The sequence below is a fragment of the Eretmochelys imbricata genome, chromosome 4 (assembly GCF_965152235.1).
Source record: "Eretmochelys imbricata isolate rEreImb1 chromosome 4, rEreImb1.hap1, whole genome shotgun sequence".
NCBI classification, from domain to species: domain Eukaryota; kingdom Metazoa; phylum Chordata; order Testudines; family Cheloniidae; genus Eretmochelys; species Eretmochelys imbricata.
In genome coordinates this window covers 115,307,884-115,452,062 of record NC_135575.1, presented here as the reverse complement: position 1 = coordinate 115,452,062, position 144,179 = coordinate 115,307,884, and the positions used below count along the sequence as shown (strand labels likewise).

Below are 144,179 nucleotides of genomic sequence, written 5' to 3'. Positions count from 1 at the left end.
GTATCATGACTGCACAGTGATAGATATGATCAAAGTCTGACCCAGTTAAAAATCAGCCACGTGGCAACAATTCTATGGACTGTCTTCGCATGTAAGCTACTCCATTTCTTCCCCACCTCCTTATCACTGCTCTATCTTGAGAACTAGCTGTTTCAATGGCAATAAGTAAGTAAGCTTGGAAGAAAGCCAGAGAAAACTGTGCCATTAGCTAAAGGAGCCTAATAAATCCCTCACCTGGGACAGGAGCAGCCTTCCAAAGAAACCAGTGACAAATGCAGCCTTGTTAATTAAATAAATTGAGCCCCAATTCTCCTGCCCTTTTCCACCTGTAGTGGCTTTCTAACCAGGACAGAGCTGGGATGGGGCTGAGTGGAAGGGAGCTTTGTGCTATGGCCTCCTGTTGCTTCTTAATACAGAAGTCTCTAGTCTGCAGAGTCATGGCATTGGAGGGAGCAAGCTGGGGGCCTTGGCCATTCTCAGCACCATGCCCATTCAAACCCATAAGGATTTGTCAGCATACGTAGCACTGACCTCAGAATTCTGTTATTCTACTTTCCCCTCAGGGGCTTTAGGGTAGCAGATAGGATTAAGGTATCCCCTGGCTCCTAAGGAATCTGTGCTGACATAGCATAGGGGAGCCATGCAGGTACACTAGACCTTCGCACAGACCCCCTGGCTCCCTGCCGTGGTCTTGTGATCAATAGGATTCCCTGGTCCATTCATGGAGGTGAAGGACAAAGGCCCACCTATGCTCCACAGGGGGAATAAAACTGACTGCACCACCCTGATGCTATGATTGCAAGGAGAATCTGTGAGCTGAAGCTTGTGACATTTCCTCTCCTTTTTAAGTAGGATTTTTTTCACGTAGCGTTTGAACTAAGCCTCATTTGCTAACCAAATTAACACCACCCTTGGAGATAGCCTGGAGGAAACAAACAAAACAGTGTATGGAAACGGATTGGAAAGTGTGCCAAGAACAGGAGAGGTGCAGCAACCACTAACAAGTAAGAAGCTGCTCTGCCTAGGGCATCAGCAGCAGAAGGTAGAGGCGGAAAAGGGAGGAGAGTTCGTTATCTGAGCTCAGTCATGTCCACATGGACTGAGAGCAATGGTGTAAAATGTGTAGTGCCTGAAGATTGATCCTCTGCACTGATTGGCCGGGTACAGGTGAGGTGATATCAGGTGGTACGTACTCGTTGGCTCCCTCAGGGAAAAGGGAAGGTTGGGTTGTGTTGGAAGCAGGAAGGGTGAGTCACTCACATTCTATTCTCTTGAGGGCCATTAAGCAACATGTTGTGAGATTAGATGTGTAACCAGTACTGCTGCCAAATAGAGGAATGAGTAAAGCTGGGCATGAAAGGAATGGAAATTTATTAAAGAAAATGTGTCCTGTGGTGAAAGTGAGTGAAAAACACCTTGAAACAAGTAAACTAGAAAGGAACTAAGGCTAAAAGGGCCTGACATTGCAACGAGCCTTAGCTCGGGCCTCCCATGCTGCACCACAGTAAATGCAGGCACCAATAACAACACTGAGGCGGCCCATGCCTGGTGTACAGGGTACACTGACAGATGTATATGAGGTAGCATCTGAGCCCACAAAATTAAGTGCAGGTGGAAAATTGTGCAGAAAGTTTTTTCATACAGTTGGAGGCTGTTTTTGAAAATCAGTCCCAAAATTTCGCTTAAAATAAGGATAACTTGGTATGTGTCAAGATGATTGGAAATTATTTTAAACAATGTAACACTATTGGATAGGATGCAGCACTGATTCCATTTTATATTTCACTATAAAGCTTTGAGGGTTCTTGGTTCTGGTTGTTTGTTTATTTTTTCATCTAATACACAATGGGTATAGTCAAGAAGTTCATTGATGTTCACAGGTTGCAGACTAACAGTGCTGGGACTATTCCCCACTTTAAGGGAATCCCTCTGAAACCTATACTGCCTCTGAAACTAGAATGAATTTTCCAAGTCTGCCAACTCTACACCTCTTTCTCATCAAGAGATGCAAGTTATAAATCATGAGATAAATAAATAAAAACACAGTAAACTATGTTTCATTGAAAAGGAAACCACAGTTCTTAAAGAGATATTGCTCATCAATATATTCTTTTTTTTACAATAGTCCCTGCCCCAAAGAGTAATAACCAATGATTACCCAGCTCTTGATCTGGGACTCAAGAGACCTGTGTTTAATTCCTAGTTCAGCCACAGACTTCCTGTGTGACCTTGGCCAAGCCATTTAATCTATCCTGTGTCTCATTTCCCCATTGTAAGTGGGGGTAATACTTCTCTTCTTCACAGGGGTGTTGTGAGGACAAAATCCATAAGTGCTTTCTGAGGGGCTCAGTTACAGAGAGAAGAACCGTATTAATACTTACTAACTCGACGATGCAACAAGTCAGTGAAGAGAGATTATCTAACAGTAGGGAAAAAATGGATAGAGGGAGCAAAAGCATTGTGCAGATAGTCACTGTAGACATGTGCACAGCTTGGTGGGTCAATAAATCCTGGGCTAATACCTATGTAAGTGGGTCCATTGCATTTAGTTATGTAAGTAAATACTTCTCAGTATGAGTTGCAGAAGTGGGCCCTTAATAACTGCCTGAAAATAAATGAGGACTAAGAACCTAATCCTGCAAATCATTACTCATGCAAATAGCCACATGGAACTCAGTGGGATTAACCTCTCCCTTTACATGGTAAACTTTTTAGGGCACACCTCATCTCATTTATTTTAGAGTGCCAAATTATGGGTGGTGTGTCAGACAATTATTTACTGCAGTACACATTGAGATTCAAAAAAACAAAAAAAAGCTTTATAAACTGTTAAAACCCAAATTGTCAATATCACATGCTAAAATATACAAAGTATATGACCTTAAATCAAATTCTAATTAGTTTTCAAGCAGTATTTTTCTTACTTTGTTGATCTGTAAATTTTGATTAGTATCAATGGAATGTGTTTTCATCCTTGTGTGTGTGTACACAGTGAAATCGACGTTTACTGATAAAAATGGAATCCTTCCAAGATTAGCTACATGGAGGGGTCTCAGGCTAGAGCATGCACTGGGCTGTGCCACTCTGGCTTAGTCCAGTATTCACTTGGCAAGCAGCCATTAAAGGAGCAATACTGTGCACAGATAGGCAGAGACAGAATAGGCTTAAGGTAACAAAACAATCAATGAATGGTTGTGTAACTGTAGCTAGTTAAGGATGGATGTTTACCAGCATGCCTGGAAGAGTGGAACCCTTAGAGACGGCCCTGCCCATAGCTCAAAATGTTCATCTATGACTTGGCATGACTTGAAACTCTCATAAAGGTTGCCGGCTACATCTGGTACATCTTTTTATTGTACAGCATTTCCCAGACCTGAAGAAGAGCTCTGGGTGAGCTTGACAGCTCATCTCTCCCAGTAACAGAATTTGATCTAGTACAAGATATTCTCTCACCCACCTTGAGTCTACTGTATAGTTACTCATACAAGCTTGCCTCAGTATATGATTGCCTGAGCCAAAGGCTGCTGCTAATGCTTTCTTTGCTTCTGATTTTGTTTCTTGTCAAAACATTCTCCTAATATCAGGCAGTCTTTGTCAAAAAAAAAAAAAGATGATTAGCAGCTAGAATTCAAATCCAGGAGTGAGGGTACAGCATGCACCTTAGATCCCTACACATAAAATTGGGATAATTGGTAACTGATTATTAGTTTTTCACCCCTTTCTAAAGAGCCTGAAGTACTGTCTCCCCAGCCTCCTCAACAATTGGCAGCAATTCCTCTATCGTGATGCTTTGCAGTGGGCATTAGGGTCAAATGCAAATGTAATATACCCATGGTTAAGCCTTCTCTTGTCAGATGGACTTTGTAAATAAAATTGCGTCCATTAAGTAAAATAGTAGTAAGAAAGCGTGTATGTGCACACGTGCTACCACATCAGCAGCATCATGCCTTTGCCAATCTGTTATATAAAAGATTTGTTTGCCTGTAGCGATATAAGAAGTGGCATAAAATATAATCAGGTACAAAACCATGTACGCGTGTGAGCTTTCAGAGTAAAGCCAACAAAAACCTGTGACTACTGAAGCAAATTCCTTTTCTGTTCTGCTCTGCCAAAAGCAACTCAATCCCGCATGATATGGTGGATTCAAGTCTCAACCAGTGTAGTTGACTTTGAAGAGCAAACTTTTGGAAACATCCTGCTCAGAAACAATTCAGCCTATAGCACCAATGTCTTCTTACTGAGGATATTTGTATGAAAGACTGTGTTGTTTTTTATTCCAGTACATATGTAATCTTTTTCAATGTAAATGGAAAATGATATTAATTGATTGCTGAGACTGAAAGGTACATGCAACTGGGCTCTATTGTTGCAGAAACTGAATGGGGGAATATTAAGATCTCCACACACCCCAGGGGAGTACATAAGAATGGCCATACTGGGTCTAATCATTCACCAAGGGCAAGTCATGCCTGACTAATCTAATTGCCTTCTATGATGAGATAACTGGCTCTGTGGATGAGGGGAAAGAGGTGGACAAGTTTCTTGACTTTAGCAAAGCTTTTGACACGGTCTCCCATAGCATTCCTGCCAGCAAGTTAAAGAAGTATGGGCTGGATGAATGTACTATACGGTGGATAGAAAGATGGCTAGATTGTCGGGCTCAACGGGTAGTGATCAATGGCTCCATGTCTAGTTGGCAGCCGGTATCAAGTGGAGTGCTCCAAGGGTTGGTCTTGGGGCTGGTTTTGTTCAATATCTTCATAAATGATCTGGAAGATGGTGTGGATTGCACTCTCAGCAAGTTTGCAGATGGCACTAAACTGGGAGGAGAGGTAGATACACTGGAGGGTAGGGATAGGATAAAGAGGGCCCTAGACAAATTAGAGGATTGGGCCAAAAGACATCTGATGAGGTTCAACAAGGACAAGTGCAGAGTCCTGCACTTAGGACGGAAGAACCCCATGCACCGCTACAGACTAGGGACCGAATGGCTAGGCAGCAGTTCTGCAGAAAAGGACCTAGGGGTTACAGTGGACGAGAAACTGGATATGAGTCAACAGTGTGCCCTTGTTGCCAAGAAGGCCAATGGCCTTTTGGGATGTATAAGTAGGGGCATTGCCAGCAGATCGAGGGACGTGATCATTCCCCTCTATTCAACATTGGTGAGGCCTCATCTGGAGTACTCTGTCTAGTTTTGGGCCCCACACTACAAGAAGGATGTGGAAAAATTGGAAAACGTCCAGCGGAGGGCAACAAAAATAATTAGGAGACTGGAACACATGACTTATGAGGAGAGGTTGAGGGAACTGGGATTGTTTAGTCTGCGGAAGAGAAGAATGAGGGGGGATTTGATAGCTGCTTTCAACTACCTGAAAGGGGGTTCCAAAGAGGATGGATCTAGACTGTTCTCAGTGGTAGCTGATGACAGAACAAGGAGTAATGGTCTCAAGTTGCAATGGGGGAGGTTTAGGTTGGATATTAGGAAAAATATCACTAAATATCACTTTTTCACTAAGAGGGTGGTGAAACACTGGAATGCGTTACCTAGGGAGGTGGTGGAATCTCCTTCCTTAGATATTTTTAAGGTCAGGCTTGACAAAGCCCTGGCTGGGATGATTTAGTTGGGGATTGGTCCTGCTTTAAGCAGGGGGTTAGACTAGATGACCTCCTGAGGTCCCTTCAAACCGTGATATTCTATGATTCTATGATTAATCCAGTATCCTGTCTTCCGACCATGGCCAATGCCAGGTGCCCCAGAGGGAATGAACAGTAATCATGAAGTGATCCATTCCTTGTCACCCATTCCCAGCTTCTGGCAAACAGAGGCTAGAGACACCATCCCAGCCCATCCTAGCTAATAGCTATTGATGGACCTATCCTCCATGAATTTATCTAGTTCTTTTTTGAACCCTGTTCTAGTATTGGCCTTCACAACATCCTCTGGCAAGGAGTTCCACAGGTTGATTGTGTGTTGTGTGAAAAAATACTTCCTTTTGTTTGTTTTAAACCTGCTGCCTACTAATTTAATTTAGTGACCCCTAGTTCTTCTGTTATGAGAAGGAGTAAGTAACACTTCCTTATTTACTTTTCTCCCCACCAGTCATGATTTTATAGACCTCTATCATATCCCCCCTTAGTCGTCTTTTTTCCAAGCTGAAAAGTCCCAGTTTTATTAATCTCTCCTTATATGGCAGCCATTCCCTACCCCTAATCATTTTGTTGCCCTTTTCTGAACCTTTTCCAATATATCTTTTTTGAGATTGGTCGACCACATCTGCATTCAGTATTCAAGATGTGGGTGTATGATGGATTTAATACCGTGGTAGTTAAATAATGCTTTCCCCAGGGCTGACCTAAAGATTTTTGGGGAGGATCAGTTAGGTGATTGTGATCATTATGGAGGGGAACTGTTATGTTTTGGAAAAAGGCAGAAATAAATGGTTTGCAACCCACCAAAAAATGCTCAGGGCAACTCTGCTTGTTAAAACGTTTACCTCTCTCCAAATATACCCATATTGCAGAGCTGAAATCAGCCACAAGACCGTTCTTCCCACCCCAAACCCACAGGAAATGTGTGATTTATACATTTAATTGCTTCCAATTTATTTTTCAACGGTTACCAATAATCACTTGTCATGATTTAACATTAATTTCTAAAAGTTCTATTCTCTCACAATTTCACTACATTGTCACAAAGTATAGATAAAATCTGTAAGATCCAGCTGAAGATGAAGTTAAGCAATTTTTAATGTACTTAATTTAGATTTTTGTCAAAATATAATAGTTATAAGTGAGGCATTTAATCTTCATTAAAGTTTGGACAGAAGGTATAATCAATGTGCTGTACAAGTGGTCTAGTTCTTAGAGACAGAGACTGGGAGTCAACTCCTGGGGTCTATTTTTTGCTCCACAATTAACTTACTGCGTGATCTTGGACAAGTCACTTAATCTCTGTGCCTCAGTTTACCCATCAAAAATGCATATAATATTTACTTTTGCTCTATCTCTATGATTCTTGGATGAAAGTACAATGCAAAGCTTTGCACAATTGTCCTGAAAATGTATCAGCCCAGACACAAAATCTTGTTGCCCTTTACTTTGAGGGATAATGAACAAACAATAACTTACCCATTAAAACAAACAAACAAACAAACAAAAAAACTTACCCTCATTGTGAGCAGAAGTACAATTTTGTAAAGCTGCAAAAGTATTATTATTAAAACTGCTATCTAGGCACCTCAGTGAATTATATGTCCTCCACAAATATCTAAACTGCAAGAGAAATCTGTTTTAACATACACAGAAAAACAAAACAAAAAACAATCATTTTTAGTCTGTTTTGAAGTTTATTATCCTCAGCAATTTTGAAGTCAAAAGTACTGTACACTATGAAAAAGTGCATAGCACTGAAATCATCACTTTGGCTAACACAGCTCAAAGAGAAAAATGAGAAGACTTTGCTTTATACACATCTTTACAGAGTTTGTAACGTCCATTGGTAACATTTGTATAGCAATCTATATACAAAAAAGGTCTACAGCATCTTCAGCTACACCAAGTACAGAGCATTGCATGAAATACAAGTCAGAAATTGCAGAGTTGTTCTCTTTTCCTCGTATATACACTATATAAAATCAGAAGCAAATCTAGAAAGGTATGCAAGAAATAGATAGGACCAAACTTTCAGTAACTAAGAATTTTACCAATACTCTAGAATTCTATTATCTTATCAGCATTTTTTATCCTGTATCATTGTGATAAAGAAGTTGCACCAAGATCTCCATGTTTCTGAACAGTACTCTTCAGCCACCTTTTGCTGATCAATGTAATCTATATCTTCAACGCAGTCATTGGAACTTTTCTCTGGCTGATTTTCAGGTGCAATGGCAGGTGCTGAAGTTTGTGTGATCTCTTTTCTATGGTGATCAGTCTTGTCTTTTATGGAGTTTTGTAGCGTTATCAGGCTTGAGCCGGTCAAAGTGAGATGGGCACTTTGTGGTCCCTTCTTACATACTTTAGATTTTAGGATACCTTTTGGGTCTTGACAGATATTCTTCTGTTTCTTTAGGGATCGGGAGATTTGTTTCCAATATTGTTTTTGGTTTGCTGCAAATTGAGGACAGGTGGAAGGACTTCCTGAAAAATCACACCGGAAGCTGCTTTCACCTTTCTTGCATTCTACTTTTAGGGTAACAGTGTCTACTTCAGTCACTGCCCAGGTGCATGCCGAATTATCTTTGGTTGTAAACTTGCCTTTAAATGAAGATTTACCTCCTTTGGATTTCTGTCTCTTCTCATTCTCTTGATTATTTCCAGTTTGTTTTTTTCTACCTTTTCCACCGTTTTGTCTTTCTTTTCTTCTTTCCTTCTGTGTTTCACCGTCAACTACTAGTGTCAGAGAGACCAGAATCAACACACAAAGAAGTGCAAAATTTCTGATTTTCATGATCTCAGCTTTTCTTGTAACCTGTTTTGAAAATAACAATTAATAAAAAAATCCACATACAATGTTGGAGTTCATCCAGTTGCTGCATTTTTAAAGTTTTTAGGAATGACAGTATATTGCTCACTGACAATGGTATTAAAATGACACATTACTAGTAAAATCTACAAAATTGTATGGAAATAATCTCAAAGTTATTTCATATTGTATTTGAGAAATAAAGCTATTTATGGGATGTACCCATTCACACCATTTACTTAATTTTTTCCTAACGGGCTGCACATAAATAGCCTTAAACTCTTTCTTGGGAAATTAGAGTCTGATCCTGCAACTCTTACTCAAAAGAGTAGTCCCATTTACTTTAATGTGACTACTAGAGTAAGGGCAAGTCACATGAGTCAGGGTGGCAGGATTGGGTTACTAGATAGTGGCTGTACCTTGAATCATTGGATCTTCACTGTGGAATAAGAAATAGATCTCGTTTCACCTTTGAAGATGTTTGCAATATATTGAGTCAATCTAAAACTACCCAAATCTAGAAAATATAAATTAATTTATTATGCATAACTTCAATTTTATTATGTAGATGTCCAGCAAATTCAAGGGGGGCCAAACACAAATTTTAAAATTAAAGTCTATATCCTGCAAGCTGCTTTGTATAGCTGGATTCTGGCATCTGCACAGGGTCCCATTCATTTCAGTGAGGTCCAGCTATATTAAGCAGCTTGCAGGGACATCATAATGATATGATGGAATTTACAGTACATGTAGGTAATTTATAATCTGGTCTTCAATGGATGCGATTCCTGGATGCACAGTTCATATACTTGCACCAGACCCCCGACCAATAGTTAAGTTTCCATGTGAGCAAGCTAGGTATTCTTGGGAGGGCATTCCATCAAGGAAGGTATTTCAGCATTTACTTATATGTAAATATTTAAATTTAATCCTGCAGATTTACACATCTGAATGTGAAGACCCCAGAATATGAGAGAAGAGACCACTTTTGTACATCTCCTTCTCCTTGTCCCATGCTTCGATACTAGTGATTGGCACTGTATGAAAACCTATGATAGCTAGATCTCCATAGCAAACATTGCACATTATTTATAGCTCTAATACTTCTTAACAGCCAAATCAAATGATTAAACCCCCAAAACCTTGTCTATAAATTATGTGACATTAATATTCTACTGCAAATTTAACACTGAAAATGTAAGATAAGTAGAACACATACCTTGCACAGTGCTTGGATTTACGCAATTGCAATTCAAGTGAAATACTGGATCTTTCAAAAGTTTCATGCTTAGTTGTAAAGCACTGTGCTATTTATAAAGCCAGAGACACTCCTTCATCCCTCCAACAAGGTTATTACAACATAATTGAATGCTTCAGTGACTTATTCATTTACTCTTGACACACCTTCTTGAAAAGATTCCAGTGATTGCTTATAGCAGTAAAAACGAAATCAGCTACAGTGGGGTGACAGAGGTGTGGCTGAGTAAATTAGATGTTACATCAGCCAAGTCCTTCCCTTTTCTCATATGGTAACAAAAGTTTTTTTAAGTCATGGATTCTTAAATAAGATTTCCCTATTCACTAAGGGCTGGATATTGCAAGGGGCTGAGCACCCTTCACTCTCACTGAGTTCAATGGGAGTTGAGTGCTCAGCACCTTATAGGATCAAACCCATCATGGGCAGTTTGCTACACTGTTTGTAGTAGCTTTTATAATCTATCAACCAAAGGCTTAAAATATACATTTAATAAAATAAAATGTTTCAATGTAATGGGTAGATATTATCCTTTATATCTGGCCATTAAGTTCAGAACCAGATCCAAGCTGCCCTAAAATTCAAGGGAATATGAATCTGGTAATTTAGATCAGCCCATTAGAGAGACAGCAAGGAGTCACAAAGTCCAAATCTAAACTTTCCCCTAAACCTTGGGTAGTTTGGTTATGGAGTTTCAGTATGGGCCACATCTCTAATTTATATTAATCTGCAAAAGAATATGAAAATAAAGTTGTGAGCATCTGACAAATGCACAAGAGCAAATAAATTCAGAGCTATGAATGGGACTCCATCAACTGTATAATAAAGAACAGACAAAGTGGATAGTGGTCACTATAGCTGGAATGCTTCATGGAAGCTTTTTTTGAATGGGCAGAAGAAGAGCATTTGACGTATAGTGATAGGCAGGTATTTACAAGAGTAAAAAGTAGCATGGATGAAGGGATGAACTGGGAATTGGTGTAAGAGACAGGAGGCATGTCTTCTGCTTTCCCTCCTCAGCTTCAGGTGCAGATGGAATGGGAGAATAGGAGGAGATAAAGATTGAGATATAGGTGGGGCCAGTGTCTGAACTGGTTTGAAGATAAGGAGACGTTTGAACTTTGTGTGAAAAAGCAAGGAAGCCAAGGCAGAGATACAGAAAAGGGAGAGACATAGGATTTCAATTTGCTTAATTTTTTGCAGCACGTCAAAAAGAAACTGCGGGAGGGGACATGTTACAGCATCCCAGCTGTTAGCCCGCAACTGCCTGCCAATACACCCACTGATGTTCAGTTACCTTTGGTAATCCTTCTGGCTCCATTCAGCCTTCAGAGCTGCAAAGTGCACCTCTGAGTTTGATGAAGCAATTGGGAAGCTAACCACACCACTTAACTGAAAATGAAGTAATCAGAAAGGTTTGTGGTTAATGCTGAATTCCCACCAAGAGCAGATGAAATGAGGTGAAGTTAGGCAGTGCAGTGACCACAGAACCAGTTGAGATTGTGAAAGTGACACAGGCTAGGAATCAGAAAAACATAGGAAATGACAGATTAGAAGCAAGGAAAAGGCTTGATTTAGGAATCTCACTTGACCTAGTTCTTACTAAAATAAATTATATACTGGAACTAAATAAAAACATGGCATACCTAGCACCTGTAAAATCAGTCATTCTCCATAGTCCTTACACAAAGTCCATTGCTAGAGTTGAACTTTGGGGCCTGTAACTCCCATGGCCACTTCCACACCTACCCTTAATTCAATGATATACACATATCATCATGGTCTAGTCTAGTGGACTAAGCACAGGACTAAGAACAAGGCTATTCTGCATTCTAATCCTGGCTCTTACACTAATTTCCTCGGTGGCCTTCATCAAGTAACTTAACCCCTCTGCCATACTTCCTTCATCCATAAAATGAAGATAACACCACTTACCTCACAGAGGTGCTGTGATGATTAGTTAGTGGCTGTTTGTAAAGAGAGATTTAAATGCTAAAATTCAACACTTTGTACACAAAGCCCCCAAACCGTTTGCTGATTTTGACAATTTTCCCTTGCAAAATCATTGGTCACCGTGCATGGACCAGAGCACAAGTAGCTGGTCTGCCGCAGGAAAGTCATTAAAGTTAGGAGCTTCTTGGAGCAGGGATTGTACCATCTTCTTATGTGTGGACACAGAGCCGACCACAACAGCTACCTGATCCTGAGTGAGGCCCCTGGACACAACTGTAATATAAGTAACAATAATAACTATCGTTTAAGTGAACCCTAAAGAATCATCTCACGAACCCTCTTTGAGATCCTCAATCTGCACTGGTATATAGAGGGGTGTCATAAAAATAAAGGGAAGGGTAAACCCCTTTGAAATCCCTCCTGGCCAGGGGAAAGCTCCTCTCACCTGTAAAGGGTTAAGAAGCTAAAGGTAACCTCGCTGGCACCTGACCAAAATGACCAATGAGGAGACAAGATACTTTCAAAACCTGGGAGGAGGGAGAGAAACAAAGGGTCTGTGTGTCTGTCTATAGTCTGTCTTTGTCGGGGATAGACCAGGAATGGAGTCTTAGAACTTTTAGTAAGTAATCTAGCTAGGTACGTGTTAGATTATGATTTCTTTAAATGGCTGAGAAAAGAACTGTGCTGAATAGAATAACTATTTCTGTCTGTGTATCTTTTTTGTAACTTAAGGTTTTGCCTAGAGGGGTTCTCTATGTTTTTGAATCTAATTACCCTGTAAGGTATCTACCATCCTGATTTTACAGGGGGGATTTCTTTATTTCTATTTACTTCTATTTTTATTAAAAGTCTTCTTGTAAGAAAACGGAATGCTTTTTCATTGTTCTCAGATCCAAGAATTTGGGTCTGTGGTCACCTATGCAAATTGGTGAGGCTTTTTATCCAACATTTCCCAGGAAAGGGGGGGTGCAAGTGTTGGGAGGATTGTTCATTGTTCTTAAGATCCAAGGGTCTGGGTCTATAGTCACCTAGGCAAATTGGTGAGGCTTTTTACCAAACCTTGTCCAGGAAGTGGGGTGCAAGGTTTTGGGAAGTATTTTGGGGGGAAAGACGTGTCCAAACAGCTCTTCCCCAGTAACCAGTATTAGTTTGGTGGTGGTAGCGGCCAATCCAAGGACAACGGGTGGAATATTTTGTACCTTGGGGAAGTTTTGACCTAAGCTGGTAAAGATAAGCTTAGGAGGTTTTTCATGCAGGTCCCCACATCTGTACCCTAGAGTTTAGAGTGGGGGAGGAACCTTGACAAGGGGTGTGGTCACAGTGGGCAGGAGTCCATTTATTCAAAATGGTCTCAGAGGTTTCCTCAGAAATGCTCAGGCAAGCCCTGTTCCTGCTACACACTGTGCCATTTGTGGGTTCTCCCACTTGTTTCTAATTCTTGACTCTACCTGGTGACTACTAAGCTGGTGCTTCTACTCCAGGTAAATTACTGCTTCCTGGAACCCAAAAGAGGAGAGGCAAGAAGCACAGGATCTAGTCCAAAAGGTGAATATACCAAAAGGTAAAAGTAGCCATGACATAATTAAATTTAACATTGCTGTGCATGGGGGAGGGGGAACACCAAAGGAGCCCACTACAGTAGCATTTAACTTCAGAAGCGGAACTACACAACAATGAGGAAGTTAGTTAAACAGAAATTAAAAGGTACAGCCACAAAAGTGAAATGCCTGCTAGCTGCATGGAAACTTTTTAAAAACACCACAATACAGGCTCAAATTAAATGTATATCCCAATTTAAAAAAACATAGTAAGAGGACCAAAAATGTGCCACGACAGCTAAACAACAAAGTAAAAGAAGTGGTTAGAGGCAAAAGGCATCCTTTAAAAAGTGAAAGTTAAACCCTACTGAGGAAAATAGAAAGGAGCATAAACTCTGGTAAGTCAAGTGTAAAGTGTAATTAGGTCAAAAAAGAATTTGAAGAGCAACTAGCCAAAGACTCAGAAACTAACAGCAATTTTTTTTAAGTAGATCAGAAGCAGGAAGCCTGCCAATGCACCAGTGGCACCACTGGATGACCAAGGTGCTAAGGGAGCACTCAAGGAAGATAAGGCCATTGAGGAGAAGATAAATGAATTCTTGGCATCAGTCTTCACTACAGAGGATGTGAGGGAGAGTCTGACAGCAAAACCATTCTTTTTAGGTGACAAATCTGAGGAAAAGTTCCAGACTGAGGTGTCAGTAGAAGTGGTCTTGAAACAAATTGAGAAATTAAACATCAATTAGTCCCCAGGCACAGTTCTGAAGGAACTCACATACAGAATTGCAGAACTACTCATTGTAACCTATCACTTCCATACCAGATGACTGGAGGATAGCTAATATGACACCAATTTTTTTAAAAAGGCTCCAGAGGCGATCCTAGCAATTACAGGCCAGTAAGCCTAACTTCAATACCAGGCCAATTGGTTAAAACTATAGTAAAGAACAGAATTATCAGATACATGGTTTGTTGGGGAAGAGTCATCATGGCTTTTGTAAAGAGACAGCGTGCCCCACCAATCTATTAACATTTTTTGAGGGGGTCAACAAGCATCTGTACAAGGGGGATCCAGTGGATACAGGGTACTTAGATTTTCAGAAAGCCTTTGACAAGGACCCTCACCAAAAGCTTTTAAGCAAATTAAGTTGTCGCTTCATGGGATAAGAGGGAAGGTCCTGTCATGGATCAGTTAATGGTTAAAAGATAGAAAACTAAGTCTAGGAATAAATGGTCAGTTTTCAGCATGGAGAGAGGTAAATAGTGGTGTCCCCCAGGGGTCTGTACTGGGACCAGTACTGTTGAACATATTCATAAAGGATCTGAAAAAAGAGGTAAACAGTGAGGTGGCAAAATTTGCAGATTATACTAAATTACTCAAGATAGTTAAGTCCAAAGCAGACTGCGAAGAGCTACAAAAGGATCTCTCAAAACTGGGAGACTGGGAACAAAATGGCAGATGAAATTCAATGCTGATAAATGCAAAGCAATGCACATTGGAAAACACACAATCCCAGCTATACATACAAAATGACGGGATATAAAGTGAATGTTACCATTCAAGAAAGAGATATTGGCGTCATTGTGGATAGTTCTCTGAGAACATCTGCTCAATGTGCAGCAGAAGTCAAAAAAGCCAACAGAACGTTAACTATCAGGAAAGGGATATATAATAAGGCAGAAAATATCATAATGCCACTATATAAATACATGGTACGCCCACACCATGAATGCTGTGCATACTTCTGGTTGCCCCATCTCAAAAAAGATATATTGGAATTGGAAAAGGTACAGATAAGGTCAACAAAAATGATTAGGGGTACGGAACAGCTTCCATATGAGGAGAGATTAAAAGGATTGGTACTTGTCATCCTGGAAAAGAGACGACTAAGGGGCAATATGATAGAGATCTATAAAATCATGAATGGTGTGGAGAAAGTGAATAAGGAAGTGTTATTTTTTCTTCACATAACGAGTACCAAGTGTCACCCAATGAAATTAATAGGTAGCAGGTTTAAAACAAACAAAAGGAAGTACTTCCTCACATAACACACAGTCAACCTGTGTAACTATATGGTTAAAAGATAGAAAACTATAGCAGGGCTCAAAAAAGAATTAGATAAGTTCATGGACAATTGGTCCATCAGTGGCTATTAATAATCTGTCATGGAGGTCACGGATTCCGTGACTTTCCAGGACCTCCATGACTTCTTCCACAGGGTTGGAGCAGCTGTCAGCCACAGTGCTACCAGAGCAGTGGCGAGTGGATCGGCACCGGAGCAAGGTTGACCACCCATTCCTTATTTAAAATGTACTGAAACGTACCACTGTAAACACTAAATTGAAGCTGATGATAATTGCATTGTATACGTGAGGGCTGCAGAAATGTACACTTGAGAGAAAAATGCATGATATGCTAAGGGAAATGGTGTTTCCCTGAAATGTCCCATAAAATAAAGCATTGTCCCTTATTTTTCATGTGATTTTTCCATTATTTCCATCCAACAAAAGTTATTACCCTAGTGGCTCCTCCCTTTACCCTTGTTCACCTGTTGTGGCCATGGCAGGGTGCAACCATGTAAGGACTACTTCAGTCATTAGGCTGAAGATGCAGAGCACTCTGCACTTCACCACTTGTCTACACACAAAAGTTGTACTGCTTTAACTATACTGGTAAAGTTATACCTGCACCACCTCATTAGTGGGTTCAGGATAAAGGTGCTTAGACTAGTATAGCTTATTCCCCTTTCAGTATTTCCACACCCTACCCAAAATAGTTATACCGTACAAAATCTGGGATAGACCAGGCTTTATGAGATGAAGGGATTCATTGCCCCAGCATCACCACCTGGAGATAGTCAAGGCACAGCCAATTACCCTAGTTAGTTACTCAGGGCTAGATTTTCAAAGGTATAGATACAGATAGGTGCCAAATGGGATCTGCTTGAAGTCAGTGGGACTTAGGTGCCTGACCTGCTTCGGTGCTTTTGACAACCCCACTAGGTAACTATTGGCATTTTTAGGTGCCTAGATACCTTTGGCAATCTGGGCTTGAGTCCTTGGATTGTCCTCAGGTCTCTGGTTTCATTGTCCTCATAATATTTTGGCCCAAATTGTGTTTTTGTTTAAGATGAATAGAGCCCGTTCTTTATTATTTGTTTTTTATCCTAGAGCACAGAGCCTGTTCTTGTTGTGTACTGCAACTCCCTTTTTGCTGGGACTAGCCTGAGCATCTGATCAGTCAGTCAGCTGTATTGCTCCAGTTTTCATTATGGCAGAATTATATTAAAGTAAAAACTCGTGGCTAAATTTCCATGCTGATCGTGGTTTGATAATCTAGTCCCAAGCAGTCTTCCTATTGCCTTTTTTGACTGAAACTTGTGACAGTCAAAGAAATGTTTTCATTAGAACTGAAATAATTTAGTGGGTAATTTTCTGTTTTTATTTATAAATAATTACATGCAGAGAGAGAATTTTTAATTTCGGATTTTACTCATCTATGATGAACTATGATAATGTAGATGATTAATCTAGTCCTTTTCATTGCTCACATACTATCTTCAAATACACTTGTTTTTACTAAAGTATTCATTATTATTTGAACAGTTTGTTAATTGCAACCTAGGGTTGTCAGTAAACTATAGACTTTGACTATTTCCTGATTACTTGTGGTGTCACCTACCTGACATGCCATTGTTCCTGCTCACAAGTGGATAAGTTTTTAAAAAGGAGAATAGAAAATAAGGAATAGCAAATAGTGAATAATGGATGTTTTTGTTTGAGAATGCATGAATTCCTTAACCACATACCAATATTAATATTTATATGAAGAGCAGCTATTCTCCAATCATTTATGTTGAACCTGCCCTCCCTGCCATTCATGCAAATATTCACAAATAGCAAATTCAAAAGGGACACAAATGTGAGTGAAGTGACCAGCCATTTGGAATTTAAATGAATGTCTGCGAATACTGTTTTGCAGCATTTGAGCGGCTCTAACGATGGCACAATATGGTCTGTGTGAGAGTTAGTTACCACATAAGGTATCTGTTCCAAGGATGTTTTTGGAAGCTTTTACTCTAACAGGACCCAAGGGGCAGCTTCAGGAATAGTCTCTCTACCACAAAGCTTTCCTTTTAGTTTAACAGTTTGCATTAGGTTTACTTGAAGGCATGGGCACCTGGGGCAATATATTTTACAGAAATGTACAAGAGTTATGCACCCAAATCTTGTTAAAAGAGAACAGAAATGCACATATACAGGTATCTCCTACACATCACTTTAAAATATACAATAAATCCTAGTTTGTTTTTAAAATTTGTTGAGTGACCAGACGAAGGAATGACATTCAGAACTGTACAATGCATCCAAGTGTGCCTTTAAAATTTATTGGACTGCCTGAAGGAATGACATTAAGCAGCCGTCTAATGTTAATGTCAAGATTTTTTCCAAAGTAAATAGATCTAATTTATATTTGAGGTACACCGAAAACTGTCCTTAGAATACGGGCACTGTTATACTATGGGGAGGCACTATTAATGTCACAATTAAAACAGGCTAATCTGTTCATGTACTAGTAATTAAAGGAATGTAATTACTTAGTCAAGAAGGGTACTATACTCCACACCTATCTGCTGAAGACATTTACAGAAAGACTAAGGATGTTCATACTTTACTAATGCCGTTGGTATGTTTAAATCCAAGAGCAATATCCTTTCTATTATGGAACTGTATGGATGTCTGGCATATCTGCCACCCTGCTCGGTAAACAAGTTTAAAACAAAGAACTCTTTTTTTCTTTTTATTAATTCAAAGAATTTAGTAACTGTGACAGACGCTGGCTTGACAACCCTAAAGACTGAAACCCTCTTAGCTGGCATAAGAACATAGTAAGGCTGCTAGCCTCTCCCCCTGAGTCCAGGTCTCTTTCAGGCCCTTTCCTCAGGGCACAGTTTTATTCTTTAAACGTAACACTTAGACAAAACACCAAATCAAAGCAGTTCCTTGAGCACCGTGAGCTATAGGTCCCTGAGGTGTTTCCCAGTGCTGAAAGGACATACCCTTTCCTTCAATCTCCCTGCTTCAGGGCCTACTACAGGAACCCATCTCCCTTTTGCAGCTCTCGCAGAAGTTAACTTTATAGGGATCGTCTGACCCCTTCACATCTGGATCTGAATTGAACAAGCTTGGTTGGCCCCAGACCTTTAAAGGGGCAGACCACCCGGTTACACATGGAGGCAGCAGCAGCACATCCTTCTCTACATTTCCATGTTGCTAAGGAACACCGCCAAGACCGTTCAGAGTCCACGGCTGATTCTGCTGACTGCCCTATCTGCTGAAGCTGCTAACGCAGGAGTCAACTGTGGTGACGACTCTGTACAAGACAAGTGTCCATTAATAACTGCACTTAGGTCAAGGATACATTTCGCAGGGAGACCACAGAAAAATCTTCAGATAGCAATCATTTGCAGTCACTTTTGACCTGGGACTGGATTCATATTGGTAACATAAGTCTCAAAAGACTCTATATCCCATTGCCAATTCCCTGAGCCACCAGTTCCCCTTAATTTCTCTCTAGTCACATCCACACCTTTCACTAAATGACCATAAACTAACCAACCGCCTCATATATTCCAGCAAAATGTCATACAACTGGAGAGGAAATAAAAAGCAGAAAATAAAACAAAGACTTAGGCTATGTCTACTCTAGAGAGCTTACCGCAGCACTACTGACTCAAAGAAAAATCAAGCCCGCAGAACTGCATTAGTAACGAAAGAGCTACAGAGGTATCAAATAGATATTGCTCCCTTATCCAAGACTAGGCTACATGATGGTGGCACACTACAGAAAAAGAATACATTTTCTACTGGTCAGGTTATAAGGCAGATCAAAACACCAGCCTACACGGGATAGGTCTCGCAATAGCGAACTCCATCACTCATAAAATTCTGCAGCAACCTGTGTTAATATCTTAGCACCTAATGACATTGCAGATACTACTGTCCCACAACAACTGACAATAATAAGTGCCTATGCCCCAAGGCAACTTGCTCCCAAAGAAACATACCCAGCAATGACAAAATCTTATTACTGCGTGACTTCAATGCTCGCACTGGAGAGGATTATACCACGTGGAACAGAGTCATGGGGAAATTCGGCCATGGGTCTTTAAATACAAATTGAGAACTACTCTTAACACTCTGCACAGAGTTTGCTCTTGGTGTTACAAACCTCAGTCAAAATGATGGCACCTTCTACACTATGTCATCACTCATTGTAAAGACATGAGGGATGTTTACATTACCAGAACTATCATAGAATCATAGGACTGGAGGGACCTTGAGAGATCATCTAGTCCAGTACCCTGCACTCATGGCAGGACTAAGTATTCTCTAGACTATGCAAGGTGCAGAATGCTTTACAGATCACCAGCTTATTCATACTAAACGGAATATCAGGATTCACAGTTCTAGATTGAAAATTGTCTGAAAACTGAACTGACATGTTGATGTTTTGAAACTTTGCATGGAAGAGGGGAGACAGTAGTAGGGAATGTAGACACCAACTTTCCCTGTCACAGCTCCTGAATGTTACATGTGGAAACTGATTTCCAGTTGTGGTTTTCCTCGAATATGAGTGACAGGCATTATTATTTATTATTATAATAAAGGACTTGTGCTGAATTCTGTCCTCAGATTGGTATGTGCAACCACTATTGACTGCAAGAACAGTTGTGCATATGTGTGAGAAGGCTGAATTTGACACATGAACACATTACACCTATCACTGGAGAGTTAACACAAGAGCCTAATTCTGTCTTGTATGCCACTCTATTTGAGATTGAAGGAAAAAAACAGGTTCAACACCTAAGTAACTCCTTAAACATTCATAAATGTGTGCTTTCCATTTAAAGAGCAGCAGTCAAGAACACTCTACATGTTTATCCAGATTATTTTTATTTATATTACTGTAGTGCCTAGAAGCTCTAGTCATGGAACAGGGCCCAATTGTGCTAGATGCTGCACAAACAGATAAAAAAATATGGCCCTTCCCCCAAAGAGCACACAATCTAAGAGAAACAGGCATCTACACCAAAACTACTTAGACTGATATTATCTATGAATCATTTGGCTCAGAGATATGGTAGAGGGGACACCAGGAAGTTTGTAGCAGCCCTGCTTAAAATTCTTCCACCAAACTCCATGGAGAGTTGGGCTGATTATCCTGCTTCTGAAGATGGGCCATCTGTCTGAACAGTCAAACACATGTCCCTCTCCAGAGCAATCTAATATGTCTGCTAGTTTCTCAAATTGAGCCTATCATGGTGGTAGGAACACCCCACAAATGTATCAGAGTGAATGTTAGAAGATCTCTGCTGCCCAATCCAGTGAGGTTTTATTATTTAATTAGTTTTTTTAATGAATCTGCAACTCTGGTGGGTTACTGAGGGAAGGCAAAGGTTAAGAAGTAGGTTGGGGAGGAGGCAATTGGCTATTGTCGCCCTCGTGCTAGTCCTCCAGCTCACAAAGGGAAGAAGTTTTGGTTGATGTTAATTTTAAATAACTGAGGCACTTGCCCTGGTCCTCTTCTCTCCTCACACAATAGTTCCTGTTGAGTTACTTCACTCTCAGGCTGCAACCACGAGAGGGGGCCAGCATTCAAAAAATGTTATTGAGGAGGTTTGGGGGGGCTCATTTCCAACATTCCCCACCACCACCGAGAGCAACTCTCCATGAAAAACCCTTCCACATCCCCTTTCATGCCAGCTTGACCATCCTAAGGCTTCTAGACTGCTGCAGAGCCAGCCTATGTGGGAGTGAACGTAGAGCCCTGCAAATCTGCGGATATCCACTTCATATCCGTGGATGCTGATGCGGATGTCCACCAATGTTCCCTCTAATTTTTGACAGGCCGTGTGTGCAAAAAATTTCTTCTGGGCAAATTTTTGAAGCAGAGTTCAAATTTGTGCGCCATGAGGCAAATGCGCCCAAGCGAGTAAAATGCTTATACATTTAAAAAGTTTTAATTTGCAGTTTGTGATAATAATAGTTTTACACCATGTTATTTTATAAATGTCATTTTTAAATACTTAGAAAAAGGAAATTTAACAATTCTTCATGAGGCAGAAGTTAGTTTTAAGCATTACGCTTTATGATCTTTTTTATAGACAATCACGAGCATATATCAAGCACATATTAATCATGATCGTTATCAGCCCATAGGCTTCTGCCCGTTGGTGTCCACTTTCAGCTTTCATTCTATACACATATCCGAAAAGATTTTGATAAATGTATAATAAAGACAATTTAATAAGTAAGCCATTATGTCAATTTATATGGGTTTTTAGATAGAGACATCATAAGTAAAAACAAACAAACAAGAGTTTGTGTTTTAAATTTAAAATTTTCCTAAAAGATATCAATAATGATTATCAGCCAAGAATAAGATATGTAATTACAAATGCATTTTAATTTCCTTATTTGTCGAAATGTCAGAGACTGCTGAACTAACCTTACTGTTTTTCCCTGCAATCTTTTTCATTTGCCCATTCAATACAAACTCTGTCCAGATCTATCAGTCCTCCATCCAGCTGGTATCTCTTAATACATATCATCATGTTCAAATGATCTACTTGTAAACGATTCCGTAGTTTGTTTTTTAGAGTGTTCATTAAGCTAAACCCACGCTCACAGTCTACACTTGATGCTAGGAATGTTCCTCCAATATCCATCAATTTTGCAAGATCCTGAAACTGTTCGTTCTGATGAGCAAATGTCACCATATCCGGGAAACTTAAAACCAATTGGCTTTTGATTCTTTCAGCTACTGCAAACTTGAAGTCATTGTACTTACTGACCATAACAATCTCTTCAGCAAGAGAGTCTTTGTATTTTGAACATAGGGATTTGATAGATGACACTTTAAGAAATCCAACTTCCATATATCATTCCACATTCGTCCTGTTGAAAATTCTGCCGAAGCTCTGGCATCTCGACAATATACACAAACCACTCCGTTGTCCTCATCGTATGTGAATTTTTCACAAAGTTGAACAAGCATTACCCTATGTGACTTTGGTGTAATTGTCTCTCTAGTCTCATCCAGCCATCCAGATTTAAATGAAGTCGCTGTTCTTTTACGCTTTAGACCTCTAGACAGTGACATTTTGGGATTGATTTTTTTACCAGATTGGTTTATTTAAAATTAATACTTTTATTATATGGCTACTGTTTCAATGCACTTAACAGCGTGGCTCGACAAAACGGCAAACGGGAGATCATTCAGATCAGGATAGCAGAGGTTTGTGTATAGCTCCGATCACGTCCATGCATCTGCGGCAAAAAACGCGGGAAAATGGAGATGTGTGGGTCCCGACCGTCCTGACGTGATCAACATTACACGTTCGAAATACTGGCGGGGAGGGGTACAATTCAATACAATACAATGCCCTCTTTTCCCTTTCCCCCCTGGCCAGCTGGTAGAATCTGTCTGTGTTGATAGATGGTGGGCGAACAATGTCAAAAGTCGCCCGTAAATGATATTTCGGCCTGGCTCCGATGTAGTATTTCATTTTTTGTGCGCGCGGTGTTTTGCCATGTGCGCAGGATTTAGCATCTGTGCACACGCGCACAGCTTAGAGGGAACTGATGGACAGGATCACTTGGGAGAATAACATGAGGGGGAAAGGAGTCCAGGAGAGCTGGCTGTATTTTAAAGAATCTTTGTTGAGGTTACAGGGACAAACCATCCCGATGTGTAGAAAGAATAGTAAATATGGCAGGTGACCAGCTTGGCTTAACTGTGAAATCTTTGCTGATCTTAAACACGAAAAAGAAGCTTACAAGAAGTGGAAGATTGGACAAATGACCAGGGAAGAGGATAAAAATATTGCTCGGGCATGGAGGAGTGAAATCAGGAAGGCCAAATCACACCTGGAGTTGCAGCTAGCAAGAGATGTTAAGAGTAACAAGAAGGGTTTCTTCAGGTATGTTAGCAAGAAGTCAAGGAAAGCGTGGGCCCCTTACTGAATGAGGGAGGCAACCTAGTGACAGAGGATGTGGAAAAAGCTAATGTACTCAATGCTTTTTTTGCCTCTGTCTTCACGAACAAGGTCAGCTCCCAGACTGCTGCACTGGGCAGCACAGCATGGGGAGGAGGTGACCAACCCTCTGTGGAGAAAGAAGTGGTTCGGGACTATTTAGAAAAGCTGGACGAGCACAGTCCATGGGGCCGGATGCATTGCATCCAAGAGTGCTAAAGGAGTTGGCGGCTGTGATTGCAGAGCCATTGGCCATTATCTTTGAAAACTCATGGTGATCGGAGGAGGTCCCAGACGACTTGAAAAAGGCTAATGTAGTGCCCATCTTTAGAAAAGGGAAGGAGGATGATCCTGGGAACTACAGGCCAGTCAGCCTCACCTCAGTCCCTGGAAAAATCATGGAGCAGGTCCTCAAGGAATCAATTATGAAGCACTTAGAAGAGAGGAAAGTGATCAGGAACAGTCAGCATGGATTCAGCAAGGGTAAGTCATGCCTGACTAATCTAATTGCCTTCTATGACAAGATAACTGGCTCTGTGGATGAGGGGAAAGCAGTGGACGTGTTGTTCCTTAGCAAAGCTTTTGACACTGTCTCCCACAGTATTCTTGCCAGCAAGTTAAAGTAGTATGGGCTGGATGAATGGACTATAAGGTGGATGGAAAGCTGGCTAGATTGTTGGGCTCAACGGGTAGTGATCAATGGCTCCATGTCTAGTTGGCAGCCGGTATCAAGTGGAGTGCCCCAAGGGTTGGTCCTCGGTTTTGTTCAATATCTTCATTAATGATCTGGAGGATGGTGTGGATTGCACCCTCAGCAAGTTTTCAGATGACACTAAACTAGGAGGAGAGGTAGATACGCTGGAGGGTAGGGATAGGATACAGAGGGCCCTAGACAAATTAGAGGACTGGGCCAAAAGAAATCTGATGAGGTTCAACAAGGACAAGTGCAGAGTTCTGCACTTAAGACGGAAGAATCCCATGCACTGCTACAGAATAGGGACTGAAGGGCTAGGCAGCAGCTCTGCAGAAAAGGACCTAGAGGTTACAGTGGACGAGAAGCTGGATATGAGTCAACAGTGTGCCCTTGTTGCTAAGAAGGCCAATGGCCTTTTGGGATGTATAAGTAGGGGCATTGCCAGCAGATCGAGGGACGTGATCATTCCCTTCTATTCAACATTGGTGAGGCCTCATCTGGAGTACTCTGTCTAGTTTTGGGCCCCACACTAGAAGAAGGATGTGGAAAAATTGGAAAGAGTCCAGCGGAGGGCAACAAAAATGATTAAGGGACTGGAACACATGACTTAGATTCATAGATTCATAGATATTTAGGTCAGAAGGGACCATTATGATCATCTAGTCTGACCTCCTGCACAACGCAGGCCACAGAATTTCACCCACCACTCTTACAAAAAAAAACCTCACACCTATATCTGTGCTATTGAAGTCCTCAAATTGTAGTTTAAAGACCTCAAGGAGCAGAGAATCCTCCAGCAAGTGACCCGTGCCCCATGCTACAGAGGAAGGCGAAAAACCTCCAGGGCCTCTTCCAATCTGCCCTGGAGGAAAATTCCTTCCCGACCCCAAATATGGCGATCAGCTAAACCCTGAGCATATGGGCAAGATTCATCAGCCAGATACTACAGAAAATTCTTTCCCAGGTAACTTGGATCTTACCCCATCTAAAACCCATCACAGGCCATTGGGCCTATTTACCATGAATATTTAATTACCAAAACCATGTTATCCCATCATACCATCTCCTCCATAAACTTATCGAGTTTAATCTTAAAGCAAGATAGATCTTTTGCCCCCACTACTTCCCTCGGAAGGCTATTCCAAAACTTCACTCCTCTGATGGTTAGAAACCTTCGTCTAATTTCTAATCTAAATTTCCTAGTGGCCAGTTTATATCCATTTGTTCTTGTGTCCACATTGGTACTGAGTTTAAATAATTCCTCTCCCTCTCTGGTATTTATCCCTCTGATAATATTTATAGAGAGCAATCATATCTCCCCTCAGCCTTCTTTTAGTTAGGCTAAACAAGCCAAGCTCCCTGAGTCTCCTTTCATAAGACAAGTTTTCCATTCCTCGGATCATCCTAGTAGCCCTTCTCTGTACCTGTTCCAGTTTGAATTCATCCTTCTTAAACATGGGAGACCAGAACTGCACACAGTACTCCAGGTGAGGTCTCACCAGTGCCTTATATAACGGTACTAAAACCTCCTTATCCCTACTGGAAATACCTCTCCTGATGCATCCCAAGACGACATTAGCTTTTTTCACAGCCATATCACATTGGCAGCTCATAGTCATCCTATGATCAACCAATACTCCAAGGTCCTTTTCCTCCTCCGTTACTTCTAGTTGATGCGTCCCTAGCTTATAACTAAAATTCTTGTTATTAATCCCTAAATGCATGACCTTACACTTCTCACTATTAAATTTCATCCTATTCCTATTACTCCAGTTTACAAGGTCATCCAGATCCTCCTGTAGGGTATCCCTGTCCTTCTCTAAATTAGCAATACCTCCCAGCTTTGTATCATCTGCAAACTTTATTAGCACACTCCCACTTTTTGTGCCCAGGTCAGTAATAAAAAGATTAAATAAGATTGGTCCCAAAACCGATCCCTGAGGAACTCCACTGGTAACCTCCCTCCAACTTGACAGTTCACCTTTCAGTAGGACCCGTTGTAGTCTCCCCTTTAACCAATTCCCTATCCACCTTTCAATATTCCTATTGATGCCCATCTTATCCAATTTAACTAATAATTCCCCATGTGGCACCGTATCAAACGCCTTACTAAAATCTAAGTAAATTAGATCCACTGCGTTTCCTTTATCTAAAAAATCTGTTACTTTCTCAAAGAAGGAGATCAGGTTGGTTTGGCACGATCTACCTTTTGTAAAACCATGTTGTATTTTGTCCCAATTACCATTGACTTCAATGTCCTTAACTACCTTCTCCTTCAAAATTTTTTCCAAGACCTTGCATACTACAGATGTCAAACTAACAGGCCTATAATTACTTGGATCACTTTTTTTCCCTTTCTTAAAAATAGGAACTATGTTAGCAATCCTCCAATCATACGGTACAACCCCTGAGTTTACAGATTCATTAAAAATTCTTGCTAATGGGCTTGCAATTTCTTGTGCCAATTCTTTTAATATTCTTGGATGAAGATTATCTGGGCCCCCCGATTTAGTCCCATTAAGCTGTTTGAGTTTCGCTTCTACCTCAGATATGGTGATGTCTACCTCCATATCCTCATTCCCGTTTATCATGCTACCATTATCCCTAAGATCCTCTTTAGTCTTATTAAAGACTGAGGCAAAGTATTTGTTTAGATATTGGGCCATGCCTAGATTATCCTTGACCTCCACTCCATCCTCAGTTTTTAGCGGTCCCACTTCTTCTTTCTTTGTTTTCTTCCTATTTATATGACTATAGAACCTTTTACTATTGGTTTTAATTCCCTTTGCAAGGTCCAACTCTACTTGACTTTTAGCCTGTCTCACTTTATCCCTACATATTCTGACCTCAATAAGGTAGTTTGCCTTACTGATCCCTCCCTTCTTCCACTCCCTATATGCTTTCTGCTTTTTCTTAATTACCTCTCTAAGATGCTTGCTCATCCAGCTTGGTCTACAACTCCTGCCTATGAATTTTTTCCCCTTTCTTGGGATGCAGGCTTCCGATAGCTTCTGCAGCTTTAATTTAAAATAATCCCAGGCCTCCTCTACCTTTAAACCCATAAATTCTTCAGTCCAATCCACTTCCCTAACTAATTTCCTTAATTTTTGAAAGTCAGCCCTTTTGAAATCAAAAACCTTAGTTGCAGATTTATTTTTGTTAATCCTTCCATTCAGTTTGAACTGAATTAGCTCATGATCACTTGAGCCAAGATTATCCCCTACAACCATTTCCTCTATGAGGTCCTCATTACTCACCAAGACCAAATCTAAAATAGCATCCCCTCTAGTCGGTTCAGCAACTACTTGCTGAAGGAATCCATCAGCTATGAGGAGAGGCTGAGGGAACTGGGATTGTTTAGTCTGCAGAAGAGAAGAATGAGGGTGGATTTGATAGCTGCTTTCAACTACCTGAAAGGGGGTTCCAAAGAGAATGGATTTAGACTGTTCTCAGTGGTAGCAGATGACAGAACGAGAAGTAATGGTCTCAAGTTGTAGTGGGAGGTTTAGGTTGGATATTAGGAAAAACTTTTTCACTAGGAGGGTGGTGAAACACTGGAATGTGCTACCTAGGGAGGTGGTGGAATCTCCTTCCTTCGACGTTTTTAAGGTCAGGCTTGATAAAGCCCTGGCTGGGATAATTTAGTTGGGGATTGGTCCTGCTTTAAGCAGGGGGTTGGACTAGATGACCTCCTGAGGTCCCTTCCAACCCTGATATTCTATGATTCTATGAACAGTGATGTCCACGGATCATTTTTGTGGATAGTGGATTGGATGTGGATACAACCATGCAGAGCTCTACTCACTGGCAGTGCCTGGCCCATGGCATCTGGCTTGGGCAGCCCAGGGGGCGCAGTGCACTTGGGGCTGGTGGCCAGCAGCCAGTGGCTGGGGCTGGGTGGCAGGCTGGAGTCAGGGCTGTCCAGAACCTGCTCACTGCGCTGCTTCCTGTCCAGCAGCTCGGGCCCCTCGGGCAGCGCCAGCATCCCCACCATGGCCCAGACCTGCAGCACTGGCTGCATTCCCAGTCTGCTGACTCCTGGGCAAAGGGCCCTCCCCCAGGCACGGGGATTGGAGTGCATGGGGCCCCGGTTCCTCACCCTTCTGCCTAGCTGCGATGCAACATGCACTGCTGCTGCCATGTGCCGTCTCTCACGAGCCCCTGGGAGCAGCATGCTATCCGCCTCTCTGTCCTTTCAGACCCCATCAAGCCCCTTTTCCTTGAGACCCCACACCCACGCCACCTCTTCCCTGCAAGACCCTGCCCTCTTGCTCGCTCATCTCCCTCTCCCCCTTGTGACATGGCTTGCTGATGCGGGTGCGGACACACATAAAAGATGGCGAGCGGATCATGGGTCGGATCGCGGGTTGATTTTGGCGGATGTGGATTGGATGCGGATTCACATTTTTGTATCTGCGCAGGGCTCTAATTAAAGGACATAACGTGTCTTATTTCCAATAGAATCTGGCCCATTGATATCAACGAGTTGTGGATCCCTAGTACCTCTCAAGGCCAGGTCCCAAGTGCAGTAGCAACTTCATAGAACTTACTGTGGAAACAGCATTAATTTTAACTGTGCTTTTTTATAATTAGAGCAGGGGAATGGGAGCCCATGGGCTGTGTTGCTACCTAAGACCCCAATCCTGCAAACACTTGTGCAAATACTTAATTTAAACATTGATTTCATTGGGACCACCCCTGTGAGGAAAGTTAAGCACACATGTAAGTGTTTGCAAGATTGGAACCTACGGCAGCTCACCCTCCTTGTACCTCAGGTTCCCCTCCATAATTAGTACAGATAACATTTCCTCACCTTTGCATTGTGAGGCTCAAGCTGATGTTTGGAAAGTAATTTGGGATGCTCTGTTGAAAGCACTATAAGTTCAAAGTATTATAAATATCAAAGTTTTTAGGTATATTATGGGCCGATGGCTTGCACTATTTTAAATTATGAAAAATAGGTTTTTGAAAGACCTGCAGTGAATAAATGAAAGGGAAATTAGAACATTTTTCTTTTAACTTTTCAAAAATGTCCATAGTGAGATATCCCAGAATAAAATAAAGAAAAAAGAAAAATTACAAAAAATATTGCTCAGTAAAGTTCATGTTTTCCTTGTTTTAAAGCAACTTGTTCTGACCCATTAATAAAACTTAAACAACTCTCCCCTTCTAGAGTTTATAACACAGATGCTTTGGGTTTTCAGTTTCAGCTGACTAGAATTATGGAAGTCAAAGCTGCTATTTTGTTATAATGTTTCTTTCAAATTGATTAACATTTTTTTTCCAGAATCATTTTTAACTCTACAGCTCCTTCATGTGGAGACCATTAACAGTCAAGAAATGAACAGTCACTCACATAGTCCTAAATGTTAACTTTCCCTATTATTATTATTTAAGAATATAAGAACAGCCATACTGGGTCAGACCAATGGTCCATCTAGCTTGGTATCCTGTCTTCTGACAGTGGCCAATGCCAGGTACTTCAGAGGGAATGAACAGAACACGTAATCATCAAGTGATCCATTCCCTGTCACCCATTCCCAGCTTCTGCCCATCCTGTCTAATAGCCATTGATGGACCTATCCTCCATGAACGTATCTAGCTCTTTTTTGAACCCTGTTATAGTCTTAGCCATCACAAAATCCTCTGGCAAAGAGTTTCATAGGTTGACTGTGTGATGTGCGAAGAAATACTTCCTTTTATTTGTTTTAAACCTGTTGCCTATTAATTTCATTTAGTGACTCCTAGTTCTTGTGTTATGAGGAATAAATAACACTTCCTTCTTTACTTTCTCCACACCAGTCATGATTTTATAGAGCTCTATCATATCCCCTCTTAGTCTTCTCTTTTCCAAGCTGAAAAGTCCCAATCTTATTAATCTCTCCTCATATGGAAGCTGTTCCATACCCCTGATCATTTTTGTTTCCCTTTTCCGTACCTTTTCCAATTCCAATATATCTTGTTTGAGAACTGTGACATTGATATGAGGTCAGTGGGACTGTTTCATTTTGCTACAGGTGTAATATTTTTAATTTGCAAGCCCTTTTCCAACATGCACTACTCTGCATTTGTCAACATTGAATGTTCATGTTCTTCACGCTGCCCCACCGCCTAGAAGGGTTAGGTCCTCCCAGGCTTCTCCTGTCTTGAATTATCTAAATAATTTTGTGTCATCTGAAAACTTTGCCATCTCACTGGCTCACTCACTTTTGCTGTTTGTTAATACATTTACTAAACAAAACCGCTTCTAGTGAAGAAATTTGCCCAAGCTGTCCATCACTGCAGTATCTGGGTGTGCAATACATGAGCTAGTGATCCAAGGAGTTCCTATAAAGGGAATGAATGATACTTTCCTTCCCTCCCTCATTCAGAAACATACATAACAGAAACAGCCATTTAGGAAGAGGGTACAAGGCTCCCACCTCCATGCAGAAAGTATCTGCATGGCTCCATAGGATCCTAGACCTGGGTGTGGGCTGGGGAGAGCAGGGGTTGCATGCCCAGTATCTTCCACAACAAACAAGAGATCATGGGGTGGGAGGTGGGAGAGGGCTAGTTGGAACCCTTCTCCTACATAGTTGTGCAGAGAGTATGAGGGGGATTGTATGCTTCATCTGGTAAAGGGATGACTCAGCATATCCCCTCTACACACTGCCCCCTCCCCACCCCAGAGAAAAGAGAGCTCCAGAGGAACTGTGCCTCAGAGGCAATTCCTTCCCAGTGCTCTTCCTGAGGCAGCAGGACTACACACCATCTCCTCGTCAGCGGTAAGCCTAAAGGTACGATCCCCTTTAAGAGAGAATAGATCCATGTTCTGGATTTACATTGCTCAAATGATTCAACAACAACTCCATTAGGGGAACCAGAGTCATCAAAGGTGTCCTGAATGTGGTAGGCCTCCAGCTCAGCTGGGTGTCTGGGGGGAGCGACTTCCAGCCACAAGCCATCCTCAGAGAAACCCTTAGCCTAGTCCCCTCACATACCATCCTGCGAACCAAGAGCCAAACCGTCCCTAGTGCCTTAGCTGTCAAGATGGGAGTGGAGAGAGAGTTGATGTCTGGGATAACTGAGTGCTAGAACATTAGGGCTACAAATACGTTGAATTTGATCTGCATGTTGATGGTGGCTAATGGGCATGCAGCGCATATCAGAGGAACTGGAGAGACAACTAAACTGAACCCTCTCTGACTCCCCAGGTGGAGATTTCTGGAGACTAGCAACTACCAATCACAAGCCTCTGGGATCCCTCCAAAAGGAAGAGAATTGGTTTAAAGAGACACAGTCCAGCCCTACCAATTCCTGCAGATGAGTTAGAAATGCTCCGTGGTCAGCATTCTAAATGATTGCCCAAATATCTAATGATATTAGCATGAATATCTGACCTCTCTCTATAGCCGTGAGCACAACCAATTCCAAGTCATTGGTCTGAAGCTAGATAGGAAAGGATACAGATGAAGATCAGTGCTGCTGGGTTTGTTGGCCTGCCAATAACGCCTCAAGAAATTTACAAATATTATATTAAGGATACGCAAGACTGTGGAAGAAGTTATGGTTTCTTGAGCCTGGGCTGGGCCAGCCCATGTTCAAATGGTAAACTTGTCCTCCCTTAGCAAGGCATTAATGATCTTCAGATGCAATTGTCCCAGGCACTCCCCACTGGTTTTTGACCAACCAGTAGAGCAAGAATGCATTTCATATGCAGTGGAAATGACTTTTCCCTATCACTTCCACAGTGTCTACCTGTGTGCTAGACCTCAGCACAGCCAGGGACAGTGATGAAATTAACTCTTCCTACTCTGATCCTACTTCCATTTGTCCTTAAGTTTTTCAGACATATTTATCCAAGTATGGTTTTTCTAAAGATAGTATTTTGCAACATAAAGGAGAGATGAGTTCCCAATTCTTGGCTGTTCTGGTGCTTTTTCATTTTGCTAAGAGCCTAGAGTTGGAGGAGCTGGCCTCTGGAGGACTCCCAACTGGAAGAGTGCAGCGCTTACTGGCTCTACACCTCCCCTGCTGCTGTGGCCAGAACATCTTGCAGTCTAGCAATACCCTGATGATTGCTGTAATTTAGTCCAGGGACCAGACTAATGCCCAGACAGTCCCAGGATTGGAGTAGTAAAAAGGGTTCTAAAGATGAGCAAAATTACACAGTGGCCTCTCAAAATATTTTTTAAACACTCATTTATTATAAACTTGCTAGATACAGACAAGAATTACTGTGAAAGGCAAGAGCGATTTAATCCTTTGATCCCTGCTCCTGGCTTCACATGTACATTTTAGATATAGGTGCACACTGTACAGTCACAGACAGTATTGTTTCTTGGCTTTTCCTATGACTCTTCTGTCAGCCCATCAGTACTTACTCTGTTTCTCTAACCATCCCAGAAATACTAACTCCTCAATGTTTGTACAACTGTTTGAAAATGTAAAACACAAAGTAGGTCTTAAGTTTTATTATTACTTATATCCAGTCCTTATCAGCTAGTTTTGATACTTCAACATATCTAAAGTAATGAAGGAGACTACAGGAAAAGGATCAAAGGGTAAACGGTTTAATTAAATATAAACACCACTAACCCGAGAAAACACTGTTACATTCAGATACATGAATTACGGTAATCTATATTCTAGCACACAGAAGAGTTTGTATTCATTGGGCATACTGTATATATCCAGCTCTGCTTTGCACCATGACAGATTTACTGTAGGAAGAAAGCATTAATGAGATGGAGAGAGAGAGAGAGAGAACTGCACACAGATGAACACATCCTTATACTTAAAAAAATAAAATTATAGGCAGCAGGACCTGGGGAAAAAAGCGGTGCTTGCAGTGCAGAATTCCTCTCTCATTTCTAATGTGCACAATCTGTTGATTATACTATTGGCAGGGTTCTGAATTCATTTTATTTTTTAAGATTTCCCCACTATGGAAGAACAGCACAGGCACAATCAGAAGTTAAGTATTGTAGCCCTTCATCTATTCATCCTAAAACAGAAATGGAAGGAGGTTTTGTGGCTAAGGACTAAGAGTGAGGAGACAGGAATTGTCAGACTGGATCAGACTAAGTTCCACGTAGTCCAGGACAAGGGGGATCCAGTGGACATAGTGTACTTAGATTTCCAGAAAGCCTTTGACAAGGTCTCTCACCAAAGGCTCTTATGTAAATTAAGTTGCCATGGGATAAGAGGGAAGATCCTTTCATGGATTGAGAACTGGTTAAAACACAGGGAGCAAAGGGTAGGAATAAATTGTAAATTTTCAGAATGGAGAGGGGTAAATAGTGGTGTTCCCCAAGGGTCAGTCCTAGGACCAATCCTATTCAACTTATTCATAAATGATCTGGAGAAAGGGGTAAACAGTGAGGTGGCAAAGTTTGCAGATGATACTAAATTGCTCAAGATACTTAAGACCAAAGCAGACTGTGAAGAACTTCAAAAAGATCTCACAAAACTAAGTGATTGGGCAACAAAATGGCAAATGAAATTTAATGTGGATAAATGTAAAGTAATGCACATTGGAAAAAATAATCCCAACTATACATACAATATGATGGGGGCTAATTTACCTATGACTAATCAGGAAAGAGATCTTGGAGTCATCGTGGACAGTTCTCTGAAGACATCCACGCAGTGTGCAGCAGCAGTCAAAAAAGCAAACATGATGCTAGGAATCATTAAAAAAGTGATAGAGAATAAAATGGAGAATATTTTATTGCCCTTATATAAATCCATGGTACGCCCACATCCTGAATACTGCATACAGATGTGGTCTCATCTCAAAAAAGATATATTGGCATTAGAAAAGGTTCAGAGAAGGGCAACTAAAATGATTAGGGGTTTGGAATGGGTCCCATATGAGGAGAGATTAAAGAGGCTAGGACTTTTCAGCTTGGAAAAGAGGAGACTAATGGGGGATATGATAGAGGTCTATAAAATCATGAGTGGTGTAGAGAAAGTGAATAAGGAAAAGTTATTTACTTGTTCCCATAATATAAGAACTAGGGGCCACCAAATGAAATGAATGGGCAGCAGGTTTAAAACAAATAAAAGGAAGTTCTTCTTCACACAGAGCACAGCCAACCTGTGGAACTCCTTGCCCGAGGAGGTTGTGAAGGCTAGGACTATAACAGGGTTTAAGAGAGAACTGGATAAATTCATGGAGAGTAAAGTCCATTAATGGCTATTAGCCAGATGGGTAAGGAATGGTGTCCCTAGCCTCTGTTTGTCAGAGGGTGGAGATGGATGACAGGAGAGAGATCACTTGATCATTACCTGTTAGGTTCACTCCCTCTGGGGCACCTAGCATTGGCCACTGTTGGTAGACAGGATACTGGTCTGGATAGACCTTTGGTCTGACCCAGTATGGACGTTCTTATGTTCTTATTTCTTCCCCATAACATTTACTATCCTGTCCCTGATGGTAGCCAGTACCAGATGGCTCAGAAGAAGATGCAAGAACCCCACAGTATGCAGATGTGAGATAATCTGCCCCTCACATAGGTCTAATACTGGTCTCCATATCAGATCCTATTCCTAGCTCTGCCAGAGAGACCATGGGTAAAATCCTAGTACCACAGAAGTCATTGGTAAAAATCCCATGGATTTTAACAGGGCCAGGGTTACATCCCCATGTGGTTTTGGTTGTCACTTAGAGCCATGTTTCAAAACATGGTCTCCATTGGAGAGCCTGCAAACAGATGCTCATGCATTTTTTCCAGCACAACTCTCTGCACATAGAGGCGATGGATTCTGCTTGAGTGAATTATGTTTGTCCAGATTTGTTTGCATATGCAAGTTCTGTCACCAGTGTGTATTCGTGAGAGAATCTTTCAGATGACAGTGGTCCAAAAAGTTCATGCAAATATTTCATGTACTTAAATACAAGCCTAGCTGAGGTCCGTTTAAAAATGTGGCTCTTAAATTTCTTTGTACTTGATTCCTAATCTTTACAATGTGGATAATATTCACCTATCTCATAGGGGTATTAAAAAGCAAAATTAATTACTGTTTATAAAATGCTTTGAAATATGCAAATACTATAGGAGTATAAGGTATTATTATTAAAGGCAATTTCCACAACTGAGAAATACTACTATCATTGAGGTTTGTCCTATTAAAATTATTCTCTTACCCTCTTTTGGAACTACAACTAAAAGTAATGTGCTCACAACAAAGCTAGTTTCACAAAACAAAATAATATTAAATTGTGTTTCTCCAGATATAAACAGCAACAATGTACTTTCTCTCTGAATAACTTTTGCATTATACTAAAATAAACAACAAAGGACAAACAAATACAAAATCAGTTACCTGATTTCCTTACTGGGGCCAACCTCTTCCCCTACCTGAAATATTTAGAGTGTGCCACTCTTCCTGCAAATACTGGAGGCAGCGCAATCTTGCCCATTGGTTTCTGTGCTGGACCACCCCCTTCTGCCCTCATGATAGATGTGTTCCTCCAAAGCTGCATAGAGACAGTGAATTCTTATTAGAAGTTTAAACATAAAGTTATAACAGTAATGCATAAGTCAGATGTATTTAACTATATACACACCTCAGAAAAGGCAGTCAGATATACTTAAAGAATGTATTGTGTGTGGGGAGGAGTGGGGGAGGGAAGTGTAGAGGTCAATCCCAAAAAGAAATTATCAGGAAACAAATTTTCCATTCTAGATCTTGACCTCTTCCCAAACCGGAAACATTTGCAATTTGTTGAGCAGTAAGGAAAAACTAGCAGAGAGGGAGAGCAATAGGACAAAAAAAAATAAATAATGTTCTCCGTTCGCTAAAATCGGCGCTGTTAATCTATTATGGACTTTTGTATAGAACAACTTCCTGCCAAAGGATGTTGCTGCACTGAGGATTGGAGGTACAGCCGAAAGTGCTTTATAGAAGGTGTTTAGGATGCCCAGGTGACAGCTTTGCAGATTTATTTTGTAGTAGCTGTTCACCCTTCTGCTCAGGAGGCTGCCAGAGAATGCGGTGACTGGGTGGCAGCCATTTGTCAGCAGCTTCTTATGCGATGGTGATAACAGCAGCATAAGCAACTCCAGACAAACATATTTCATAGATTCAAGGCCAGAAGGGACCATTGTGACCTAGTCAGACCTCCTGTATAACACAGGCCTTAGAACTTCCCCAGAATAATTTCCAGAGCAGATCTTTTAGAAAAACATCCAATCTTGATTTTAAAATCATCAGTGATGGAGAATCCATGACCCTTAGTAAATTGTTCTAATGGCTAATTACCGTCACTGTCAAAAATGTATGCCTTATTTCCAACCTGAATTTATCTAGCTATAGCTTCCAGCCATTGGATCACATTATATGCTTCTCTGCGAGATTCAAGAGCCTATTATTAAATGTTTGGTCCCCATGTAGATACTTATAGGCCCACAAGAGGCTAGGAGGGCATCTAGGAGGATGCTGAGGCAGATTCTGGCAGTTGAGAAGATGAATCGGAGGACGCTGTGGTAGCTCTGCCAGGTCTGACAACCACAGCCATCTTAGTCCTTTTAGGGTGTCAAGAATGACTGTTTTCCTCCTTTTTGATCTTCTGAATCACTCTTCATAGTAACAGAAGAGGAAGGAAAGTTTGGAGAGGTTGATTTAGCCATCTGTGAGCCAGAACATCCATTCCCAGTGATGTCTGGTCTGCTTCCTGGGTACTTAAGAAGTTGTGTTTTCACATGTTTAGTGGCTGTGAATAGATCTGCTTGGGAGTAGTCCAGCTCACTGACTACCAGCTGGAAACCTCCTGCTTCAGAGACACCCAGCATGGTCTGTCAGTCTGCTGTGTACTCCGTGTTGCTTTTATGTGGGTTGCCCTGGGGAGACTGAGTGATATTCTGACTAACAAAAGATCTATATCACTTCAGCATTTACGCATCAGCTTTCTGTGCCTCTGGAGGTAATTCACATTTTTGTGTTGTATCAAGATGTGCTTCTTCCATACGTGAGCCTGGAAGTCTTAGCATGACCAATCCTCTCTATAGGAAATGCGTGTTTTGAATCCTCGCTAACCTTGACCTCATTCCCTGTGTACTGTGGTATATCAAATGAGCTTCTCATCAATGGGCAGGAATTTGGGATCTGGACTGTGAAGAGAGGATTCTACTATTAGATATGGGCTTTCCATTTCCACCCAATGAGAGACTGTGTCACTCCAAAGGATATCTTCACTGGGCTTTGTATCTCATTAGAAATGGCTCCAGGCTCATAAGAGCGATCCCTAATGCACCTGCACATGCTGTTTTGTCCATGGAACACTCTTCTATGCATAAAACTGGGAGACTCATTTGTGGTGGGTAAAATGGATGGATGAAACTGTGGCGATCAGCACCTGGATATTGTTAAACCTTTTCCATCACAGGAAGACTCTGGCCGTCCTAGTGTCTCTTGACTCATAGGTGGAAAGTTATCTGAAAGGGGAAGAGGGATCTCTTCTTTAATCTTATCAGAAACCCATATGCCACCAGAAGCATGGAGAGTACCCACCATTATTACATGCATAGTACAAGAAGAATAGGGGAAAATCTCATAATTTACATGTTAATTTTTACTTGCAGCAGCAGTCACAAGTTGACATGCAGCCTTCCAAATCATAATGGACTAGCTTAGTTTGTGAGGTAGCCAGTCCTAAAAAGGCTTCTTTGTTCTCTTTCTTGACTATAATCTTTGTAGGTCTAAAGGAATTGGAAATCTATTACAGCTTGACTACATACTGCAAGTAGTTTGTTAGACAAACTGTTTTAAAACATATTTCACCAAAAGGCTCTGGGCTTCATAATTCAAGCATCAGCCCCATTTCCTAGCTGCCTTATACATACAGTAGGGTAACTGTTCTGAAAAATCCATAATTGGCCTCTTGCCTAACACTTACCCAATAAACTTTGTGCAAGCTGTGAAAAGTTTGACAATAGATTCTCGGCACAGCAAATTCTTGTCCACTAGATGACAATGGACCTTTTTGATGATACCTATCGTCTCCGCTGTGCTTTGTTCCTAGTACAGTTTGTAATTCAGCACACAACACGTAAGTGCCACTTTGAAAATGTATTTGTGATGTCTGAAAAAGAACGGATGGGGCATGTTTGCTATATATTGGGGGTGGGGAGAGTAAATAACAAGAGATGTGGCCAAAAAGTTTTGCAGGATATAGCCTATTTAACCCAAAGAAACATGGAAAAGCGGGGAAAAGCAACTGCATGACAGAGGCACGGCTACACTATAAAGTTTTGTCCATAGCTATGTTCATCAGGGGTGTGAAAAAAACCCACATTTGTTAGCCAACATAGCTATGCCAGCAACACCTCCAATGCAGATGCAGCTCTGCTGCAGAAGAGTGCTTCTGTTAGCATGGCTAATATTGTTCAGGGACGCAGTGTTACTATACTGGCAGAAAAACTCATGTCAGCATAAACACTGAATCTATACTTGGGAGCTATACTAGAATAGCTATATTGACACAGCCGGTGTAGCGCAGACTAGACCAGTGGGAAAGAAAACAGAAAGCAGCCGCAACTGGAGACCGAAAGGAACATTTTCCCCAACCCCCCTTTCTCATACTTAGTTTCAGGATATGTATTGTGGATGGAAAAATACCTTACTGGAAACGATAACATCAGTTGAAAAATTAGACATACAAAACCTAATCAGCAGAAAACGGCTGTGACTAAGAAGAACAAAATTAAATATTTCTCTCAAAAATCACCAGAGTGCACTATTGCATAGGCAAGCTAATTTAATGACTGCTTAATAGAAAAGCTTGAAGCAATAACATGTTATCTATACACTTGGGCTGCATTTTAGTCTGAGGGACCTAAGCACTGGCAGGGCCTAGCTTGAGAGTATGGATTGCCTCAGTTTTTGAATGCCCAATTTAAGACAGCCAAGACCTTATTTCCAGTGGTGCTCAGCACCTGAAAGCCTTGCTGACTTCACTAGGATGTGTAGATGCTCAGTGCCTCCTAAAATCAGGCCCTGGTTGTGTCAAATTAGGCACCAAAATTGGAGGCATTCAAAATTAGGAGACTTTTAAAAACAGATATTAACACCCAAGATTGCATGAATGAGTCCATAGAACCACCCAGTATGGAACCACAGAGAAGTGAAATTGAGGAAAATCTTTCCCATACTCTATTCAGGATAAAACAGCTGATCCAACAACAGTTCTTTGTGAATACACACAGACTGACAGAGGAATTCAATATTTAATAAGTGGAATCTTTAAACTCTCTCATATTTTCTCCGCTTCATTCTCAATTACGCGTGTAATACACGTATCCTTTCTGGGTATTTTGTTGGGCTTTTTTAAAATAGTTGGCATTTATTGAGTGCTACACCTTTTCAAAACACTGCAAGTCTTAATGGCACTCACCCATGTAAGACTGTTACCAACCTCATTTTACAGATAAGGAGACACACAAAGGTCACATGGCTTGCCTGACAACTCTGAATCCCTGGGAAAGCTATGTCTGGAACTCAGGTCTTCCTGGTTCCCAGCACTACCTTCAGTTGCCTGCCAAGAAAATAAAGAGACTGAATCTCCAATTGTGTAGATTTCCTTGTCTTGTGTGGGGACCAACAGGTTAACCTAAAGCAAACAAAGGAGGATTCATTCATTCACAGAGTGCTTGCAAACTGCACTGAACTTCTAGCAAATGGTTTTGAAATGCTCCTTTCATGAATGAATGGCACTTTTATACCAAAATAGTTTCATAACTGTGCATTTGCCGTTTTAAACACAAGCAATTAAATGGAAATTTAATTGATACAATTATAATGCTATTAGAGGAGAATGGAACATGACCAATTAACAGCCAATTTTATAATGTTTGAAAGCAAGATTGTAATAATTACCTGACTACTGTGTACACATACCATTGCCTAATGTAATCTAACTGATTGAAGGTGCCTACCCTCTGGTATCAAAATGCTCTCTGTTTTTCAGAATAAGGTGTTCAAATGTGTGTCATTGGTCCTATACTGTTTTACAGCACACAGATCATGTGGTAGGGGACTGTATTGTCCTCCCTCCTGTTCAATGTATACAGGGGGAGAGAAGGCTTAATAGCATTATGGTTTCTTTGGTGAGTTAATGATACCCAGCTTTCTTCCTAACCTCTCAGTGTAATGGAATGTTCTCACGGAGATTGGAATGTAGAATGAAGACGACTAGCTGGCTAAGACTCCACCCAGAAGTGGTGGAGATACTGCTTAGAGAGAGAGAGGACAAGAAAGAAAACAGCCCCCACCCAAAAGAAAATTTCATCTGTCTCCCATTACAAGGTTCGTAGCCTGAGAGTCATCAACCCGCAGCTCCTTCTGGATAAGAGGGTAGTTACAATTCCCAAAAGTACTTATTAATTTGTATTTGGCAAGAACAAGTTGCATCCTCTTCTTGCTATGGCACACCTTGCTAGAGCTCTACATGCCACCTTCACTTCAAAGCTAGACAACTGCATTGTGACCTATATGTGGCTATATCTTCAGATCAACTGGAAACTGTAGGCAGTGTGGAATTCGGAAGACTGCTTATTAAGCAGTGTTTCCACACAATGAGCACAATACACTTACAAGCTTCACTGGCTGCATATTGATTTCTAGATGCAGTTTGCTTTGACCTATAAAGCTCTATATAGTTTGGGCTCCTAGCTCCTTGCAGGACACCCCCACACTCTCAAGATCAGATCCAAAAGTCATTGAAATTACTTGAAACTTCCATGGGCTTTGGATCATGTCCTCTGAGCATGATACCATGGCAGCTGCCATCAACAGAGGTACTCAAATTGAACATGCCCCCCTGCTTAATTGGGAGCATGCTAGCAGCAGGGTTGTCTCTGTGAAGGGCTCCTGGCTGCCAAGCGCACTTTCCCTCCTACTTCAACAGAAGCTAGGTTTGTTGACCCTTCAAGGCACTCTCCACTCATCTGTTTTTACTTAGACTTCTTCTGTGTGGAGTTGTTGAGGGTGGAGACAAAGGGATGGAGCTGTTGTGCCACAGGACAATTTTTAGTAGATGGGTCCTATCATCTTAATTTGTTTCATTTATTGTTAGAAGTTGGTGCTTTTACATAGCTGTATGAAGTTGAGAAAGCTCATACAAACAACAAAAATTCTATTAGAGAGCAGCTAATGTGGATTCTCCTGTAGCTCAGGTGGTAGCAGCTGGACCAGAACTCTATTCCACAGCTTCTTTGAAGCTTCAAGTGGCCATCATGTCCAGCATAGGAATAACTGTGAAGTTGTAGGAAGCCAGAGGTTTCATACTGTGTCAAAAATAATGATAATTCCAACAAGAGTGTGCAGTCCTCTTTCATTTATAGCCTTTAGTTTTTATTGATTTGAAAGCTCAATTTTTATTTGGAGTCCTCTAACATTCAGTGATGTTTTGGCTGCCTGGGATCTGAAAGGCACACTATACGGAGTCCCCTCTGATTTCCACTTGCAGTTTCTTACTGGGATGACCACTTCCTGTTCCTCTTTCCCTCAACTCACACACTGGCATTATGGTGGCATCTAAGCTCCTCTCAGGATGTGCTTGCTCAGCTGACCCTCCCAGAGTAGTTGCCAATGCTCTTATGACCTGGACAGCCATCGATTTTCACTGCCCTGCACACTAACACTTCAGCTCTGCAGTTGGTCAGTGTCATATTTACGCAGGAAGAAAGCTTCTGGAGAATGTGCCTATAGCCATTAAGTCTGCAAGCTAAAGTAAAGTTTTGTGCTGTTCAAAGGGAAGGATGCCTGCCTTGCTAAAGAAAACACACTAACGTTTACTTTGCAGGTAGCAGGAACTTGGGGGGGGGGGAGGCGAGGGGGGGCAGAATTCAAGTTGCAAAGCTATAATATATATATATATATACACACACACACACATATATACACACACACTCATACACATTTTTAAAGACCACTTGTGGAAAGTGTTGGCATTCCCAGACTGCCATTCCTTTCAGAGTAACTTTTCCCTGATGTCCCGCTATTTAAAATTGACAACTTTCAATTCACTCAAGTTCTTCTGCTCCTTTTCCTGGGCCTCATTTCTCAAGCCTTCCACCCACCCTGTACCTCCACATTTGCATATTTTCACATACAGAATCACTCATGTCAAACACCTTGCTTGTTGGAAAATTCAAACATATTCCTGGAATAGTTCTGTTATGTCTAAATATGACTTGAGAAGAAATGGAAGCTATTCTAGGAATTAAATATTGTTCTCGAGTATGAGCAGCCATGTGCAGTCTCCAAGAAAAGTTTTACAATATGATAAACACACTGGAACCTGATTCTCTCTAAAAGATCATGTTTTGTTTCTTACCAGAATTTACTTACATATTTATAAGTCTATTCCCCTAAAAGATTGCTTTGTATGGTGCCCAAAGACCAGATTAATAGGCATGATAGAACAGTTTGAGAATTGGATATAAAACTGCATTCACCTCTCCCCATGTTTGGAGGTACCTATCAGGATTCCCCCACAGGAAGCAGAAAGCTAGGATAGATAACTGAAATTACTGGTGATAGTTACAACGTTAACTTTAAAACAGAGATCAAATTTAAGCTTCCTTGAGCACCTGTTTTATCAGCATTTAGACCTGGCACATGCATTTACATTAAGCTATTTGGCAAATGTTTCCCTCCCTTCTGTGTACTTGCTACTGTACTAATCCTGTACTATTAAAGATTCTCTCTCAATTTTGTCACTTGTTTTTCTTTCTCCAAAACTCTCTCCTAGTTAGCATTTCAGTATAAGACACATCTGTGAGTAAAGGTGCACAAGATGCTAAATACTTGCAGAATCAGGGTATGAAACAAACCTTATCAGTTTTTCCAGTTACGTGTCTTAGGGCAAAGTGGGGTAACTTGTTACAACTATTTCAGAGGACTAATAATAATGTTTTGTAAACTCTAATAGCCTAAAACGAAGACAAGTTAATCCTTTCAGCATTTGGCTGGGTTTTTGACATTGATGTTTGTGTGGAAGTAATGTGTAATTTTGCAAGTGCACAGATCTGTAAGTTTGCAAGAAGCTGAATATTCTATTCTCCCTTTCCAAATCCTTCCTGCAAGTACCAGCATTTGGAGTCAAGAATAAGTGAAGATTATTCATTACATGTTTGTAATAGCGATGAATTTAAAAAAAAGCATCATTCTGTGGGCTGCCTCTGTTTTATACTCTATTTTGGACTGTATATTTATACTGTAATTTTTCCATTCAGTTTTTGCAGCTGAAGTTTCTCAGTATCACAGCATGGACAAGCACTTGCCACTTCATTCTGAGACCTGTGGTTTCCTCCTCCCCTGATATGCTACCCCAGTCCCTCAGACTCTGGCACTGGCATTATGTAAATCACTGTTTGGACACACAGGTCCTTATATTTAAGATTGCAGCAAAACACACAAGGATATTTTCAAAAACCATTCTTTTATTGGTTGCATAAACTGGAGCATTATTTACAGCTTTCATCTTTCTATAAATGCTCATTAAAATAAAGTTGCACAAATAGTAAAATGTAGCAAAGTTCAGCCTTTTAAAAAAGTTAACCTGACATCTCAGATTAAATGCAGTCATGTTCCTATATATTATAACTATATTTAGAAGAATCAAAGAATTTATATAGGAGAGTTTATCTTAATAATTTCAGTACAATCAGTCCAATTTCATGCATCTTTGGTGACTGTCTTGAAAACTTGCTAAAATGGTTTAATTTTAGAAGTGCAAAGGAAAAAAGTAATTACAAGATTTATAGCTCTGGTCCCATTTTGAAACTAAAACTTTAGTCTAAAAAAGGATATTAAACTCCAGTAGGGAACTCTCTTCAGCTGTAAGAAATTTACTCTGCAAAATAAAAAAGAAAATAAAAATTAGTCATTTAGCAATTTGCCTTCTTAAGCACCCTTGGAATCTTCCGCAGTCTAAGCATGCCTAAAACTAACTTTCTGGCTCACGCAGTACACATTTCCATTCCTGTGGAAAGTTTGTCAGGTTTTGTAGCCAGCTGTTGTTAGTCTCAGAGGTAAAATGTAAGTGGGAACAACTCCGATTACTTCTGTGAAGGCTTTGTCTTTATGCCCAAACTATAGCAGCAAAGATTTAGCATGTGATCGCCTCTCATTTCCACAAGAAATATTCAAATAATTGTCTGTTTTGGTTTATGCATGTAAATTAAGTAACTTTTCGAAACTCCATAAAATAGTTTAAAAGTTAATTAAATATTAGCGCGTGGTTTTGCTTAACAACCCTAGTGTTCTCAGAATCTGCATGTCTTTCTAAATTGTGCTTTTAGATGAATGCAATACATTAAAAAAATGATGACATCTCATTAGTTTAAATCAAAGCAGCATGCATTTGGGGCGAAAAATAAATCCAGTTTATACAAGTGGAATTGATGAGCTGCTGGGTTAAGAATTGTATCACACACAGAAGTGTACTGGAAAGTAATTCTGAAAATAGTACTATTTATTATTAACTAAGATAGCAGGCACTCCATTTTAATTCTTACTAAAGGCCCAATCTTGAGGGGTACTAAGGTCCCCTGACTCCTACCGACTACAAATGGGAGATTACACTGTTCAACATCTCATAGGATTAGGCACTAGGTCACTTAACCGTCAACAAGTTTAAATCTTCAAGGTGAACAAATTCTTCCTATCTGATAGTTTCTGAATTCATTACACAGTATACAATCCTTATCTACATTCTTTAGAGAGCCCTAAGCTTAATTTAAAAAAAACAATGTGAAGAGATTCTGTTTTGGCTGTATATTATTGAAGAGGGAGCTTTACCTGAAGCAATTCTTAACCTTTAAAGATGCTGATGATGTAGGAGCAGAAAGCGTGCAGTGATTCCCAGCAATGCTCTCGTGCCAACTTCATTACTTCAGTATCATTTTCAGACCCTTGTCCATGCTGTGTTGGTTTTACAAGAGGTTGTGTAGATGGTTTAGGTCTCCCTGCTTTTTTGGCAGAGCTTTTCCCTGCCTGGGTTTCTTTAACTTGCTTTAAAGAAGCTGAGGGTTTCTGGATTGATTTCCCCTGATTGGCTGTATCTGCTTGCTGGCTAGGATTCTGGTTTGGCTTCATGCTGGAAGCTACTTGCTTCATGTGAGCATCTGTGGGAGCCTTTTGGCACATGTTGGGCTTCAGCACTAGGGTGGACTGGCAAGCGTTTGGGAGTTTTCTAAGTTCAAGGGCAATCTGGTTCCAATAAACCTTTGGGTTGTTATTGAAAGGACGACAAATTGATGGTTTGCCAGTATATTCACACCAGTAAGACTTGCCTTGGTTTTTGCATTCAATTCTGAGTTTCATTTCCCCATTACCACTCATGTTCATTGTGCAAGCATCTTTGACTTTAGTCTGAAAATGGATTTCTTCACCATTGCTCCTTTTCTTTTGTGTCTGTTTCTGTCCCAACCCTCCCATGCAACAGAACATCATTAGAAGAAGGATGACAGTCTTCATGGTGAAACACAGAATAAGATCCTGAAGCAACTCAGTCCAAAAAAGCAAAAGAAACAAGCAACTGTCTGCTCACAATTTAAAGGTTTCGTGCACAAAGAAGTCTCTCTCTCGAGGTGGCTTGTAATTTTTTTTTTTAAATAAACCACCCTAGTGTAAGCATATGCCCATAATTTATAGCTTAGGGGAATGTCAAATAACCTGTGAACTCCCAAGAAGGTAACAAGACACGTCTTGCAGCTAAATAGAGCACGATAGTTGTATAACTGAAAAGCACATTCCTACCCAAAATGCACACGTCACCTTTGATTTTAACAGATATTTTCCACTCTCCAGCTATTTTATAGCTGTCTTTATGCCAGATATTGTATGACCACATGGAAGTAATCAGAAGAAGGTCAGCCAAATCAAACCTATGAGGATTTGTCCAGAAGATTAAAATAATTCAATTAATAAAAATGGATTTGTGGTACCCTTATGTTTTTTGTGGATGTGCACTGGCAAGCATGTCACTTTTATATTTTATTGTGCCAATACTGGAAACATGGAATTCTGTGGCAAATCAACAGCACATTCCTTAACTAAGGAAAGAGTTTAGGACATACTGGGTATGTCTAAAGAGCAAAGAAAAACCCATGGCTGGCCCATGCCAGTTGACTTGGGCTGCTTCATTGCTGTGTCGACTCAGGCTGGAGGGCGAGTTTTGGGACCCTCCCACCTCACAGGATCCCTGAGTCCAGAAGTTTACACAATAATGAAACAGCCCTGCAGCCCAAGTCAGCAGGCATGGGCCAGCAATGGGATTTTCTTTGCTGTGTAGACATTCCCAGTGTGGCCTGGGGGTTTATGAGCTTCCCCACACAGGTTTATCAAGGTAACCTAATCCCTCTCATTCTATTTCTGGGTTTCTCATCTTGCTTGGAGCCAATCTTGGCAATGAAGTCCAACAGTACATCAGTTTTTGTAAGGAGGACAAAATCCATTTCCCAATGTGATCTCAGTCCACCCAGTGTGCCTCCTACACCTCTCAAACACACTTAAAATGAAATAAAATAGTTATTTATGAATCAAATACAGATTACTTAACCAAGTTTTTGTTTATTTAAATGGACTGGGAAAATTTTCTCAAATGAAAAATAAACTCTTTAAATTCTACAATTCTGAACATATATACAACCACACACACACACGCGCGCTACATATTGTCACATAGAAATGTTTCCATTTCTGACCAAAGAGTGAAAAAACTTACATTATTCCAGATAAAACTGGTATTGCTGTTCAGTTTTGTTTTATGTTTTCAAAGGTTTTTGGAACTACCCTTATTTTAAGCCAAATTAACCTTTCTGAAAACATAGTTAATACTGGTATATAATCAGTTTTCTCTTCAGTTCAAGATACCCAATTCTTCCATCTTTCCTACCCCCTGTGCTTTATTTTTGTAGTGTAGACCTTTACAGCCCATTAAGTGGATTTATGATGTCATATAATCCAGCAACACAACTGACATGTCTAAATTCAAGGCAATATCCTAAACTACAGTGATGTAAAACAACCTTCTAAAAGTGTTCAAATTCCTATGTAGAAAGTTTAATTTAAAAATTAGTTAGCAAAAATACAATCACTGCCTATTTAAAGAACCACTGACATTTATTAGGAACTTGGTCTGGAGATGAAATATTCTAAAAATTACCAATTTTTTGACATCTCTCAGTCTAATTAGAGTATTACTCAAACTCCAGGGAGCTCCATACTCTCCCACATACACAAAAGTTGTAATTTTAAATGAGTCTCTCTGCAAATACCCTTTCAGGTCTAATACTTAAAAATCATCACGTATTAAATAACTCAAAGAGAGGGAGAAAAATCTTCAACTGAATTAATTTTTCAGAGACAGGAGATAATGCATATCCCGTACATTTAAAGTTCAGTCCAAAGTGGTCGTCCAAGAGCACCAAAAGTCAACACTGAACATGCTGATAAATTCATCTGATTATACAATATCAAAAATTTTGCTAAAACACTTTTAAGCTTTAAGAAAATGTATATACAAAGGACTCTGTATACAAAATGTATTCTTTATGCAAATGTGTATATACTATATTTAACACATTCCCAACAAAATGGTAAGGTAAGAACTTGAGTAATCATGGCAGGGTAGTCAACTTTAAGCAAAATCTGTGTAAGCCACATTAATATACATATTGTGATGTGAAATAGAAACCTCAGTGTAAAAAAAGTAAAAAACAGAAACCACTTTAGTTCAAGTCTTAAACAGCAGTGAACAAGAGGAAGGGCTCTGGTATTTTGTACAATAGTTAATGGCATAACATTAAACACTGTTTTCTTGATTCAAGACTGATTTACTGTACAAGCCACATAGAACAAGTGGCATGGGATTTGGATGGTGAAGTCAGATCCCAGTGTGGTTGGAAGAATTTCATGTTTTCCTGTAGAAGAATCTTGAGCCTCATTTCTATAGGCTGAAAATAGATCACAAGAAAAAAAAATCAATAAAAAATTGATTAAGGTAGCAACAAAATTCAGATAGAACACTATACATTCACGGTCTTCATGTGAAAGTCATGGATGTGTCAAGAGATAAACTTTACCCTACCTACAATCACGTGTGTACAAGCATGTGTTTTTACATTTTAAGAAGCAGATTTCAAAATGGGAGGATGTGCTAGGTAGATTTTGAAATACATTTTAAAAGCTCATTACTTACCCCTGATGTTTTCAGTATTGGCTACCACTGTTCCACAGAGCTAAAGAGAACACAAAAATATATTTTTCTGTTGCTAACAAAAGGACTGAATATACTGTCCTCATAACTACAGTGCGTGGTACTGTCAGATGTCAGTAGTGTGACCACCAATCGTGCCTGGGTCTGAAATGTATAAGTGCTATATAAGTAAGTCCTGAGTCTTCTTGTCAGTTATTGAAGTTTTTAATTAGAGAAAATGGGTTTAGTTTCATTATATAGCAATCTTTTTTTTTTTTAAAGTCTTGTTTTGAGGTGGAAGGAAATACTCAGATAATCAAACACTATAGACCTGAGTTAGAAAAAAGATCTTAACCCAACCTCCCATTTTGCTCACACAAATAATTGTACCTGAATTTGATTTTTATTTAGATCTCTACCTACCTGATCGGGGAAAAATAAAATAATCAGGTAGATTTCTAAATGCAACTGCAACCTGCAATTACATGCATCCATAACACTGCAGGTGCAAAGGGGGAGGCTTCCTATTCCTATCACTTTAAGAGGATATGGTTTCATTGCTAACAATCTCACTCAAAAGATGCTACAAATACTTACAGCCAACTAAAAAGATCTGTAGGAACTGAGAAAAAGCAGTATAGCAGAAAACATGAAAATGGTTTGTGCAGTTAAGAACAGAAAATAAGAATCTACTAGAGTGGTATCCCCGGATTGTCGTAGCCCTGATGCAGTTTTTTCAAACTCTGTCTCAGGTATGAAATCATCAAAAGGAAACGGCAGTTTAGAGTAAATTCTAATGATTGCTATGGTGGGGTCAATCCAGAGAAAGTTCACTGACCATAGGACAATTGAAATCAGAATATAGTCCTTAATGTGTTTGTGTCCATGTGGAAAGCTAGTATGCTTTAATTTAACAGAGTCTATTTTTATGTTAATGATTTTTCGCTTATTTCCGAATAACTTGTATTATTCAGTCATTGAACAAGGATTTCCTTTTAAATTTTTTTTGAAATACCACATAAATAATGTGCCATACAGTGCAAGAATGTTGAAAATCAATATTAAAAAAAATCCGAAGATCAGAAAGTGACTTCTAAAGTCAGGATGATTAGTGGTTCCCTCTTATGGAAAATATCAAAAGTCTTTAATGTGGAAGTTCTCTGATGTGCCAGTGGAGTTGACTTTGGAGTCAAATACCTTGTAGATTAATTTGAGGAGTTCCAAAAGCCCACAGTGTGATATAGGCTATGCCAAAATAATGAACATTATAACACCATGAATACTACTATTATGAAATACTTCCTCCTAAAGGATGCATAGGGAAGAGACTCGGTCAATAAAATAATCAATACAAAATAGACTTTTACTCAACTGATACGGCCCTGAGGGCTGTCAAAAATTTCAACCTCAAGCCCCATCAACATAAAACACCCCATCCATGATCCAGAGAGCAATAAAAATTAATTCTCTACCAAACATTCAATCTAAATGTGTTCTATATAAAAAAGTTATGGGGCTCACTAGTCCTTATGCTTGCCAATTATTTACACAGCTTCTCATTGTAACATACTTCTGCGTTCCTCCAAAGCCTACTGAAGTCTCACTACAGCCCTGTGAGGTGGATAGCACCATCCCAGTTTTATGGAATGGGAATCCAAGGCACTGAGGTTAAGTGACTTGCCAGTGTCTCAGAGCAAGCGAGCTGCAGACTCAGGAGAAGAACCCACAACTCCCGTCTCCCAGACTTGTGACTTAACTGTTTGGCCACACAGGTCTGGACTAATTTCATAGGTGCAGTAACATCCATCTTCTCCTCTAACCCTTCCATACCCCCTGGCTCATTTGCAGCCTGCACATAGCAAACTTTGCCTTTCCTCAGCCGTTTAAAAAGCTGCACCAAAGGCACAGGTTGGAGGGACTACTGAGCCATTAAACATTACGTTAATTTGGGAGGTTACTGTAGCTACTAATTGCTTTTATAAAATAGAAGATTTTTTTTAATGTTTCTTCTTTATCTTTCAAATCTCTAGTCCTGCTTGTTCTATGTAGCCTACTTCTATGCATTCTCATGAAAAAAATTCTAAAAAAACCAAACTAGAATTTAAAAGTGAACCATCTATTAATGCCCCAGGTTACAGTCAAAGGGGTATTCATTAAGTATCAATTTATAATTGGTCCTACAGACCTTTATATAAACATGGGAAAAAAAACAGGAAAAAGTGAACATGCACCCCCCACAGCCTTTTAATTGCTATACAGAGTACTTTAATAACTTTACTATTTTAGGGCCACCATGTTATAGAAGTAATATGGAATTATGTGTCTTTTAAGCTTATAAAATTCCATAGTTAAATGACCGGATACTATTACAATATCTATGGCTATATAGGCTTATTCAAAAAAGTTAAACATACAGCACTTGTTATAGTGAGCAACCATGCAAAAGGCAAATAGAAAATTAAACTATTCACTTTAAAACGTGCAGAAAATTGGATAGCTGATTAGCACAGTACGCTAAGCAAGGAAATGTGAAGGCATGCAGTTTCAGACTTGGTTTACCTTGTCATAACAGGATTGTGTATACCATATAAATGCTCTTTATGATAACCATTATTACCATTTTCCATACTGTAACAAAATAAATACACCAAAAAAAGACTATGTTAACTATAAGATGCAATATGTACAAATGGCTACAAAGACATGTAAATGGCTGATGGTATTGTTTGTAAAAATAAGTTGTTTCTGTTCAGTAGACAATATTCTTTAATTTTCAACCTTACTGATATTGTAGAATATCAAATAATTCTATAAAATCTTATTTTAGCATGCTCCAATTTCAATTTAATGGAGATATTTATGTTCAGTTGTACCCTACCATTACAAAATATAATTAAACCAAAAGATGTTAATTCTTTACTATAAAAACTACATTCTAAATATAAACCCTCACTCTTTAGTAAAAGAACTTTAACAAATACCAGTAAAAGTGTCTTACTTTTTCATGGGTATAGTTTCAACACTAAAAAATATAAAAAAGGAGAAGCAATCAACTTAAATATACTAGTAAGTGAACATTTGTCTTAGCAGTACATGCCTTGCTTCGGCTCTATTCATTTGTGAATGTACAATACAAATTGACCAATGTGAAATAAAATTATCTGAAAAAACAAAGTGCACAGATTTACTGAACAGCTAAAATAAAGAATAGGAAAAAATAGTAAAAATGAAAATAAGTAAAAACAGTTATCATAAAGTAAAATGCCAAGTCCCTGAGACAGAGGAACTGCAAGTGAAAAGGAAAGACTGGTTAGGGATAATCAGGATATTGAGCAAAAAAGGAAAGAATTAAACACAAGGAAACTACAAAGCAGGTACAAGTTATCTTAACATTATAATTGAGCAAAAGATGATCTATCTGAAATTGGGAATATTTTAAAATAAAGGTGTAAGAAGTTCTAAAGCTCTGAACCTGCAAAGAGCTTCTCACAGGCAGACCCTGTTACACCTATACAGAGTCCCACTGAATCAATGTACGATATGGAAGTCCACCTGTATGGAGCATATTAAAAGATCAGGGCCCATATCCGTACTCTTTCAGAGGATACTGTGGTGCTCATTTTGCCAACAGTGAAGGTTTAAACAATGCACCATATATTTCATGTAAAATAATGTGTTATGCAGGAAAGTATTCGTGTCCACTTTCTTTTTATCCTATTTAAGATTATACACTTACTCATCATACACATCCTCTGTATCCATTCTACGATAGTATTTGGATAGTTTTACAGCACAAATTATGGCAGGAATTAAAAATATTGAACAGCCTCCTAAACCAAACCAGAAGGTATTCTAGAAGACAAAAATCAAGAAAATGACATTCAATAAAATACTGTATTAGTGTTTTAAACCACTGCTAGTTTCTTCCCACATTATTTCTTAGAACTGACCCCCTTAAGAGTTTTGAGTTGCAAATTGGCTTTTATTTAGTAGCTGAAGTTGCTGCCCTTATTACTACTAGATTGTCAATTATGTTGTTTCTGAAAGCATACAGCTGAAGTCACCGACATGGCCCATGGCACTGCAGACCCTGTAATGAGAGGCAGCCATGAATGATCAGTTGTTGGGCCAGCAGCAGAACATTACTACTCAACCAACCAACTCCAAGTTGGAAGATACTGTGTCCCTAGAGATGAACCCACTAGCCATGTTTTTTCCCTGCCTTGATATTTAACAGTAGTGGCCATATTCATGTTCCCTGTGGCAAGCTGAATTTTCATCACCTTAGAGGTAGTTTCTGACTTGACAGCTGCAGTTCACAACTGTGAGAGTAATTTCATTAGTGCACAGATTAGCAGGCTCCAGCTGTTAAAATGGTATTTTAAACCTGATTCCTATGGGCTGGAGGCAGTTTTGACTTGTATGTGGGCCCAGCTGGGATCTTTCATCATGTAAGATTTTGACCCATCCACAGTTAACTGATTTAGTGAGTAGTATTTTTCCTACTCAGTTTCTGCAGGATGGAAGAAGGAGAAGTTCTGCAGTTCCTTTGTGGTACTAGATGATTATGACTTGGCTCTGGCAGGACAGCAGGTTTCAGGATTTAGTGTTAGCACCTCAGACTCGATTTCAGAAAATTGGAGGTGGTTCTTGTATACAAGTTCTGATTATTGCTTGGTTCAGACTGATTGAGGAAAAGAAAGAATTGGTGGGAGAGGTTTTAGGTGGTTTACAGATGTGTGGTTTCTTTTAATACACACAGCCAACTTTTTATCCTCTGAGATGAGAAAATGCCAAATAGCAGCACCTCAAAGTACTACCAGCCATAATGAAGCTCTCCTCTGTACATGAATGAATCAAGATTTGTTTTCTGCACGCCACCTGAAAAAAGTTCCTTTTCCTCATTCACATTTTCTAGATTCCAGCAAAGATGTTTGTGGAAATTTTTTCCTCAGTACTTTTATTGTTCTTATATTCTAAGAGCAGAGATGGGTCAAAACTGATCAGATCCACTCCGCTTTGAATTTCAGGGGAGTTCAGATTCAACTCTCCAAAACAGAACCTCCTCCAAAACTGTTCGGATTCAAATTCAGATCCCGAATGAGAATTGGTCTCTTTTCATATTCAAGATGGCAAAATCTCACAAGAACAATGGATTTCTGCTACGATGGGACAAAAATCTCATGGGAATGTATTGAAACTCCAGCCTTGGAGTGGTTTCAGACCTGAGCTCCATATGTTAAACTAAATCTAATCCAGATCAGAATACTTTCTCCTTTGCCAATCTCAGATTTAGACAAGCTCCCTCATCAGAACATCTTAGTCAAAGGATGAAATGCAGAGAGTTATGTTCACAGTTTGGTGGAAGTACAAGCAAGAATTCCCCATTTAAGGCCCTTGTTTAGAAAAATGGGAAATATTTCTTACCACAGAATCAATTACATAGCTGCATAAAAATATATCTACTGCAGTGTCTATCACGTTGGCAATAGGCTTGCATGCCGCTACCTCCATGGTAATCTACAACAGATTAAAAATACTGTTCAAATCATTCATTAAAAAACCCTGCAATACCTGGCACAAGCTTTATGTGCCACTTACCAAGGGCATGTTTCCCCCCTCCTAAGCAATTTCCTGCAGTATATTTTATCCCCAGAGCACAAATCACACCTTGAAGAATTAACTTGCTCTGCTCAGTAGAATTATGCATTTATTTTTCCTATTTTTAAGAAGAGGGTGAGCAAAAACACAAAAAGTCAGGCTCAGTGTGTGAGAAGTACAAATGGTATCTCGGCCACTTGCACTCTAGAGAAACAACACTATAATTAGAACTGCATTTAGTACCCTGGTATGCACTGAAACAACTTATTCCTTCCATTCTACTTTAAATATAATGAAACTCCATTTATAGTAAACACACTATAACAGTTTATACTTTTCCCCCTGTTCTGAACACAAATGGTAAAACACACTTTAAATAGAATAAGTCTTTCATCTTTAGATTCTTTACACACTTTGTCGTATTTTATAGTTCCCTCAATGTAGTAAATGCACCTTACCGACTCCTTGACCCACTCAACATATTGCTCGAAGTAGCCTATTATCATATCCATGTACTTTTTGGTTTCCTAAAAAATAAAAATAAACAAACAACAAATCAATCCCTCACCTAAAGCCTCTACTGCACCATAAATTCATTAAACTAATTTACACATAAGGAAGTTTACCTGGATGATAACCAGTGACGCATCGTTGCTTATGAGAAGCTGAGCAGCATCAACAGCACTAATCACATTTTTTACTTTTATCTGAAAAAAGAATGTACATAAAAGATAGCTAAGACCTTTCCAAAGTTGCTACGACAACACTGCTGGTATTGTATTTTTAGCCCTTTCTATAGGCAAACAAATATCATTGTCCTGATAACAGTAAAATCTGAGACAAATGGTGAGTGCAACAGTGGGTCCACAATGCAATATGTGAGTGAGTGCAATATGGTGAGTGCAACAGTGGGTCCACAATGTCCTGGCACCCCTCAGGCATAAGGATTCATTCTATACCAACATGGACCCCCCTCACCACTGTCAGAGGCTGGCACCTCTATAGTCAGGCAGCAGCCCTTCCTACACTCTCTTTCATACTTCTAGAACAGGTTACCCTTCTTTTCTTTTCTTCCCTTATGAGTAGGGATTCTCTCATCTCCTAGGCCATTCCATCACCACCTGGATCCCCACAATAGCAGCCCCACACTATATAGGTAAAGATAAGCAAAGTCTTGCCTCAGAAAATAAATTTCACATTCTCTATCATGGCAGAAGTACTCATGTGGAAGGCAAGCACATGGCCAAACTGTATCTCAGCTCTGGACTACAATGTAGACTATAAATGTCCTTGAAACATTTTGGTCCCCCCTCCCTTTTTTTTTTAAACCAGACAGCTTTTCATTATAAAAAAATCCCGATAGCTCCCCAATACACACAAAGGATGATGTACTCAGAGCCTTACTCTGTATGTGAATTTAAGAAAAGCTTCTGTTCCTTCCCTACAACAACCTCACATTCTCACCAACCCCTCTTATCTGCCAATCTAGGACCAGGACATACAAGTTCTGAATGGATTTCCTGCAGCTGGTTTGCTGCCATGCATGGGTGTAAAAGTGGCGAGAAGAACTGAAGCAGATAAGGAGCAATCACAGTGACATAACTGCACTAGTGCTAATGAGGCTGGACTGTTGCTACAGGAGCTAAGACAGGCTGGTGGTAACAGAGAAAGCTGCTGCCAGAAGGACTCTCCACCCTGTTGCTGATTCTCATGAGACTAGCAGAGCATAAAGGCAGCTGCTCTCTTGGCTGTGCAAGCACTAGCTGCTATGGAGAAGGAAAGCAGGTGGGCTGTCGTAGGGAAGCCAGGTCAAGCTCAAGCTTCCTGCAGTTTGGCTGAGATTGCAAGAGTGAGTAAGGGGACAAGGTGGATGCAGTGTGCCAGAGGAGGAGACATCCAACGTTAACAAGACAGTGGATCTCATTTCATTAAGCACATGAGTGGGCTAAATTTTTTTTTTTTTTTTTTTAAACATACGGACAGGTAAAGCAATCCTACAACAATGACTAAGAGTAAAAGCAAGCTGCTGAGTAACATGAAAACCACAGCATGTAAAATTGTACTGAAATTATTTTACTAAGTCAGAATTAAAACTTTCCAATGGCCTGTTTAAAAAATAGCCATACAGTGTCTTGATTTGTGGCTGCTTCCTGGGCACTGTAACTACCTAGATTAGCAATAAAAATCAATGAAACTTTGCACATCAAGTGCTTTCAAGGGGAAATGTGAGAGATGGGGAAACCACGGCACCTAGAGCTCTGTAGAATAGAGCCCAGAGCTTGAGACTCCTTGGCTCAGACCTGCAAAAGGACTTGGACATTGCAACATTGAGCGTCACAATGCCTAACTGTTTAGGTGCCTAGAAAAAACAGAATTCACAGGAACAACACTGTGATACACAAAGCCTGAGTTAGACCCCTTGGCTTCCTACAAAATGCATGGGGAGCCACAGGTGCATTAGACTGCGATCCACAAACCAGTGCACTAGGCAGGGTATTACTGAAGCTAGCCCAGGGGAGGTGCCCGCCAGACGGGTGAGTGTTATGCCCAGTGCCTATCTCTGCTGGCAATCCAGGAACCGGGGAGAAGATAGGTGTTTTGTCTGCCTAAGTTGCATGTGGAGCCCAAAACAAAACTCCTCCTTTACTGCTCCAATTAATATTTAATTATTCAGTTGTTTAATGAGAGACTGAGGAAGCGCCACCATCACAATAGCCTAGTGGCTAGGGCACTCACCTGAGAAGTGGCAGATCCCAGTTCAAATCCCTTCTCCCCTTCAGGAAGAAGGGGAAACTTGAACTGGGGGGGTGTCTCCCATATCCCAGGTGAGTTCCCTAACTACTGGATTAAATGTTCTGAGGGAGGTCCTCCTCCTTTCCCTTCCCCCCACTGTTTTGTGTGAACTCACCAGAAGGGTCTCAGAGGTCACCTACCAGACTAGGCCTCACACATGACATAGGCAGCGTAATGCCTGTTTTTCTGGGCTTGTGAACTGCGCTGAGGCTTAAGTGGGAGACAGGTGTCCGGACATTGACAGTGAGGCTGCACTGCACATGCCCAGAGGTAAAAATTTGGGAGCCATGTGAGTTTAGGTACCTACAGGATTGGGTGTCAGCCAAGCAGGAGTTTTATGGGTCATAGTGGTACCTAAAAATGGGACTTAGCTGCTTAAGTACCATTGTGGATTCCATCCCTGGTCCCTAGCTCTAAGTATGACACTCTCTTCCTGACCCCGAAAAGTTAGTAAAATTAAAATATTGCAAATGTTATGTCCTGTATGCTTGTGGTAGGGTAGATTTAAAGTAAAAAAATATCACATGTTCTTTTTGCCAGAAAGACTGACCTACCATAAATTCAGATGATGTCCTCTGCAGTAATCTAATGCTCTGATTTAAAGTGCTCTGTTAAAAAAAAAAGAAAAAAAAAAGATTTTATACAAGTAAGAATCCTCTTGCTTTAATACAATGTATGTCTATAAGAACAAATCACCTAGATAATCAGAACCAATAATATATTTCAAAACACATTAATATTAATGAATGCAATCTAATTGCATTAGCTAAGAACTGATTGCCTACTAATGGAACTAGCAGCCAGCGTGTGTAATAGAGACTCTTGAAAGGAAACAATTTTTCTTAAAGCACAGAGCAGGTATACTTTGTGTGCTAGAAGACTTCAAATATAACTGAAGTTCGCAGCAATAAAGGCTGGATATTATTTATTTGGGAGGTGAAGGAGAATTCGTTAAAATTAAAGCTCATTGGGCACAGTATATTATTTTGCAGTTTTGGAAAGGAAAATCACTTACCCTAGCTTTTACATATTTCTTGACAGTCAGTTTTGGAAAAAGAAAAAAGATGAGAATAATTAAGAGTTAATTAGAAGAGAAACGGTGAAAGATCAGCAGAATGAAACAGAGGACCTAATACTTCTCTATAAGAGAAACATAGGGACAAATACATTTCTGTACAGAACTATAAGTATGAACTGCTAAATTAAGGCCCAATCCTGTGAGGTACTGAAAGCCCCTTGGAAGATGATGAGCTCCCCGATTCCCAGTGATTTCAGACAGTTCCTCACACTTTCCAGGAGATGTTCACCACCTAACAGAACTGGGTCCTCAGACACTAAAGTAGTATAAGCTGAAAAATTTAAGCAGAATACAGAGAAAAACTGACATCTGGCGGAGTTGTGATTTCAGCTTGCTCTTCTTTAAAAAAAAGAAAAATGTGCCTGGCAAAACCTGTTAGAAGAAACATTTCCATATCCTTTGAGAGATCAAGGAAGATTTTTCTTTGGCTGTAAACATTACCCTGTAGGATTTCCACCATTACCAAACCGAGAAAGTAAAACAAAACCATTAAACAAATGTGAAAATTATAACTGTTTTCTTTGCCCAACATGAATGCAGTGCAAAAACGGAAAATAAATTATGCAAAGTTAGAACTTGTGGAAGTTTTTTTTCTCCCTGTCCTACTGTATTTCTATAAAATTGTACATGTAGAAGTGGAAAACAAAGGGGCAAAGAAAAGTTTGGTTTTCATAATATTATGCAATACTAACAAAGATCATGAAATTGGTTTGTTAAAAATGTATCTGACTACCCTTTTAATTACATAAAATGTATATAAAACCTGTATTGAGATATTTATATGCAGATGTGCACATTTTGGAAACATACCCCTCATAAAACTAAACCTAATATGGAATTTGCACAAAAGAAAAAAAAGTCCTTAGCTGCACTGTAATTTGCAGATTTTCTAATGGGTAGTTTTGAAATATATATCTATATTTTTAATGTAACTATATGTTCATAGTACAACACTTTTAAATATTTTACCATCGCTTGCTCCAGTGGAACAACTTGCTGGTTATGAATCATTCGAATACTGTTTGCATGTCCTTTTAATGCATTTTCCAGTGCTCCTTTGGGCTGCAAATATAAACATAATAATCCAGTTTGCTGATCTGTAGCTTTTTGTTTTTGTTTTTTTAAAAAAGTGGTATTTTTCAAAAGCATCAAGAATCTTTGCGACACATTTCCTTGTTTTGCTTGAATCAATAACATATACATTCTGGTCATATTTTGCAAAGCAAACTGAAATAAGCAATAGAATATGGCAGTAGATATGCTACAACATCATCAAAATAGTAGAAATCTCAGCATTTGAAACAAAATATGCAATTCTAATATAGTCAGAGAAATGTTAAAATACCTGTACAAATTCAATAGAATGAATTTTCACATAGTGCACCGAGTTAACCATTTTCTTCTCAATATAAACCACAGCATAACCTCACTCTTTTTTGCTCTAATGTCTGAGAGGCTCATTAAGAATGACTCATCTTATTAAAAAACAAAAGAAACAAAAAAACGAACAGGAGCACTTGTGGCACCTTAGAGACCAACAAATTTATTAGAGCATAAGCTTTCGTGGGCTACAGCCCACTTCATCGGATGCAAAGAATGGAAAATATAGTAAGAAGAAATATATATACATACAGATAAGTTGGAAGTTGCCATACAAACTGTGAGAGGCTAATTAGTTAAGATGAGCTATTAGTTAAGATATGCCATCATGTGCCAGGGGGCATTGCTGGCACATGATGGCATATATCACATTGGTAGATGTGCAGGTGAATGAGCCCCTGATGGCATGGCTAATGTGATTAGGTCCTATGATGGGGTCACTTGAATAAATATGTGGACAGAGATGGCATCGGGCTTTATTGCAAGGATAGGTTCCTGGGTTAGTGTTTTTGTTGTGTGGTGTGTGGTTGCTGGAGAGCATTTGTTTCAGGTTCGGGGGCTGTCTGTAAGTGATGACTGGTCTGTCTCCCAAGATCTTTGAGAGTGAGGGATCATTTTTCAGGATAGTTTGTAAATCTTTGATGATGCGGTGGAGAGGTTTTAGCTGGGGGCTGAAGGTGACAGCTAGTGCCATTCTGTTATTATCTCTGTTGGGCCTGTCCTGTAGTAGGTGACTGCTGGGTACTCTTCTGGCTCTGTCAATCTGTTTTTTCACTTCAGCAGGTGGGTATTGTAGTTTTAAGAATGCTTGGTAGAGATCTTGTAGGTGTTTGTGTCTGTCTGAGGGGTTGGAGCAAATGCGGTTGTACCTTAGAGCTTGGCTGTAGACACCTGCACATCTACCAATGTGATATATGCCATCATGTGCCAGCAATGCCCCTCTGCCATGTACATTGGCCAAATCGGACAGTCTCTAAGCAAAAGAATAAATGGACACAAATCTGACATCAGGAATCATAACATTCAAAAACTGGTAGGAGAACACTTCAACCTTTCTGGCCACTCAGTAAAATATTTAAGGGTGGCAATTTTGCAACAGAAAAAGCTTCAAAAACAGACTCCAGTGAGAAACTGCTGAGCTTGAATTAATATGCAAACTAGATACCATTAACTTGGATTTGAATAGAGACTGGAAGTGGCTGGGTCATTATGCATATTGAATTTATTTCCCTAAAGTTAAGTATCCTCACACCTTCTTGTTAACTGTGTAAACGGGCCATCTTGATCATCACTACAAAAGTTTTTTTTCTCCTGCTGATAATAGCTCATCTTAACTAATTAGCCTCTCACACAGTTTGTGTGGCAACTTCCAACTTATCTGTATGTATATATATTTTTTCTTATTATATGTTCCATTCTATGCATTCGATGAAGTGAGCTGTAGCCCACGAAAGCTTATGCTCCAATAAATGTGTTAGTCTCTAAGGTGCCACAAGAACTCCTGTTCTTTTTGCGGATACAGACTAACACGGCTGCTACTCTGAAACCTGTCATCTCATTAAGGGAATGCTCCAGTTATTAGGTCTCTCAAAGTGCAATGGCGCCCTCCACTGGGATTATAATTTTCCTTTATAGATTAAACTAAAACATCTACATGTAGGATTGGTACAGATTTAGGGACATCTAGTCTTTTTAACTATTTACAATTTTGAATATAGCCAATTGATCTGAGGTATTTCCATTCAGAAATATTATAATCTTTGAGTGATTCTGACTTGGGGAAGGAACATTTGCGCCTATGCTTTTTCCTGTTTAGTGGTTCTCTCTCAGCTAAAAAGTCATGAAAATCAGAGGCTTTGCAGTCAATTTCTAGACACTGAAAAAAAAAAAAAAAAAGGTGTGTCTACACTGCGATGAAAGACCTGCAACACAGTTACAGCTGGCTCAGGTCAGCTTGCTGGGGCTGCAGTGCTATAAAATTGCAGTGTAGACATTTGGGCTCAGGCTGGAACGCAGACTCTGAGCTGATCTGAGAGAGATGGCGTAGGATTGCGGTTCACTTAACACATGGCTGTAACAACTATTAAGGCAAAACACTCAGCAAGTAGCGATCAATTACTTACTTCACCCGCCTTTTGTGACACAAACTTATTTATAACTTCTTGTTATCTTTCCTTATACATCAAGTATTAGCTTCTCATTTTCATGAGAACTCTCCTACCCTGTCAGTACAGGTTTAGTTTTAGTTCAAAACAGTCTTTTCTAGCTTTTTAGTTACTTTATCTTTTCTTGTTCTCAAAAGCATGATTACTCTGCAATTTCTTACACATACACAGTTCTTCTTACACTTATGCTGTTAAATGTTATCAGAACAGACTCTTAAAATCCACAGCAGGCTTCTGTCAGGCCTAAACATGCCCCTTTGCTCCCAAAGTTCCCCACTGTGAAGCTGTAGAATCCTTTCTAAGGCTTAATTGAAGCCTATATTTAATATACATCTCTTCTCATTCCCAACTGCCTAACCAAGATCGTTAACCTTCCAAATCAATGCAATTAGCACATCTACTAGTATGGCCTGCACACTTACAAAGCCCATTGATATCCTGCATACCCACAGATGTTCCCCAATAATGTATACTAACTCCCACCATGGGGCATTTTGAAGTGCACCTACGTCACTTTGAATATTTACACTCTCCTATCTTACAGTCAACAAATGTTCTGGATGTTTAAGGTCTGCACATTTAAATGTGGTATGACTCAGCTTAACTGTATCACAGAGTCTAGGGCAGCACGAATTAGAGGGGCACTAGCTGATACACTGTGGATCTCATTCTGGGGAACTGGAAAAGTTACCTTGCCCCTATTCAGGTAGCTTTTCTTGGAACTAAAGCAGAATATTGGCCACTCGTGGTATCACATGGGTCTTAGAACCCAGGATCCAGCCCAGGCCAGAACATCTCCATTGCAATTTGATAGCCCCACAGCCTGAGCCCAGAGGAGATTTGGTGCTAGGGGGTTTTTTTAATCACAGAGTAAACATATGAATACTACGTTAACTAGTTCATCCAGTAAGTCACCCTTTCTGTTCCACCCAAATCTCAATCCTTTGACAAAAATGAGGACACGACAACAAGATCTCACTTTCCTCTCTCATGCTGGATGAATAAGCCTGAGAATATTTTTTTAACCTTAGCCTGTTTTTCTCCTTTCTCACTGCAGAGAGCAGAACAAGTGGTGTTTAAAAAAAAAAAAAGTTTCTCAGCGGGACAAGTGGGAAAAGAGACAGGGGTCTGATCTTTCCAGGCAGGCTGGTAGAACTGGAGTCCCTGCCAATGAGCAGCAGCCACTTCTTGTACAGGAGGTGATTCACGTTCATCTAAAGCTTTGTCCACACCACCAAGAACCATGGCTGAAAATGGGTGTCAGCAATATGTGCAGCAGAACCAGTGCCAAACATGAGCAATGAGTAAGCATAGATAAGAAACCTATGTTGCGCACCAGTTCAGCTGCATCCATTGCTGAGACCTATTGGCAGCAGATCTTTTTTAGAATATAGACATGCCCCCAGAATCTGTGCTACCTAGGGACTTAGGAAGGAAAAGCAACAGTCAATCAATTCCTGAAGGGGCTGGAGAACTCCAGGTACTCAGACAGCAGGAATAACAGAAGCCAGAGCCATCAACAGCCCTAGAGCTCAACTGTCCTGGGGGAGACACTCCAGGATCCTAGGTGGGACAGCTAACTGTGGACACACTATGGGGCAGGGACAGCTCAGTGGTTTGAGCACTGGCCTGCTAAACCCAGTTGTGAGTTCAATCCTTGAGGTGGCCATTTAGGGATCTGGGGCAAAAATTGGGGACTGGTCCTGCTTTGAGCAGATGATCTCCTGAGGGCCCTTCCAACCCTGATATTCTATGATTCTATGAGAGTGAATCCGCAGGCCTGTTAAAAGAAACAACCCAACCATTCAGGGGGAAGTGATATAGGGAGGCAAAAACAGAAGACTGTGCAGATGCCAAATAGCCATGCTGCTAGAGCAGATGGTGAAGGAGTGGGAGTTAGAACCTGCCACATACACCACATCCTCATCGTTCCTGTTGACCATGAAATGTTCAGCCTCACGTGGCACTAAGGGCCAATAAGCAGTCAGAAAACATTCTGCATCCTCAAGTGTGGCAGATTAATGTGCAGACCTGCTGTTGGCACAAGAGTTTAGCAAATGTAGTTTAGTTGAGCTCCTGAACTATAGTTGCCCGGATAAGTTAAGTCCCCATTTATAAAATCTCCCACAAACAAAACTATGTTGCCATCCTCCAAACTTCACCCTTCCCCCAAACATCCAGAGTTGCCCAAAATAGCGCAGGATCATAAACATTACATCCTTAGACGCTAGTGTCAATTTCAAAGCAATCTAGCTTCCCTGCATAGATTCTAACATGTTATGCTGTCCCATCAATGATCTCATCCATTACACTAATCAGCATCACCAGGGAATGTAAAATACACACAGAGGAAAAACTTTCACAATGACAAGTAATGCATTTAACGACCGTATACTTTACATTACATTCTTTGACTTGATCTTTTCTCTGCTTTTTTTTTTTTAAAACCATCCACTAAAAAAATAAAGATAGCGTCACAGAACATCTTATATTTTATGGATGGATGTAGAATCTACCATTAAAGAACCTCTATCATGAGCAATTCCAGGGAAAAGTGTGTGTTTGAAGGCTCTGACTTAGGGACTTGGGAGTGTGTTCGAGGTGTCCCACTTTAGCTCACAGAAAATTCCCTCTTTAGTCATTCTGTTTGAATGCAATTCTTTAGTTGTTAAATGGATAATGAATGCATTGTCATAGACTTCATGAAGATAAATACAGTAGCCTTGTGCTTATGGACACTACAAACAGAAGAGATAATATGTATTTTAGTTGCTTCTAAGCAACATCCTCTGGGGGCAGCCATTCATCTCCTAAATTTTGCATAAAAAGGGTTCAGTTAAGGCAACATCATTTTAAAGAGGAAGCGAATAAAGGAACAATGAGAGCTAGAGTCACTGAAAAGTCAACGGAAATCTCAGAGCACAAAGAATCACATTACTGTCATGTAATCAGAGTTGTAAATTAAACCTAGTGTGAAGCCATTTCCCTGAACCCTTGAACTCTGTCCACTTTCTTGTTCTAACTTGCCATCACCAAAATACAAAACAAATCCTAACAGTTACCAGGGCTGGATGAAGGCAGTATAGACCTATCTTTAAGGCATCTAAAGTCACGCGATGACAGAAGAATCTCTGCTTTTATTACAAAGGTCTCTTGCTCTCATGATTACAAAGAAAAGCTGAAAACAAACAGTGTAACCAAACCACTGATATATGCCAGAATGTGCAAACAGCCTGAATCAACAGCTACGAAAGATTTGACCTGCATTATGCATCTTAATAGGGTGTTAACTCCAAAACCCCAGCGCTGAGGGTTCCCGTCCCCCTCAGTCAACACCATCTAAACAGATAACGTGTAGTAAGAAGAGAAGAGGGCAGCAGGCCTGGCCCATGTACCCAACAAGCTGGAGTAAGTATTTGGAGCGCTGTGTTGCTACTCCTGTCTCTCTCAGGGAAGAAGGAGCTCCTGTTACCACCCCGGGATGCGGAGGGGGGTCCCATGCCACTGCCTCTTTGAAAAGAGGAGAACCCCCTGTCACTGTACAGGGGCATACATATGGTAGGTCCATGGTCCGTAGGACACCTGATAGCCTTGCTTTGCCTTCACTGTTATGCTTGCTGGCTACTATATTTTCATATTTTTTAAAAAAAGAATCTATGTATGGAAATATAAAACCAAATGTGCAATATTAGCCTACAAAGCTGTGCCAGTTCTTCCCCGGATTAATTTGCTTGTATGCTGTATCCACACCTCCTACCCTTTGTCTGTTTGTAACTTTCAACTGTAAGCTCTTCAGGGCAGGTACCATCTCTTTTGTGTGTTTGTACAGTGCCTAGCACAATGAAGCCTCAGTCTCAGCTAGGGCCTTTAGGAGCTAACATTTATATAAATATTTACTAAAAACCAACATCCACTGCATAATAACTGGACAATGTATTCAAATGACCTTTCCCCACCATGATTTGGGTCAGTTTTCTCATTAAGTTGTGATCATAAAATATAAGCAGTGCTTATCTGAAATACCGTAATGGAGTTTGCAGGACTTGCCAATTTCTTTTAAAAAAGCAGTAATAAATACTAAATACAATAAATGAAAACCAAGACAACAGATGCAGAAGTTATGTGTGTGGGGTATACAGAAAAGGGGTAACATGAAACATATTACATGAGAATTACATATATACCTCCACATACCACATTGCAGGGTGAGTGCATGTGTGTGTGAGAGGAGCAATGACTTTCTTCACGTACGAAATCCAGACTGGTGGATATTTACTGTGACAAAATGCTGAGTAAACTACAAACTACAAAGTGTATGGAAATTACTGCAACATGCCCTAGAATGCCAGAAAACAGAACAACGTTTAGCAGTGAACAGCCATCAGGTCTATATTCTTTGCACTGTTCAAATAAAACTCACCAACTGGTCCGCTCTTGCTTCCAAGTCATTAGCAAATGATAAAAGATCCACTTTGGTAACACTTTTATTGATCTAAACAAGATACAAGCAACATTTTAATTCTCATTACTACTGCATTTACATTTACTTTAAAATTATGGCACTGCTAATACATAAACGTAGCCCTTTCCCTAAATGTTAAGTTATTTATGGACCTAATCCTAAAAAGCATTCTTGTTCAAGTGTTTTTGTCCAACTTATTGTGTCCTTAAAAGACAACACACACACACATATGGAACCAGCCTTTAACCTGTTTTGCTTGTTAAGACAAACATATACTGCTATATTTTCTTCCAGATGTACATGACCTCCCAGATTTGAGGTTACCATTATCTTACCTCTGTCAAATATGCTGCAAAGTTTATTCCGTCTATTCCTGAAGAACTGAAATCCAAAAGGTTCCGCTTTCCGATTTCATCCAGCAAAACTATATTGCTAAGATTTACATTAATATGTTCAATTTTCAGTGATACATCTTCTGTATACTGGGATGGGCGGGGAAAAAAAGACAAGAAGCAGTTCTCACTGAGTCCATATTCTTCCTGTGATAAGGCACTCCCCACTTGAAATCATTTGCTCCTGTTGACTTATCACTGATGTCATTTAAGCACATAGAAATTCAGTGATCAAATTCTGCTCCCAATTATACCAGTGGAAGTCCAATTAATATGGACATATAGTAGGTCTGATTCTTCCTTTCCCTGCAGCATCCCCATACTCTCACCTTGCAATATCCTAACCCGTCTCTGCATCCTTTCAGCTCCTTTACAGATTACTCTATTTCCATGACCTATTTCAATGCTTCCTTCAGGAGGGTACAATTTCCATGCAGAACAGATACTGGGATAAAATGCAGGAAATGTGTTTCTTCAGACAAAGCAGTCTTAAAATGGCCAGGCTATGCCACAGGCTGTATGGTAGATCTAGAGAATATAGGACTCTAGCATTTTATCAGCCCTGACAGAAATTCTATACCATAATTGGGTAAAGTGATCACCAATTGATCAGAAAAGATCCTCTAACAATTTATCAAGATAACAGAAAGACCCCAGCCTACTATGTAATGGAAGACAAGTATTGCACCGATTTGTGCCGTCCAGCGAACAGGGCATTGGACTGGGATGCAGGAGATCAGAGTTCTATTCCAAGTTTGCCACTGGATTCCTGAGAGACCTTGGGCAAGTCATTTAATGTCTTTGTGCCTTCATTTCTCCTCCGTCCTCTGTTTTGTCTATTCTTTGTATACTCTTTGGGGCAGGGACAGTCTCTTGCTATGCGTAGGCTCAATGCCTATTATAATGAGGCACTAATCTTAGTTGAGGCCTCTAGAAGCTACTGCAGTACAAATTAGTACAGCTGATTATTACATCCAATTAACCTTGGCCAATTCTAGAAACCAAGCTGGGAGAAATAATTTTTTCCACTCTCAAATAATACAAGTTTTGACATGGGTTGTGGGGAGCATATAGGACAGCAATTCATTTCTTTGGCCAACTTTAATTCTGTTTCCTGCCAAACTGAACATGTCAGTATAGGGGCTTGAAATATGAAGAGTGAGACTGTATGTTGTCTGCAACTAATAAGAAGTCTCAGCATCTCCTGGAGAATGCTAGACTTTGAGGTCTTCATGTATGTAAAATAAAAAATAGCATCAGAGCTTAAGAACAGAAGGGACTACCAGATCTATCTAATCTGACCTCTGGTATATCACAAGCCATGAACACCTCCCGTGCTATATTCCACCTCCAACAATGTTATTACTTATAAATAAGGCTATGATTTAGTCACTGAGTTCACGGAATCCGTGACTTCCAAAGACCTCTGTGACTTCAGCCCTGGCTATAAGCTTCCTGCGGCTGCCGGTAGCGGGGGGACCCCCTGCAGCTCCCTGCGGCCACCACCACTGGTCGCAGGGGGATTTCCGTGGCTCCCTGTGCTATGGCTGGCATGGGGACCCCACCGCTGTGGGTGGAGGGGGAGGGGCCCATGGAACTCCCAGCCAACCAGCATCTGTCCAGCCACTTCCCATTTTATCATGGATAGTTTTAGTCAAAGTCAGGGACCAGTCGCTGGCTTCCATGAATTTTTCTTTATTGACTGTGACCGGTCCGTGACTTTTACTATAAATATCTGTGACAAAAATCTTAGCCTTACTTATAAATAAGTAAGTAAGTAATCCCATGCATAGAGCTCTCCATGCCCATGAAGGCCCTGAATGGAAGAATTCTACAAAGTTATTTACTAAAAATAAGACACTTTCTCCCAGCTTAACCAGGTTTGACTGTTAGAGAATACAGGAATGGACAACCCTTCCCCTCCCCCCCAAAACCACCTGTTTCTACTGTGTTCAAGAACACCTGAAAAGGTTAGCTAACAACTGCAATCTCCCTCCACACGCTCCAAAATTAGGATCACAATCACAAACTTCCTTTACTTACCATGCTAATGTTCAGAAACTCATTGATATTGAAGAGATTTTCTAGGTGAAGTGTAGTATAAATTCCTTTGTTTTCTTTACAGTCACTATGAAAATAAATGATGTATATATCAATTTGAAAAACAACTTTGGTGCTATTTTTTTAAAATGATTAACAATGCCAGCACATTTTAGGTTAGTCAATTTTTATAGAGTTCTAGCCATATCTTTTGGATGTCAGGCTATGGGAAGGACAGTATTTAACAATTTGCTTAAAGATTCTATGATGCTGTAAAATACACAAAACAGCTTTTCACAAGGACAGCTGCTTTTGTTCAATTGTATTATACTAAGGCTACCTATAATAACTGGTTTATATGTGGGTCACTCATTTTTGCTAGTGATTCACTAGGAAATTAGGGGGTCACCTTATACAGTAGATAGGCAATTTTTGGAGCTGGAAATCTAGAATATGGAAATTGCTGGCAATGAAGACACAAGGAATCACAAAAAGCAATGCATGGTAACAGCAGTAAATCCTGGCCAAGATTTTATATTTTTTGTACCTGTAAACTTTTTCAAAGGTCAAATTAATATCTGGATTTTTAAGCACGATGGCAGAAAGGTAGCTTCGCCAATGCTGATTCAGTAAGTATGGAGTATCCAAAACCTAGAACAAAGTGCACTGAAATTATTTATCATAATTCTACATTTCTAAATTCCTGCCTGCATTTGTGTATGAGAGCCTTCAACACACACGTGTGTCTCACCCTCAGAGATTATCATCTGCTGATGGAAAAAGAAGCAGACACACCAGACCCAATGATCTGTCAAGAGCAGAAAGTGCAAATTGTAGCTCCACATGTTATCATGGGCTGCTGAGATTCCGGGAGATTTACCTCCAGAGGTAGGCAGACAGTATTTGCATTGCCATTCTCAGTTGCAGATTCAACCAAGAAGAGGATGAGCCTCTCCACCAGAGTGGACACTAATAGTCCCATTTTATCATGACTGATGTGTGTCATCGAAAATGCCAAATCGGCACAAAAATTTACAAACATCTTAAAGACTTGTTGGTTTGGAATGTTTTTTTGTTTGGTTGGTTGTTTTGTTTAATATTTTAAATATGAACAACTTCACCTTGAACAAAGTCCTGTCTTCATAGGGTTCACAGACCAGCTTTTCTACATTTCCACCTGTAACAAAGGTGATGACCACTATGATCATCAGCACCCAGGAGAAAAGGAAACTGAATCCTACTCCACTGAAAAAAGGAAAAAAAAAAATCTAGTGAGAATTTAAGAACATTGAAGTGCATGCAGTAGCTAAGCCAAAATTCAGTAACTGTAGCAATTACCAAGAAGAGGCAAAGACTGTTCCCAGTAGCCCTGCATCAAACTAAGGCAGAGGTCCCTGAATTATGTGACATGTGGAGGAATGTTTGGCGGGCGGTGGGGGGGAAGGGTGTGCAGTGCAGCAGCTTGGGCTAGCCCTCCCGGGGGTGGGAAAGTCTCCACCCCCACCACTGCTCTGCTCCGCCCACCCTGACTCTGCTCCCAGACCCACCTCCACCCCTGTTATCGCTATCCATGTCCCCCACCCAGGAGGCCCGGGGGGAGGAGTGCGCAACCCCCAAGTTTGGGGACCACTGAATTGTTTATATGGACATTTGGTTTGTGGCAAGCTGGGGTATAAATCTACATCACACTCGCCTGCCATGCACTACATGGCTGCGTGGACTCTGCTGCGTGCAGAGTGGACTTAATTTACCCCACTTTGAAATGGGAGTAGAATAAAGCACACTAGGGATCAGAGTCTGAGACACAAGCAGGCTCGCTCCTTTCTTAGGTTGGAAGTGGAGCATATTGCCTCTGTCAAGAGTGAGAGCATTGCCTTTTTTAATTTTTTTTTTTAAATGAAGCCTTTAGTCTTCAAAAGTGGTTGTGCAAGTTCCAGCCCTCCTCAGCAAGAAGGATGGATTAAACCCAAAGCTAGGATCCCTAAGGATCATTATCGCCCACAGAAAAAAGCCCTCAGCAATCAGACAGAAATAGGCCATATTCCCCTATTCTTCTGATGCAGCTGATAGAATCTCTTTCTTTTGGAGCCCAAACCATGTTTAAAAAAATGTTCTATACATATTATTTTTAGAGGAAAACTACAGATTCCCTTTATAGTCTAAATAATTAGACATATGTCCCAATTTTGCAATTCCCAAGTTGGTTTAAATGGATGTTTGTTAGCCAAAATGCTCTCACTATAATAGATTCACATGGTTTATCTTCTCACATGATCCTCTAGTAAAGAAATTACTGTATATCAATGCCAGCCTAACATCTTTTGACGCATCCGAAGGCTAGAACTTGCTTCCACTGAGGCACTTAGTTTCCAAACATTTAATCTGTATTTTCCTCTTAAAAATCTATCACCCCTGCCCTCAGTTGGCCAGCGTATATATTTACCCAGGTAATAAAGCCACTGCACTTCAAAATATACTTTCCACAATACAGTACATAACAACTGCAAGAGATGTTTGTGTAATATTTAACTTATATTTTTAAAAATATAAACTCACGCCATAAGGAAATTGCCACCAGTGTTTGAGATACAGCCTCTGGTTGTTGGAGAAGCATGTTTATCATAACCGCAAGTTCCACATAATAGTCCAAGACAGTAAAAGACCAGGATCAGAATCACCATGCAGCAGAGAATTAGACAACCCAACCATCTAATGAATCAATATAGACAGTTACAGGATTAATATGTATGACACACCAGAGACCAAAAAATCAATCATGCATATTAAAGAAGAAATATCAAAGAGATTATAGGGTAAAAATATTATGCAGGGTGACTAATAATTCAGAAGAGACCCATCTCAAATGGGTTATAAACGGAGCAGTGCAAAAATCAAATAAAAATCTGTGAGTGTGGATGTGTTATAGAATTTCCAATTGCTCTTGTAAAGTTTACTTGTCTGAAAATACACAAATATTACTTCATATCTGAATGTTGCAGAACAATTCTGTTTAGATTGTTGGGGTTAAAACCTATGGTAAAGGTGTACAATTTGGCACTTTGCAATGTATTGCTGCAATTACAAAAGCACACAGTTAAATGGCATATAATCAGGGAAATGCAAGATTAACCTTAATTCCTACCAAAGTATTCTTTCCTTCTTACTCATGACAACAAAGTAACTCTGCTCAATCTACCTACATATGTAGAATTTATCCAACACTACTCAACTCCAACACCTTCCATGCCTCTCTCCATCCTTCCTTTCATTTATTCTGATTTCTCTCCCTCCCATCTCCCCTTCTTTCTCACTCTTGCCATACAAGACATTTGATGCACAAAACAAAATATGCCACCCCCAAATAAATACAAAAAAAAAATTCACAGCTAACCAAAAAGAAAACTGTGGAACTAACGTGATATTTGCAAACCATCATGCTGCTTGTATGTTACATCCCTTATCCCCACCCTTTGATTGTCTTAACAGACTAAGTTCTTTAGTGCAGAAACTGTCTTAGGGTATGTCTACACTACGAAATTAGGTCAATCTTATAGAAGTCGATTTTTAGAAATCAATTTTATACAGTCGATTGTGTATGTCCCCACTAAGTGCATTAAGTCGGCAGAATGTGTCCTCAATACTGTGGCTAGCATCGACTTACAGAGCGGTGCACTGTGGGTAGCTTCCCACAGTTCCTGCAGTCTCCGCTGCCCATTTGAATTCTGGGTTAAGTTCCCAATGCCTGATGGGCAAAAACAGTGTCGAGGGTGGTTTTGGGTACATGTCATCAGTTGCCCCTCCCTCTCTCCATGAAAGCAATGGCAGACAATCATTTCGCCCCTTTTTTCCTGGGTTACCCATGCAAATGCCATGCCATGGCAACCATGGAGCCTGCTCAGCTCACTGCTGCCGTTGTGAGCATTGTAAACACCTCACGCATTATCCTGGAGTACGCGCAGAACTCAGCTAAGAGATGCCAGCACGAGGACGATTGTGATGAGGACATGGACACAGATGTTCCTGACACCACTGTGGCAACTGGGACACCATGGGGGCAGTGGGGCTGTGGTAATTGGGACATCATCGCGGCAGTGGGGCTGGTTGATACAGTGGTACACAGATTCTGGGCCCGGCAAACAAGCACTGACTGGTGGGACCACATAATGTTGCGGGTATGGGATGATTCACAGTGGCTGCCAAACTTTCGCATGCATAAGGCCACTTTCTTGAACTTTGTGAGTTGCTTTCCCCCGCCCTGAAGTGCAGGAATACCAAGATGAGAGCTTCCCTGACAGTCGAAAAGTGAGTGGCAATAGCCCTGTGGAAGCTTGCAATGCCTGACTGCTACCGGTCAGTCAGGAATCAATTTGGAGTGGGCAAGTCTACTGTGGGGACTGCCGTGATCCAAGTAGCCAATGCAATCACTGACGTTCTGCTATCAAGGATAGTGACTCTGGGAAACGTGCAGGTCATACTGGATGGCTTTGCTGCAATGGGGTTCCTTAACTGTGGTGGGGCGATAGACGGAACACATACCCCTATCTTGGCACCGGACCACCTTGCCAATCAGTATATAAACCGCAAGGGGTACTTCTCAATGGTGATGCAAGCACTGGTAGATCACAAGGGACGTTTCACTGACATCAACGTGGGATAGCAGGGAAAGGTGCTTGACACTCGCATCTTTAGGAACTCAGGGCTGTTCAAGCAGTTGCAAGAAGGTCTTACTTCCCAGACCAGAAAATTACCGTTGGGGATGTTGAAATGCCAATAGTTATCCTTGGGGACCCAGCCCACCCCTTACTCCCATGGCTCATGAAACACAGGCAGCCTGGACAGTAGTAAGGAGCAGTTCAACTATAGGCTGAGCAAGTGCAGAAAGGTGGTAGAATGTGCCTTTGGATGTTTAAAAGTGCGCTGGTGCTGTTTGCTGACTAGTTAGATCTCAACGCAACCAACATTCCCATTGTTATTGCTGCTTGCTCCATAATATCTGTGAGAGTAAGGGGGAGACATTTATGGCGGGGTGGGAGGTTGAGGCAAATCGCCTGGCAGCCGATTTTGAGCAGCCAGACACCAGGGGGATTGGAAGAGCACAGCTAGGTGTGCTGCACATCAGAGAGACTTTGAAAACCAGTTTCATGACTGGCCAGGCTACGGTGTGACAGCTGTGTGTGTTTCTCCTTGCTGCAAACCCGCACCCTTTGTTGATTTTAATTCCCTGTAAGCCAGCCACCCTCCCCCCTTCAATCACAGCTGGCAAAGGAAATAAAGTATCTATTGTTTTGAAACCATGCACTCTTTCTTTATTAATAAAAAAAAGTGAGATAACTGACAAGGTAGCCCAGGTGGGGTGGGGTGCGGGAGGAGGAAAGGACAAGGCTACATTGCTTATTGTAGCCACACTACAAATCAAAACTGTTTGAATGACAACTTTCTGTTGCTTGGGCCATCCTCTGGAGTGGAGTGGCTGGGTGCCTGAAGCCTCCCACCTCGCATTCTTGGATGTCTGGGAGAGGAGGATATGGAACCTGGGGAGGAGGGCAGGCGGTTATACAGTGGATGCAGCGGGGGTCTGTGCTCTTGTTGGCTTTCCTACAGCTCCAACAGATGCTTCATCATGTCCGTTTGCTCCCCCATTAGCCTCAGCATCACCTCCTGCCTCTGCTCTTCACGCTCACTTAATGCTTTCCTGGCCTCTGCCACTGAATGCCTCCATGCATTAAGCTGTGCCCTTTCAGTGCAGGAGGACTGCATGAGCTCAGAAAACATGTCATCACAAGTGCTTTTTTCTCGCCTTCTAATCTGCAATAACTTCAGGAACAGAGGTGATAGGGGGAGCACAGAAACGCTTGAACCTGGGAGGGAGAAAAAAAGGGAGAGTAAAATTTAAGATGATACATTTCTGAGAACAAAAGGGAGACTCTTTCACAGTGAATCAAGCAATTCACAGCAGACAGCACGTGTGCTTTAGGTACAAGGTCGCATTTTGCCTTTTATATTGAGCGCCTGCTGGTACGGTGACACATCATACACGGCTGGGGCAACAGAATTCAGTTTCCACGCAGTCATGGTAAGCCTTTTGGGGTATGCAGGGTTGGCTTCTTCCGCCTTCGTAACATGTGGGAATGGTTTCAAACTGCAGTGCCATCCTTTCCCATAGCAAGCAATGCCAGTTGGGTTTCACAATTAAAAGGAGGGGCTGCGGTTTTCGGGTGGATGTGCAGCACACACCTCCCCCCACCTCACCGCAGGGCTATTCTCTGGGATGATCCCTTCACCCCTCCCACCACCGCGTGGCTATTCTCCAGGATGATCCCTTTTAGCCATGTGCAAACAACCCAGCATGGACGGGATCCTTTTACTGTTCCCTTACAAAAATTCCACTACTTCAACCAGGTGACTATGAATGATATCACTCTCCTGAGGCTAACACAGAAAGATAAAGACCAAATGAATGCAACCAAAATCCAGGACCATTTGCTGCCATGCTTTGTGCTGCAATGATTCCAGACTACTTGCTAGGCACGGTAAAGTGTCCTACCGTGGAGGACGAAATAAGGCAGTCCTCCCCAGAAACCTTCTGAAAAGGCTTTCAGAGTACCGCCAGGAGAGCTTCATGGAGATGTCCCTGGAGGATTCCCACTCCATCCCCAGACACATTAACAGACTTTTCCAGTAGCTGTACCGGCTGTGAATGCATCCCAATTCTTCAGGGCAAATCAAACATTAAACACTGTTGCTTTTAAACCCTGTACTGTAGTTACAAATGTGCACTCACCAGAGCTGCCTTCTCCAGCTTCAGGGTTGGGGATCCCGCCTTGGGAGGGTATTGGCTCCAGGGTGATGAAAAGGTCCTGGCTGCCAGGGAGAAAGGATTCACCGCTTGCCTGCTGCGCATTCTCCTCCTCTTCCTCATCCACAAAATCCTCCTCCTTGTTGTGTGAGACTCCCCCCTTGCAGGTGTCCACGGACAGTGGTGGGGTAATGGCAGAGTCTCCCCCTAGGATGCCATGCAGCTGATCATAGAAGCGGCATATATGGGGCTCTGACCCGGAGCGACCATTTGCCTCCTTTGTCTTTTGGTAGGCTTGCCTGAGCTCCTTAACTTTCACTAGGCACTGCTGCATGTCCCTGTAGTAGCCTCTCTCCACCATGCCCTGTGCGATTTTGGCATATATATTAGCATTTCTTCTTTTTGATCGGAGTTCGGCCTGCACAGATTCTTCTCCGCATACAGCATCAGATCTAGGGTCTCCCTTTCGGTCCATGCTGGAACTCGTTTGCGATTCTGGGGGGACTGCATGGTCACCTGTGCTGCTGAGCTCGTCACGCTGACCAAACAAGAAATTAAATTCAAAATTTCCCGGAGCTTTTACTGTGTACCTGGCTAGTGCATCGGAGTTCAAAGTGCTGTCCAGAACGGTCACACTGAAGCACTCTGGGATAGCTCCCGGAGACCAGTACCGTCGAATTGCATCTGCACTACCCCAAATTCGACCCAGCAAGGTCAATTTTACCACTACTGCCCTCGCCAGGGAGGAGTATAGAAGTCAATTTTAAGAGACCTTTAGGTCAATGGAATGGGGTTGGTTGTGTAGACGCATTCATTTTAAAATCGACCTAACGTGGCTAAATTTGACCTAAGCCCGTAGTGTAGACCAAGGCCAACTTTATGCTTGTAGAGTGCCCAGCAAAATCCTGACAAGGCCTCTACCACCAGATAAACAATAAATTACAACAACTTCACAATAGCATCGAGGCTGCACTGTCGCTCAGCGATCACAATTTTATTGTCCTGACAAAAACAAATAATTATGTCAAAATATTCCTAGACAGCGTTCCCCTCCTACCTTATTGCTTAAGTAATGTGTACCTACCTGTAGAAATCATACTGTTCCACTACTGGGAAATAATCTTGAACATATGCCTCACTCTGAGTAAGATATATTGTTAAATCAGCTAGAACCTTCTGAACAGGAAGCATTTTAGTGAAGCTAGTGATATTTGAACCAATCAAGTCCAACAAATTTTTGATATCTGAAAAACCAAGCATTGTGGGAGTACATCATTACAAGACCATAAAAGACAAATTATATTCTATATACACCAAGTTAAAATGCTCATTCATTTCAGCCATGTATCTGGAGAAAGGCAAGCCATGAAGACAAGCATGAAACAGGACAGGCAAGCCACAAGGAATATTAGCTTTCAACGTAAGATAATGGCATTTTAAGACACACATACTGTAGTGTTAACATTCAATTTAACAATGAAAGATGTTGACGTCATGTCAGAGTTTTCTTTCTGTTGATTCATTTTAAAAAGAATGTGTTTTTTAAATCCAGCTAGCTTAAATCTTCCATTTTTTTTGGTAATATATGAAATAACAATACTGAGCCAGGCAATTAGGTACTAAGTTTATGAATGATTATTAGGAGAAGTTTTAAGATTGTTTAAACTAGGGCTGTTGATTAATTGCAGTTAACTCACATGATTAACTCAAAAAATTAATCGGGATTAAAAAATTAATCAATTGCAGTTCTAATTGCATTGTTAAACAATAAATACCAATTTAAATTTATTAAATATCTTTGGATTTTTTTCTGCATTTTCAAATATATTGATCTCAATGATACAGAATACAAAGTGTACACTCACTTTATATTATTATTACAAATATTTGGACTGTAAAAGCGATAAAACAGTATTTTTCAATTCACCTCATACAAGTACTGTTGTACAATCTCTATCACAAAAGTGCAGCTTACAAATGTAGATTTTTTTGTTACAAAACACCATTCAAAAAAAACAAAACAAAACAATGCAAAACTTTAGAGCCTACAAGTCCACTCAGTCCTACTTCTCATTCAGCCAATCACTATGACAAACAAGTTTGTTTACATTTATGGGAGATAATGCTGCCCACTTCTTATTTACAATGTCACCAGAAAGTGAGAACAAGCGTTTGTGTGGGACTTCTGTAGCCGGCATTGCAAGGTATTTACATGCCAGATATGCTAAACATTTGTATGCCACTTCATGCTTCGGCCACCATTCCAGGGGACATGCTTCCATGCTGATGACACATTAAAAAAAGAAAGCGTTAATTAAGTTTGCGACTGAACTCCTTGAGGGAGAACTGTAGGTCTCCGGCTCTATTTTACCTGCATTCTGCCATATTTCATGCTATGGTAGTCTCGGATGATGACCCAGCACATGTTCATTTTAAGAACACTTTCGTTGCAGATTTGACAAAACGCAAAGAAGGTACCAGTGTGAAATTTCTAAAGACAGCTACAGTACTCGACCCAAGGTTTAAGAATCTGAAGTGCCTTCCAAAATCTGAGAGGGACAAGGTAGGGAGCACACTTTCAAAAGTCTTAAAAGTGCAACACTCTGATGCAGAAACTACAGAACCCGAACCACCAAAAAATAAAATCAACCTCCTGCTGGTGGCATCTGACTCAGATGATGAAAATTAACATGTGTCGGCCCGCATTGCTTTGGACTGTTATCGAGCAGAACCCGCCATCAGCATGAACATAACATAAGAATGGCCATACTGGGTCAGACCAATGGTCCATCTATCCCAGTATCCTGTCTTCTGACACTGGCCAATGCCAGGTGCCCCAGAGGGAATGAACAGAACAGGTAGTTATCAAGTGATCCATCCCGTGGACGCATGTCCTCTGGAATGGTGGTTGAAGCATGAAGGGACATATGACACTCTAGTGCATCTGGCATGTAAATACCTTGCAACACTAGCTACAACAGTGCCATGCGAAAGCCTGTTCTCAATTTTAGGTGACATTGTGAACAAGAAGCAGGCAGCATTATCTCCTGCAAATGTAAACGAACTTGTTTGTCTGAGCAATTGGCTGAACAAGAAACAGGACTGAGTGGACTTGCAGGCTCTAAAGTTTTACATTGTTTTATTTTTGAAAGCAGTTTTTTTTAAATATATAATTCTACATTTGTAAGTTCAACTTTCCTGATATAGAGATTGCACTACAGTATTTGTATTAAGTGAATTGAAAAATAATATTTCTTTTGTTTTTTACCATGCAAATATTTGTAATAAAAATATAAAGTGAGCAGTGTACACTTTGTATTCTGTGTTGTCATTGAAATCAATATATTTGAAAATGCAGAAAAACATCCAAAAATATTTAATAAATTTCAATTTGTATTCTATTGTTTACCAATGCGATTAAAACTGTGATTAATTTTTTTAAATCCCTTGATAGCCCTAGTTTAAACACGATTCCTACAGTATACAACACACCCTGTTAAAGAATTGAAGATCCTATATTAACTTCTTAACACAGGAAGAGTAAGAAGTTATAATCTCGGTCTTTACAAAATGCATACTTTAAATAAAAAGCCTTTCCAATTAGTTAGCAGCATTCTTCAAAAAGCTGTGCTAATGAAGTAATATTTTGGTCATCTCAATTTATGAGGGAACATGCCAATCTGTTGGCATAATTTAACAATTATATTTAGCTGCACAGAGATCCTAAAATATTTCATACTCCTATTGTTCTATAAATATATAAAGAAATGCATTTTTCTTCATTCTTTTATTCCTTCAAAATTCTGATGCACCCTATTCCATCAGGATACATTCTGTAGATGTCAACTTGTCATATGAATTTGGTAATGCTCAGCACTGTCCCCTCCCTCCAGAAGAATCAGGCCTTTTTTACGCTTCGAAACAAATAGATTCAGGTACCAGGTTTCCTAGACCCAAACCCTCCTCCTCTCTGTTCATGAAATTACTCTATTACAATTTTTTCCCCCTCTGTTTTTAAATTGATGTCTACCCTGCACTCAGTTATTAGTAAGAAACATCAAGCTGCTAAAATAATGAAAGCCTGCCTTGTTTTATGCAAATTGCCAGCTACTGGAAAGGAGTATTTTTGCATTTAGATCTCCTTAATAAAGAAAATGTAACATCACCAGCTTAGAAAACTTTGACTCATTTTAGACAAGGTCACACAGTATGCTATGTTTACATACATACTGTGTATTATTTTCCCAAACTTACAAGGAACAGCTGTTTATATTGGCAGAACAGGTCCACAATGCAAGAACAGAAATTAAAACACATTAGTATACACATTCATATATTAAATGTACTACGTGCTACCCTTTAATGATAACTATACTATTAGCCAATTTAATGATTTTAATGGTTTGATTTTTGGGTAGTTAAAAGGTTAGATAAAGAACAAGTTAAAATACTATGTAAGGTATGTGTTTTACCCACTAGATCTTATACCACAACGTAGATCAGTTTCTTTTTTTATTAGGAGCTTAGCTTAAATAAATAATAAATATTGTATGCGTGCTTTTTCCAACCAAGGCACGGTCAACATTATAGCACAATAAAGATATAGTAACCCAAATGCCATTTAGACATCAAGATTTCACTTGCAAGGCAAAAACAACGAGAAGTCCGGTGGCAGCTGAAAGACTAACAGATTTATTTGGGCATAAGCTTTCGTGGGTAAAGCTTATGCCCACATACATCTGTTGGTCTTTAAGGTGCCACCGGACTCCTCATTGTTTTTGTGGATACAGACTAATTTAGGGGGGAGGGATAGCTCAGAGGTTTGAGCATTGGCCTGCTAAACCCAGGGTTGGGAGCTCAATCCTTGAGGGGGCCATTTGGGGCAAAAATTGGGGATTGGTCCTGCTTTGAGCAGGGGGTTGGACTAGATGACCTCCTGAGGTCCCTTCCAACCCTGATATTCTATGATTCTATTACAGCTACGCCTCTGATACTTGCAAGGTAGCAGTAGTCTAAGAAACAATGCACACAAACACCATATGTTGTCTTCTTAGATTTAATTATGAGACAATAATACTGCCAAAGGTGGTCTTCTCATTCTACAAAAATGTGAACAAGTTTTATAAGCATTTTCTGAGACATCAACAATAAGGAGGATACAAAAATATAACCATGGTAAAGGAGTGATACTAAACTTTAATGTTATGCTCTAGAAAACAATTTATCAATCAAAATAAAAAGCAAATTCTATCATCAGTTTCACCTGATAAGATGTTCCTGGTTTGGTTCAGCACTAAATCTGGAGTATCATTAAAGGCTGCATAGCCCTAAAATAAACGGTGAGAGTTAAAAGAACATCTCAATGCCAAATTGCTCACATCTGTTTTTCTATTATAAAAGGGCTAACATTATACACATCACATCTTATCTGGTATGTCAAACAAATTTTATGTCACCCCTTAAACGTACAAAAATACTACAGAAAGCTTAATGAGAGAGTCTAATCCAGGTAGTTTACTCTCCCAATTAGTCCCTGAAGAAGTAAACACACACACACACACTTTTTAAACATACATCAGTCACATTCTCATGATTATGACCCAAAGGTGCTTTTTGTCCAACGCAGACCTAAAGCTTACAGAGCTAAGGACACAGGCATGTATTCTCTGTAAACAGTGCTGAAATGCTGAACACCTGCACAGTCTTCTCCTCTAAGAGTGCCCCAAGCCCATCCCAAAACAAAAAAGTCACACTGAGAGTGGTGAGCAGAAACACCAGTCAGGAAAGATGACCAAAACGGTCACCAGGGCCAGAATTTCAATCCTTTTCCTCAGGCCTTTGTTTTATGGAAACAAAGGATTATGAACAAAAAAACCTCAAGATGCTCAAAACAGTGGATGCCAATTGCAGGAGAACTTTCCATCATCTTAACCAGATGGGAAAGGAAAGGGCACACTTCACTCTACCTAGCCATCACTCACTACCTTTGTATCTCCCCCTCACTCTTATCACCCATGTGACAGGCAGGGGTCTGGATGAACCCCTCATGCCCTGGGGCTTGTGGACTGCTTTTCTATCTTGTAACAGGGCGTCTAGTAAAGTACCTCAGCTTTAAAATAAGAAAAGGTAGTAGACCAGTGGTGGGCAACCTGCGTCCGTCAGGGTAATCCGCTGGCAGGCCACGAGACAGTTTGTTTACATTGACCGTCTGCAGGCACGGCCATCTGCAGCTCCCAGTGGCCATGGTTCGCCATTCCTGGCCAATGGGAGCCAAAGTAAGTGGCGGCCAGCACGTCCCTGCAGCCTGCACCCTTCCCGTAGCTCCCGTTGGCTGGGAATGGCGAACCGCAGCCACTGGGAGCTGTAGGCAGCCATGCCTGCAGACGGTCAATGTAAACAAACTGTCTTGTGGCCCGCCAGTGGATTACCCTGATGGGACGCAGGTTGCCCACCAGTGCAATAGACCCAGATTTTGTCTTTTTTGCTTTTGAAGAATATCCTGTAGTAGACAATTAATGTTAATTATGGATGCACACTGCTCTGAAGATGTAAAGCCTTAAGTAAGTATTATTACATATTAAATCTTAAGATGTGAACCAACGCTGGGACAGTTAGCAGAGAAACCCACTAAGAAGAGGAAAGGGAAAGAAAGACTTCTACTTGGGAAAGCGAAGAACAAATGTCATATGTAATCATCCCATCCTATTATTTAACGTAAAGAAACATACCTTTTGAACCAAACTGGAAAGGTCTATTTTAAGGACATCATTGACTTTGGCAAGCTGTGTGCTCACACCTGGCAACTAGGATGGAAAAAAGCATTCTTGAGATAAACCAAAATACCATATACGCTACTTGACCATATATTTCAAAGGAGATGTAAAAACAAATTGGAAGAATATGTACAGCACAATATTGCTAGTGCTCTCCTTAAACCTTCATTGGATGAAAGCAAAATTTATAATCAGTTATAGTTAGCAGATCATAGTGTTGGCCAGAACAGCACTTTAACATAGCTGTTTGACACATATATCTCTCTATCTTACTTTCTAGTGCACTCAAGATGAAAGCAGTCATTGAAATTGCACAGATGAAGAGATACAGAACAGATCATTTTACTACACAAATTGAGCCTAAATCAGAGGAATATTCCTGAGGTAATACAATGAAACTACACTGTGAAATGTTGAAAAAAATATTTTCTTACCCCAGTGAAGTTAGCATTGATATTCAGTTGATTTAATGAATTTCTGATAATGTTGCAAGTTGAAGCAGCTTGAGCAGCAGAGCACGCAGAGTCACTGAGTGTATTGCTCAGGTGTATTTTAACATTGGTCAGGTTAGCATGCAGCCTTTCAGTACCTTCCTGCAAAACCTCCACAGAGACGCTCACATTTTCCAGTGCCTCCTTTGTTTCTCTGATTGCTATGATGATACAAAGATTTTAAAACAAGTTTCATTTAGAAGTCAGTCCAGTTACTCAGCAAGATGCATACATTTAATGACAAAAAACAACTATTGCAGCAGAAAATATACTGCAAATAGAAGCATGGCATATTTTGCTAGCACAGGCCAAACATAATCAGTCAGTCAATCTATTTTTACCAGGATTCCACCCACCCCCAAAATGTACCCCTTTTTACTCTTTGTTCGGTTCACTAGTTTTGGTGGATTGCAACACAGAAATACAATGAGACCACTGTTTCATTATCATATACCAGCGCAAGTGGGTCAAGTCATTAGCAACAAATCCAGGGCCTTGTTTTGCAAGCTCAGTACGATATTTTCTGTATTTCTATCACTACCATACACTTGGGGCGCATCACTGAACTGTGAGTTTCAAGTGAAACAGAACATGTTGCACCAGCCAACACTAATGCTGGTTCAACATTTTCTGCCTTTAGACCTCACCCCAGTCATACAAAAACAATGAAGTGCTGAACAGAAGAGTAATAGACAAACAGATACAGCTAAAAATGCACAAGGAAGTGCACAAAAAATGAACCACACTTCACACAACACACAAGATTTTGTCAAGTCTTTTACCTTTGATAGCCCTTTCCACTTTGACTTCAAGCCAAATAGAAAAATAAAGCAAAGAAACGAGAATGATAATGGGTGATGAGAAAGGGGTCTGGTGATGTGTGCAAACAGTTTCATGTGCATGGGTAGAGAAAAATAAAAAAAACAGTGACTAACTTCAGTGATAATTTGCACTTTTGTATGTACAACTGCACCACTTACAAATTCCTGAATTAGCAATCTTGTATAAAACAAGAAATGTTGAAATCATCTTTATAATGGAGAAATCACAGAATCAAGTGTTACTAAGCCCCAAAGCATGTATGGTCAAGAAATTTTAGTTGCTGGTATCTTCACAATAAACTAGACAAATATTTTAACTTGATGGTGCTAGCCCAGGCATAAAAAGCAGCAACACACCTATGAGGACTGAAGGTATAAAACAGTCTGACCTGCCTGAGAAGCAGACAAACTACTACTCATTAATTACAGTTCACAAAAAGTTTGAATGTTTCCTAATCAGCCTTTTCATATAAGAAGAAAAAGTCTGGCAATAGATATACAATTTCAAATTATGGGAAATTCACTACAAAGACCCAGCCGAATAAGCTCAAAACCTTTCATACAATGCAATCAATCCACTGGCTAACTCTGCTGTCTAAACTTTCTACCACTGCAACTTCCATAAACCATTGGGACTACTGGAAGAGGTAAAGATGGGACGTTTACCTAGCCAAAACTTAGCATTCAAAGACGCTTATAAATACCCAGAAGGTCCAGTATCCGTCCATCTGAAAGTTCACAGAGGTCAAATACCTTTTTAAGCAGAAAGATACAAAGATGCATATTCTGAGGAAAAGAAAAATAAGCTCCTGCCACTGGAATAATGCTCTTTCCTCTGTAATGGGACCATGCTTTTCCCTCTTGTCCCAAGGCATGCACAAAACTCTCAATTCATTTGATAAGTGTCACTGCCCAGAAAAATACTCCACCTATAGACTGATTACAAAATTACGTAAACTGTGGAATAGGGAGAGGGTGTCTCTCTTAACAAGGCAATGGAACGTTAATAAATAAAAGCAGAGATGTGCATTTACCTCCTGCCATCATTAGAGCTGCATCGAGTGCAGGGCGCACTTCTTTCGCAAACCGCTCTTGAACTCTGCTGCCAAGCAATGGCCCAACATCTGTAGAAAGAGAAAATAAAACTAAATAATAATAAAATATAATAATAAAAATAAAACACACTGCAAGCCAGTTCAATACAATCCTGTATCACTACTTATCAGAACAAGTATCTTGCACCAATTTTTATTAACTTCTAAAAAAGCTGCACTCAGGACTAAAATCAAAGTTCAGTGTAAGAAGACAACTTCACTGCTCACACCTTCTTTGGCAACACTTACCTCTAAGACTTATGGGATTAAATAATAAATCAAAAGGGAGTGAGGTCTATTTATTTGTGCCTGACTTGGGAAAGTGAAGACAATAGCAATGCAACAAGACACCAGAAACGCGTACTCCAGTATTGCTTTTTGTTATCGAAGCTCTGCTCCTTCGCTTTAGTTTTTCATTTTTCAGAACACACTTTTTTAAGAGTCCATCATTTTGCAGTGAATTTTGGGCAACAATCCTTTACTATGAATTATTTTTCATAGTGCACAAGAAATAGGGAAATTGATTCTTTGGATCCCTTTCTCCCTCCTTTTCCCCAAAAGCCCCAGCTGTGTTCTTAAAAAACAGTTCCAAAGATACTTTAAATTTTCCATTTTTGGACTTCTGCCCATCACTGTAGTATCTGACTATCTTCCACATAGAATACTTGGCAACAGTGAAGTCCCTAGTGAACTTCATGGAGTCTCTAGCTTCTCTCCATTTTCAAGTCACAGAAAGCTCTTAGGGTAGGTTTTTGGGGGGCAGGTTTGGGAGGCAGTGTCAGGGGGCTATGGCATGGGAGCATCCAAGGTGGTCAACATTGTTAATTCTGGTTATGGTGGAAAGGCTTTATTAAACAGGAAGAAGAAAAGGAGTACTTGTGGCACCTTAGAGACTAACCAATTTATTTGAGCATGAGCTTTCGTGAGCCACAGCTCACTGTGGCTCACGAAAGCTCATGCTCAAATAAATTGGTTAGTCTCTAAGGTGCCACAAGTACTCCTTTTCTTTTTGCGAATACAGACTAACACGGCTGTTACTCTGAAACCTGTCATTAAACAGGAAGGTTTTTCAGTGTTTCCTAAAAGTGGTCAAACTCTGGATTTGTCTAAATTCCTCCGTAACTTCATTCCACAGCTTAACTTAATTTAAAATGCTTTGTCAGCAGCTCCCATACACTTTGTTCTGGCTTTTCACTATTGCTCTAGAGCAGGGGTCGGCAACCTTTCAGAAGTGGTGTGCTGAGTCTTCATTTATTCACTTTAATTTAAGGTTTCGTGTGCCAGTAATACATTTTAATGTTTTTTAGAAGGTTTCTCTCTTTAAGTCTATATATTATATAACTAAACTATTGTTGTATGTAAAGTAAACAAGGTTTTCAAAACGTTTAAGAAGCTTCATTTAAAATTAAATTAAAATGCTGATCTTACGCTGCCGGCCCACTCGGCCTGCTGCAGCCTGGGGTTCCATTCACCTAGGCCGGCAGCAGGCTAAGCGGGGCCTGCGGCCGGGACCCCAGACTGGCAGTGGGCTGAGTGGCTCAGCCTGCTGCCGGTCTGGGGTTCTATCCGCTGGCTCCTGCCAGCCAGAGTCCCAGTTGCCGGCTCCTCTCAGCACGCTGCTGGTCTTGGATCCCGGTCCTGCCCACGTAGAGGAGGAACCTACCTTCTCCGTGGTTCTAGCCCATTCTCTTCCTCTCTCTCTGCACTGAGCTGAGGGTGGGAGTGCACTGAGCACAGGGCTGGGGGTGAAGGAACAGGTTGGGGGTTAGGGTGCAGGGTCTGGCCAGGAGCTAGAATGAGGGAGGGGGCTTAGGGTTGGGGCAGGAGCTTTGGGTGTGGAGTGCTTACCTGGGCAGCTCCCATTTGGTGCGACGGGTGCAGGTGGGAATGTGGGGGAGGGGCTGCAGGAGCTCCTGTTTGGTGCTCAAGGTTGGGGTGGGAATGTGGGGGGTGCAAGAGTCAGGGTGGGGGGCTACGGGCGTGTGAGGAGGGTGCAGGAGTCCGGGCAGGGGGTGTGGGGGGTCTGGGTATGTGGGGGGGGGCTGGAGTCAGGGCAAGGCGCGCGTGTGGGGGGGTGTGTAAGGGTGAGGACAGAGGGCTGGGGGTGTGGGCTAGGGTCGTAGGGGTGCTCCCAGCCCCCTGCCCAAAGCAGCTCAAGGCAGGGGGCTGGAGGGGATATGCCCTGTTTCCACCCCGTTGCCCAAGGCCCCATCCCCACCTCTCCTCCACCTCCTCCCTGGAGCAGCAAGCGCACTGCGGCTCCACTTCTTCCCCTCCCTCACAAGGGCCATAAGCTGATGAGTGGCAGAGAGGGAGAGGAGGAGGGGCAGGAAACCAGCATGCTGGGAGAAGAGGCGGGGGAGAGGAGCTCGCCTGCCCTGCAGCAGCAGCTGGCAGGACCACGCTTCTTCACCCTGCCCCCATGGGGCAGAGAAGAGCAGGCCGGGGCGGGCAAGATTTTTAATGGGGTCCCAGCAGGCAGCAGCGTGCCATTAAAAATCGGCACGCGTGCCATAGGTTGCCGACCCCTGCCCTAGAGGAATACAACTCTTGGTGGCTTGTAGATGGAGATGTGGCCTCTTATGAGCTGGAACCTGTCCCACAGTCTGCTTTGAAAATAAAGACTCAGGCCTTAAACTGGCAGAAGCTTACAAGAAGTGGAAGATTGGACAAGTGACCAGGGAAGAGGATAAAAATATTGCTCAGGCATGCAGGAGTGAAATCAGGAAGGCCAAATCACACCTGGAGTTGCAGCTAGCAAGAGATGTTAAGAGCAACAAGAAGGGTTTCTTCAGGTATGTTAGCAACAAGAAGAAAGTCAAGGAAAGCGTGGGCCCCTTACTGAATGAGGGAGGCAACCTAGTGACAGAAGATGTGGAAAAAGCTAATGTACTCAATGCTTTTTTTGCTTCTGTCTTCACAAACAAGGTTAGCTCCCAGGCTGCTGCACTAGGCAGCACAGCATGGGGAGGAGGTGACCAGCCATCTGTGGAGAAAGAAGTGGTTTGCGACTACTTAGAAAAGCTGGATGACCACAAGTCCATGGGGCCGGATGCGCTGCATCCGAGAGTGCTAAAGGAGTTGGCAGATGTGATTGCAGAGCCATTGGCCATTATCTCTGAAAACTCACGGCGATCGGGGTAGGGCCCAGACGACTGGAAAAAGGCTAATGTAGTGCCCATCTTTAAAAAAGGGAAGAAGGAGGATCTTGGGAACTACAGGCCAGTCAGCCTCACCACAGTCCCTGGAAAAATTATGGAGCAGGTCCTCAAGGTATCAATTCTGAAGCACTTAGAGGAGAGCAAAGTGATCAGGAACAGTCAGCATGGATTCACCAAGGGCAAGTCATGCCTGACTAATCTAATTGCCTTCTATGACGAGATAACTGGCTCTGTGGATGAGGGGAAAGCGGTGGATGTGGTGTTCCTCGACTTTACCAAAGCTTTTGATACGGTCTCCCACAGTATTCTTGAAAGTAAGATAAAGAAGTATGGGCTGGATGAATGGACGATACGGTGGATAGAAAGCTGGCTAGATTGTTGGGCTCAACAGGTAGTGATCAATGGCTCCATGTCTAGTTGGCAGCCAGTATCAAGTGGAGTGCTCCAAGGTCGGTTCTCAGGCCGGTTTTGTTCAATATCTTCATAAATGATCTGGAGGATGGTGTGGATTGCACCCTCAGCAAGTTTGCAGATGACACTAAACTGGGAGGAGAGGTAGATACGCTGCAGGGTAGGGATAGGATACAGAGGGACCTAGACAAATTGGAGGATTGGGCCAAAAGAAATCTGATGACGTTCAACAAGGACAAGTGCAGAGTCCGGCACTTAGGATGGAAGAATCCCATGCACCGCTACAGACTAGGGACCAAACGGCTACGCAGCAGTTCTGCAGAAAAGGACCTAGGGGTTACAGTGGACGAGAAGCTGGATATGAGTCAACAGTGTGCCCCTGTTGCCAAGAAGGCCAATGGCCTTTTGGGATGTATAAGTAGGGGCACTGCCAGCAGATCAAGGGACGTGATCGTTCCCCTCTATTCAACATTGGTGAGGCCTCATCTGGAGTACTGTGTCCAGTTTTGGGCCCCACACTATAAGAAGGATGTGGATAAATTAGAGAGAGTCCAGCGGAGGGCAACAAAAATGATTAGGGGACTGGAACACATGACTTATGAGGAGAGGCTGAGGGAACTGGGATTGTTTAGTCTGCAGAAGAGAAGAATGAGGGGGGATTTGATAGCTGCTTTCAACTACCTAAAAGGGGTTCCAAAGAGGATGGATCTAGACTGTTCTCAGTGATAGCGGATGACAGAACAAGGAGTAATGGTCTCAAGTTGCAGTGGGGGAGGTTTAGGTTGGATATTAGGAAAAACTTTTTCACTAGGAGGGTGGTGAAACACTGGAATGCGTTACCTAGGGAGGTGGTAGAATCTCCTTCCTAAGAAGTTTTTAAGGTCAGGCTTGACAAAGCCCTGACTGGGATGATTTAGTTGGGGACTGGTCCTGGTCCTGCTTTGAGCAGGGGGTTGGACTAGATGACCTCCTGAGGTCCCTTCCAACCCTGATATTCCATGATTCTATGGAGGTAGATAAATACTCAGTTTAGTCTCTGTAACTTCAAGAGCATGGAAAGTCATAAATGAATGCTGAACATGCAGATGACTATTTTAAATTATCCTCCAAATGCCCATTCGTCTTGTGCATAGCCACCTGTTCTCTGAGACCAGTTGTGCATTCTGTGGCTCTGTCTAAACTAGGATTTTAAAGGTGTGATGTTAAATAACGTGATAACATGTTTTAAAAGCCTAGCCTAGACAAGACATGCTGTCTTTAACATGTGCTATAGCATGTTAAAGTAAAGTATATACGGTCTTATGTAAACAGATTTTTAAAACTTGCTCGCTAAAGGGTGCTAACACCAGACCTTTTAGTCTAGTCTAGAGAAGATCCATATGTAGCTGGGCTCCTTTTAACTTTAGACACTGAAGTAAAAGCCTTGGGGGGAAAAAATTCCATATTATGGCTTTTTCTTAAAATGCATTTATTTATTCATTCATTAAAAGCTTCAGAAATGTCCCCAAGTGCTATAACTGTGCTGCAGAGGAAAACGCAGCAACTGCTTTAAGTTTCATGATCTGTGCTTTTCAAGTGCTAGTTATAAAATAATTGCTCTCAATAATTCTCTCTTGCTCCAGCCAAATATCTGAAAGAGTTTTACCATCATCAATAAATGTACATCTCAACATGTCTATGTGGTGGGTATTATTAGAATGCCAAGAACACTGAAACACAGTACCTGATTCGACTAAGCTCAAACACAACCTGAATTGCAGCCAGGAGCCATGTCACTTGTCACCCAGTCCTGTGCTTTAGAAATTAAGAAATGCTTCCTCAAACCACCAAGTACTAGTGATTGCTGGACTCAAAAAGGCAAAAATTATTAGTCTTTGACTTAAAGTGAAAGTCATTTAAAGAAGAATGGAGTTTATTTTTTAGAAAAATGTATATCGTGCCATGTGACATTTTTCATGAAGAATTATATTTTTGTTTTATTGATCTGCTTGGGATTCTGATTATAACAACTGGACTTTCGTATTGCGTTATAAGTCATTCACAAGCGCATCAGTGAATTTACCGTGAATACACATCTAACATAACATAGACATAGCTAATAAAAAAAAGGTTTTATTGCTTACTATTAAGGTCGGAGAGTGCTTTGTTCTTGGTAGTGTTGTATTGGCTCACCAAGTAGTCAATTTGCTAAAAGTTTTAAAAAAATATTTTTAGTAAAGAAACAGTAACTACCCCACACATGCATATTTAGCTGCAAACCCCCAAAACTCTTGAACTCTATCATTAATACTTTCAACAATGTACAATGCAATTCTCTTTAACCGTGAGATGCTTAATTGAGAAGTCTCCTAGGGAGCAGATTTAAACCCCAGTGATAATTAATAGCAGCAATTGCTGCTTCATGAGGATTCCTTCAAGTGATTTAGTATGACTAGGGTCTTGTGTCTCTCTGTTTCATGCTAGTTCTATCCCTCTGGTCATCTAACAATGTTTAGTCCCTCCTTCACTGAGATATATACAGAAAGTGTCTGAACTGCTTCACCATTTTTTATTCCTTTGCCCTTAACATGCTAAGCAGCTTGCAGGTGCTTCCATTGCTGGCCGTGGGAAGGGAGGTGGCTGTCCTTTTCCAATTGCAGACTGCCCTTTACCAATACTATGGTTCTGTCCAGTGACAGTTTGGGCTCTGCACTGTCCCAGACAGCAGCATTATTATGACGATGAGGTCTTTTGTTAATCAATTTTTGTTTGGTTTGTATTTCTATTTGGCTTGCATCTTCAAGTATTCAGTGTAGTAAATCCCATATGTCACAAAAGCAGTGGTGATTAAATGTCCAAAATCAACAAATGCAGCATATGAAACATTTTGTGCCTGCCTGAGATTATGTTTTTGCCTCTCTTATCAATATACCATAGTTTTCTAGGCTCTAGAGTCTGTAGAAGAAACTAAATTAAACAGTTCTTAGCAGAACTGCTATGAATTCCCAAACAACGTCACAAAACAAAGTGGGATTTAGAATGACTAGGAAAACAAGTATAGATACCCTAGGGGAAGGGGATATAAGTTGATATCCTTAATAGACAGACTGTCAACTGCACTGAAGTGTGGTGTTGACAGTGCAAAATTTATATAGTCTGCAAATCTTCTATGACAACAGCTCTGAGCACCTGGCATCTTTATCAAATCCTGTATACATTATGCACTTAATGCTGATTGGCTGTGTTAAGTTAGACTTCTGAAGTACTGTCTGCAGTCTACAATCAAATGGATTCTATACCACAGTCAACAAAACGAAAGAGCCTTCCTATTAGTCTCAAGAATTTCTAAGATTTAATTAGAGGCACATGAGCACATGATGTAAAGATGCCTGTACAACAAAGCAACATATTAAGAAAAGTCACATATAATAGAATAAATGTTATCTATAGTCACTAGAGTTAATTCTACAGAGAAAGAACTAATAATCCTAGGTAAAAACTGGAAAACAATACATAAAACTGAGGCTTTGATAAGTTTCTGCAGTTTCCATGAGTATTCTAATACTTATTTTAACTTAGTGCAACAGACTTTTAGGAGTCATTAGCTTTTTAGATATTTCATATATACATCACGATAGCTGAAGGAAACACAATAGATTTTATATTCTGACATTTCCTACAGTAAGCACTCAACTGTGGCTGATGCAAAGGAGTGAGGGGGTTGGAAGAATTCTTGGTATAACTGGGTCACAACCACCAATGTCAAAAATGATTGTAGACTTATGAAAAGCACTCCATACTGCAAACCAAAGGTTTACTATGTGACCTCATCTTTCTTTCACCACATCTACCGCAAAGGACTCTGCCACGACATTGCATTTACATACATATGTGCTGGAGGCAAAAGAGAATAATATGCCCGGATGTGGAGAGAATTAAGGAAGTGGTGGATAGAGATTTCCCTTCAAACAACAGTGTACTCCAGCCCAGGCTGCAATGTTGGAGGAGACATCTTGAATTCCCAGACTCTCACGTTATCACTGCAAAGCCCTCAGTCAAAAGAAAAGCAGTTCATATTCTATGAGAGAATGGGATTATTATGACCAATGCGGAGGATGGTCACTATGCCCACAGGTGAGACAGTATTGTCTGAACTGGCTCTGTAAAAACTTTAGCTACCAATAAGAAGTGGGATATTTGTTTGCTTTCCACATGATTTTTAAACAGTATGTTTTTTCAATTTTTAACAAATTAAACATCTAACACAGAAGGGAAAAGCTATCATATAAAGTTCTCTAATACGAATTCATCTTTCATTGGAGAACATCATATAGAGAGGTATTTGGAGGACTCTTTGCAACATAAAAGGAAGTGTGAAGTCTTAAGGACACTGTACTTCATATTTGGGATGCCTCAATATATGCATTTAAAGAAAGCATAAAAGGTGTTCAACAAAAAAACAGAAAAGGCTACCATCCACTCCAGAGGATATTGACATAAGGAAAAGGAATGTAAGGAACTGTTGCCCATGCATACTTTTATAAGAATTGCCAAAAACAGGAGGTTATTTCCCTTAAAAAATTACCTCTTTGGCAACGCACAGTGCAGCAACAGAAAAAAGGCAAAGGAATATCACATTACTGCAGAGCGTCTTATTTGTTCGAAGAATGCTGGTCCACAAGAATAACTGGTGGATATTTATTAACATATGAGAAGTCCTTTATCTTTTATTGTATTGTGCATTATATATTATATGATTGGCAACCAGAGCAATGGATGGGCACCCAAAAAGGAAATACAGTTTGTTGCATGCATCACTAATACCAAATAGAAAGAAACACTATTTTCTAGAATACTTATCTTACATATACAATCACATATATAAAGAAAACATCTCTTTACCCCTGGAGTGTCATTGAGGAAAATTCTCAGGTCTTTAAAATTACTGTGCACCAGGTTCTTTGCTCCCCGGACTTGACTTGTTAAGTGTTGGTTGGCAGCATAAGCACAAAGGACACCGATACTATAAATAGAAAGATAAGAGCTATTACTTTACTACTGCAAATACCCATTCTGCCAATTAAGAACAAAAAACATAGCAAAGCAATCAACATTTATCTGGATAACGGAGTCCCTGCAGACAAATTAGTATCTCCTTTTAATATAAATTTTATTTGAACCACTAGGTGGCACTAGGGAATTAGCTATAAGATTTGACATATCACATCACTAATTTTCTACATGTTTAATAAAGAAATCACGTTAACTCAAAAGCCTTCAAAAGGAACACACAATAGCAAGACATATTTGCAGCACTGCAGCTGTCAAAAATTTACAAAATTTATACAAGATACGAATACTATGCATACTTGGTTATTTTTTAAAACTATGATTTATGAAGGCTAACATTCCTTTTCACTAGTAATCATTAGTTTGACACACCTAGAAGAAAACAGTTGGTAAAATAACTTATTATTAAAAGGAATCATACATGAAACACGTTTTAAATTAGAATTATTTCCACTGATAATTTTTTCACTATGGTCCCAATCTTCCAAATACTTTACATGTACTTAAAAGCACATAGTTTAATTAACTTCAATGGAGTTACTCATATGCTTAAAATTAAAAGGATGCCCACAGAGTTCGCAGAACTCGGGCCATAGGGAGAAATATATAAAACAAATTAACAACTTGAAAGATGGTAGGCAGATGGGAGTTTCAATCAGTGCATTTGGTGATTATTTTCCCAGTTTGGCCATTATGGTTACAAAATTCTATCTTCAACAGAATATATCTGTATTTACAGTAAAATATGGTAACTCAAAGCCCATGACAAGCTTGAGAGAGTTATCTTAGACTATAAAATATTTCATTCTTTGTTCACTTTCTTTCCACATGGAACTATGTTTATCAGTTGCCAAAGTGAGACACTTCTTAAAAAATCCTTGTAGTTACTGAAACCCTGTTCCGCTCCTTTTACATATAGATCTCTGCTCTCGTAGGCTAAGAGCTGCACTCTGAAGCTCAGGTGGGAATGCAACAGTGGAATCAAGAGAGACGGTCTCTATGGTAGGCAGAGAAGAAATCCACTTTGCAGGTTAAAAATTAAAGCCTTAAATTTCAGACGGACATCACCTGGTGGTAGATCAGACCATGGGTGTAACATGCCCCTCTTTTGGGAATGTTGCTTAGGAAGGCAGGTAGTTGCCTTCACTGCCTGCAATTTCTGGATGGCGTTAAGGTGTAACTTCATGCAGTTTGCATTGCAGTAAACCAGTTTGAGGCTAGCAATATCAAAGGGAGCTGACAGATGCAAAGAGCACCATCTAATGGGATCATCATGCTAGGAGATCACTAACACAAATGGCTCTGTACTACATCAAAATCTACAACTGGGGTCAAAGAGACCTGAGCACTTCATACTACTAATGGTTTATTTTACCGTAGTGCCTACAAGCCAGCCATGTTGAGTGCCCTATTGTGTTAGCTGCACCGTAAATAACTGTTCTGACTCCAGAATTCACAATCTATGGAAGACATGATTTAACAAGTGGAGGAGACCAGCATATCTGGTGGGGTGGAAGGGTAACGAACAATAAGACATGCACAATTCTTAGCAGATCAGGAGCACAACTTGCCACCCGATTAGCCATTATCATGTTGCAATTTTGTGTATTTGTTACATTTGAGTTCAGTTTTGAGGAGACACAGTATTGGACAGCAGTTTTTTATACTTTAACTAAGAGGTTTTTCCCATATATAAGGGGTGGCAAGGGACAAAGTATGAAAGTTGCTTGTCAGAGACATGAAGAATCAGATAATCAAGGCAGGCGTTGTTGGCAGAGTGAAGAGAGGAGCGAACCTTGCAATAAAGGTAACAGAGCAGGGATATAGTGGGAAGGGCTTTGAAAGTAGTAATGGACAAGAATCTTAGCCGCATGGGCAGAGAGAAGAGGTCATTTTGGAGATGTTGTTTATTACTGTACCACAAGATGTAAATAAATACTCTAGATGCTGCTAGAGTTGTTCTATTAGAATTGTTTTCTATTAAAATTGCATCACTAACCTTCACCTTGGAGAAAGAAGGATTTGGGATAGGATGACAACTGGAGAGTTCAACATCAAGAGATAATTTCTTTATCAAAGGTTTAACAATTGCTTCCTTAAAAGATGCTAGTGTCCAGCCTTCTCAAAGAGAGCCGTTGATGGTAACTGAGGGCTGTTTACATTGAAAATGAAGGTGTAATTGTAGCGTGAGCAGGCATAACCATACTAGCTTTGACCTAGCTAACGCTGGCGACAATCGTAATGAAGATATGGCCGCATGGGTTAGCAAAGGTCATGGGTCACTTCCATTTGTAGCCCACCACTCCCTGAAAATCCTTGCTAGTCACATCAATCAACACTCAAGCAGAGATGTGCGTCTCCACCAAACAATTTAAAAGACAAAACAAACTGATCTGATATATATATATTAAGCATCTTTAAAAGGTGACCATTCAAAATAAGCCAGCTGCATTTCTGGCAAACATATACATTGTTCTCCTTGTAGATGTGAAAGAAACAATGATTCTGAATATTATTTTCCCAGTGAAAGAAAACTGATTAGCTACTTTCTTTTGACCAACTGAAAAAGAAAAATGTCTCATGACTGACATTCAAATGTAAAGTACAATATTAGCGTGTAACTCACATAACTGAGTTTACAATGACATCTTTGTTCTTTGGAAGGGATTGTTTTTATATCCTTAGAGTATTCTTTTTACAAAGCAAAGAGGTCAGCAATTGCAACCCAAACAAAAAAAGGTACTCTGTAAATTCGAATGTGATCTTTTACTCTTTAGTTTTCTGAGAGGAGGGTGCGGGAGAGATGCGAATCTTGAAACAAACTGTGCACTCAAACATTCACCTGTTCTAAACAGATACACAACACAAAAGGGAAAAACTCTACTTATTACCTAATGAGCCTTGAAAAATCACCAAATAAAAGAAGAGAGAAAAGGAAAAAAGAGATGACACAAGACTTGCCTTTCCCATAACAGACAGCAGTGGTGTATATCTGTTTAACTAGTCTCCCTGAAAGTCAGATATTTCAGTTTCAGTTTGTGAGATTTCATAAATGGATGTAAACACCATCAATCCAGTTGGTGAAAAAAGCAAAAAAACTTTCCCTAGCATTTTACTTGCAAAAGGTTCAAGTCACAGAAAATTAATATTAAACAGATTTAAAGGAAAAGTACTAAGGGAAAAGTTCTCACCATTCATACAGAAATGAAATGTTGGGTCAGAGTTTTCTTTTTGAACCCATTTGTCAATTCTTCGGATTCATGTGGACTCCCAGGTGCTGAACTATCTGTATTACCAATTACATGAAGGCAGAAGTCCTTCCTTGATACTTGAATAAGGCACTTGTCCACATAACAGATATAACCTACATACTTTAGGATCTACATTTCTGAATATCCAAAATTTATTTACAGGACTCGCAACATGGAAGGATCAAAAACTCATCATGTGGTTTTCCCACCAAAAAAGGAAAGACATTTTCTGTAAACAGGATTAATTTTATTATAATAAGCATTTAAAAAAAAAAAACCCACACACACGCACCCAGCTAACCTTTCTGATACATTGCACAGTGATTAAGGAAGTGACATTTATTCTGCAGTGCATGCATGTGAGAGATTGTCCCAGCTTGCTGATGACTTTGGGATAAATAAAATATAAAATCTTTGTCCCAAAGAGAACAGTAAACACTTGAGTAGGAGCACACCCCTTTTGGAGTGATACATAAGTTGTATCCATCTCAGTTCAACCAATATAAAATATGCTCAAATTCAAATGGTATATCTGTGCTCATTAACAATAGCTCCTGCTCTATAACCATAATATTCATGCATCCAAACTCCCAGCTGTCAGAAATGGAGCCAGACACACAAGGAGGGTGAAGTAAAATATTTTATTGGACCAAGTTCTGTTGGGGAGAGAAGCTTTAGAGCCACACAGAGCTCTTCTTCAGGTCTGGAAAAGGTACTTCCAGCATGACAACAAAATCCAAGGTGAAACAGATTGCTTAGCATAAATTAGTTAGCATAAACTGCAAGGGACCATTCATGGTAGAGTGGCCTGTTTACACCTCTGCAGTCATAGGACAAAGAGAGGAGGTTACTGGGTTACAGGTTGTTGTAATAAGCCATAAAATCCCATCCCATACAGTATCTCTTTCAGTCAACGAGTTTTAGTTTCTTGCGGAGTAATGAATTTAACCTCCCAGGCTCGTCTTTAGAAAGTGTTGTGCATGTTTCCTTTGAGAATGAGAACTAATAGGTCAGACAGAGTTATTGCTTTGTGAAAAGTGGTCACCCAAAGGTGACAGGGTGTTTCTGTCTCATCATTTTCCTGTGACAGTTCATTCGAGACCACAGTGATGGTCTGGGTTCACCCACATAGTTGTTAGTGGGGCACCTAGTGCACTGGATGAAATATACTACATGTTGTGATTGGCATGTATAGGATCCATGGATCTTGAAAGGTGTTTTGTTTGAACACTCCACTCCAACAGAAATGTAGCCAGACGTACTCCTGGCTTTAGAACATTTTCTCCCCCATTTTCAATCAAATACAAAATATTTCATTTGTCTGAGAAAATACAGGTCTCCAAGAAGAGACTAGTCTGAAACTTACTAAGCTGAATAAAGGCATATTTATGGACATAAAAAGACTCCAGAGCCACTTGCATCTTGTTGATGAAAGTATGGTATACTGTCAGAAAAATGATCTGTATAACTTATTTTTTTGTTTAACTTTGCACTTTTTTACTTTCCATGAATCTTGCCACTCAACTCTGATTAGTTTACTAAAACAAGGTTTTAATACTCTTACCATTGTTGCGTATCAGTGGAAGGGCAGAGATATTTTCACTCATGGGGAACACGGCCAGTCAATTTCTGATTTTAGAATCGTTATCAGCAGTGATGTATGAATGAATCCGGAATAGTCATATGCCAGCATGCTGACGTAGAGAAAATTCTGATTTTGACTTAAGAAAATTTGAGGGACAACACACACAATCACTTCTGACCACCACTGGACTATTATCAAAATGTGTTAAAATGTGTTGCATCCTAACAACTCTTCTCAATGGGATGGCCTCTGAGCACAAGACAGGTAATCTTTTGTTCATGAATCACCAACTTTAAGTGGCCATTTGGATAATTTGATTGAAAAAGAAAAACAAAGAGTCATCTCCCTGGAAAAAGTCTCACATGCCAAATTCAACACAATGATGTTTCACACCTTAAACCCCTCAAAAGGTAGGTTCACTCATTAATGTGACATTAACCATATTAGAGCTACTGTAACGCCGTTGTAAAATATCTTTTCTGAGCAAAAGTGAACATATTATTTTCAGCCTAATAAAAATCATTTCAGCTTCTACAGATGATAAACTAGACTAAATATTCCTTGTTGTACAGTACTGCATGATCAGTACTGTGCAAAATGAGCATTGTGCTCTTTATTATACTTGCCTGATAATTAAAGAAGCAACAAAAAGAAACGTTGCAAAGCAGCCTCTCCGACAGTCAGCATTTTTCTTGTGTCTTTGGTGCATTTCCCCACCACAGTTGTCACAGCAACGACACATACAGAAGCACAGTCCCACAAGAGGCAGTAACAGAACAAATAGCAATCCCAAAGCAGCAGACACTATAAAGCCGATTTCATAGTAGATTGCCTGCAATTCAGACAAAAATAACTGTAACAGCAGATCTCATATAGTTGTTGAAATTCAGATACAGCCCCTGCTTAAAAACGAAATTAAAGCTACAAGATCCACTAGTTACTGTAGGTTTCAGAGTAGCAGCCGTGTTAGTCTGTATTCACAAAAAGAAAAGAAGTACTTGTGGCACCTTAGAGACTAACCAATTTATTGGAGCATAAGCTTTCGTGAGCTACAGCACCCGATGAAATATGCGCAAATAAATTGGTTAGTCTCTAAGGTGCCACAAGTACTCCTTTTCTTTTTACTAGTTACTGTAGTCATTGGACTCAATGTTTTCTAAGTCATCAATACAAATCTAACAACATTTCTTTCCCAAACAGATAAAAACATTGTAAATATTGACAACTAACCTATAAAGAAGCGGTTTAAGCAGCATATTTAACAAGTAAACAAGCTCGTGATATTGATGCAACTTGCATTTTAATGGATTAAAAATGGGCACATTTGATTAGCAGGCCCACAATTTGATCCATCTCTCATAGCTGTTCCAAAAAAACTATTTGAGACTACCAGCAACCCTAAATATACCAACATACTGTACTATGGTGGGAAATGATTTGTTTTTGTTCTTAAAAAAACAGATTTCGGTTATGAGTAGAAGGCCTGATTATGAAAACTGAAGAGAAATATTAAATGAAAGACTGTACCCTCCTCAAAACAAAATGTAAAAATAGCTGAAAGGAAAAAAAAACCATCAACGGATGGATTTTAAACTCTGTAGGACAGAGGCTCTTGATCATCTACATTGCTATGCTCAGTTGGCAACAAACTAACAGCAACTAAAGGAAAGATTTTTCAAAGGCACAAAAGGCAGCTGGGAACCCAACTCCCTTTTAATCAGTGAGGTGGACGCTTAACTGTCCTTGGTGCCTTTGCAAACCTCCTGATAAGGATATGTCTACAAAGCAAAGAAAAATCTGCAACTGGCCCAAGCCAGCCAACTCGGGCTGTGGGGCTGTTCCATTGTTGTGCAGACTACCAGACTCAGGCTGGAGCCCAGCTCTGGGATCCTCCCAGGGAGGCTAGCCACAGGGTTTTCTAGGTTGTGTAGACATACTCTAAACAGTGGTTCTCAACCTTTTTGGGCTCCGGATCCAGCTGTAAATGTTTATGGCCTGTGACGACCCAGTAAATAGTTTGGCGGTGAAGGCCCTGGGGTGGTTTGGTTGGGTGCTGCCTCCTGGGGTCTTGGGTCCCGCCTAGCGCTCACCTCACAGTAGCAGCTCCTGTGCTGTGGGGCTAGCTGGGCTTGGCTCTCCGTTTTGGGCATTGCAACCTCCAGGGTGGCAGCTCCACTCAGGTTTGGCCCCGCCCCCCTGACTGGACCAAATTTGTGAGAGTGGAGTTGGGACATGGCTCATGGAGTTTAGTGCCACTCACTCCAATTTGGGCTACCCGGACTGCCGTTATCACGACGGCTGGGCCAGACCTGAGTGGTGCTGGGACCCCAGAGTTTGCAGTGCCTGGAGCAGGGAGGCGAGCCCTGCCAGACCTGTGGGACAGGAGCCACAGGAACAGCCACACGACCTTTGACACATTCTGGCAACCCAAAATTGGGTCCTGACCCATGGGCTGAGAAGCTCTGTCCTCAAAGGCTATTAAAGTCACTTGGAAAAGTCTGTGTTAACTTTAAGGGTACTATAATTATTACACTTACTACTTTGACTCATCCTGTATCTCTTGTATATAGTCTGTAAAGCAGTAGTATCTTGGCAGGAACAAGATGGAATAGATGTTGTATTGTCACCGAATACAAGTTACAAGTCATAATTTCTCACTAGCCATCAATCATCATACTTCACTTCTAATCATACTAAATCTGCTTCCAATCCCACCAGTCCTTGGGGAATAAAAATTGCTTCACATGCAGTGTCAATAGTAATCCACCATCACTAACACAGTTGTAATCGCTGACCTTATTGCCAATCCTAGAATAAACTCTAGGAGACTAGTGATGGGTTAGAACTGCTCTGTGAATAAGAACAAGATAATTTTGGTTGGATTTAACAAGTCAAATACTTAGCCAAAGTTTGTTAAAAAGAAAATCAGAAAAGATTACAAAGTAACTAAAAATGAATAGAAATATGTTTTAGTAAGTTACCTGAACAATCTGGAACGTAACCAAATCAAAAGTGGCTTAAATGAAAAAACATCTCCATTTAGAATGACATGAAAAATAGTAATGCATGTTTTGACAGGAGTAGTGAATATAGTCCCTGCTAGTTTTGAGAAAAGAAAAAAAAAAAAAAAAGCGCAAGACACAGAGCACATCTACCAGATACAATGGAAGGCATTATTACCTGAAGAGTCAGGACAACATTTTCTGGCTGTGGAAGTCAAAGCAGATGGAGAATGTGTATAATGCACAGGCAGCATGCACAAAACCAAATCATGTGAGTAATTAATAATTAACCATAACTGAAACAATTAAAAATACCCAAAATAAAAAAATAAAAGCCACTGAACTAAAAAAATTGCAGAGAAGCAGTAAATAATTAAGCCAAATATATTATGTAGTAGAGGATTTCTGATTGCCTTGGTAAGTTAAAAGGATTCAGGATTTCTTTATCCACCATAAATAGCACTCAACCTTAAAATGAAAACAGACCAGTTATTTTTGTATGGACCATCAGTTATATTTCCCCAAGACATTTCAAAGAAGAGGAGGGTCAGATATTGTATTAGTGCACGGTTTCCCAAAGAATTCCAGCTGTCAGAGCTGTTCCACTATACTTTTGCTTTTTGAAGTTACAAATTGTTTTGGCATTAGGAGAAGCAATTCCAATAGCAGTTTTCGTGCCTTGGCACATTATACAGAAAGTTCATCTGCACTTTAAAAGTCTGTCGGAAACTTAAAACCTACAAGGGGGGGACGGGACAGAAGAGAGAAATCTAATTCAACAGGGTCATAAGCGTTTCTGCTACCCCATTTGCCTTTTGAGAAAACGGGGGGGGGGAAATTCAGTCACGGGAGTTTAAGAAGCTACTCTCTTCCCTCTTGTTCTCAGAACTTATGCACAGATTAAAACAAAGAATTTCTTAAAGTTAGTTGTTTTTCTGCATCTTCGTGTGGCAATTCATACCCAATAGGGGTTTCCTCTTTTCCTGGTAAGTTAGAAAATAAGAGCAACCCAGCAGTTGTTTGTTGCTATACTGAAAGTGCAGAACTCACTGAGAAGAAAACATTTCCAAACCACCCAAAGACTTGAAAAATTCCTGACACTATACTTAAACGTTTTTGCATCAGAAATGCCAATTCATCAAAACAGAAACTTTATAGAGCTGTCCAGATTTGATGGGAGGCTTCTCAGGTTGAGAAAGACACCTACCCCAGAATAAGCAACAGATGAGTGTTTAGGACGCACACCGGCGATGTGGGAGACCCAAGTTCAAGTCCCTGCTAGGGCTGTCGATTAATTGTAATAGCCATTTTAATCGCACTGTTAAACAAATAGAATACCAACTGAAATTTATTAAATATTTTTGGATGTTTTTCTGCATTTTCAAATATATTTCAATTACAATGCAGAATAGAAAGTGTACAGTGCTCACTTTATATTATTTTGATTACAGTATTTGCACTGTAAAAGTGATAACAAGAAATAGTATTTTTCAGTTCACCTCATACAAGTACTGTTGTGCAATCTCTCACAAAAATGCAGCTTACAAATGTAGATTTATTTTGTTATGTAACTGCACTCAAAAATAAATTGCAAAACTTTAGAGCCTACAAGTCCACTCAGTCCTATTTCTTGTTCAGCCAATCATTAAAGACGAACACTTTTGTAGCTGGCATTGCAAGGTATACCTGCCAGATATGCTAAACATTCATATGCCCCTTCATGCTTCGGCCACCATTCCAGAGGACATGATTCCATGCTGATGATGCTTGTTAAAAAAAAAAATAAATACATTAATTAAATTTGCGACTGAACTCCTGGGGGGCAGAATTTACCCAGCACATGTTCGTTTTAAGAACACTTTCATTGCAGATTTGACAAAACACAAAGAAGATACCAATGAGAGATTTCTAAAGGTAGTTACAGCACTCGATCCAAGGTTAAAGAATCTAAAGTGCCTTCCAAAACCAGAGAGGGATGAGGTGTGGAGCATGCTTTCAGAAGTCTTAAAGAGCAACACTCTGATGCAGAAACGACAGAACCCAAAGCACCAAAAAAGAAAATCAACCTTCTGCTGGTGGCATCTGATTCAGATGATGAAAATGAACATGCGGTCTGTACTGCTTTCGACTGTTATCAAGCTGAACCTGTCAGCATGGACTCATGTCCTCTGGAATGGTGGTTGAAGCATGAAGGGACATATGAATCTTTAGCACATCTGGCATGTAAATATCTTGCGAAGCCGGCTACAACAGTACCATGCGAATGCTTGTTCTCACTTTCAGGTGACATTGTAAACAAGAAGCAGGCAGCACTATCTCCTGCAAATGTAAACAAACTTATTTGCCTTAGTGATTGGCTGAACACGAAGTAGGACCGAGTGGACTTGTAGGTTCTAAAAAGTTTTGCATTGTTTTGTTTTTGAGTGCAGTTATTTTTTTGTACACAATTCTACATTTTTGAGTTCAACTTTCATCATAAAGAGATTGCACTACAGTACTTGTACTAGGTGAACTGAAAAATACTATTTCTTTTGGTTTTTTTTACAGTAAAAATATTTGTAATAAAAAAATAAGTGAGCACTGTACACTTTGTACTCTTTTGTTGTAATTGAAATCAATATATTTGAAAATGTAGAAAACATCAATATTTAAATGGTATTCTACTATTGTTTAATAGAGCAATTAATCACACGATTAATCTTTAATTGCTTTGATAGTCCTAGTCCCTGCCCTGTCATTCTCCCACATCCCCAAATGCCCTGAACACCAAGATACATTGGCCATTCGGAGGAGGGTCTCTCTCTGGTTTTCATGAAAAAACTGCAACAGTCTCCGTTTCATCCCACTGTGGAACAGGAAAAATTTCAAAAATCTGAAAAAGTTTTGTGGGATGGGAAACCTGTTTCTGTTCCAGCTCCATTTAAGATGCCCATCTACCCAAACTATGAGATATGGATATTTATTATATGTGCCTCCTGAAACTCCATGCAACTCTTATTGGAAATGTCATCACATTTAGCTACAATGTATCTAAGGTGGTAATGGCACTGGATATATTTTTCATAAAAACAAATTTTATTCTTCATTGTAAATGGGTACCAAAATTTGATTTAGAAAATAAAAAGTAAGTTAATCTTTCTCACAAAAAAATAAAACAAACAACCCCTAAAATCATGGCAGCATGATCAATTGGGTATCTGTGGGGACATCACCTTCTGCCAGGATAAACCAAAAATTGACTGGAACAGCGGTTATTTATATTCTAACATACCTGAGATAGCCACAGAGGGTGCTGAGACAACTACTAAGACAATAGTATAGTTTAAAAATGAGTTTATTAGGAGGGTTTACTACACAGGATTACAACTGACAGTGGTTTCAAGTTTCCTGTGAATTCTATGAAGTAGCAGGGAATGACTGACGGATGTCACCGACGATCTAAACGCCTTGTTCAAAGGGTCAGTCAGTCCATGAAATTCAACCTCTAGGCTTACTTCTATGTATGCAAGGTGTTTTGTTTGGCCCTGCAGCCTCTAATGCATCATCACCAAACAACCCCCCCAAAAGAACTTGTGAGATCAGGAGGAACTTGGTACAGCCTTAGGACAAGTTCCAAACATCTGGATACTAGGCAAAGGATATCAGGCTATTGGAGTAAGAGGCTCAGTATCAGAAAGGCTTCCCAGAAAGGCCTCAGGCCAGTGGGCATGTGTCTAGGGACCAGATTTGTTTTCCTGAGAGCACACAACACCATTCACAGCATGCTCCAGTACCCTATAACCTAGCAGATGGTACAAAGTATCATGTCACCAATCTGGGCCCAGTTAAGGTCCTTACTGCAGGAATTCAACCCACCACAGTGCTTGAGACATGGCCCATTGTGCTTGAGTATGGCTCAAGGAAATGAATTAGTACCACATCCAAATTGGGTTGTATTCCCTGCTGTTGCTGGATATCTCGAGAATGTACACTATTCTAGGGTAACCATGCCATAGGGAGAAGGTAGGGAAAACATGTTTTTGTAATCACTTTAATCTAAAAAAAAATATTTTATCAATGGAATGTGGAAACTCAGCTGTCTGAAGGTAGTAACTGGAACCAGCCTACGAACTGAGCAACTACAGTTTTCTATGTTTAAACATTTTTGGACAAAAGCAAATACTTTTGCTTAACACAAAGCCAGAGCTTAGTTTCTGTGTGACAGATACAATCACATTTTTATACCTGGAATACTAGTGAAAACTGCTGCTAAGGTTGCCTGAGTAATTCTATTTTAAAGTATATTTTCAGTCAGTTTTTGGACCTCCCATGACATCAAAAAACCAACATATATAGGAAAAAAAGACAAATAATATATATTTTACAATAAATATTTACATGCAATCATTGTGTATGCTAAAAATAAGCATTATTATAGGGTTAAAATGATTCTGGTATCTGAAGGCCAGCAGGAATTCCTGGTTCATAACTAGAAAACAAAAAAGGGCAGATTTTTACTAAACATTTTGGCTTCAAATATTAGTTTTGCACAAAAGATTCCATACATTTCATGAACACTTACTTGCAAAAATTTTCTTAGTATTTTTCAAAAAAGAATTTTACATGGTATTTTATTTGAAACCATGAAAATAGTTAGTCAGATGTCAATCAATCATATATCCAATTGTTAGTTTCAATTATTCTTCTCTATTTAAGGAAGAGAGTCTCAATGTTTCAACTAAATTATGAATACACACACTTCCATTACTATGTGTAGACAAATTACCTTTTGATAATCATCCTGCACATTTCCAAACGTCTGCTGTGCTAGCTTTTTGATGAGATCTGAAAATAAGCAAGAACATTCCAGAGTTTTAGATAACTTAAGTTAGAAAATATTAGTAAATTATATTGCTGGTTAGGTGGGATGAAACTGAGAACAGAAATCAAAGATGACAGACAAATATACCCAAGTTTCTATAACTACAGTAGAATACTACATTTTTAAACACACCTGTAAATTTTATGAGAATGTTGAAAGATAACGAGGTTAAGAAGGTCATACTGAGAAGCAGTAAGGTTATTTTTGTTGAGGTGATCTTATGTGCCATAGAGACCAGTGAAATCATAAATCAGATACTAGGTTACCTACTACCTAGGCATATTGATTTGGGCGATTTTAATGCACCTTGTTTGTGCCAGGTCAAGCATATCTTCATTGGAAACCACCTACTAAGCAATTAAGTTTTTTATCATAACAATCTTCTAAATTAAATTACACACACACACACCCACCCACCCACCCCACGGAACTGTATAACTGGTGCTCAAATATTCTGGTGTGGATATTCAATACAGCTTTTTTGGGGGGTGGAGGTAAGGGTGTGGCCTGGGCAGGGAATCACTGTACCTGCAAAAAGAAAAAGGAGTGGCACCTTAGAGACTAACAAATTTATTTGAGCATAAGCTTTTGTGAGCTACAGTTCACTTCATCGGATGCATTCAGTGGAAAATACAGTGGGGAGATTTATATACATAGAAAACATGAAACAATGGGTGTTACCATACACACTGTAATGAGAGGTTTCAGAGTAGCAGCCGTGTTAGTCTGTATTCGCAAAAAGAAAAGGAGTATTAGTGGCACCTTAGAGACTATACATTTGTTAGTCTCTAAGGTACCACTAGTACTCCTTTTCTTTGTACTGTAACAAGAGTGATCACTTAAGGTGTGCTATTACCAGCAGGAGAGCAGGGGGTGGGGGGGGGGAAGGAAGGAAAACAGGACTTTTGTAGTGATAATCAAGGTGGGCCATTTCCAGCAGTTGACAAGAATGTCTGAGGAACAGTTGGGGGTGGGGGTGGGGGGTGGAAATAAACAAGGGGAAACAGTTTTACTTTGTGCAATGACCCATCCACTCCCAGTCTCTATTCAAGCCTAAGTTAATTGTATCCAGTTTGCAAATTAATTCCAATTCAGCAGTCTCTCGTTGAAGTCTGTTTTTGAAGGTTTTTTGTTGAAGAACTGCAAATTTTAGGTCTGTAATCGAGTGACCAGAGAGATTGAAGTGTTCTCCAACTGGTTTTTGAATGTTATAATTCTTGACATCTATTTGTGTCCATTGATTCTTTTACGTAGAGACTGTCCAGTTTGACCAATGTACATGGCAGAGAGGCATTGCTGGCACATATGACGGCATATATCACATTGGTAGATGTGCAGGTGAACGAGCCTCTGATAGCGTGGCTGATGTGATTAGGCCCTATGATGGTGTCCCCTGAATAGATATGTGGACACAGTTGGCAACAGGCTTTGTTGCAAGGATAGGTTCCTGGGTTAGTGGTTCTGTTGTGTGGTGGGTGGTTGCTGGTGAGTATTTGCTTCAGGTTGGGGGGCTGTCTGTAAGCAAGGACTGGCCTGTCTCCCAAGATCTGTGAAAGTGATGGGTCATCCTTCAGGATAGGTTGTAGATCCTTGATCATGCGTTGGAGAGGTTTAGTTGGGGGCTGAAGGTGATGGTTAGTGGCGTTCTGTTATTTTTTTTGTTGGGTCTGTCCTGTAGTAGGTGACTGCTGGGAACTCTTCTGGCTGTGTCAATCTGTTTCTTCACTTCAGCAGGTGGGTACTGTAGTTGTAAGAATGCTTGATAGAGATCTTGTAGGTGTTTGTCTCTGTCTGAGGGGTTGGAGCAAATGCGGTTGTATCATAGAGCTTGGCTGTAGACAATGGATTGTGCGGTGTGGTCTGGATGAAAGCTGGAGGCATGTAGGTAGGAATAGCAGTCAGTAGGTTTCTGGTATAGGGTGGTGGTTATGTGACCATCGCTTATTAGCACCATAGTGTCCAGGAAGTGGATCTCTTGTGTGGACTGGTCCATGCTGAGGTTGATGGTGGGATTGAAATTTTTGAAATCATGGTGGAATTCCTCAAGGGCTTCTTTTCCATGGGTCCAGATGATGAAGACGTCATCAATGTAGTGCAAGTAGAGTAGGAGCATTAGGGGACGAGAGCTGAGGGAGCGTTGTTCTAAGTCAGCCATAAAAATGTTGGCATACTGTGGGGCCGTGGGGTACTCATAGCAGTGCTGCTGATTTGAAGGTATACATTGTCCCCAAATGTGAAATGGCCCACCTTGATTATCACTACAAAAGGTCCCCCCCCGACCCCCCAGGCCGCTCTCCTGCTGGTAATAGCTCACCTTACCTGATCACTCTCGTTACAGTGTGTATGGTAACACCCATTTTTTCACATTTTCCATGTATATAAATCTCCCCAAGGCATTTTCCACTGAATGCATCCGATGAAGTGAGCTGTAGCTCACGAAAGCTTATGCTCAAATAAATTGGTTAGTCTCTAAGGTGCCACAAGTCCTCCTTTTCTTTTTGCGAATACAGACTAACACGGCTGCTACTCTGTACCTGCAAACTTGCTGGAGGGAGATCTGAGGGCCTTCACTGCCTATCACTGGCAGACAGATAAAAGAAAGCTTTCATCTTATTATCTGTGTTGCATCTATTCTGAAGCTCAAGGAGGATTAAGAGTTCTGAGGACTGAAGTCCCCAGAACTCTTAATCCAGCATTTTTCAAAAACAAAAAAAAGAAGATGAAATAGTTTGTACTGCAAAGCATCATCATTTGGGGAAGACTGAAAAATGCTGGAAAAATGGAGCCGAATGCCTCAGGAACAAAGGTACATATAAAAGCTGCCTGGAAGGCAGAGAATCCTATTCAAGGAAAATATTTTGAAACATGGCTATTAAAAACTTTAAATGTTAGCAGACCTCTGATGGAAAGGACACACAGAATTGCAGGAGCGATAAGCAACACACCAAAAGCTACAGTTGTGAGATTACAAACATATTGCGATCAACAAGGAGTGCCTACTGCATCAAAATCAGTAACAGAGGCCAAGGACTCTGGGAAGAGAATTTATATTTCCCATGATTTTTCAGCTGCAATACAGAAACACAAAAGCAGAATGTAACCAACCCATTGATGCAACAACTCCACACTAGACAAATTCAATGAACTGACTTAGCCAAACACATTGCAGATTTTCTACAAATACACTACACACACCTTTCCCACATCAACAGAAACACTGAATTTCATCAAAAAAACTTCAATATCTAAAATAAACTAGGGACCCACCTGGTGCACAGAAGTGTAATATAAATTCCTTATTTCTCTGACAGACGTATTTTATAACAATCAACAATGGTTTAAAATTTTCCTTTATCCTTTTAATGTAGTAATTGATAACAGATAAATGAGAGCCAGTAACACTTCTGGAATGGAGGAGGTACTTTAAGCCAAAGTTTTATGGGAAAGAGTGGATTTATTTATAATCAGACTTGCACATGCCCCATTGTTTTATTAAAAAAATGGGCCAGATCCTCAGCTGGTGTAAATTGATATAGCTCTACTGAACTAAATGAAGCTGTGCCGATTTACACTGAGTAGCTGGTCCTTTATTTGTCATTTATTTACAGAGCCCAGCCTCGGACCAGCCACGGACCAGCCACTTATACAAGGTACAATCAAGATCTCATGCAAGATTAGAAAAGCTCTCTGAATACAATACAAAAGCTTCTTGAGAATGGCCAATAATGGGAAATCAGCTTTTCACAAGAACTAACTGCTTTTATATTCTGAACATGGGGAAGTATGGGCCTAGAAAGGATATTGGATTCTGCAAGAATAGGCACAAAACAACAAGTTTCCCATACTTGCAACAAAAAAAGTTTCAAGCAAGCCATGGCTGTGCTACCTGCAGATAAGAAATTAAAAAAAAAAATGTTGAAATTACAAGGGCGCTGGTATTGCATCCTACTGAACAGTGAAAAGAACCCTCCCCCGCTTAAGGCTAATGCTGTTACGTCAGCAGCTAATAAAATACTAGTGGACCCTAACTTAAGAGAATTTCATAGTAGAGCTGGTCAAAAATTTACTAGTGGAACAGTCTTCCATTGAAAAATGCTGAATCAACTCCAAAAATTTTGACAAAAAAAAAATAATTGAAGCCCTTTTTTGATATTTATATTACACAACAGTACCTAATATAAAAGTGAAAACAATCAAAACAGAAGCACTTTGATAAGGTCATTTTGATATTTCTGAAACAAAATGTTTCAGAATTTTAGTTCTGTGGGAAATTTTAAATTTTTGTTCCAATTGGGGATGATAGGAGATTTCAAAACACCGGAATTTTCTGTGGAATGGAAATAAAGTTTCACAACCAGTGTAACTTTGTAGGCACCTTTGCCTTTTGGAATAAAGAATTAAACAGAAGTCAGCCAAATGCCATATGTTTAAAGAAACAAATAAGAAAACAAAGAAGAGTCAACTAACTTATTTCTTATTTTAATGAATTTGAAAAGACTGTGAATTGTGGTTCTGAATCACAGAAGTTTTACTTAGCTAGACACGATTACCTCACTATTAGAGCTGTCATTCAAGACTGATGGATCTAATTAGAAAATACTATGAAAAATTGATGGAGAAAATAGTTTTTCAAACTGTGTGAATTACTGCATACACTCCAAAGCAGGCCCAACAGAAACAAACTATCTTTAACTTCCTGATCATCAAGATTGATATGTATTGTTTAGCAATTAGTCCCTTCAAGTAATTAGGCAAACTGTGCATTAAATACTGTATGAAGTTCAGATTTCACTCCATGTGTTGAGCTATTCACCAAATAACGTGAACACTACTCGAACAATACTACTTTTCTCTATTTTTAGAAAGCCCATCGCCTCTGCATTCACTCTTGGTAAGGTTTCCAGATATGCCATAGACTACTAATCCTCTCTGACCAGGTGTCAGTCATTTATGCGAACAGCTATCTTCTCTATGATTTAATATTTTAGAAGTTCTTTGGTATCAACTGTAGTAACACCCGTCATAATGAACTCATTTGATATTAAATGTGGAAGTCATTAAACATTATATTAAATGTGCATTCAGGAGCAATAGCATCACTGTTGTAAGTTTTTGACAACACAAGTCTTATTCCTACCAGGTGACAAATCTTTCTACATTTTACACCACTCTGTAGAAGTCTATAAAATGGAAGGATTCCGCAACTTGAACATATTTATCGAGTCCAATTCTTATTTCCAAAATAAAACTAACAGGAAGGTATTGTGAAAAAGCACGGTGACCTCTATTTACAAATTAACTGGATTCATTTTTAAGTCCATGACTGAGCAGATGTATGCATTGTTTCATATGACCAGTAATCCAAGGCTTTAACATAGAACACATTTTATCACTGAGGTTAAAGAGCTTTGCTTTATAAGGCTCACTTACAATACTAATTACGTTAATACTTTACTCAGTCTCTTTCCGGCTTTCCACGCACAAGCAAGATGCCATCTGCCCTAATAGACTGAACTATTGACTTATTACACCACCATCTTACTGATATTAGCACCTTCTTGCAGAGCTTCATAGAAAGACTCCTTTCCCTGTGGTGTGAGTGTTGTGCAGATGTTTCCAGGTACACCTGTTCAATGTTGTAATACTCAGACCGTAAAGGTTGTTTCTTGGCACTATTCAACAGACAGGGATGGCAAAAGAGAATAGAGACTTAACAATAAGCCGTCTGGATATTAACAACTAACACAACAAACTGGAACACAATTCCCACTGCCAGGAAAGTTTTACAGGACTAGGTGACAGAAAAAAGCAAGCAAACAAACAAAAGTTGGGACAATACAATTGGTAGGGGGTCTATTTAAGTGGCAGAGAAATCACTTTTTTTGCAGCTTGGTCAAGGCAGAAATAATTTCATTGATATGAAATTTGCTATTTATGCTGTGATCAACCCACGAAAAATGTGTGATTTCTCCACAGTGCTTCTCAAACTTGGGGCACATGGCCCAAAAAGGGGGTCGCAAGCCTCTTAGGGGGTCATGATATTGCCATGCTTATTTCTCTGCTGCTGCTGGTCGCACTGCCTGACCCTGGGTGGCAGGAGAGTAGCGGCTGCCGCCCAGATCAAAAGGCAGTGCTGCCACCAGAACAGAAGTAAGGGTGTGGCCAGCAGCTGCCACTCTCCACTCTGCCTTCAAGGGCTGGGCGGCCAGAAACCAGATTTCACGGGGTTTGGGGGGACCATATTTCACGATCCATGATGCAATTTTCACAGCAGCAAAGTTGGTAGATCCCTAACCACTGGGGATATTATTCTTGTTCTGAGCGCCTACAAAAAGAGCATTTAAAAAAAATTAATTACTTTGGGCCAAATTCAGTCCCCGTGTCACTCTAGTAAAGTCAATGAAGTTACACCAGAAATACATTTGCCCCATTATGCTTAATACAGAATATTAGTCCCTGATTCTGCAAAGTAATTAAGCATGTGCCTAATTTTAAGTGAGTAGCACCTATTACTTCAATGGGGCTATTTCAATGCGCAAGTACCTTGCTGACTCTGGGACTCTAAGACAATGATGGAAAACTACATCATGATAAAGTTGCTCACCACTTTAATACTGTTAAAATGCTCTCACTCTTAACGCATGGTATTTCATAGCATAACTCAAGTCAACAGGATTACTCATATGCTTAAAGTTAAGAATGTGCTTAAGTGCTTTTCTGGATTGGCGTCCATGTGAGTACATCTAGTGACAAAATAAGCAATTTCACAATGTTTAGAAAATTTACCTATTAGCATGAAATGAATGTATTACTTCTACTTCAAACTCATTGTTTCTTTTAAAACATGACTTGTAAAGGTCTGCCCCAGGTTTTAATACAAACTTTCAAGATTAATTAATGCACACAAGTTTCATGCTGATCACTGGAGATATCAAAATAATAGCTAGTGATCTCCCAGAAAAGATAAGTGGAAGTTATCATCAGGAAGTTCAGTTTGTCATCAATTAAAGTCTTTGTTTTGACTTCATGGGACTGATCCAAAGCCAACTGAAGTCAGTTGGAATCCTTCTGCTGACTTCAATAGGAGTTGGATCCGATCCTGAGTGAAGAGGTCCACTCAGTCTGGAATCTAGGCTACTGCTCCTTGTTGCCACATCACTGCCAGGTAGCTTTGCTCCCTAGCCAACTACTTGGCTTTCAACACCCAGCATAGCTCCTTATTCCAGCAGCCCCCCAATCAGCTCTAGTTTCCTACTACCTCAGTCAGACAAGAATCCCTAGTGGCAGGGGCAATGGCAGAAGGACCCTGCACACAGGCTGTTGCAGAGTGGGACAGGTCCCCCTGTGTAGGTCATTTCTGCCCTGCTTACGCTAAGGAATCTTTACCCTCCTCAAGCAAGGAGAAAGTCCACAAGATTCAGCCCTCTCCCAGGGCAGACACCAGACAGGCAGTCCACTTGATATGGGAAGCACCTGAGCTAAGGCAGGGATCCAGATGGGGACCAACTGTTCCCTCTTTCCTCCCTGCTTATGTTCCTTGTAGCCTTCAGGCCTGTGCATGAAGTGTCTACACTGCAGTAGGGAGTGAGTGGCCAAGCCTATTCCTCCCCACACTCCAAGCTCTAGTGGATAGGGACTCTGGAGCAGGTAAGAGAGCTTACTCCTCTTCTCACACAGTCTCCTTCAGGCAGTTTACGCCCATTTTCCTGAAGGATGATGGAATTAGGGGTCTTTCCTCATAGTAGCCCTGTCCCTTTATATTTTGGCACGGTCTCTCTCCATGCAGTTGCTAGCATCATGTTCAAGGTTAACTAGTTTCCTTAGCAATCAGGTCATTCAGCTACCATTCTTTTGCCCCCCTCTGTCAAAGAAACTCCTTACTTAAGTGTAATCCGCGCATTACATTCTTCCTGAATAAAACCTGGAAGTTTTGTAAATCAGGCTTACTATCGGTACTGTTCAAAGTTACAAAAAAAGAGGGAAAGGACTTGCATGAAAGAATTACTTAATAGTAGAGATACATGCCTTGTATTTCAAAGCACATACCCTTTGTGAGCTGGCCACATCTTGGACAGAAAAGGTAGAAATCTGGCAATCATTCCTCACTGTCATAGGACATCACAGAACTGATGTTTGCAGACATAACTTTTGGGTGCATGTTCTGAAGTCCAAGACTACACCTCCTAGTTCTCTCTCATGAAGAATGTCCAGGGTTATCAGAGGGTCTGCGACAACCTGTGCTGTGTCTAATTTGTTGGGCTTCTTGCAGGAAACAAAGATATTCGTCCTGCCTAGTAAACTGCCATTTTCTGGAGGAGCCCACCAGCATGGAAGTCCCACTTGAGTACTTTGTATACAGTTGGTTTATCTAGTAATGTATTTCAGAGTTCTCTGTTTTGAATTAGAGACTGAGCATAAGGAAGCTTTGAGTGGAGCAAAATGAGTCAGGACTGCTGGAAGGGTGGCTATAATGGGCATTAAAAAAAATTAGCAGTTAGCCAGTTGACATTAGTCTTTAAAATAATTCAGATAATTGTAAATAACTTCCCATATTCACATATTTTAAATGCTGTTAAATAATAAACTCATGCAAGTTGTAGGAAAACATGCTTCTTATGCCACATTAGTATGTTTCATAGAAACCCCACAAAAACAACGTTGTGCTGCCCTAGGGGATCCTGGAAACCCTCCCAACATCACCAAACCGATTCAATGCTCAGTGGACTTAATATTTTTATTAAGGATGGGAACTCACATTGCCAGATTTTAAACCCAAACATCATTAGCTCACCACAGAATGAAGCAGCTAAAAGTTCAAGCATTTCTCCCTCTCTACTCACTCACTGAACAGCTATTTCCGGACTCTCAATCTGCTTCTGCCCCTCCTCACCACATCCAGCATCCAGTCTCACGCCCTACTTTTGCTACCACTACATCAGAGATCTCCCCAAATCCCAAAATGCTGATCTGTCTTTTACAGTAGATGCAACACGGAAAATGAACCACAGTGTAAGTGTCAGTTAAGTGCTTACAAAAAATAGCAAGCTTTCAGAGTGTATATTGTTATCTTTGTAGCTGAACAGTTAAGGCACTGAATTTCTGTCGAATTTCAAAAGAGTTGTATAAGAATATCAGGAGCACAGCTGGGATGGTGGGAAAATGGGGTTGAGATGCAGTGTGGAATAGGAGATGGGGAGAACAGCAAGCGTGAGTGTGACAGGGAACTGTGTGACTGCTATTAGGAGGGAGAACTTTATCAGAGAGAGGTTTCAGAGTAGCAGCCGTGTTAGTCTGTATTCGTAAAAAGAAAAGGAGTACTTGTGGCACCTTAGTGATAGGCTTCTGGTTACAAAATGCAAAGCATTTCATAGAAATGTTGAGGTGTGATGCAACAAGAGTAGCTGGGTGAATGGGAAGCAGTAATGGGGAGACAGAAATTTAATAAATCCCTCTTCTCACTAGCAAATCCCATTGAACTCCTGAAGAAACAAAATATAATTTATTAGCCAACAGACACACTCCTTTCAAGGAACATTTAACTTGTACATGCACAAGAGCTCCTTATTTTCCAAAAACATAGATGGAAGCATGGTAATTTTATAAACAGAATGGCCTCAAAGTCTTATTATTAACCAGGAAGCGGAACTAAGCAATTTAAACCTCCATTCTCCCACAAAAGTTCCTCAGTCTTTACAGCTGCCAAGCACTGGGCACACTCACATTATCTATTTATACAGTAATCCACACAGACAAAAATTTTTAAAAAGCATAGTCAGAAAGCAAATCATTCAAAAAACAAAAGCCATTATGTTGATTGTCAAGAAAATGGGACACACAGAATAAAAGTTTTTCCTTTGAAAAGAACCTTTTCAGGGACGTGGTGATTGTTCTTCACTACCCAGAAAATCCTTACATGTTGCAAATTTGCAACAAAAACCAAAAAAAATTGCCGTCAGAAAAATCTTTGTTCAAAAATCTGCATACATAATACAAACAATGTCAAGAGGGATGCACTTGAAAGAGTATTCTATACAGAAATTACATTCAATCATTTTTAGTAAAATATTTTTAAACTTAAACTAAACCATATTGTTTACAGCACTATAATTATCCATCACCATATATTTTTTGTCTGTAGTGGCTATATATGGCCTCTTCTAGGCCACCATCTGGTAAAGATTTACAACAGATTAGGGGCAAGGGTTCAGCTCAGGGTGCTGTACAGGATTGCCTGTTTTAACCCCCTGCAGACGCTGAACAACTTGCCGGTACTTTGTGGTTCGCATGTCCAAGGTGTACTGGAGTGACACTTTATAACATTTAAAGAGATTATTTTAACACATATGTATAACAAAGGTGGTTTTACCTTAAGTGTCAGATTTCCAGCTCCCTCCCTCTCCTCTCAAAAAATGTTCCAGTATATTGTAAGTAAACTGAGAATAGGAGAGAATTCTGCTTTCATACTCTAACGCGTGCCTACGGCAACATGAATGCAGACAACTGGAAGTAACACAGGAGAGCCCTACTAGTATTGGTTTTTAATTACTTCAACAACTGACTTTTTGGCAACCACATTGTGGTCTCAGAATTCCTCCTCTGTATTTGCCATTTCTCTGCAAGGGACACTATACTCCATATGCACCTGAACCACTAAATATGCGATGGTTGCAGAAGTACCATAGGTCACAGATTAAAAATGATAAACATTTGAGCTCAGTCAAATAAAATCTGAATTATGCTGTGCCTTCTTCCCCCTCACCTCCATCCTGCTCAAAACACAACAATAGGGGCAAAGTTTCCTTGTTTCCTTTTCCTTATGAAAACAGAGTACTGTACATGGTTCAATTGAAAAGTCAGAAGTTGTTTTAGTACAAGTTGTTTAACCAGGTACATAACAAAGTCTGCAGCAAACTCTCAAAATCAGGTGGTTTACAAGAGGCTCGGCAGATACTTTTGACTGAAAAAAAACCCAACTCCGGTATAAAGAAAGTTTCCAGGATTTCTGTTATGGGATTGGCAAGGAAAGATTAATACATGCAGAATCCAATTAATCAGAGTTCGATTCAGTCTCCTGGAGTTCTATGTTGGAGAATGTTGGCTTTCTTGCTAGCCCACCAGCTTTGATGAGGCCACGCACATGTTGCTCCTTTAAGTCGTTTGTTCTGTAAAGGAAAGCTAATAGTAATTTTTGACCCTCTGGGTTTTACCCCTTTAAAGCCTGCCACTACGCTCATTCTAAAATGGAGAAAGACGCTGTGGAATCCAAAACTCTATTTACCTGAAGAGTTGATTTTTGCCAACCCATCTTTGTTGTTGAAAAAACATGACTGCCTACTTCTATTCAGCAGACTTCTTGAATGGTGAAGAGAAATCAATGCTAATACATAGTAGTCTGACTAGTGTCTATTCCAAACACACAAGAACAACAACAATGTATTTTAGCCGATAAGAACTGGAAGCAATTTACAAAAGGCTACATCTTAAAAATATACTTGAAAATAATTTTTGGCACTTATATTCTTTCAAAATCTGGGATCTTTTAAATATTTGAGTTCTCAAGAGCAGATGAAATGCAGAATATTTCTGCTATTTTTCTCTATTAAGAATAGTTAACTGTTACTTTCCAAATCTATAGTTTTAGCTAAAAGGCAGAGACGAGCATAGTGATTATTCTTGCCTATCAAAGAGAGAGCACAAATTTTAGAAAGTTATTTCCACACTTATCAAAATCCTTATTTCATTAAATGTGTTACGAATATTGCAACATTTTCTGACTTGGATCTGAATAGCCAAAAGGACTATGACACACATGACAGTCTTTAAAAATTGGAAAGCAAATTCTACTGAGGAAAATAGAAAGGAGCATAAACTGACAAGTCAAGTATAATTAGGCAGGCCAAAAAAGATTCTGAAGAGCAACTCTAACAAAAGACACAAAAACAAAGCAAAATTTTGTTTAAGTACATTAGAAGCAGAAAGCCAGCTAAACAATGAGGGGGTGGGTGTATGAAGGCCCCTTGGATGATCAAGGTGCTAAAAGAGCACTCGAGGAAGAAAAGGCCATTCTGGAGAAGCTAAATGCATAGATTCATAGATATTAAGGTCAAAAGGGACCATTAGGATCATCGACCTCTTGCACAAGGCAGGCCACAGAATCTCACCCACCCATTAATTTCTTGCATTGGTCTTCACTGCAGAGGTTGTGAGGAAGATTCCCACACTGGAGCCATTATTTTTAGCTGACAAATCTGAGGAACTGTCCCAGATTGAGATATCAATAGAGGAAGTTTTAGAACAAACTGATACATTTAACAGTAATAAATCACCAGGACCAGATGGCGCCTAAGAGTTCTGAAGGAACCCAAATATGAAATTGCAGAACTACTCACTGTGGTATGTAACCAGTTGCTTAAAATCAGCCTCTGTCCCAAATGACTGGAGGATAGCTAATACACAAAATTTTATTATTTCTTTGTTTAAGGCTCCAGAGGTGACCCTGGTAAGCCTAACTCCAGTACGAAGCCAACTGGTTGAAACGGTAGTAAAGAACAGAATCAGACATATAAACATGATTTGTAGGAGTAAAGAGTCAAGGTGGCTTTTGTAAAGGGAAATCATGCCTTACCAATCTACTAGAATTCTTTAAAAGGTCAACAAACATTAACCAGGGTGATTCAGTGGATACAGTGTACTTGGGTTTGCAGAAACCCTTTGAATGAGGTCCCACACCAAAGGCTAGTAAGCAAAATAAGCAGTCATGGGAGAAGAGGGAAGGTCCTCTCATGGATCAATAACTTGGGCCTGGGCTACACCTGGGGGGGGTTGGTGGGGAGAGGGTTTCAAACTAAGATATGCAACTTCAGCTACGCTATTCGCATAGCTGAAGTCAAAGTATCTTAGTTCAACTTACCAAGCCGTCCTCACGGCGGCGAGTCGACCGTGGTGGCTCCCCCATCGACTCCACTTACTCCGCCTGCCGAGGTGGAGTACAGGTGTTGATTTGAGGATCAATTTATTGCGTCTAGATGAGACACGATAAATCGATCCCCGATCGATCAATCACTACCTGCCATTATCCTGGCAAGGTTCATCTTATAAAGTTATACCTCATAGATATTTCAGTTACCAACATATATATTTTTTGCTAAAAACCTAAATATCCTCTGAAGAGCTCTATATTTTGGGGAACAAAAATCAGTATTTTAACAAAATAAGTTCACAAAGGGATACAAAAGCTATTACAGATTCAGAACAAACAACAACATTGTCTGAGACAGAAGCACAAGCCAACTTACATACTGAATGTATACTCCATGCAGATACCAGGCTGTTGGTAGAATGGCACAATATATCACTGCATGCAGGTTAGGCATGCCCAGCTAGCATGGGTATAAATAGCTGTGTAGATGGTGAGGCATCACTTAGGCGATTAGAGGAGAGTGCCCTACATGCTGAACCTGCAGGGTATACACCTTACGCAGCGTTCTACACACTGAAGCCATCCCTGCCATATCTACACTGCTATTTTTACTCCTGCTGCCTCCCCACTACCAGAGCCCTTCCTCGTCACAGAAAAAGGCTCTGTGCACCCCTGCCCACCCCCCAAAAATGATAAAAAAAAAAACCAAAGAAACTTCACAATCTACAACCCCCAGCTGTCTTTTGTGCAGGTTAGGTATGTCCTGACCAAACCAATTGGATCAGCTCTTGCAGACAAGACAAATGGAGGATCACCTAGTTTGAGAATCTCAGAGTTTAGGGGGTGAAGGATGGTGCTCTCAGGATTTAGGGAGTTACCACATCATTGCCAGCCCTTGACATGCAAGTTATTTTCATCTGAGATATCCACGGAATACAAAATTGGTGCACATTACAATACTTTACCAGATAGATCTGTGTTCTGACCAAGTTACACTACCACAACCTGTGAGGTGTAACTTGCATCACTACTGAAATTGATCCAGAGACTTACATGCAGGATGCTTACACTTCCAGAGCACATGACTGGGCTAACAGGATAAGAGAATGCCTGCTAGACGCAGACTTTAGGATTGTTAGCAGTCAGAAAGAAAGTCCCAGATGCCACCTTGGGAAACATCAAAAATGACTTACTCTTATGTAAAGAAAACGGAATACCTGAACCCATAACCTTTTGGACATTTCATACATCTCTCTCTATTGTTTGTCCTATGCCAACAACATTCAATGTTATTTACAATTAGAACTGGATATGGAGACTTAAATTGGGTATAATTTATACACAGTTGTATAAACTGCCCAGCTATACATGCTTTGTAGTGATTAGCTTGTAGCAGGACTTTACTACTCCTTTTTAAAGCTACATCATAATTCCAACCACCGCACTGGAGGAGAGAATGAAGGCACGGGATCATATGGCACACTTAACGGGACTGTGGAGTGTATGCACACTTTTGTGACACTTTGGACTGAGACTATATAAATGGAGCAGTCATCTCACCAAATCTATAACAATTGGTTATTCTATAACAATACTCAGGGGAACTAAGTTTTCTGTGCAAAGGATCCAAAGACATTTAAAATCTAAGAGCAAAACTTAGCTTTCAGATCTATACAGCTGGTTTCAACTTCAATATTATACTTTCCCGACATGCACACATCTCCTTGGATATCACTGGAATGTCATGCACACATCTCCTTGGATATCACTGGAATATCACAAATAAGGACAGCTTAAAGTAAAGATCCAAATTTTTGCCTACTCTTTGGCTGAAACTATACTTAGAAGAAATATTTATTGGGTATGCACAAACTAATCAATTACTATACATGATAAGGATGCCTACTACTTTCCCACGCCTTGTAACCTATCGCTTAGATCAGCCTCTGTACCAGATGACTGGAGGATAGCTAATGTAACGTCAATTTTTAAAAAGGCTCCAGAGGTGATCCTGGCAATTACAGGCCAATAAGCCTAGCTTCAGGACCAGGCAATTTGGTTTTTCCAATGTGCATTACTTTGCACTTATCCACAGTGAATTTCGTCTGCCATTTTGTTGCCCCAACAAAGAAAAGAATTAGATAATTTCATGAAGGATAGGTCCATCAATGGCTATTAGCTAAGATGGCTAGGGATGCAACCTCATGCTCTGGGTGTTCCTAAGCCTCTGACTGCCAGATGGTAGGACTGGACAACAGGGGATGGATCTCTCAACGATTGTCCTGTTCAATTCCCTCTGAAGCAACTGGCATTGGCCACTATCGAAAGACAGGATACTGGGTTAGATGAACCATTGGGATGACTCAGTAAGTCCATTCTTATGTTATTACACAAAATTACCTTCTGCTACTGATTAGATCTGGTTGTCCATTTCTCGTTAACTTAATTTTGCTCCTTGTTAGCAACTGGTTAACTTAACAAGGGAAGCAAAGAAATTAGCTCTACAAAAGTCACAATTTTAATCTATTATAGAGTTACAATAGTTTTGTGTTAAGACTTGCAAAGAGATTCTGCTTCAATGCCTTACACATAACACATCAAATGCAGTTTTCAGAATCAAACAATTCATAACATCTTTCCTTTTTCACTCATCATCTGAGTAGGTTTTACCTGTGCTTTGTTAGTTTACTTACAATTGACAGTGTAAGTGCTATGCAGCAATAGTAAATTCTACTAATGTAGTTCCTTTCCTGAAAATTTTTTTACAAACATTATCTAATCATTGTAACATTTGTGAGAGATATGGAAGTTTTATAGATCGGGAAAATGAAGCAGAGAGGTTACAATGCTGAGCACTGCCACTTGCAACTCCCAATGACTTGAAAATTGGGGCATAACTATCTTGCCCAACATCACATGGGGACTGAATGACAGAGCTAGCATTGGACTCAAGTTCCTAAACCCCAGTCTTGTGCTCAAACTACTAGACAACAGCTCTCAGACCGATTGTACTCTTGAGTTCTGAGATTCAGTCAATACTGTACTTGGGAAACAACATTTTATCCTCCCTCCCCATTCTTATGTTCTAACTTGTGAAAGATGAAACAATTATTTATTAGTGAAACTAAATTAATCTATGATGGTAGCATGGTACTAGTGAAACAGCTTGTTTATACCACTTAGTGTGCTATGAGCCTTCAAGTGTGAATTTGTTGTATACAGGGCATGGTCAATATCAGGCCTCTCAAACTCTGTTTACCTTAGGGCCTTAGCACCAGACGGTGCAGTCACCCCATAATACACTGCCTGTACCACACTGATTAAATACAGTGGGCCATGCCTATAATTTTCGTCTTATTTTACTGGAAAACAAATGGATGTTTCTCTTTAGCCTACTTCTCTTAATGACTTCTCACTCTTTAGCTAGAAGAGGAAAACTTCTAAAATGAATATTTGCTGTGCACACCCTGTCGTCAAATGAATCCCAGATTATTTTATTGGAACTAACAACTGGTTTCCATAGGAACAAAGATGGAAGCCACTTTAATATATTCATAGCAACCAAAGGATCATATTGACCAGGGGTCTCAAAGTCCCGGCCTGCGGGACATCTGCGGCTCAAGAACATCCTCACTGCGGCCTGTGGAGGACAGACGCAGGCAGACACACTGCTGGCAATCTCAACTACAGGCGTTGCCCCCCACAGCTCCCATTGGCTGTAGGAGAGGGACAGAGATACCATCACTAGTTGACGGGCAGAGTCAGCCATAGAGGCAGCATCACTTTTTCCCACAAGTCATAGAATCATAGAATATCAGGGCTGGAAGGGACCTCAGAAGGTCATCTAGTCCAACCCCCTGCTCAAAGCAGGACCAATCCCCAACTAAATCATCCCAGCCGGGGCTTTGTCAAGCCTGACCTTAAAAATACCTAAGGAAGGAGATTCCATCACCTCCGTAGGTAACGCATTCCAGTGTTTCACCACCCTCCTAGTGAAAAAGTTTTTCCTAACATCCAACCTAAATCTCCCCCACTGCAACTTGAGACCATTACTCCTTGTTCTGTCATCAGCTACCACTGAGAACAGTCTAGATCCATCCTCTTTGGAACCCCCTTTCAGGTAGTTGAAAGCAGCTATCAAATCCCCCCTCATTCTTCTCTTCCACAGACTAAACAATCCCAGTTCCCTCAACCTCTCCTCATAAGTCATGTGTTCCAGTCCCCTAATCATTTTTGTTGCCCTCCGCTGGACTCCTTCCAATTTTTCCACATCCTTCTTGTAGTGTGGGGCCCAAAACTGGACACAGTACTCCAGATGAGGCCTCACCAGTGTCGAACAGAGGGGAACGATCACGTCTGATCACACCTGAAGGCTCATAGCACACTAAGTGGTATAAACAAGCTGTTTCACTAGTACCATGCTACCATCATAGATTAATTTAGTTTCACTAATAAATGATTGTTTCACCTTTCACAAGTTAAAACATAAGAATGGCGATATTGGGTCAGACCAAAGGTCCATCTAGCCAGTATCCTGTCTTCCAACAGTGGCCAATGCCAGGTGCTTCAGAAGGAATGAAAAGAACACGTAATCATCAAGTGATCTATCCCCTGTCATCCACTTCCAGTTTCTGGCAAATGGAGGCTAGGGACATCATCCCTGGTCATCCTGGCTAATAGCCATTGATGGACCTATTTTCCATGAACTTATTTAGTTCTTTTTTGAACCCTGTTATTATCTTGGTCTTCACAACATCCTCTGGTGAGAAGAAAAAACCCAAAGGCTGTTTTCTTATATCTTGTCTTGGTTGAGTGACAACAAATTGTAATTCTCCTGGAACTGCCAACTTTTATTATAATGACAAGTTTCAGAGTAGCAGCCGTGTTAGTCTGTATTCGCAAAAAGAAAAGGAGTACTTGTGGCACCTTAGAGACTAACAAATTTATTTGAGCATAAGCTTTCATGAGCTACAGCTATGAAAGCTTATGCTCACATAAATTTGTTAGTCTCTAAGGTGCCACAAGTACTCCTTTTCTATTTATTATAATGTTAGTTATATTACTAACAAAAGATGAGATAACAACAACCACCATTTAGATAGAGATTTTCAGCACTTTACAAAGGAGGGTAGCATCATTATCCCAATTTTACATGGGAACTGAGACTCAGGGAGTTGAAGGGACTTGACCAAAGTAACCCAGTAGGCCAGTCAGGAATGGAACCTAGGTCTCCTAAGTCCCAGTCCCGTGCTCTATCCATTAGACCAAACATCTCCCCACAGAATAGGTATGTATCATATGCTCAAGGACAAATTCTGCTCTCATTTAAACTTGTGCAATTTCCAGTGAAGTCAACAGGATTTAGTGAGTGGAACTGAAAACAGACTTTAGCTCTCAATACTTATACTCACTACAGTCCTTCCAATCAAACCCCAAAATGCACAATTTTTAAAAAACTAGAGGACTAATTTCTTTCCTCACTGTGGGAACTTATTGCCCTTTTAACTCAGCAATTTAAACAATTAGTGTACTGAAGAGATGCGGCAATTCCCCATCCTAATTCTATTAGCGTATATAAGACTTAAGACATGCATGTGATCACACAACTAATTTTCGTATTACATAAACTTATGATTTTTAAAAAAGTTAGATTTAGGGCCATGAAACTCTTCTAGTGACCATTTATTTTCAATTATGCATTAATTTCAAAGAAACCAAGGTAACATTTACATTTTCAATAGAAGCTGAGTAAAACATTTAGAACTAGCAACTGCAACTGAAATATGATTGCGTCCACATTTTTAGGCTACCATTTGGACCACTATTTTTATTACTTACACACACATCATTGTTATCTTTACTCAGACACAAACAACTTTCTCCTGTTTTCTTCACTTACAATGCAGATCATAATTACACAGAACTTCTTAAATACCTAAAATTATTGGAGTATTATTATGCACCCACACAAGGCAATCTAGTACAACAGCACTTTGCCACATAAATATTATCCATGTTTTTACAGTAACCCATTTTGTGATTTCAATTATCTTTCTCAAAATAGCCAAGCTATGAATTATCTAGTTCCTATTTTTATTCTGATCCTAATCGCCATAACATTCATTAAACATGTCAGGATTTTTATTTTATTTTTTTAAAAGATGTATACTTGATTTTTTTCTGCAAACCAATGACAGTTATCCACCTTTCCGCCCTACATCTAACTTGCTATTATCTGGAATGAAAGATCTGTAACTTCTAAGACTTAGAGTGCTTCTTTTAAAAGACACTTTCTCCAACATAGCATCCATAGGAAGCCAATTTATTTCATAGACTGGAAGAAGAGCTATGTGTAAACTCAAAAGCTTGTCTCTCTCACCAACAGATGTTGGTCCAATAAAAGATTATTACCTCACTACCTTGTCATTCTAAAAACCTGGGATTAACACAGCTACACCACTGAATATTGTGCCACTGCCATTTGCCCTGAGGCAAAAAGTTCGCAATAACTTCCTTATTAATCGCTTACTGTTGCTTGAAAGCATGTCACATCTGCATTGGCCGGCCTTGAAACATTCAACTGTCCTTGAACATTACTACAAGCAGATAAATGGTTTAAGCACAGTAAGAATACATATACACAATTTAAATAGTAAGAGTCACTACGACTTAATACAGTACCTTTAAAGAAATCCCCCTCTAGTACTAACAAGGAAAATTAGCAGGCCATGTACTACAGGTGAACAAAGAGAAAGGTCAAAAAAGGTGGAAGTGGGACTCTTAGCAATCTCCGCATTTCTCAACTGCTATTTGAATGGCCATGTTTTTCGGACCTCTCAATGATCAGGACCATTTATTAATTACATTTCTCCTCTGATTCATGACTATAAAGCAACACCACATTGATTACATAATGGTTTAGGGGAAAACTAGGCTAATACCCACAGCTTACATTAAAGATTTAAACTCTTCTGAAGCCTCTGCCTAATTAATAGCAACAAAGTTTACAGTTAAACACTCTGAAAGAGTTTGAGTCAAGGTATATGTGCACCTAAAAATTATCTGTGTGTTTCAACTCTTGATTGGAGTAAGCTCTATTCTAGTGTCTTTTTTTTTTTTTATAAAGAGTTAAAAAGTAACCTTCATAATTAATACTTTAGATATGAAATAGAACAGCATATGGTAAAACAGATTATGGGATTAAACTAATTACACGATAACGCAGAAATCCACATCATCCTTCAGATCTAAATTTTGGGATAGGGTGTATGGTGGAGAACAAAAAAGACTTCACATAATACAAACATTAGAAACTGTGTTTTAAAAAAAATATCTGGGGGTGGGGGAGAGGAAGAAAAGCACATGTTAAATAAGAACAAAGAACTTATGTTTAGGCATCTACTTGCTCTCCATGGGCCTAACTTTGTACACCTACCATTGGGTATAGAATTTACTACTGTAATCCTATGGGACTAATAAAAATTGAAATAAACCCTATGCCTGCTAGTATTTACAAGTTTAGTCCCCATACAATTAAAATTTGCATCTATTTTTATAGGACCCATTCCTGGAGCTCTTATTCACAAGAGTAATTTCATTAAAACCAATTGGATAATTAATATAATAAATGGATACTTATAAGGCTTACAGGACCCAGTACAGTATTTATGTGAACTTGTAATAACTCAGAGGGGTAGTCAGAGTGAAGAATTAGCCTGTTCTTTAAGTTTTGGTTTGAATGTTACATTAGAGACCCATTCAAGTTTGTTTTGACCTCTTTCTTCCATAGGCATTGACATGGTTGTGGACTTTATATTTTTATACTGAAAAAAACAGAAATGATGGAAGACACTATACACAGTAGTAACCAATTATGAAAGTTATATCTCTGTGTAATTATACTGAGAAGTGTAGTAGTTGGACTGATGTACAAACTACTGTCTTTCTAAAACCCAATTATTTCACCTGAAAAGGTTTCTAAGATACAATGGAGGTAGTATTTAAAACTAGTAAATATTTTTTGTGCATACCTATAGCTAAAAACAGACAAAGGAATTTGGTGAAAATCTGTGAGCAAACAAAATAAAAATATTGCTCAGATTTCATATACTAAAATTTCAACCTGCTATGAATTTTAATGCCAAATTTATACAAACAGTATTGACATTCTGTTTTAACACCTGAATTAGACAGTGTAAATATGGTGAAAAAAACAAACCAATAATAAAACCAGATCCACAGCTCCAGGAGCTTACTAAAGAGCCTTTCATGGACAATCTAGAAATCTTAAAAGAGAAGTATACATGTTCTTTTCCAGCTTTGGGAAACAGAGTGGTGTGGTGGGGTTGGGAAGAAAAGACAGAGAAATAGTCCAATAGAAGACTAAAACCTTAATTTTTTAAGATTACAAAGCTAAACAAATAAGCCACAAGTTAGATGTAGCTATACAAAGTAATTGTCTTTATGACTTCAGTACAGATACAGAAATGCATGAAATTTACTTTGCTACTGACATTCCCTTTGCAGAATAATCTCTAGAATAAACCTTGTAATTACATAGTAAAAAGTCACAGTCTCACAATAAACACTGCAGAGGAGAATAAAATTTTATCCCAGATTAAAACCTGAGGCAAGGCATTTTATACTTTACTCTGAATCCACTGCTTCTGAAAGAGTGGAGCTGGGAACAAATTTCAGTAAAAAAAAAAAAAAAAAAAAAATCTAATAAAATAAACTCAAATACCTAAAGAATAGATTTATAAGATACAAAAAAAATTCATTGGCAGATTTCAATCATAGACAAACACCAGTGATTTTTACGGAGTCAAAACCCCACTGCTTGCTGGTAATGAACCCATACACATCATCTATTTTTAAGTGGTGATATCACTGTTTACTATGAAAATGAATGTCTTAAAAGTAGATCATTAAAATAAGCTATAATTTTACACACTTACCTTGTGGAAAAGAATTTGGTTGCACTAAATAAAGGAAAGCATGGACTAGTCTAAACAAAATTCCTATTGGTCCAGGTTCATGATATGTATTTGTATCATATGTCTTCACAGGCACAAATCCAAAATCCAAAGTTCCAGGAGGTGGTTTGTGTAAAGGCTGCACCTCTGAAAGAGTACTTCCACAAAGCAACAACAGCAGCAGAAGTTCCACAGCCATGGCTAAAAGTATTCATAAAATAGGAGGTAGAGATTTTGCTCTCCCAAAGTCTAGAAATCTTCAGCACATTAGAAATGTATTCACTGGGAGTGAGATGTGTCAGCAGGAAAAAGCTGATGTCTTTAGTCCTTTGCTTAGTCTTTGATAATGTACACTGACTTCGGAATGGTGTAGAAGCTCTTCACAGAACTGAGGCAGTGCACCATCTCTGGCAAAGACAGAAAACAACTGTTTAAATGAGCGCCCTCACTGCACGAGGGTATGAAAATGTGAGATGCCTCCAATCTCATGTGGAAATATAACACAAAAATGATTATACTGGCAAGCTAAATAGGGCAGAATAGACCAATTTATTCCCATGTGTGAAAAAACGGATCCATTATACACATAGTACTTGAGGAAACCACTGATTATTCACAGTTTTGACTGAGCCTTTAAAATAAAACAAATTTAAAAAAAAAATCACAGTATTAGGACTGCAGCATAAAGAGCAAATGAAATTAAAGGAACAAATTTTTACTTTACTTATAATTGTAATAAAGTCAGATTAATTGTATTTAATCACAAAATAATCACAGTGCATTTTATGAATGCTTTAACATGCAACTCTAAATGCATGTAGACAGCCACACAAGGACTGATATACATAAGCAGATGATTAATACAAAAGGACATAACTTCTCTGCCCTGAGAATTCATAACTTCCCAATGCTGCAAAACTTTTTTCCCGCACATAGGTTAGCAGCGGCAAATTTATCTTTACTTTTGTGGCATTATTTTATTAACAGAGGAGCCATCGATTACCACCTATCAAAGAAGGATTTAAACTTTCAATTCATTTTATAGTGTCAGTAACATATGGTCATGGGAAAACATTTTTTTTCTGGCACACAACATTGTAGGAACATCAGACAGGGTATGTGGACTTTAAATATAAAATATGGATTAAAATATCAACCTCGGGCATTTTCTAATAATAAAATATATTTAATTCCCTCAAACATGAAATACCCCCCAAACCTTCCCCCCACGTATTTAGTATTACATATTTCCCTTTCAACATAGAAAATAATGTAATGTAAGTTATTCTTCACTTTCAATTTGTAACTAAAATGAAGCTAGATTCAAGAAACACCTTCTCTGTCAATTACGGAAAAATCTGCTTGCCACAGATAGATAGAAAGCTTTTCCTGTAAGGCACGAATGGGTCTCATCCACAAATTCCTGTTAACTTTAAGGCTTTCCACAGGGCTCTGTCCTTGGCCTCCTACTCTTCTCCCTCAAAAAGTAATCTCAACCACAAACACAAATTTAACTACCATCTGTATGCTTAGGGTTAGTCTGTTAGTCTATAAGGTGCCACAGGACTCTTTGCCGCTTTTACAGATCCAGACTAACACGGCTACCCTTCTGATACTTGCCATCTGTATGCTGACACTCACAAATCTACCTGTCTTCTGTCCAAACAAAAACTTAGGCTGTCTCTGATTGCTCTTCATGGATGTCTATCTGTCGGATTGAGCTCAACATGGCTAAAACAAAGCTCTTAATCCCCCACCCCACCAATCCTCCCTGCTGCCCCCTTTCTCAAATCACTGTGGAAAACACTACCAATCCTACCTGTCACTCAGGCCTGTAAGCTGGGTGTCATCTTCAACTCGGACCTCTCTCTGGGTTTTCATCATTTCACATCGCAGTTAATCCAACCTCCTTCTTTCTGACCTTGACAAATGGAACCATCACTCATTGATATCCATTCAAAGTGCTGCTCCAAAGCTCGTTTTCCTAGCCCATTGCTTTGCTCACGTCACCTCTCTTTTTGCATTCCAGCACTGGCTCCCTCTTTCTATCGTTTCAAACATCAGTTGTCTTATTATTGTAACCTATGGCCACCCTACCTATCATCTCTCATTCAGCATTGAAAAGTCAACTCCCACATCCATTCAGGCCTTGTCAGCCTCCATCATCCACTTGTTAAAATTTTCAAACAAGCACCTTTGTGCTTTCTTCCACGTTGCCCCTCATGCTTGAGAGTAACTCTCCACAAACATTTACAAAAATAACTCAATATCCTCCTTCAGAACTCTCCTTTGCTGTGAGGCCTACAAAAAACAGGAGGATAGTTAGGTTGCTGAGACCACTGCCTATCTTGCTGGCCAATACGGTCTCAGTTTCCTTTTAATCCCAGTCTGTCTGCTTCACCTATTGTCTCTTGTCTTATACCTACATGTAAACTTTTTGGGGTAGGAACAGTCTTTTTGTTTTGTGTTTGTACAGCGCCTAACACAAAGGAGCTCTGATCTAGGACTGGGGCTCTGATGCCAGTTGTAGCTTCCCAAAACAGAGTGAAATTAACAAGACTCTGCTCACTTTTCTATCTTTTATTAAGAAACCTGAGAGTAGTAGTGAAAATACAAGAGTCACGTCAGTTTCACTGCTGAGGAAGTCTATAAGTAAAAAGCCAATACTGTTCATTTCAAATGAAACATATGAATTTGCCTATGTGTCACTGAGGCCTAGTTAGACAACTCCGCCAACTCAGTCCTGGGCCAGTTGGCTGTACTGCCCATTTAGTGCAACATAAGCAGAAAAACAAGAACAAAAAAGATGAGGAGCGGCATTTCTGTTCTCCTCTGACTTCAGATGCCAAAATGCTCTTTCTTAAAGGCTAACTCCTTCAAGAGCATCCATCTGGTATGCAAATCCAGCCACAGGACAGATCCAGGACTTCTGCTGGTATACAGGCCTCAACTGACTGCAAACCCCTTAGAGAGGCCAACCAAGCTACCATCTAGCACTCTAGTGGAGTCTCCTAGATTCCTTGCCCTTCAGGACATCAGTACACATATAAAGGACACCTGTAACACCTTAGTGATCTACTGTCATGTATGGCAACCACTAATTTCTTCTGAATTGTCTGGACCCATATGCTGGACTCAGCTTTGGCCTATGAGTGGAAATGAGAAATATAATCACCTTACTGTTTTCCTGGTCCAACTGTACTTTCTCCCAGCAGAGTTCATTACTTTCCCAATAGCGTGACCAGAGGTCCCGATTTTATGGAACAGTCCCAATATTTGGGGCTTTGTTTAATATAGGTGCCTACAACCCCCCCAGCCCCATCGTGATTTTTCACAATTGCTGTCTGGTCACTCTATTTCCCAAGCAAGAGGTGAACCACCCAGACTGGCTTATCCTTGAAAGGTCATGAATCTGGTGAGCTTCTAGAATGCCCTGGAAGAAAAGAGCAATCCACCTACAGGACCAACGGTGAAATAACACAAACAATACACATGTTTTACTATCAAACAACCCCTGTCCCCAGATCTCCATGGTGCACCAAAGTTTGATGAAACATGAAAAACATGAAGGCAGAAAATGACAATGTTGGTGGTGATGCAGGAGTACGCCAGAGCTATGGGGAAATCTGAGAACCTTTACCCATCTTTCATAGCCCCTGCTGAATTACACACAGCAAGTGTTCTGAGGAGAAATCCAGTTTATCAACTGGACTACACCAAGCTACACCACAGATCCATTACTTATTGCTGCAAAGAGCGATAAACATGCTTTGTTCAAAATATCAGTCAACAGCTAGAGGAGCTCTCAGACAGAAGAATTCAAAATCAGAGCCAGGAACAAAGATTATTCCTCTCCTTCGTGACGTTCAGCTTCTGTATCCTCTCAGTAGGCTAACTGAGGCTCAGTAACTGTCCTATCTTTGCTAGAGAAAGCCAGGAAAGAGCAACTCTAATAATACTCTAAATATTTGAATAACCTATGCTTATTCAAAAAAGGTGGTCTTTTCAACTACCCTGAAGCATGATGCTCAATGCAGTAGTCTAAAAGCCACACATATAAATTCAAATATTTGAATGTTTTCAAAGCAATAACTGATTGTTGCAAAGCATCTATGCTATGAACCAAACAGATATATAACCCCTCCCCCCATTTGTTTACTTCATTCTTTAGTCTTCAAGATTTTCTTCATCATGGATTGCTATCTTATCCCTTTATATATTGTGCTATGATTAAATGTAACAAGCAACATACATTGTAAATGGCTTAGAATGCCTCTAATTATGGAATGGTAGGAACATCATAGTTAAAGTTGGGTTCTATTTCACATTTAAAGTTAACAGGAGTTCAGCCTCTTTGTTTTGTATGAAAAAAATAGTATTTCTGCCCCAAATTTTGAACACAACTTCTGAGAGAAATTTGAATTTTCTGGTAATTTTCAAGTAAATCTATTATTTAGCTTTGAGTTCTAATCAATTAGGGTCTGATTCAATGGTTAATGAAGTCAGTGGAAAGGTTCCAATTGACTTCAATGGGTGATAAATTGAGCCCTTAATTGCCAACCCTGAATAGGTTTGGTTTCACAGAATTATGCAGACAGGAGTAAAGCATTATGAAGGTGCCTCCTTGATGGAGAAAAAGAACTATTACCAGTGTGACTCTGTTGAAAATATTAAGTCATACAGTAACAACGTTAAAAGATTTGTAGGCTTAACAGAAGAATTCTGTTGAGAATGCAAGGTCCAATGAGTCCAATCCCATATTTCAGGACACTAATGGGCACCCTGCTATGAGGACAAGAACATATATGTTCTTCATTTCTACAGAGGCCAATGAAATCCGCAGATGCTATCATTATAAATATAAATAAATTTAGCAACCACACATTAGAAATAAAATAGCTTTCGTTCCCCTGGCCTCTTGGGAATCAAAAAGGAATGCCTCTAGAATCCTTACTGGGGTCTCTATCCTACCTCTGACAGGTGGTATTTCTTGCCATGCTATTTCAAAAAACAGAGTGTAAATTCTCCTCAAGACCAGTGCTCTGTAAAGCAACAGCACATTATGGGTGCTGTATCAATAATAGCGATCAGGAGCTTGCAGAAATGTTACCAATCCTATGGCACAAAAAGCCAATGTGCATCTGAATAGGAATTCCACTCACTGAATGACAGCTCCCCTACTCAAATCACAAGGGATCTGGGCTATGAATGGGATCCTTCTGTTTTCCTTACCTTGCTCTGCAAAAGAAAACTTTTTGGAAGTTTGTTGCTCGCTAATGATGCTACAGTAGATCGACAGCGTTGGAAAAAGAAACCTATCCACAGAATACGTAATCAGTAAAAAGACTACCAATCCCCAAGGCAAAGCTGCAAGAGCGACAAAAAATGCTACAAACATATATAAGAGTTTATTTCTAGGACACTCTTCACCATAGCATGAGCCCTTTGTATCATTAGAAACAAAACGCACATTACTCTATACTCTTGCACCTTGTGAGCTACATTCATGGCCACACACAGATTTTTCATATTCAGTGGGGGGGGGGGGGAGGAAACAGAGCAGTATAAGATTTTTATTAATTAATTCACAAGCTACAGGACATTTATTTTAATGTCCTTGTTTTTCATGAAAACCTTAAGTTCAGCTACATAAAAAAGAATGTAACTGAATGGAATAATTTAGTTTATTTCTCGTTGTAATTGGAAAGGGTATTAACTTTCATCTTTAAAAATACAAGTTTTTGGCTCCCCCCTCCCCCCAAAACCCCTCCTCATACCTTTCTATATACAGAAGTCACTACACCAGAGATGGGCAAACTACAGACGGCGGGCCACATCCGGGCCTTCAGACATTTTAATCCGGCCCTCGAGCTTCCACTGGGAAGCAGGGTCTGGGGCTTGTCCCACTCTGGCACTCCAGCCAGGGAGTGGGGTTGGGGGCTTGCCCCATTCTGCGCGTGCCCCAAGTGCTGCCCCCACAGCTCCCATTGGCTAGGAACCATGGCCACAGGAACTGCAGGGGCGGCACCTGCGGACAAAGCAGCGCACAGAGCCTCCTGGCTACGCCTCGCGTAGGAGCCGGAGGCGGGACATGCCACTGCTTCCGGGAACTGCTTGAGGTAAGCGCTGCCCGGAGCTTGTACCCCTGATCCACTCCCATGCCCCAACCCCCTGCCCCAGCTCTGATCCCCTCCCGCCCTCCGAACTCCTCGGTCCCAACCCGGACCACCCTCCTGCACCCCCAGCGCCATCCCAGAGCCTGCACCTCCAACGAGAGCCCTCTTCCCCCCCCCCCTCGCACCCCAACCCCTTACCCCAGCTTAGAGCCCCCTCCCACAACCTGAACTCCTCATTTCTGGCTCCATCCCAGAATCCGCTCCACCAGCCAGAGCCCTCACCCCCTGCCGCACCCCAACCACCGACTTTTTGAGCATTCACGGCCCGCCATAGAATTTCCATACCCAGATGTGGCCCTCGGGCCAAAAAGTTTGCCCACCCCTGCACTACACCCAACTCTAGGGCATCTGCGGTCTATCACTCTGTAGAGCATGCCACAAACTTTATATAAAGTATGCTATAATACTAACTCCATACAAATAGCACATTTCATCCAAGATTCTCAAGTCACCTTACTACATTAGTTAAGCTTAGACATGCCTGACACAGAGACAGATAGGTAGGTAGGTAGGTAGGCAGGTAGGTAGGCATCCCCTTGTTAAAAATGGAGAGACTGAGACACAGAGTGGTTACGGAACTGTTCTAAGATCAGATTGAGTCTCAGCTGCAGAGCCAGAAACAGCACACAGGTTCTCCAACTTCTCATTTTCTATTTTAACAACTACACTGCACTTCTTCCCTTTAACGCTGCAATCTATGCAAACATAATATTGCAATCCAGTGATGTGACTGCAATTCACTCTAAACTGAGATTCAATCAACCAGGAGCCAGACTGTTAGAGTAGGATGTGGGAGCCCTCTGGCAATGAACAAAGAATGGAGGGCAGAAGAAGGGGCATTTGCCCATGCTGGGCACAGATCAAGGACAGATCAACATTTTTTTTTAAATTAACCATTTGAAAAGTTGGTCTATAATTCCATCTCAAGATTCCATTGACACCAACCACCACAAGAGCAATGCAAATTATGAGGTCACAGCCACATGACTGACAGTTACCTGTACTGTATTATAACTTTTGATTCCACACACAAAAAAATATATAAATCTTCACATTCAGAATACATAAAATGATAAGCCACACTAGCCACTGGCAAGTCACAAAAGGTGTGGTGTTCGGTTACAAAACCTCTTCTAGGCCTGTGATTTAATGACTGCAACTTGTTGCCATAGGAGGAGTAGGGAGTATGTGAACCTTCTAAACATCAGGGACTGCAGAACACAGTAGCAAAACAATAAACAAAACTAAATACTGGATAGTCTCAACTTGTATCTAACATGCATATTGTGAGTTCCAAGTGGGATAAAACCGGAGAAGGGCTTGAGTCACAGCAGCCAGATATGCAGAACACAGGAATGTATTTTCTGGATGTGTCTCAAAAAATCAAAGATTTAAAAAGGAAAATTTAAAAATTTGTTGTGTTTTATTGAAACACAGCAAAATCCCTCGTAATAAGGTGATAATTTTAACAATTGCCTTAAAATTAATTCCAGGGAGGCAGTCTCCATCCCCAAGAAAGAAAGAGTTGGGCAGGTGGTCTAATTTTAGCCAGTTGACCAGATGTTTAGATTATAGATTCATTAAGTGGAACAGAAAAAAAAATCAGTTTGTTTGCTCTGATAATATTTATAAAGCATACCCTATGAGGGCACTGTAGAGCAATAATAAAAGATTATAAAAACAACAAACATTATGAAGCCATTCCATAAAAAGGAAATCCGCCGTGCTGACAGTTCAGAACTGGTGGGGTGTGCTGGTAAGGTTCTAATGCAGAAGAAAATGAATTACAGCATATAATTGCGTACATAATATCTCATAAATGGGACAAGACCTCCCCCCTTCTTCTGAATTATATTTAAATAGTTGGGATTTTCCTCCCCCCTCCACCAGTTTAATTCTAAAAATTACATAGTATGATTTGTGTTTAAACTCTGCCCTGGTTGGAGTTACAGAACTGATTTTACAGCTTCTTTCTTAATTTCTTCCCTGGGTATGATGCATGGAAGGAGATAGAGTCAACTCCTCTCTCTCTCCCTCCACCTTCCCTTCCCCACCCCACAAAACAAACACACTTCATGATTGAGTTCACCCTGCTGGGACCAGAATGTAATCATTCATGACCTTTCAATATGATTTGTCCTGAACTACACTGACTAATGGTCAGTATCTCATAATCTAACTCAACTCTTCACACTCATGTGTGAGCACAATAAAATGTTATAACATATACAAAGCCATGAGATGAGCATGGCTGGGTCTCTGCTGCAAGTCTGGACACAAGATTGGACTGCAGATACGACAGCATAGTATTGCTTATTACAACAGTACCTCTTGAACCTGGTAGATAAAGTGGTTTCTAAAACAGCACCCTACTCATCTCCGTAGTGTGGTTAGTCACTACCGAGGTACTCTCAGCACACAATACCGGGGTACTCTCAGCAGAGACTTTGACACCGCCCCATACACGTATTTGGGCTACTGGTTAGTGTGGTATACTAGTTAATCTCTCTGGAGGTCCTCATTTTTCTCCCACAGTACTGCCTTGTGCTTGTCTCACATCCAAACCTGGTCTCGAGTCCACTTCCTTTCAAAAAGTTAATGACCCCAACATAAACTACACACCCTTCTCAGCAAAATTCATACAGACACAGCATTAGGGGGTCAAGGAATCATCTTCATTCACAGCAGAGAACATACAGTCCCACCACAATGCTTTCGATAACGGGAAGGATGTCCCACCCTTCCGTCACACACGCCTCCCCCCTTCATAGTGTTTTCTATAGAGGGACCCCTCTCTTCCCTCAGTGCTTCCTATGGGGGTTCCTTCTGCTTGCCCTCACCCCACATCCACTGTTTGGATGTGGGGTGAGGGCAAGCAGGGTCTCCCTTCCTTCTCCCATGGCTATTACAAGGGATCCCTCCAGGGCCTTCACTCCGGGTGTGTTCGGCAGCACTGAAGGACCCGCCCCTGAAAACTCTGGTGGGGGCCCCTGTGGGGCCCAGGGCAAATTGTCCCACTTGCCCCCCCAGCGGCCCTGGATCCCTCTCCCTCACACCCCCAGACTACACAAGCAGTGCAGGCACAAGCAGACTGAGCAATGGATTAGCAGCCCAAGAAGCTCAAAGGGGTCCTGATTTAGTATTACCCCCAAAATACTGGTCAAGTTATTGAACGTGGGCTTTTTAACGATTAATATGCATTAAGTTTGCCTTTTTTTTTTTTTTTTTTGGTTTGTACAAATAATCAGTATTTTAGCGGTGGGTGACGGATCAGGCCCCACCCCAAATATCCCTGCTTGGGGCCCCCCCCATGGGCTAGCTCTGCCTCAAAGCTTTCTATGGAGGTACCGCTCCACTCTCTCCAGTGGTTACGTCTCTCCCGCACACACCGATGGTTTCTATACCCTCTCACACCCCAGCCCACGGGCCAGGCTTTCCGAGACCCCGACCCCCGCCCGGCGCTTCCTGCGGACCCGCCACCCGGGCAAGAGCAGCAACTCGCAGGGCAGGATCCGTGCACTCTGCCCAGCAGCCCGGGTGCAACCCCCTCCCCCGGGCTCCCGCACCAGGGAGCGGCGCCGCGGCGGGCTGCAAGTGGCCGGCGCGCGCGGGGAGAGCCAGCCGAGCACTCACCCCGCGGACCGCCCGCTCCCGCAGGCTCCGGCTGGTCCAGCGGCTCCCGGCTCAACGCGCCGAGTCTCCCCGCCCGGCCGCCGCCCCGCCAGGCCCCCCCAGGCAGGCGCCGCCCTCTGCCGCACGCACCAATCAGCAGCTCCCCGCGACCCCACACCCCGCTCATGACTGATTCGGCGCGGGGCTGAGGGAGCAGCGCGGGAGGCTGAAGTCGGGCGAGGGGCCGCGCGCTAGGTTCCCCAGCAGCATGCAGCGCTCGACCACCTGTTGCTTTCTGTGCAAGCCGAGTAAGGGGGGGGGACAAAGAGACTCAGCCCAGAGCTGCGGGCTCCAAACTTTAGGCCTCCTGAAACTTCAGAGCTGGCTCCAAGTTGTGCAGGTGGTTCCTGCAGGGGCCTGAGGGACTCCAGCAGCCAGGGGTTCCGGATCCAGATCGTCTTCACAGGTCGCCCTTTATTTCTACAGTGGTGGGGCGAACCAACGACCAGGGTCCAAAAGACACCTCTTTGCTGTGAAGAGTTCAAACTCAAAACGGATCCAATGGGACAGTATCCCTATACCTAGTGGGCTGAGCCAAAATATGAGCTCCTCAAAAAACTGGGGAGAAACTAGAGTTTAATTTTGTCAGTGGGCGCCAGCCTCCCATTTTTACCCCCTAGATTGGTGATTTGTGAATGCCCTTCTGCCCCTTATTCTGAGGTTTAAGAAAGCAGCACTTAATATTCTTTTGCAATCCCACAGTTATGTGTGTCCTGTAAATTACATTATTAAAAGCTGTTTCTATCTTTGGCTTTTGGAACAATATCTTATTTTATCTTTTCTGAGGTTGCCCTGATTTCCTAACAAGATTATACTTTCTACTCCCAGGATTCGTGTCCCTGTTTCTAAGTGGTTCCTTTGACTTCTAAAAGAGACCAGTGAATTTTTAGTAGGACAGGGAGCCAAATTAATGTCCCCAAACTCTCTATTTCTATATGTCAATCTGCAGGACCTTCTGTTCTCCTGGGACTGTATTTGTGTGCTCCTTGTCACATTGTGTATTTTTTTTATTTGCAGCTTTGAGATTTTCGCTTGGTTTTAAGAACATAAGAACAGCCATACTAGGTCAGATCAATGGTCCGCCTGGCCCAGTATCCTGTCTTCCAACAGTGACCGTTGCCAGATGCTTCAGAGAGAATGGACAGGGCATTTATCAAGTGATCCATCCACTATTGTCCATTCCCAGCTTTTGGCAGTCAGCAGTTCCGGGACACCAAGAACATGGGGTTACATCTCTGATCATCTTGGCTAATAGCCTATCATCCATGAATTTATCTGATTCTTTTTTTTTAGGGGTAAATAACGCTTCTCCAACTGGGTTTTCCCCAACTGGGATATCAAAACATAACTGGTAGGAATAAGTCTTGTGCACTTTTCACAGAGTCAGTTTCACTTTTCAGTGCTACTATTCATGGCACAGTAAGAATTTACATTGGTGAAATGAGATCAGAATGCTGCCCTAGATATCCCTAAAAACACTGATCTATAGAAGGGTTCCCCCCCCCCCCCCATTTTTTCACTCTGTTTACAGATAGAAATAACTGACAGAGGTAGAAAGAAACCAAGGACACTGCTATCTACAGCTGTAAAATATCCTTAGGGAAAATAAAGGTGTAGCAGCCAAATTGGAAGCATTCAAGAATGAACTAGGGAATGAGGAGTTCAGATTCAATAGTACATCACCTAAAATAGTCACAAATGATTGGGCAACATTTGTTTCCAAATAGCAAATGCAGGTCATGAGCACCCAAAACTTTTCTTCAAACTATCTACTGAATTTGATTCCTTTGCCCCATATAAAAATAAAATGGAAAGGCAAAATTTCAGTGCCAATTTGGTTACTGTACCTACAGGCTATAGAGGTAAGTCATACAGTTACAGAGATAAATAATTGCAGTGATGCATAGGAGAGCAGTCAGAAATATGGAAGAGATTATGTATATAACGGGGTGACATGAGAAGTCAGATATAAAAGTAAATCTAGCTCTGTTTGGCCAGAAGATACTCAAGTTTTCACTTGGCTCATCAATCGTGAGCTACCACTATACTATTATATGAAACACAACAATAGTTCGCATATCCCTGTAGGTGGGTTTCTTCTGAAGTACTTAAATGGAATTATAGGCAGATCTGCTAATTTTCACAAAATAGAGTTAGTTTTTGCAAAAAATAAATTTGTCAATGAAACTAATTTGCTAACGTTAGGCAAGTCCATGCCTTCTGTTCAACATGAACAATGCATAACATCTTTCCCAGCTTTTGGTGTATAGGGTGGTGAATGAAACAAAGGTACAATTTTCCAGTTATGTGTGAGTTTCCTTATACTACAGGTGTCCAGTCTTTAGGCACTTGAAAGTGACTGTCAAGATAATTAGTGTAGGACTATTGACTGAAAATGTGTTCGCTGAGTGGCACGCTGATTTTTAAATGGAAATGTCTGAATTAGCCTTATCACCTTGAGATGGTGGATGGGGGTCTGACCTCACCATCTGCCTTCTACTGCTTTGCAGGCAACTCCAGGAGCAGCTCTGATGTGATCCAAGAGCATTCTGAACAGCTGCTGACCTTTCCCTGCTACAGCTGCTGACCTTTCCCTGCTACAGCTGCTCAGCAGTTTCCCTACTGATTCCTGCTGCACCTCAGGGGAGGAAAAAGAGAGCAATTCTGTTCCTGTTGGATGAAGGATAGTAGGGTGGGAGCTCAAATGGTTCTGCCTGAGTCGAGGGAAGTGCCTAGCAAGTGATGGCTGCCTTGCCCTAGGCAGCTCCCCAAGTGCAGCCCAGAAGAGTGGGGAAAAGAGAAGAAAGCTGAGAACTAATACAGTAATGACCCCCTGATTTTCTGACCTGGAACAAGTTTAAGCAGCCTAACTTGGCGAGCACCAACTTACAGCAGCTGGCAATGGTCCTCAAGGCCCAGATCCACAAAAGGATTGCCCATGTTAGGCACCTAAGTCCAATATTTAGGCAGCACTATGATCCTCAGAACCCTTGCCCCCCTGCTGCCCAACTCTGGAGGCACCTAAAATCCTTCAGCACCTACATTTTCACTGTACAAGTTCCCTAGGCCACAGAGCCTATGTGTCTGCCTCTGCGATGAGTACTGCTCGCTCAGGCTGGCGCCTGGGCACCTATACTTGAGTCCCAGCATAAACCTCAAGCCATAAGAACATAAGAACTGAGTCAGACCAAAGGTCCATCTAGCCCAGTATCCTGTCTTCTGACAGTGGCAGATGACAGGTGCCCCAGAGGGAATGAACAGAACAGGTAATCATCAAATGATTCATCCCCTGTCACCCATTCCCAGCTTCTGGCAAACAGGCGAGGGACATCATTGCAGCCCACCCTGGCTAATAGCCATTGATGAACCCTACCTTCGAGAATTTATCTAGTTCTTTTTTGAACCTTGTTATAGTCTTGGTCTTCACAACATCCTCTGGCAAGGAGTTTCACAGGTTGACTGTGCGTTGTGTGAAAAAATACTTCCTTTTGTTTGTTTTAAACAGGCTACCTATTAATTTCAGTGTGTGACCCTTGGTTCATATGTTGTGTGAATGGGTAAATAACACTTCCTTATTTACTTTCTCTACATTAGTCATGATTTTATAGACCTCTTTCATATCCCCCCTTAGTCGTCTCTTTGCTGGGCTGAAAAGTTCCAGTCTTATTAATCTCTCCTCATATGGCAGCCATTCTAGACCCCTAATCATTTTTGTTGCCATTTTCTGAACCTTTTCAAATTCCAATATATCTTTTTTCAGATGGGGGCAACCAGATCAGCAGGTAGTATTCAAGATGTGGGTGTACCAGGGATTTATATAGAGGCAATATGATATTTTCTGTCTTATTATCTATCCCTTTCCTAATGATTCCCAACATTCTGTTCTCTTTTTTGACTGCTGCTGCACATTGAGTGGATGTTTTCAGAGAACTATCCACAATGACTCCAAGATCTCTTTCTTGACCTAATTTAGACCCCATTATTTTATATGTATAGTTGGGATTATGTTTTCCAATGTGCATTACTTTGCATTTATCAATTTTAATTTCATCTGCCATTTTGTTGCCCAGTCACCTAGTTTTGAGAGATCCTTTTGTAGCTCTTCACAGTCTGCCTGGGACTTAACTATCTTGAGTAGTTTTGTATCATCTGAAAATTTTGCCACCTCACTGTTTACCCCTTTTTCCAGATCATTTATGAATATGTTGAATAGGACTGGACCCAGTACAGACCCTTGGGGGACACCATTATTTACCTCTCTCCATTCTGAAAACTGACCATTTATTCCTACCCTTTGTTTTCTATCTTTTAACGAGTTACTGATCCATCAGAGGACCTTCCCTCTTATCCCATGACAGCTTACTTTGCTTAAGAGCCTTTGGTGAGGGACCTTGTCAAAAACTTTCTGGAAATCTAAATACACTATATCCACTGGATCCCCCTGGTCCACATGCTTGCTGACACCCTCAAAGAATTCTAGTAGATTGGTGAGGCATGATTTTCCTATACAAAAACCATGTTGATTCTTCTCCAACAAATTATGTTCATCTATGTGTCTGACAGTTTTGTTCTTTACTGTAGTTTCAATCAGTTTGTCTGGTACTGAAGTCAGGCTTACCGGCCTGTAATTGTAGGGGTGACCTCTGGAGCCCTTTTAAAGAATTGGCGTCACATTAGCTATCCTCCAGTCATTTGGTACAGAAGCTGATTTAAATGATTGTCTATAGACTACAGTTAGTAGTCCTGCAATTTCACATTTGGTTCCCCTTTCTGAAATTAAATGCTAGTAGTGGGCTGCTGTGGTGTTTTCCCCATCACAGGGATGTTAAATTTAATTATATTATGGTCACTATTATTAAGCAGTCCAGCTATATTCACCTCTTGGACCTGATCCTGTGCTACACTTAGGACTAAATCAAGAATTGCCTCTCCTCTTGTGGGTTCCAGGACTAGCTGCTCCAAGAAGCAGTCATTTAAGGGTTCAAGAAACTTTATCTCTGCATCCTGTCCTGAGGTGACATGTACCCAATCAATATGGGGATAGTTGAACTCCCCCATTATTATTGAGTTTTTTATTTTAGTAGCCTCTCTAATCCCCCTGAGCATTTCACAGTCACTATCACCATCCTGGTCAGATGCTGAGTATTATATCCCTACTGCTATATTCTTATTATTCAAGCATGGAATTACTATCCATACAGGTTCTATGGTACAGTTTGGTTCATTTAAGATTTTTCCTTCATTTGATTCTATGCTTTCTTTCACACATAGTGCCACTTCCCCACCAGCATGACCTGTTCTCTCCTTCTGATATATTTTGTACGCTGGTATTACTGTGTCCCATTTATTATTGTCATTCCACCAAGCTTCTGTGATGCCTATTATATCAATATCCTCATTTACTATGAGGCACTCTAGTTCATCCATCTTATTATTTAGACTTGTAGCACTGGTATATAAGCACTTTAAAAACTTGTCACTTTTTAGCTGTCTCCCATTACATGACGTAATTGAATGAGACTTTTTTTCATTTGACTGGTTTCAGAGTAGCAGCCGTGTTAGTCTGTATTCGCAAAAAGAAAAGGAGTACTTGTGGCACCTTAGAGACTAACAAATTTATTTGAGCATAAGCTTTCGTGAGCTACAGCTCACTTCATTGGATGCATTCAGTGGCCACGAAAGCTTATGCTCAAATAAATTTGTTAGTCTCTAAGGTGCCACAAGTACTCCTTTTCTTTTTTCATTTGACTGTTTCTCATCAGATCCTACCTGTATTTTATCATCTTCCATCCTCTCCTCCTTACTAGAACATAGAGAATCTCCATTAGTAGAGCCTTCCCTAAGGGATATCTCTGTCCGAACCACGTGGTCCTCTGCACCTCTTGGCTTTCCCCCAGCCCCCTTAGTTTAAAAACTGCTCTATGACCTTTTTAATGTTAAGTGCCAGCTATCTGGTTCTATTTTGGTTTAGGTGGAGCCCATCCTTCCTGTATAGGTTCCCCCTTTCCCAAAAGTTTCCCCAGTTCCTAATAAATCTAAATCCCTCCTCCCTACACCATCATCTCATCCACGCGTTGAGACCCTGCAGTTCTGCCTCTCTAACTGGCCCTGCGTGTGGAACTGGAAGCATTTCAGAGAATGCCACCATGGAGATCCTGGACTTCAATCTCTTACCTCGCAGCCTAAATTTGGCCTCCAGGACCTCTCTCCTATCCTTCCCTATGTCATTGGAACCTACATATACCACGACCACCGGCTCCTCCCCAGCACTACACGTGAGCCTACCTAGGTGTCTTGAGAGAACTACAACCTTCTCACCAGGCAGGCAAGTCACCATGCGGTTCTCCCAGCCATCGCAAACACAGCTGTCTATGTTTCTAATGATCGAATCACCCATTACTAGTACCTGTCTCTTCCTAATAACTGGAGTTCCCTCCCCTGGAGAGGTCTCCTCAGTGTGAGAGGATACCACATCATCATCTGAAAGGAGGGTCCCAACTATGGGATCGTTTCCCTCTGCTCCAGTTGGATGGTCTCCTTCCCTGAGACTTTCATCCTCCTCAACAGCACAGAGGCAGTCAGACGGGGGGGTGGGACCGTTCTACTGTGTCCCAGAAAGTCTTATCTATATACCTCTCTGTCTCCCTTAGCTCCTCCAGCTCAGCCACCCTGGTCTCCAAAGCCCGTACATGGTCTCTGAGGACCAGGAACTCCTTGCACCGAAAGCACACATACGCCACCTATCCATAGGGCAGATAATCATACATGCTGCATTGGGTGCAATAAGCTGGGTAGCCCCTACTCTGTTGCTGGACTTCTGCCTGCATTCTCTTTTTTACTCCTGCAGCTGGTTCCTTTGCTGTTGTTTTGTTTTTATCAGGGGGTGTTTTTTGGTTTAAGTTTAAGGAATGTTAAGTGTATGTAGCCCCGCCCCTGCAAAAAACTCCCATTAGCCACTCCTGTTCACTAGCTCCTCTGGTTGCTTAGGAGCAGGCTTTTTAAAGCCCTGGTCTTCCTGAGTAGCCCCGCCCCCGGTTAAGGCATTCCCCTGTCTATCTTGTTCCATCAGCATGTCCTGATCCACACTCTAATTCTCC

At 40.6% G+C, this 144,179-nt stretch overlaps 3 protein-coding genes across 3 annotated transcripts; all 3 read right to left on the bottom strand.

Annotated features, from left to right (window-relative positions):
* Nucleotides 1-7,729: 7,729 nt before the first annotated feature.
* Nucleotides 7,730-8,446, bottom strand: FGFBP1 (fibroblast growth factor binding protein 1). Its single transcript, XM_077814627.1, has one exon. It carries the CDS (start codon nt 8,444-8,446, stop codon nt 7,730-7,732), a length of 717 nt encoding a protein of 238 aa, XP_077670753.1.
* A 36,300-nt stretch (nt 8,447-44,746) lies between these two features.
* Nucleotides 44,747-45,412, bottom strand: FGFBP2 (fibroblast growth factor binding protein 2). The gene has a single exon (XM_077814626.1). It carries the CDS (start codon nt 45,410-45,412, stop codon nt 44,747-44,749), a length of 666 nt encoding a protein of 221 aa, XP_077670752.1.
* A 2,746-nt stretch (nt 45,413-48,158) lies between these two features.
* On the bottom strand, nt 48,159-127,433 carry PROM1 (prominin 1). The gene is made up of 28 exons (XM_077814625.1): nt 127,217-127,433; nt 105,245-105,303; nt 100,658-100,684; nt 98,104-98,309; nt 92,474-92,594; nt 89,716-89,779; nt 83,961-84,050; nt 82,049-82,266; nt 81,570-81,644; nt 80,105-80,168; nt 79,096-79,104; nt 75,926-76,085; nt 70,602-70,754; nt 69,167-69,290; nt 68,593-68,696; nt 68,049-68,133; nt 65,949-66,095; nt 65,572-65,643; nt 58,576-58,668; nt 57,544-57,561; nt 57,083-57,136; nt 54,362-54,442; nt 54,194-54,262; nt 53,562-53,654; nt 51,871-51,986; nt 51,133-51,156; nt 50,694-50,762; nt 48,159-48,177 (listed from the first exon to the last, which is right to left on the bottom strand). The coding sequence occupies exons 1-28, from the start codon at nt 127,431-127,433 to the stop codon at nt 48,159-48,161; spliced, it is 2,631 nt and encodes an 876-aa protein (XP_077670751.1).
* Between the last annotated feature and the right edge of the window lie 16,746 nt (nt 127,434-144,179).

Bases quoted from the DNA above. Each gene is read 5' to 3' on its own strand.
- FGFBP1 (XM_077814627.1), bottom strand. From the start codon at position 8,446: ATGAAAATCAGAAATTTTGCACTTCTTTGTGTGTTGATTCTGGTCTCT.
- FGFBP2 (XM_077814626.1), bottom strand. From the start codon at position 45,412: ATGAAGACTGTCATCCTTCTTCTAATGATGTTCTGTTGCATGGGAGGG.
- PROM1 (XM_077814625.1), bottom strand. From the start codon at position 127,433: ATGGCTGTGGAACTTCTGCTGCTGTTGTTGCTTTGTGGAAGTACTCTT. The intron at 89,780-92,473 runs GTAAAGAGATGT...TAAAACTTTTAG, and splicing joins TCCTCAATGACACTCCAGGG to CAAATTGACTACTTGGTGAG. The intron at 58,669-65,571 runs GTGAGTTTTATT...TTATATTTGCAG, and splicing joins AAGCAAGAGCGGACCAGTTG to CCCAAAGGAGCACTGGAAAA.